The sequence below is a fragment of the Felis catus genome, chromosome B4, assembly GCF_018350175.1.
Source record: "Felis catus isolate Fca126 chromosome B4, F.catus_Fca126_mat1.0, whole genome shotgun sequence".
NCBI classification, from domain to species: Eukaryota; Metazoa; Chordata; class Mammalia; order Carnivora; family Felidae; genus Felis; species Felis catus.
The window spans coordinates 5,861,655-5,971,277 of record NC_058374.1 but is presented as its reverse complement, the minus strand read 5'-3'; the positions used below and the strand labels follow the sequence as shown (position 1 = coordinate 5,971,277).

The 109,623-nt window shown below is 52.8% G+C and overlaps 1 protein-coding gene and 2 long non-coding RNA genes across 8 annotated transcripts; 1 reads left to right on the top strand and 2 right to left on the bottom strand.

The window, feature by feature from the left end:
• Positions 1-4,730: 4,730 nt before the first annotated feature.
• On the bottom strand, positions 4,731-12,324 carry LOC123386427. Its single transcript, XR_006600274.1, has 5 exons — positions 11,813-12,324; positions 10,815-10,872; positions 7,172-7,242; positions 6,803-6,944; positions 4,731-5,356 (listed from the first exon to the last, which is right to left on the bottom strand). It is a non-coding gene; the product is annotated as an uncharacterized LOC123386427 (long non-coding RNA).
• A 2,878-nt stretch (positions 12,325-15,202) lies between these two features.
• Positions 15,203-90,591, bottom strand: PFKFB3 (6-phosphofructo-2-kinase/fructose-2,6-biphosphatase 3). 6 transcript variants are annotated; one of them, XM_023256312.2, is made up of 17 exons: positions 90,445-90,591; positions 34,718-34,843; positions 33,457-33,553; positions 32,700-32,766; positions 32,193-32,267; positions 31,782-31,838; positions 29,017-29,141; positions 28,327-28,534; positions 27,979-28,125; positions 27,739-27,843; positions 26,262-26,391; positions 25,383-25,445; positions 25,195-25,259; positions 23,304-23,477; positions 21,855-21,877; positions 19,460-19,512; positions 15,203-17,855 (listed from the first exon to the last, which is right to left on the bottom strand). In XM_023256312.2, the coding sequence occupies exons 1-16, from the start codon at positions 90,458-90,460 to the stop codon at positions 19,470-19,472; spliced, it is 1,521 nt and encodes a 506-aa protein (XP_023112080.1). In that variant the 5' UTR covers positions 90,461-90,591; the 3' UTR covers positions 15,203-17,855; positions 19,460-19,469. The 6 variants fall into 6 exon arrangements, with proteins under 6 accessions (XP_023112080.1, XP_019689460.2, XP_044916774.1 ...); XM_019833901.3 differs by lacking the exon at positions 90,445-90,591 and adding an exon at positions 41,900-42,370; XM_045060839.1 differs by lacking the exon at positions 90,445-90,591 and adding an exon at positions 40,879-40,906.
• A 56-nt stretch (positions 90,592-90,647) lies between these two features.
• Positions 90,648-99,393, top strand: LOC109501292. Its single transcript, XR_002159238.3, has 2 exons — positions 90,648-91,257; positions 95,937-99,393. It is a non-coding gene; the product is annotated as an uncharacterized LOC109501292 (long non-coding RNA).
• Positions 99,394-109,623: the final 10,230 nt, after the last annotated feature.

Sequence of the window (109,623 nt, the reverse complement as noted above, 5' to 3'; positions counted from 1 at the left end):
TCCAAGCCAGAAAAAATTCATACCTTACACTACGGGCCCAGGAAAATGGAAGTGACGACATTTCCAGGGAAATCACAAAAATGAAAGAAAAGGTCCATTTTTTCCCATCTCAAACGATTTCTCCCACGGGGTTTCTCCTCTTTCTGGAAACTCACTGACTTGTCTCTCATCACGTTGAATCCAGCAGAACAACAAAGACATTGGCTTTATGGCCACCTGGTAACCATGATCACCTGGTTTGTTTCCCGCCCCTCCTCCCCCCCCCCCCCCCCCACCTATGACAATCTGTGCGATCTAGGGCAAATTATTCGACCTCTCAAATTATTTAACCTTTGAGCCAGACAGTTCTCAGACAGTTCTCATATATGTTGTTAAAAGATAAACTGAGGCCTCTTACAATTTCTGAACGCTCAAGGAAAAATCCATCCAAATAGAACAAACATCCAATCTAGAAGATAGAGAGGAACTGTGAGTTGCTCTACACAAGGCAAGTCTTTTATAGGCAGAGTGGAGCCAGAACTAGGTTATATTAGGCAAGAAAGCATGCTGATGATTGCAAGGTCACTTTCCTTAGGAGATGGCAGGGGTCTATGCGGCAGATGACCCAGCCAGTGCTGCTCAAGAGATACCTGATGGTCTAATTTAGGATTCCATTTCTGGGAGAACCCACACTGTAATTAAGCCTCTGTTTGGTAACGGGGGCCTTAGCATAAGTGACTCCATTTGGAACCTGTTGTCTTGTTTTTTAACAATATAAAATGGAAAAAGGACATAGAATCAGGTCATAGAGCTATGGAGGAGGTTTAGTGCAATGTTCTAAGACTAAACACCTAGCCCATAGTAGGCATTCAAACATTGCTTCTGTTTATTCTTTGGGACCATTTTTCATATATTCTCTAGTAAGAAAACCAAGTTCTTGCTTCTAGTGATTCCCAGAACCATCTGAGCACCCAAACTAACCCCCGTAGAGATACAAGATGCCCACGTCAAAACTACGAAGGTTCAAGTAGGAAGGGTCTGGGAGAGAACACATCACAGCAGTGGAATGGGACTCGCGAGCTGGACTGGCCAGGAGAAGAGAGATGGCTTTTTCTCTTAATTCAGGGAGAGCTGAACTCTTGAACCAACTAGATGTGTTTTCCTTTGTTTTGCCTTCCCCTGGACCAGCCCACAGCAGTGGGCGGATGGATGTCATTGCCCATTTCCTCCGGTTGTTTTTATAGACCTACATTTTGAGAGGGCTAATTGTTGAAGCCCTCTTCCTTCTTCCCCACAAAGAAGAGAGCTTTGTTCGGCAACGAAATCAGGCTGTCTGACATGCAAAGCCCTTCCATTTTAGAGCAAGGTTTGGCCCCCAAAGTAAAAGAAATACTGCCTCTTTCTTATTCAGCTGACAATGTTTTCTCCCTCAGAGACCAAGGACTGGACTCTTCGGCCCAAGACAAACACTGGCCCCACCATGACATGTACCAGGAGGGGAGACCCCTGTGAGCCCAGCAGAGCATGAAGATAACTAGTCAGACATCTTGTTTCTGCTTCCAATGAACGAATACAAGCCAAGATTCCCTTTGGTTTGTCTACGAACAGCCTCAGGCCTCTCTCTTCCTTTCTATGGGACCTGTCGGATTTCAGACTCCTCACCAGCCACATGGGTTACACGCACCAGCTCCTGCCATCTCAAGAGGTCTTCTTGGGCACCCGACTTGGCAAAACTGAGGTATTTTCCTCTGATGTCCTAGAGCCCCTGAGAAAGTCTCAAGGCCACTCTAAAGTGATCGCCTGCTCTCCGATTAAAGGGTTGTGTTCTGTGGTTTTAATCTGAGGGCAAACTCCTCCGGCCCTTTCTTTGGGAAATAGTGCCCAAGTGTCGTGGGGCGAGTCACATGGCAAGTTTACCCTTTAAACAGGAGACTCGGAAGCTTGGGTCCGGCAGGGGCGGACGGCCAGCGCCACAAAGTGAGCCAGGAGAACACTGGGGCCAAGGGATGCCTGCAGGAGGCTGAGGGATCCCGAGCAGCAGAGTCTTCGAGAAGGGCTAGAAGGGCCGGCTTCCAGTAGCTGTATGTGGCAGCTTCTTCTCTTAGAGAGCCACGCAGAGCTCTGCCATGTCCTGTGGCACCGTTTTCTCTCCCTCTCTTGCGGGAGGTTAACCCTCATGGAAAAGAGAGCCAGACCGGGGGTCGAGCTGGTTCAGTCCCAGCTGCCATCGTGCCTGCAATTACTGTCCCTCCGTGAGCCTCAGTTTCCTCCTCTGTTAAGTGATGGGGTCAACGAGAGCACCTCGAAGTTCCCAGCCCTAGCAATCTAAGCTTCTAGAACTAAAAGGCTCATGTTACAATGTGTTTGCGTTTCCCTTTGATAGGGACTAATGTTTTCCTCATGCATCTTCTGTAAAAGTTCTTCCCAGCACGTAGTGTTGGACCATAAGAGGTACCCCTTGAATTCTGGGTGAATGAAGGAATGAATGAACAAACCTGATTTAACCCAGGTCTTCGAACTCCCGCCGTGACGAGGGCCCCAAACAGTAGCACGATACGCCTTTGTCCTCAACTGCCCTTGGCAGCTTCTCGGTCCACCCTAATCCTTTGTGAGCTGTGGATTTAAAACACCAAGAACTGCTTCTCCACGTATAATCTGCTTTGCCATAGCACCTACTCATTCCCGTACAAGCCCAGACTCTGGACTGGGCTAAGGTGCACTTCAGGGTCGAAACAGAGCACCTGCCGAGTGCTTTTCCTGGGACGATGCCCACACGCTCGGGCATGGCCTGAACTGGAATATAGTTCGTGGGTTTCTAAAACAGAGCGAGCAAGCAGATCGCTCCAGGGAGACCGTGGGGTCTCCAGAAATTCCCTTCCAGTTTGACCGAACCCGTCTTCCTGCGGCCTGTGGTCGTCCGGCTAGCTTGGAGAGCTGAGTTTGGGGGTCACCAAATGTGCCTCACTCCTTGGATATGGTGCTTCCTTAGTCCTGGTGAGGGATCTGGTGCCTTGCTCTTCGTGTGGTGCCTGAGGCCCAGAAAGGCCCAAACATCTGAGTTGAGGTCACACTGCTCCCGCCCCCCCCCCCCCCCACGTGAGCTGAGGAAACAGAGCCAACACTTTAACTCACAGGCCCTGAAGTCATCAAATGCCGAATGGTGATTTATGTCCCCCTTCTTCCCCACTCCATGTGAGTAGACACAAAACCATTAGAAAAAGAGAAGAGGCCCCAGTAGGAAAATGTCTCAGCTTCTACGGCTCAGATGCAAAGGAGATCAGAATGACAGGGCCCAAAGGCCAGCCTGCTCACAGGGGCCGTGTCTCCGGTCCCTTTCAGAGGGAGGGGCGGGCTTCTCTGACTCGGTCACAGTGGGTGTATTTCTCCCTTCATGTTGCTCTCTCTCTGTTGGCCATTCCTCAGCAAGTGCATCCGCCGAAGCCTTCTGGGGTTGAACCACAAAGTAAAGAAGTCTTGGACCAAGTTTCCCTTGAATCTTGGGGCTGCACAAGAGATGCTAAATTCGTTGTCCTGGGGACCTTCAGTGTCTCCATTTCCAAATGTGGTTTTTAAAGGAGTCAGTCTCTCTCTCTCTCTCTCTCTCTCTCTCTCTCTCTCTCTCTCCTTTTTTCCTTAACAAGACCTTCTGAAGCTCTTGCTGTCTTCTCTACCCAGCTCCCTTGGCTGTTCTGGAACTTTAAGGACCTGAGCATCCCTAGTGAACCCATCAGACTCCTAGGTCTGAAAGGAGCGGCCAAGGCCGAAAACATTCTCCAGCTCTGATGTGCACAACGAACCCTCAGACTGCCACAGAAGAGGCATGTAACAGCCACCTGCAGCCTGCAGCGGGGTGACACCCCCCCCAAGTCACACTGGAAGGCCTCACTGGAATAAGTAAAACCGAACCCCTCCAGGCTGGACAGTCACAGAAGGTGATATTGGAAAAACTGTTTTCAGCACCTTACAGGGAGGATATTTTCAACCGGTAGGCTTCGCCCAGACGGCGAAGTGAAATCTTCCCTAATAATTAAGGCCTCGGATGAAAATGTGAGCCGGGACGACGTCGACTTACAGGCCAGGCCACTGCCTCCCACGCAGTCAGCAATATTAGGTGCTTGACATTTCAGGCAGTGGAGGGCATGTCTTCATGGAAATCAAACGATCAACGTTTAAGAAACACAAACTCTGGGGCGCCTGGGTGATTCAGTCGGTTGAGCGTCCGACTTCAGCTCAGGTCATGATCTCACAGTTCGTGAGTTCGAGCCCCATGTCGCGCTCCGTGCTGACAGCTGGGAGCCTGGAGCCTGCTTCGGATTCTGTGTCTCCCTCTCTCTCTGCCCCTCCCCTGCTCGTGCTCTGTCTCTGTCGGAAAAATAAACTAAACATTAAAAAAAATTAAGAAAAAGAAAGAAACACAGAAGCTCATCTATGAAGGAATATCCACAACTCCACAGTAATATAAATACATGGTTGGGTAAGCACTTAAATGGGGAGAAGGGGCACATTTTCCTTAGGGAAGAATCACACGTAATAAATGTAAAAGGAATGAGGGGAAATAGACAGTTACCACTAGAACATCACAGCAATTGCTGCTAGGAAAATACACTCACGGGTGCTGACGTCAGGGGCTGCGGGGCGCCCACGTGGCTCAGTCGGTTGAGCATCTGACTCGATTTTGGCTCAGGTCATGATCTCATGGTTCATGAGTTCGAGCCCTGCATCGGGCTCTGCACTGATAGTGTGCAGCCTCCTTGGGATTCTCTCTCTCCCTCTCTCTGCCCCTCCTCACTCTGCCCGCCCCATTCACATGCTCTCTCTCTCTGTCAAAATAAATAAAACGCGAAATAAACAAATAAATAAATAAAATCAGAGGCTGAAACTTTAAGAAACAGATATTCGTATGTCCTCAAAGTATCTCTCCCGATATATGTATTAATTACAGTGGCATTTTAACAAAGGTCTGCAAATTCTTGGACATGCCTCCCTTCAGGAGGGGGATCTAATGGTCTTCCCCTGCATGGGAAGTGGACTCCGTGACTCATCGCCAAATAACTAAAAATGGGAAGGGAAAAATACCAACTCTGCAGTGGCAAAACCCGGCAGGTGCCACCTGCCAAATGATCCGTTAACGTGACCAGTGACGTCATGTCGTTGTCACAAGTCACCTCACCTCTGTGTTCTTCCTCCCCAACACGCAGAGCCTTAGTCCAACCGTGAGAAAACATGAGACAAACCCAAACTGAGGAGCGGTCTCCAAGACACCTGATGAGCACTCTTCACATCGAGGCCATGAAAGAATAGGAACGACGGATTGTCACAGATCCGAAGAGGTTAAGGGCATACAACCAAATGCAATGTTCCCTCCCAAAATGGGATCCTGGAACCGAAAATGGACATTGGTGGAAAAACACAGAAAAATTCAAATCAAGTCTGCAGTTTTGTTAAAATAGTGTTGTACTAGTGGTACAGAGCCTGGTGTGAACTCACAAACCGTGAGATCATGACCTGAGCCGAAACCTAGAGTCAGACGCCCAACTGACTGAGGCACTCAGACACCCCTAAGCTCTTCATTTTAAATATAAGCAATCTATGGGGCGCCTGGGTGGCTCAGTCGGTTGAGCGTCCGACTTCGGCTCAGGTGATGATCTCGTGGTTCATGAATTCAAGCCCCGCGTCGGTCTCTGTGCTGACGGCTCAGAGCCTGGAGCCTGCTTTGGATTGTGTCTCCCTCTCTCTCTGCCCCTCCCCTGCTTGCATTACGTCTGTCTCCCTCTCTCAAAAATAAATAAAAACATTTTTTTTTTAATTTTAAATAAAATTAAGTATATATAAGAAATCTAGCGATGCCAGCTTGCAAGTGTTCACCACCCTAGCGGCAAACACGTGGTAAGTGTTTGATGAATGTTTCCTTCATTTCGTGGACTTTATTCTAATGACTAGGGGGTAAGCAATTGTCCCCAGAACCCAGGTGTCCTGGGCAAGTCCAAACAAACACTGACTCTATAAAGGAGGGATAATAATTTTTTAAAGTTTTGTTTTTAAAAATAAAACAGAAATAAAATAAAAACAAGAAGAAGCTTCAATGCTTTCACTGACCATCAAGTTCAGGTTTTCTCTACATATAGGTCACGAAACCAAAAGGCAGGCGTGCCTATAATCTAATCTGCTGGGCAGTGGGCACAGAATTTAAATTTTTGTTAATAGGAGGTAGACATCACTACACATTTAGAAGATAAACCATGAGGACTGATGGTAACCAGAGTAAGTATTTCATGATATGATTTGACAACATAGGTTTTAATCTCGCATTAAACGGCACAGACTCTTAAAGAATTCCCGGAATTCTTTAAGAAGCAATTATTTTACACATTTTACAGATCTACACGTTTACGATTTCACCCTTTGGACTTTGTCAGAAACACCAAACAGAGTTTTGTCTTTTCCAGTCTTTGGTAATCTACTGACTTAAAGCAAAGAAAAAAAAAAAAGCCAACTCCGAATACACCTTCGGAGTTTAGTTTTAGAATAAAAACTGTTTGAATAATTAGACCTTTGCATTCCTGAAGATAAAACAAACATGCAGCCTTTTTATCCCATTTTGCTCAATAAAACTGTTCAGAAGATCAAAAGTGGTAAAGACGATGTAAACTTGAACATTTTTTCATACTGACATACGTCGTTTTACTTAACATTTGGGGGAGTAACTCCCTCTGACTTGAACTTGAGGAAACACTTTTTTGCTTGCAAGACTATTCTAAGAACCTTGCAAAGTTGCAGGAGTAAGAGAATAACAACAGACTATATACCTTTTACCTAGACCTACCTGTGGTCAACACTGTGTCCCAGTTGGTTTACTCTTTATTCCCTCTCTCTCTCTCTCTCTCTCTCTCTCTCTGTGAATTTTCACTCAACCATTTTAGAGTAAGTTGTAGGTCTGCAGACACCATGGTCTGGGAACTTCAATACTGTAAGAAATAACACAGAAGTTTTATCTGCGGGGATTTTTTTCAGTGTTTTCTGAAAATACTTTAAGTCCTAGAGAACACTCCCATCACGTTTTCACAAATCTGTATGGCTAACCTATGTTGCTGCTTCAACCGTTTAAAGGTATTTTTCTTTCCAGCTGGAGAATACCGACAATATTGCTCATGTTTAAATATGGTTTTAATTTTCAGCGCTCGGTATTTCTTACCGAAATTCTCTGCTTTGCTCTCAAGGCAACTCTTCATCGAGAGGGTAATGTCCTTTCATACTAGCAGACAACTGGAAGAGGAAAAAACACTGAAACACAATGATTACTATTTCTACCATTTCATTCTACCATATATCATTCAGACTAATGGAACAAAGTGATTCTCCCTATAAAGAAATATACACACAAGGCAGGGAAAGGCTGAAAGTCCCAGGGCTTATGCTACCTTGATTAAATAACTGAGGAGGTCTTACTTTGTGTGTTGTACCCTAGAATTTTTTTTGCATGCTGGGCAATGCAGCCAGGTGAGATCTGAGATGGGTAAGAGGCACATTCTCAGACAGATCGGCTTTGCAAAAGAATACACGTGGAATTGAAGATCTGAGCTGGCCAGAAACCATTGTTGTTCCCCTTGCGTCTTAGAAAGTCTTCCCGAAAGCCCCAGGGGAAACCGTGCACCGGTTGAAAGACCACTGTGCTAAATGAGTCATAGTGGTCTGAGCAAAGAGAGGGCTCAACTGGGTAAGATCACCTGGACCCAGATTCTTGGAAAAGCAATTAGGGAGATGGCCCGCCCCCATCTGACTCATGGGATCACAGGGCAATGCAGAGTTGCAGGAGTTCCATTTCGTCCATTGGTAGCCACCATAGCATCTAACAAATACTATATGATCAGAATGGCAGCCGAGAATATGATATGTGATCAATCAGGTGAGAAACAATTTGGTTGGCAAAGACAGAAAGGTAGGAAGGAATCTGAACCACAGGATGAGGGCTCCCAAATGGTAGCCCTTCCTTCACTCATTTGCCATCATCTCATTCGCTCTGAGGTTGGTTATTGAGTACTCACCATGTATATATAGACGTCTCACTTGTTCTGGTCCTCTGGGGAATAATCCTGACACTTCAACATTCTGGACTCTCAGAGCACCCCACACTTAGCTTCGTGTTGTCATACGACAATGTAATGGTCTACTTATAAACCTGTACACTTTATGTGTGAACATTTAAAGAGAGAGGGGAGGCTATAAATCCCAAGATCTGCAGGATGAGTCAGCACGCTGGAGACCCAAAAGAGCTGATGACGTAATTCCTATATGAAGGCCAGCAGACTTGACGCCCAGGAGAAGCCAGTGTTTCAGTCTGAGTCCAAAGGCAGAAGAGGACCAATATCCCAAAGGCTGTCGGGCAGGAGGAATTCTCTCTTACACAGGGAAGGTCAGCCTTTTGTTTTATTCAGGCCTTCAACGGATTGGGTGAAACCCACCTACATAAGGGAGGGCAATCTGCTTTGTGAAATCTACCCATTTAGATGTGACTCTCATCCAGAAACACCCTTGCAGAAACACCCACAATAAAACGTTTGACTTAATATCTGGGCATCCTGTGGCCCAGTCAAGTTGATACACAAGTGAAGGGAGACAGACCCAAAGACTGAGATCTAAAATTAAATCTTTTTTTATTAAATAATTTTTTAATGTTTATTTCTGAGAGAGAGAGAGACAGATAGAGCATGAGCAGGGGAGGGGCAGAGAGAGAGGGAGGCACAGAATCCAAAGCAGGTTCTAGGCTCCGAGCTGTCAGCACAGAGCCCGGCTCAGGGCTCGAACCATGAACCGTGAGATCTTGACCTGAGCCAAAGTTGGACACTCAGCTGGCTGAGCCACCCAGGTGCCCCTAAAATTAAATCTTAAAGGACTAGTGGGACTTGGTGGAATTGGAGGGAATGATTTCTGATCCAGGCAGATAGAGGAGAAAATGAAAGGGTTCAAGAATGAAGTGCATGGCTCAGGATGGTGGCAGCTGGGATTGTAAGGACTGGAGGTCTTTAGTGAGGGATTACGAGGGAACCTTGTTGCCATGATAACATCCTGTCCTTTTTTTGTGGGAAATGAATGGGTGGTCCTTGAAAGGATTTATGCATGGGAATTATCAGATTTCCACTTTACAAAAAAAAAAAAAAAGGGGGGTGGGGGGGTTTAACTTATAAAAACAATACCTACAGTTTCTCAAAAACGCAGTGAGCTATCACTATGGAAAACAACTAACAGTATTTGTTGGAAATTTCAAGTTTTCAAATAAAAATTAAAACCGTAGAAAACTTATAGCTAACATTATCAGACCCATAGTTTTTCAATACTTTAAGAATTTTCTTCAGGGTGGGGACGGGCACCTAGGTGTCTCGGTCAGCTGAGTGTCCGACTTCAGCTCAGGTCACGATCTCGCAGTTAGTTCATGGATTCGAGTCCCACATCAGGCTCTGTGCTGACAGCTCAGAGCCTGGAGCCTGCTTCGGATTCTGTGTCTCCCTCTCTCTCTGCCCCTCCCCCACGCACATGCGGTCTTTTCTAAAAATAAGTAAACATTAAAAAAATAATACGAAAATAATAAAAAAGAATTTTCTGGAGTGCCTGGGTGGCTCACTCAGCTGAGTGTCCAACTCTTGATTTTGGCTCAAGTCATGATCTCACACTTTGCGAGATCAAGCCCCATATCGGGCTCTGTGCTGACAGTGTGGAGCCTGCTTGGGATTTTCTCTCTCTCTCTCTCTCTCTCTCTCTCTCTCTCTCTCTTTCTCTCTGCCCCTCCCCACTCTCTCTCCCTCTTTCTCTCAAAATAATCATTTAAAAAATAAAGTAAAATAAATTATTACGTACGTGTACTTTTTAAAAAGTCTGTAGTTTTCATCTCAAGTACACTAAACATGAGTAGAAGTAACCCACGTAAACAAGGGCTCTTTGGAGCCTTTAATAATTTTTAAGAGCGAGAGGGAGTCTTGAGACCAGAAAGTTGGGAGCTGCTGCAGGAAGTTAGAGCGCTTCACCTGTTCTCAATCCGAAACCTTCCAAAAGCTGTGGAGTTGCCCCTTTCACAGAGCCCGGGTAGGAAGGAAACCCCTGGTCGTGTGCCCTTTCGGGGGTTAACCATTAAAGGAGGCTTCCCTCTGTTGGGGGCCCTGGAGGTGTCCCCACCCTGGGGCAATGCACTGTAGTCACTGCCTCTGAGGTAGGGGAGGGGTTCCCCTTTTGTTTGCAAAGCAAAGAAACACCATTGCAATTGCCGAGTAAACAAACTTCTCCCGCTGTTTTAGGAAGAGTGAATATGGAGGTTGAGGATCTGGAAACCTACTCCCCTAAAACTATGCGTGTGTACCCCTGGGAAATTCTGTGTACCCCAGGAATAGGGTATCCCAAAAGATGCTGGTTTGGAAGACCGGGGGGGGGGGGGGCAGGGGAGGGGAAAACACAGAACCTTAGACACTGGACATCTGGTCTTCAGGGCTCTGCAATCATCCTGAATCACAGCCCTTTGAAGAAAATCTATTCATTTAAATGCCCACAGACCTCTCCATAGCCCCAGGATACAAAAGCCTGCTTGCTAAAATTAACACGCGACTCAGTCCCCGTCTTGTGGTTGGTGATTCATCCAGCCGGGCCTGGCTCAGCTGTGTGGTTCTTAGGCTGCGTGATTTGGCAGTCTGACCAATGTAGGCTTACCCCCAGCTGTGGCTGGGCAAAGTCAAGCAGGATCGTTAAGTTCTCCTGGCCTCAGTTCCACATCTGCAAAGTGGGTATAACAATATCTACGTTGCATTTAAAGCACCCGGTGCTATTAAACGAATAGCTACCATTTCGGTACTTACTCTGTGCCAGAAACTGTCAAGGTCTCTTCACTTCTAAGATTGAATCCTCACAAAAAGCCTGAAAAGTAATTATGGTATTTCTTCACTTCTAAGGAGAATTTTTGTCTTCATTTAACACATCCAGAAGCTGAACTGTGTCTCGCACCGGATGTACGTATGGTTTGTTCTATTTTGCATGAACACTTAACAAATCAGTGGTGAATCTTATAATAAAAAAAAAGTGGTATGAACATCCCCGCTTTATGAACAGGAAGCAAGTTAAAAAACATGACAACTTGTCCAAGGCCACGCATCTAGAACGTGGTGGGACAGCCGGACGGACCTGGGACCATCCGTCTCCAAAGCCTGGGGGTGCCCCATCAGTTTGTGGCTGGCTGCCTCCCCTGGCCCCAGCCCCTGGATTCTACCACACAGCCAGGACTTAGAAAGGAGCTGAGTCCCCCCCAGGCCTTAAGAGCCACCTCTGCCCCTTTCCCCACCAGATATAGTTCCCAGAACAAACAGGTGAGATGTCTTTAGATCAGTTCAACCGCCATGTCCAAAGTAGTATGTCTCTGATGCCTGCGGCTTAGTTAAGGCCTCAGGGAACCGAAAACGGACAGCTTATCTGTACCACCCACCCACCCACCCACCCCCAGCATCGAGGATTCGTCGACGATGCCATGTTATGAAGTCTGTTTTTTTTAACATTTGTTTTGAGAGAGAGAGAGCAGGCGTGTGCAGGGGAGGGGCAGAGAGAGGGAGACAGAGGATCCCAAGCAGGCTCCACACTGTCAACGTGGAGTTGGGGCTCAGTCTCACAAACCGTTAGATCATGACCTGAACCGAAATTAAGAGTCAACTCTCAGCCAGCTGAGCCACCTAGGCAACTCCTTTTTTGGGGAGCACGTTATACATGGGGGACACTTCCCCGCTGAGCCCATCCCGTACTACCATCCCGTATCTCCCCCAACCCAGCCCGCCCCAATCTGCACTTCACCCCGTGCATTGACTCTTACGCGGCCAACGATCCCTGCGCGTGAAAGAGATGAGGCTTCTGCCACTGGCAGCCAGGCAATTGAGTATCTCCAAAGACGTCTCCCCGGGAATGTGCAAACGATCCTCTTTAGTCCTAAGTGGCAAAAGTACCATGTTCTGAGGTGCCTCTGTGGTCTCTATGGGGGTTCTCTTTTAGTACGGTCTTAGGAGTATGTCCGAACCTGCAGGCTGAGAAACCGGTGTCTTTATAAAGATTACCTGGGCCATCGATGCATTGACTGTAAAGCCTGCTCACCTGCCGAGAAAATCTTGATTTAAACCCACTCATGCTGTGTTGAAAAAATGTGAGCTCAAAATGAAGTGTTTAAAACAACCTTCACGGCGTTAACTCCACCAGACTTCAGTTGCCCTGTCTTTAGTCTAAAAGATCGCAGGGGCACCTGGACGGCTCAGTCGGTTAAACATCTCTGACTCTTGGTATCGGCCCAGGTCACGATCTCACAGTACGTGAGTTCAAGACCTGCATTTGGGCTCTGTGCTGACCGTGCAGAGCCTGCTTGGGATTCTCTCTCTCTCTCTCTCTCTCTCTCTCTGACCCTCCCCTGCACTCTCTCTTAAAATAAATAAACATAAAAAGAAAATAAGATTGCAAAGGTGTGGGGTAAAGATTAAATAAAAGCCTTTGGGAATCTAGGAGAGTCTGCACATTTTTCTGATCACTCTGGATGGGTCTCCAGTTTGTATTTTAGGATAATTAGGATAACAGATTTGTTGCAAAATTTCTTTAGCGTGTTGCTTCCCTTCTGCTTACAAAGGTTGCTAATGACTTTGAAGTAAAAATAGTTACATTGTGGAATCTCAGTATTTCCTTTGTGGTTTATTTTACTGCTTTCAAGCTGGACTTTTGTCCACCCAATATTTTCTTCTCCTTTTCAACAGTTTGATCCTTTTTTAACACCGAGGTCAAAATGGATAGTGCAATGCTATGATCTAATTAGCTTCTTCTCAAATAGCGGACTAATTTTCCCAGTTCTGTTTATTAAAATATCCCGTTTATAAAAAATATCCCCAACGATGGTGAGAAAAACGTTAAATGAGCCAAGGGCAGAGGGAGAGGAGTGGGGCTGGCTGGAGGCTCCCACCCGCGGGTCTGGACTGCAGGTGGGAGCCTCCTGCAAAGAATGCAGGTGCCAGGGCACTTGGGAGGCTCAGTCGGTTAAGATCCGACTTCAGCTCAGGTCATGATCTCACAGTTTGTGAGTTCGAGGCCCACATCAGGCTCTGTGCTGACGGCTCAGGGCCCGGAGCCTGCTTTGGATTCTGTGTCTCCCTCTCTCTCTGGCCTTCTCGGGCTTGCGCTCTCTCAAAAATAAAGAAAACGTTAAAAAGAATTTTTTTTAAAGAACGCAGGTACCGCCCTGCCTTGCTGAGAGCAAAGCCACCAGCTGCTTTCTCGCCGTGAGCCCCTCCAAACGCCCTCATGCTCGCTCCCCACCCCTCGCTGGCCGCCCACCTTTCTGGCCCGGTGCTATCTATCTGCTGCCTCTTGGAAGTGCCAGTAAAATTCTTGGAGAAACTTGTGCCAAGACAGATTTGGGGCATGACCTGGGGATTTCGGAAATCTGGGCCTGCTGACTCCTCTGGAGACCCTGACCACCTGAGCAGCAGCCGAGCACCGCAGGGAGCACGTGGGGAGGGCCAGCCCATCCTCCCGGCCCGACAGGCAAGCAGCTTTTAAAGCCCACCGGACGCCTCACCTGTTGCACTGCTACCTTCCATTACCGTGGAAAGACCCAGGCCACGTGGAGGCGACATTTTACAGCGGTTGAAGCCACAAGCTTGAGAGTCCCAGAGACCTGGATCGGAACCACTACAACCGGCCTGCCACGCTCAGGGCTGAGTTGCTTTCCTTCGGGGAGTCTCATATTCTTTATCTGCAAAATATCTGGCAACAGCAGGTTAACTCCCAGGGCGCCCCGAAGGGTCACTGAAGATCATTAACTCAGTATTTATTTCGTCTTGTAGCTGTTAGTACTTAGCACCATGACTGTATCTGCTACAGGGGAACTCCTGCTCTGGCTTTCAAGGTACAAAGAGCCACAGGGTGTCTGGCTCACGTTGGGGACCCAGTGAACGAATCCATTTCCTTCTGGCATCCGCCGTCCTGCGGCTTCCTGCCCCTCTCCTCCCCCCCGACTCACCCACCTGGTCACCCTTTCGTCAATATTTATCCAGTAATTATAGCTCTGGCCCAAGGTCACACGCAGATGGGTCTCAGAGTTTGCCCAAAAGGTCACGACACCTGCGCACTCCCATCACCCAGCAGGCCCGGGTTTTGAAAGCGTGCACACATCCTCCTTCAGGACGGCCTTCTAATTTCCTGGGGCCATAACCTGAGAGACTGGCCCGACCTAGGGGTGAGGACCCACATCTGCGAAGGCCACGTCTCCAAGCCCTGCACCCAACGCACAGCGAGCGCTGGAGCGTGGGCTCAGAACTTGAGGGGCTGGCCTGAAGGGTGGGCCGAGCCCGGCCCGCACGGGGGTGTTCGCACCCCAGTCACCAGACAAGGCCCTTTACCCAAATGCTCTGCCCACCATGCCGGTTACAGAGAACCTCGGAAGCCGTTTCAAATGGAGGTGCCCAACTGCCGACTCCGGCTCTCTTCACACCTGGGGCGGAGAACGCGTCAGGGACGCCCAAAGACGAATTTGGGAGAAGGGCTATTTCTGGAGTCTTTAACAGTGGGGCCCGTGGAGGAAAACTCGGACCCGGTGAGGGCACTGCTGGTCGCCAATCCTCTGCCTGAAGGAAATGCTCCGGGCTCTCGTTCAGCCCTCAGCCCGGTCTGCGAGCGTCCTCATCGGTAGGGATGAAGGTGCGGAAGGAGAGTAACTTGCTCGAGGTGTCGCAGACTGGTCCTAGACGTGGACCGAGTGTTTTCCCCCAGCAGAAACCGGAAAGGGGCTGGAGGGGGAGGGGGGATGGTGGAAGGAACCCGGAACCTGAAACACAATGGCTTCCTGTGATCCACCCAGGACCCGTCCCACTGGGCGATGCTTGTGTCAGAGACACTGCTGCCGTTCAAAGGGCTGAGGGGAAAGGACACGGGGTGAAGGGGATGCGAATTGCTGGGGTGCTCTGTCTGTGGTAATGGGACATCTACACGGGTATGCATTGGCCAAAACCCGTGGAACCAGAGGGAGCCCTAGTGTTCACCATGGATTCTAGTCAACCGTAACGCATCAATGCTGGCAATCAGTACTGGCACGTCCTGTTTAAAGACGACGGCTGGCGGGTCGGTCAGGAGCCCGGCGATAGCCACCCGGTGCGTGGACCGCAAGCGTCAACTGAAGACTTCTCTTCCCGCCTCCCCCCCACCCCCCAGAAAGGACCAGGGGCGCACTTCATCAGCGTATTTCAATCAGGTATTTTATTGTTCTGGCAACTGCAAAATATACAAATTTCTGAAAAGCATCCCCTGTTTGAAAGCTGGCACAGCGTCATCCCAGGTCATTAATTCAGACAACTATACAGAACACAGAGAAGTCATGAGTCACACGTAAAAGGCCCCCCAAAACCAACCACCGAACTACACCCAATCTATACAGCTTTCTATCTTCAGGCTCCCTTATACATATTAAATAAATAAATAGCACATCTGCTATCAAAATAATAAAAAAATAAATTTCAAGTATTACAAACGAAAAACATCATTGGTGCGGCCGTTCCTCTGCTGCCCGCAAATGACGAGCTTCGCCCACGGTCTCCGGACAGAATGAGAAGGGGAAACCCACCCACAAACAACTATGCCGAGTGAACAAAATTGGTCCCAGGTGGTTTTCAGGGGGCCGGGGGAGGGGGGCGGGGAGAGGCCATAGTCGGAGTGGCAGGAGCCCCGTGAGTGCAGGTCAAACACGTCCCCCAGCTGGCTGGCGCCTCGAGTCCGATCACGGCTTTCAGTCGGGCAGCCTTCGGCAACCTCTGAGGTCTCGCTCCCCGTCCACTGGCACGTTCTGTCGCCTCATCTAGGCCCCGACAAACGCGTGTGCAGGATGTTCGCTTCGGCGGGTGATGACCTCAGCAGCCGGAGGCGGGCGGGGCACCCACACCCACACCCAGCCCCACGAGCATCATCATCGGCAGGAAGGGTCAAAGCTCAGCGTGGGCTCCGACAACCGGTGTGAAAAGGAGGCCAGAGAGAGGGACACGTGGAAGCCGTTTCGCGAGAGCCGGGCTGCCAGGGAGAAGACCAACCCACAAGCACACGCTTGTGCCCGTGCACACTCGCCACCCGACGAGACTCAGTTGGCAGGAAAGGGAAATAGCCCTTCTTCCGTCACACAGGAACAGAGATGTTACATATCCTCGGGCACGGTGCCCGGCTGGGAAGGAGGTGGGGGGGAGGGGGCGGGTTTTGGTGTGAAACCCACGAACTTGACCGCAGGGCATCTACAGCACATCCCAGTTTCCCACTGAACCCCAACCAGAGAAACACGCGTTGTCCGGTGCCCTCTCCGGATGTCCAAGCCCCCACAGCCGCTCTCCCAGAGCCTGTCCCGTAAGACAAGAGGGGGCGAGACCGTCAGGCTCGAAAGCAGAGGGCAAGCAAGGGAAGTGACCTTTGGCTCCAGCTTTGAGAGGTCCTCAAAGGGTCACTTGGACAAATCCTCCGCCGGAGTCTCCAAATCGTTCTGTCTGGGCCTCAAGACGCCTCCTTTTCCCCAGGACATGGAGGCAACGAGGAGAAACCAGGAGGCAGAAACTACAGGTATTTCGAACCACACGTCTCCCTGCTGTGAGCCACCCCCAAAAGATGCCACAGGTGCCACGAACACCAGCGAGGACACCGTCTTCTTCGGACTTCGCAGCCACCGGGCACCCGCTGGGCGTAGGGCAGGTGCTCCACAAAAACAAGCAGGCTGAGCTCAGTCCTCAGTCCTGCCAGGAGACCACAGGCAGCCTCCTGGAGCAAGTGGCCGCAAGTGAGGTCTCGGCTGGGCCGCCGTCCCCACCTGGGAAGCACAGGGAGGTGACGAACATCCTGGAGGAAGGAGGTGACCCTTGATCATCTCTGTGCCACCATCCGGGTCAGCCCGGCAATGATCCGCATGACTTGCTCTCCGGCTGGTTTCCTGGGTCCCTCCGAGCTCCCCGTGGCACGGGCGCACCCGACTCCCCACGTTCTTTCCGGGCTCCGGCCCCCACGGGCACAAACCCCAAACATGTAAGTTCGTGGAGAGAAGGTACGACCTTCAGGTCCCGCCTTCTGCCGTTGAAAAAGTGCAAAAGCAAGCAGCTCCGGGGGGGGGCCTGGGGCCCAGGCGGGAGGGCAGAGACGGCAGAGCTCCCTGGGGGGGTGAGGCCCCGGGACTGTTCCGGCAGAACCTTTCCTCTTGCCTGCACGGCCACACTGTGCGTGAGTCACCCTCTTCCGAGGCAGGACGCAGACCCGGCAAGCTGTGCACGCATTGCACGGTGGCTCACAGCCTTCACCCTCCTCCTCCGGGACCGGCCCCAACCCAGCACGCGCCCGAGTCCTGCCCTCACGAGGCAACGTCCGGGGCCACGACGCACAGGAGAGCCTTGTGACAGTTTTCAACATCCCTTCTTCTTCAGCAACTAGACCCCCTTCGATTTTAGGATTCTGGGGCCCGTGTCCTCTCCCCAGGCTGGGAACATACCAGGTCAGGATCACAGAAACGAAACAAAACAGAAGAGCCTGGAGGCCACCGTCCCCTCCTCAGGGCCCTCTCTCCCCTCTTCCACCGCTCATGGTCCTTTCCGAGCCTCGTGGGGGGTCAGCGAGGCTGGGGGCGGGGGGGGGGCCGCCAGCGCGGGGTGCGCACACGGGAGGGGCCGCCGTCGGGGGCACGGTTCTGTCTGAGCGGCGGGCCCCTCTTCTACACCACCCACCCTGTTCGGAAGACGTCCTGGGGATGGCTGGCCTCGGGCGGGTGGAAAAGCACTAAGGAGAAGCTGCAGGAACAGAACTGGCACGGAGCCGCCGGGCCTGCCTCAGTGCATCCTGGTGTCGATGCCACTCTGGGTGCTCTTCATGTTCTGTTTCCAGGAGAAGAGAGGGGCGAGGAAGGGGAATTAGCACTTCCTGTCGACTAGGCTTCTCAAGACCAAAACCATGCATGTGAGACCGCCCACCTCACCCAGACAGAAAAACACAACCCTGGGTGGGCGTCCTCACCAACTGGGCAGAAGAAAGCCCGGGGAGGCTCCGGGAATGTGGCGGGGGTTAAGCCCAGAGCTGCCCGGGAGAAGGGCCTGGCAAGGCCGGGGGAGGCCAGGCATCTGCCTCTAAATGGGGAAGGAGGGTGGGGTGGCCCTGGCGGGTCAGAGCTCTGGGGAGCACTGAGCGCCAGCACCTAAGGAAGCCTCCAGGGCCTGGCCCTTTCGCGCCTCGAGATCGCCCCCGCCCGCACCCAGGGCCCTCCTGCTGCCCGCGGCCGGGCAGGGGACGAGCCGGGACTCTCCTCCCAACAGGGTTCAGGTAGACCGTATGCTCCAGCCCCCAGAACCCACATTCTAGGAACATGGGCTCAGCAGCTAGAACACAGGTGCCCTGGGCTGAGTGGACGTCACAGGGGAGGACCCAGGCAGAGAAGGCAGGTGTCACTCACTAAAGCTCTCTTCCTGTTCCAGCAAAAGCAATCTTGGCCACAAGTCCCACCCCTGAGAAGCTGCCAGAATCAAAAACCCCTTAAAAATGTTCTTCGGGGTGGTGGCTGACTCTTGATTTTGGCTTAGGTCACAATCTCATGGTTCCTGAGTTCGCGCCCCACGTCGGGCTCTGTGCCTGGGATTCTCTCTCTCCCTCTCTCCCTGCCCCTCCCCTGCTCACACTCTCTCTCTCTCAACGTTAACAAAAATAGTTTTTCAATCAGCTGGGAACAGATGACAGCTGCCACTGCACAGCAGCAGGCTCTCTGCCTGACTTGAATCCGCCGCAAAGAAAGGAAACACCACTTTTATAAGTGTTCTTTCCCTCCCTGTGTCCACCGAGACTGTCTTAAAGGGACAGGGTGAGGGGAGCGTGGACGCTGGGCATGCACATATGCAGGATCATGGCAGCCCATTCCCCTCCAGGCAGAACTAAGGGCCCACCATGGAGAAATCTCTAGGGACTCGCAGAACCCGCACTCAGACCTGAGCCCGCTCTCAGCCCGACTCCGCCCAGGCCACCCGACCCTCCAGTCACGAGCACATCAGACAGTGTCTGTGAGTGGGGGGTCTCCCAGGAGGACCCTGTGGCCTTGCACCCAGTCTCCCCCGATGGGGTCAGAGCCCGGGATGCTGCCAGGTCCCGCTGCACCTGCCGGCTTCAACCCACCCTCAGACATCTCGCGCCCAAGGCTCCGAGCGCCCACGGATGATAGATGCAACAATGACACTGGGGACCACGTCACGTCACTCACTCATGGTGCCCTGGCTCAGGCCACACGGAGGGGAAGGAGGGAACGAGAGAGAGAGAGAGAGGACCTCGAGACAATGGTGCTGCTCTTGAAAGACACAAGTCGTCCGGCACGGGTGTATGAGTCACATACTGCACGATGGCCCGTCGTCACACAGACCAAGATGCCCTGACAGGCTGAGATGCCATGACTCGGGGAGATGCAGAGGGGACAGAGAGGGGCATGCACCGAGCCATTTACCTTTCCAAGGTTAGTAGGGAGAAAACTTTGAGAAAATGTGACAAACAGTTCGTCTTTCAAGCATAGTGGGGGGAAGGGAAGAAAACATGTTGGAAAAGAAAAACAAAACAAAACATCTTTAGTACTATCTTCTTTTCAGTGTGCATTTGAAACTTAAAAATCAAGGATGGCCAGATGGTCTGGTGGCCGGGAGCACTAGTGTGGCCCCCCAGGGCGCTGCATCCATCCGGGCTGTCGTCACCGACCGTGACAGTTTCACCATGAAGCCACGATCGCTGGTGTCCTCAGGCCACGACCCGTAAGCCCCCAGGGGTGCCCCACACTCCCCAGGCTCCCGGTGCTCCTGCTACTCAGGAGAAGAAATCCTACTGGCCTGTGTGGAAGGGACGGCGGGGCGGGGGGGGGGGGGGGGGGGCATCAAAATACAGAGCAAGTGCAAGCCCAGGGGCCTCGGGCATCCCCCCAAAGTGCAGGGCACTACCTCCCCCACGATAACGACTATGCTCCGCTGGACCCTGAGTACGCACCGGGCACTCTGCTAAGTGCTACGTGTATACTCTCCTGATCAAAAACACCTCAACGTGTCACCGCCTCCACCTTACGGACAAGGAAGTAGATGTGCCAGAATTGTGTCACCTCGCCCAGAATTCTCAAGAGGGAGGGTAGTAAAACCGAGATCCAAGCCCGGCTCAGTTCGATTTTAGCGGTAAGTTGTGGAGTCTGCAATCCCAGACACGGGCCCACGCTCCCAGGCTGGGCTGGATGCTGGGACCCCAGAGTGGCGTGGCGGGTCCAGAGGAGACACTTCTGCTGAACTGGAGGCATTCTAGCCGGAAGCACTATTAGCCACAGAGACGGGCAAGGTCAACCTCGGAAGGTGGGGGGATGTGCCTGAGAGGACCCTCCCAGCAGGAAGAGCTCTTTCCCGGCAACATCAGGCCACGGCCCAAAAAGAACAGAATATGCACAGAGGCAAAAGCGGAAGGCTCCAAATCCAAAGGCCCGTTTTCACCAAGGGGAACTCTTGATCTAGACGCACTCCGTGTTCTACGCCTGGCTTCAAGGAGGTACCAGACATGGGGTGGTTCGTCTTTAAGACTGAATTTAACGGACAGTTACACACCCAGCCGTGGAGGGCGGCCGCATGGGGACCCTGCAAGGGCTAGAAAGGAAACCCAACAGCTCGGCCCGGTGCCTCACAGCTGCCCGGGACAGGGGTAGGTGAGCAGTCCCTTGACCGTTCCCAGAAACCAGCAGAGAGAAAGCAGTCAGCCTTCAGGACCAGGAGACCCGTTCAAGTCCTGGTTCTGCTACTGACCGGCTGGCCGGCCGTAGGCAGGTGCCTCCCCCTCGGTCATCTGGTAAAAGGGACAGAACTGCCCTGCAGACCTCCTGGGCTTATTTTAAGGCCCAAAGGCACAGAACACACGTGAGCAAGCACTTTCGCCGTGAGCTGTCCAGTATCCCAAAATAGATTTCCCCGCAGGCGGTGCCACGGAATCGAAGCACCATGCTCCGCTACTATTTTCCAAGAACAAGCCCCGCTTTGAAGCTGACAGGCTCGACTCCTCAAGCCAGCTCAGTTTTTGCATCAAGTGGCGAAAAGAACTTAATCGGCAAAAGGGAGGACGGGCAGGTGTGACCTGAGGGGCTGGGGTGAGGCGCACTGGAACAGCGGAGACACTGAATTATCCAGCAGGCGCTCCGGCGGACCCTTAACCAGAAACTTCCTGCAGGGAGAGCTCCGGCTGAAGGAGAGGGGAAACCAAGGGTCTGACCGGAACGCTGCACCTGACCCTGAACGTGACCGTTAAGGCTAAGCACGTGCTGGTACAGGACAACCGGACCCAGAACTACGGTTTCCCAGGGTGTCAGGGTCCGGGAGCCTCTGCGAGGACAGATGTGGGGGGGGCGCTTCAGGGCTGCAGCCCCCACCACACTCCCACCAAGAGTCTGTCCTCCGTTTGTTTTGCAGATTTTGCCTCCTAACGCGCAAGGCCTCTCCAAGGGGAGGCACAGAACTTAAAGGACAACGCAAGGGGCAGAAGACCCAGCCTGGCACGGAAATCTGACCCTGAAGGAAAAAGCAGACTTCTGTCAAGCCAGGGGCCACCGCGAGCACTGGTAACCGGGACCCCGAGGGGCGTGCGAGAAGCCAGCCGTGTGCGGCAAGTGCCGGCAGCCAGACGCGCTGAAGGCGGCTGGGCCGTGTGGCTTCTTGTCTCCTTTTCTAGAAGTTCATGACACCTCCCTCCCTCCGCCCCCATGCCCATCCTTCTCTATCAGATATGACAAAACCGTCATCACCCGCAGCATTTTCACAGGCAAAAGGCCAAACCCGCAAGCGAGGAGAAAGAGGGGCGAGTGGCAAAACGATTCAGAGAAAAATACTTACAAACAGGCTTTCCCTAGCAAAGGCTGCAGAGAGAAAAAGCGGAGAGAGAGAAGTCAGTAGAGGACAGGGTACAGGCCCCGAGTCATTCGAAACCAAGGCATCCTCCGTGGGGACACGAAGCCCTGTCCGGCCTCCCGGCCCGGCCCACCCAACGGCTTCCAGACGTCCCGGGGATTTGGCCCGGCCACCTCAAAGGACGGTCCCGTCCAAGTCGGGGGAGCCCCAGCCACGCGTCCTCCGTGACCCTCCTCCGGGTCGGCCCCATATACCATCCAACCCCGGCCCAGGCCGGTGCCCCCCGCGTGTCTGCGACAGCAGCCGCTGAACTTCCAACTATGACCCCACGGTCTCCACCACAACTGGGCGTCACAGGCAGACCGCTTCGGTTCTCAGCCTTCACAGAAAAACGCAGTAAAATCCTACAGCTACTGCCTCTGGGGGACACCAGCGTGTCGGCCGCTCAGCACGAACTACCTCCCTGGCCCTGCCTCTTGCAGTAGGTGCCACGCCCCCATTCCACAGATGGGAAAACTGAGGCCTGAAGAGGTTCGGTGGCCTCCCCGAGGCACGGCCCTCTCCCCCCCATCCCAATTCCAGACACCACACAATTCAAATGAGCTTGAGGAGAAATGCAGGATAAGTCTGTGGGCCTTAGCACGGAGCTCGTAAGTCTGACTCAAAATTCAGCCCGTGAATTATCTGTTAAGAGCCCAGACGTGGTGGGTGGGGGTGAAGGTGGGGGGGGAGGCCTCAAGGTGGCCCCCAAATATGTGCCCAGGAGTTTCTATGTCTCACGTGCTGGCCAAGATTCTTGGCTGTCACCGAGGAAAAGACTGCTCTTCTGAAAAAAATAAATCTTAATGTCCAACAGCCAAGAGCCTTCAGCTTTTAATCTCCGTAGCACATGACACAAGTAAAACCTAGCTAGGTTTTTGCTTACTGGTGTTTTTACTACCTGCTAAAGTAACTACGTGATGAAAGAAAGTGGCTGTTCCCAGGCCATCCTGCGAGTCTGGCTGTCCAGGTTCTAACCCGGCTCTGGAGGGGAACACGCTTTTCTCTAACTGGGGACCGGATGCAAGGGAGCACGTAAGGAAGGTCCTCAGCCACTGGCCTGGGACAGAAAAGACGTCCTCAGGCCACACATGGCCAAGGGCCCAGAGCTGAATGGAAACTTCTAGGGTTTTGTCTTCAATCTTGTTTGAGAAAACAAAGGGTTCGGGAATGTGAGCGGGACGCAGACTCGGCCATTTCTTCTGCTCTGCCCAGTTTTCTGCTCCTCAGGAAAGAGGTGTGCGCGCTCAGGTCGGCGAGGAAGGACCCCAGGGTGTCACGGACCTCGTGGGAGGGCGTGCCCACGTTCTCCCCGTCCACCGCCCACACGCGCTGCCCACGGCTGCTCTCCTCCCGACCCAGACTGACTGTGAGGAAGGAGAGGGGAGAACGCACTTGTCCAGGCAGCTGCGTGGGCACCTCCGGGGGCAGGCAGTTGGGCAGGGCAGCGGAGGGAGAAGCCACATGCTCCTCAAAGCTGTTGATGCGAGGCTTTTTGGTGGGCTCGGGGCTGGCTAGTGGGGTGACACTATTGCGTCTCATGAGCGGGTTAGGTCCCTTCTTTGCATCCTAAGCGAGACAAAGACAAAAGAGAGAAGGCGACAGTTACAAGGAGTGGGGAAGTATATAAGCCAAAAAAACCCCAAACCAAACCAAAAACGTTTCTCTGCTTCTGGATTTCCCAGATACGAGACTGACCGCGGCGACTGGCCCCGGGGACCAGCAGGGGTGCCATGCTGTCCTGCGTCCCCAGTCTGCAAGAACAAGGGATGACCTCCTGAGCCCCTGTGCCGGAACATTCCAAGACACCCACTCGGACAAGCGCAACACATTCAAGGCAGGCGAAGGGAGAACACAAGACCAGCTCTGCAGACAGTCATTCAAAGGCGGCAGATGACAAGGTCGGAGAAAAGAACCCGGCCGCCAGCCTCCAAGAGAGCCAAGGAAGGGGGAGGGAGGCCTGAGTGGGAGGCTCAGGTCAACCACTGAGGGCAGGGAGGAGAAGGTGTCCGTGCCAGACTCCCTGCGCTGACCGTGAGCCAGGATCTGCACAGCAGACAAGGAACAGCGCCCGCTGCCCATCACTGCCCCCCCGGCTTGGGACGAGGAGTGCCGGCTTCAACCCCTGCCGGGGGACTAGAGGTGCAGAAACCCCGAGGTGGGCAGCAAGGCAAGCCAGGCCCAAACACGAGCCTTCCCGCCAAGTGACGACACAGTGGAGCGAGGACCTGGGTCCCCAGGCCTGTGGCTCTGCAGCCTCTAGCCCAGGGGCCTGCGCAGAGCTCTGTCTCCCTCGACACTGCCCCAGTTAGGCACAGGCAAGCGTGTGCAGGGGCCATCGGAGCCCCGTTCCGGCCCAGCCCCGCCGGCGGAGTCAGGCGGGGAAGAAAGGTGGGACCCCGCCACCCACGTTCAGAAGTGGGGGCCGTTACAGGGCCAAGGCTGGCCCACCCGCTTCCCCTGTGGCCACCCGGCCGGACAAGCTGGCGGAAGCTGGGATTTTAAGGCCAAGACCTTCGGACCGAGCTCCTTGGGAAACAGAGAGGTGTCCTGCTCGGACGGGAACACCACGCTCTGTGTGAGGGAAACGGTCAGCTGGCCAAACGCTGTTGTTTGACACTCGGTACGAAGTCAACCCAACGTTCCTTCCCGACCGCGTCCAGGGCAGCAATCTGCTCTACCGCCGGGGCCTCCTGCAGAAAGCCTCCACCCGCCGTGCCCCAAGTCCCTCCTGCCCAAACCACCTGGTCTCTGCCCTCCCACCTCCTTTCCACGATTTCCATCTTCTTGGTAATTCTGCACCGAAGCGTACACAGACGACTGAGTGGATTTGCTAATCCCGTGTGAACCAGTGACTCTAGAACCTGGAAGGCATCTCAGCTGCCCCAAAGGAAAAGACGACGGTAACTGAGCTACGACTACTCTTGAAAGCGCAGGATGCGTCTCCCTCTTTAATACTCACGTCATGGGTTAAGTCGAAATGGGGGGAAAAAGCATGCAAAGTGGGAAAGAGAAAATGCCAAGCAGCCACATATAAACACGAGATAGGGACACACGGTGGCTGAGGAAGAGCAGGGGAGGAGGTCACAAAGGCCGGCCAATCTCAAACCAACTACTACTCCAGAGAGAACCCGCTAAAAGACACAGGTTCAGTTGCAGGCAACTCAACACGGGGACCTCTCGAGTGCTCACACCCTCTGGCCCTGTCACTCGACAGGGACCCTCTAGGGATGGAGGCCAGGACGGGGACGCTGGGGAGCAGGAGGCAGGGGGCGTTTAGACTCACCTCTGACCTCTCCCGGTGTGTGCTCACAGACTCCACATTCAGGTAGATGGACTCTACGCGGCAACCTGGGTGGGGTGGGGACAGGGGTTGGCTTCCGGTTAGAGGGCACAGGCCGCTGACAGCCCCAGAGCCACCAGGAGCCAGCGTCCCAGGGGACATCTTGGCCGGGGCTGTGTCCCCATACTCACCGTAAGCGACAGGTGTCAGTTTCAGGACGGTGTGAAGCGGGCATTTCAGGTAAGGCATCTCCTCTGAAAAGAAAAGGCCTCGCGATCAGCTAGGAGCCTTGAGGACAGATACACACAGGTCCCCAGTGAGAGCTTCTGCCTGTCGTCTGTGCCCCTGGAGTCCAGGCCAAGCAGGAGACAGGGGTGTCTCCTCCTCCCCGCTACACACAGGCCCCCTGCTCCAGGCAGGCAGCCTAGAAAAACCACTAGCCAAAAGACGAGAATCAAAACAAACCCCAAGCCCACCCTTGCACGGTGCACTAGAGTTAAAAAAAAAAAAAAAATCAGGGGTGCCTGGCTGGCTCAGTCGACTAAGCGTCCGACTATTGGTTTCGGTTCAGGTCATGATCTCTGTGCTGACAGCTCAGAGCCAGCTTAGCATTCTCTATCTCCCGCTCTCTCTCTGAAAATAAATACATAAACTTAAAAAAAAAATCATTCCCCGAACAATTTAGGTGTGTCAGGATTCAAGTGAGCCTTGGGTAGACATAGGCTTAAATTTTAAGAGTCTCGTTAGAGTTTTCTGGGCTCTTTGTTCTTTAGAGGTGGGCTGCCCCCACCCCGCCCCTCCCCCCCCCCCCAGAGGTGAGCGGCTGGGGGCCTGCGGGAGGCTGTGCTCTGAAGGCTCCAGCAGGAGGCGCGGCCGAGGCCTTTCCTAACGCTCAGCAGCAGTGAACCCCGCGGGGAGAGAGACCCCGCGTGGTCCCGTGGGGAAGGTGCTGGTCTGCGGCGACCCCCAACTCGAAGGCTGGCTTCCCTCCGCCCTTTCTCGGAACTCCACGGGCTCCCCGTCGCCCCACCACCCAGAGCAGGCTTGGGGGGGGGGGGGGTCGGTGGCACCTGCGCTCTTATCCAGGAAGTAGGCGAGGAGGCAACGCAGGACGGCCTGATGGCAGATGACCAGCACGTTCTCCTGCCGCTCCAGCTCCATGATCACCGGCTCCAGGCGCTGCACCAGGTCCTGGTAGGACTGCAAGACAGAGGGACAGGTCGGTGCTGCTGCAGAGGCGCACGCGGGCGGGGGCGGGGCTCTGCCGCCTCAGCCACGCCCCTTCCCCCGTTAGAAACCAGAGAACACGCCACCGATCGATAATCGATCCACAGCCGGCGGTGTTTCAGGGCTGCACCCCTCAGGGCCCCTGGGGACCCACATCGACTGGCTTCTTAGAAAAGGGAGACCGTCCCCGTGTTGGTGAGGATGTGACGCATCCCCTGCCAGAACATAAACCCGCCGTCCTCCCTCTAACGGCTGCCTCCTAATTCTCCACGCGGGGGGATGAGGGACTGACGACCGGACACACGCTGATAACGTGGGGGACCCTGAAAACGTCCCCTGAGAGAAGTCATACACAGTGTGACCACATGTTGTATGACCCCTTTCTGTCAAACGTACACAGTAAGCAATGCCACAGAGACGGGAAGTAGACCCCTGGTTTCCAGGGCTTGGGGGAGGGGGGAACAGGCTAGGGTTTCCTTTGGGAATGATGGAATGTTCTAGAATTTGTGGTAATGGTTGCCCAGTACTATGAATACACCTAAAAACCACTAAATCGTATACTTTAGTGAGTTTTATATTGTGTGAATTTTCGCTCAATTAAAAAAAAAAGATTGAAAAAAATGGGTGGGCATGTGACTTTTAAGGCTACCAAGGTTCCTGCTCACGCCCATCCCTCTGTGGTCTCCCTTGTTCTCTCACTAATCAGGTTCCGGGAACAAGGGCCATGGAGGAGGTGAGCGCCCTGAGCAGGAGGAAACTGAAACGTGACAGACAACCGAGACGGCCCGCAGACAGCAAGGACCCGCCAGGTGTCACCAGGCTGCCTGCAGCCGACACCAGAGCATCACCCGGAGGCTGCGTCCAGGGCTCCCTCAGCGAATCAGTGATGCGCGGGACCTGAGATGACACAGTTGCCATCGCGTCTGCAAAGGGGAACCCGCGCACAGGGTGAGCCATCACCCCTGACTGCTATTGCCTCCCACGTCACCATGGGCTCATCTGAGAGACACATCTCTCGCTGGTGCTCACAGGAAAATACACCTGTGCTTCTCCTGGAGCCGTTTACAAGGTTCAGTTTAGGAAACCTGGATTTGGAAGGGAGAGTACCGGGAACAGGCATCAGAAGGCGTAAGGGGCAGGCGTTTGCAAGAGCCCTTCCTGCCCCTTCCTCCCGGAGCACGTGGCTGCTGAGCACAGTTACCTGAATGGGGCCACCTGGGCCCCCCACGGCCCTCTCTCAGCCTGGCCTGTCACCAGCTCCCGTGCGCACAGCACACGCCGGCTGCACCGAGTGACGCGGGCGAGAGCGGGCACACGTACCTCCCCGGTGGGGTAGCGGTAGTAGTACTTGTCCTGCTCCCGCAGAGTGTACTCCTCAGGGTAGGTGTCCCTGATCTCCTCGTAGGTCATCTCCTCACAGACACCCTGGCGGGAACACCCAGACGTCACCTCGAGTCGCTCAACGTGGCACGTGCGGGTCTGCGAGGGCCCTCGTTTCCCAGGGGAGAGACCTCCGTGCCCTCCCGCTCCCCACGGCCAAGGCCAGGCCCCGGCACTCACGGCGTCGATCTCGTTGAGCGCCTTCCACTGTTCGTAGGGGAGACGCAGGGCTTCCGCCGTCTGGATGGTGCTTTTCAGCTGGCTGGTCCACACCTTGAGGTCCTTCAGGTTCTGCTCCTCCACAAACTTGCTCAGGGCATTGGCAAACTGCAAGGGCGTGGGACAGAGGGACATGGCCTGACTCAGGCTCCTGCCCCTCCTGGAGAAGTAGAGCAAGACCTGTCTCATTCCGCATCAGGGGCGTGACTACACTATCACACACACACATACACACACACGCATGCATGCACGCACACACGGGATGCACCCAGCCCCTCGGCAGCCCGCCTTGCCCCCGGCTCCCCCTACCTTCCTGCCCCTGCTGGACAGACCCGAGTCCCCTCCAATCTTGCCCTGGAGGTTGTGCTCGCTCTCGCCGTGCCGACACAGGTAGATGGTGCGGGGCTGCACGTGGATGTTCATCAGGTAGTACACGATGCGGCTCTGAATGTGGTCCTGAACTCTGTTCACCAAGAACCTCCGGCCCACGTCGATCACCTTGATCAAGGACAGGTCCCTGCCGGGGAAGGCGACCAGCCGATCAGAACTCCACTGATAGCACAGCCCAGCCCAGCCAGCCCGGGTGTAAACCCCCATGGCCCCGGCCGATGGCAGAGACTCAGCCCCCACGGACCCACGAGGGGAGGGCGCAGACTGAATCTGTGTTCTCGGAGACAGAACACGTGGGCACTATCCGCAGCAGCGTGTGGTCAGAAGTGGGGAGAGGGAGGCGGGAGACCAGAGCAGAGAGAAAGGACACACATGTCAAGGGGACAGGAGCAAGACGGGGCTCACATGTGTACTTCCGTGCTTCTACAGTTAGTGCTGGAAACAGTCACACGGAATACGCAATCAAGGATTTTTTTAAAGACGTTTTAAAAGACAGTTTATAAAAGGATCCAGGAGCAAGTGCTTTGTACAGACAGCACGAAAACACGAAAAAACAAACAAACTCTACCAAAGCAGAAGAGTCAGAGACAGTCACCTCTTCGTTATTACCTGTCACATTTATCAGGGTCGAGGGGCTGATAGCTGGCTTCGTAGCAACTAATTCTCTTCATGAAGTCGTCCATAGCTTCTGCTGAGTTGCAATCTTTGTAATCCGGGCTAGAGATTTTAACTTCCTGTAACACCACAAAGAGGCAGCTGATGAATCACGCTGGAAGGCTTTCTGCTTAGACGAAGCGGGATTTGGGGCTCGCAAACAGGGAAAGTACAGACCAGCTCAGAGTAACGATGATCCCACCCAGCGTTGAAAAGAAAAAAAGAAACACACCGGGGCTTGAGTTCTAACCCAATGATGACACAGGCAGAGCACCCACAGTGGACAGGGGATCGCTCCCTGGAAGGACGTACACAGGAAAGCCACAGGCTTCTACTGAACACATCCGAGTGGGGCCACGATTCGGGGTCAACCCGGTAGCCAGGTCATCCCCAGACCGCCAAGCCTCAATTCGAGTTCTGGATCCACACCTGCAGCACTCCCCACACCAAGGGCCAGGCTGTCAGTCGGCGAAGGCGCGCTCCCGAATTGCTGGTGATGCCCTGCCCTGCGCGCCAGGCAGGATTCTTCCTGCCACCACCCACGGATGGGGCACCACATGCTTGTAACTGCTCCCCAACTAGTGCTTCTCCACCGGGCACAGTCCTTTCTAAGGTTTGCTCTTATGGGAAGAGAAAGCAGAAGAAACAGCCCTCGGACTCACCCATCCCCTGTAAGTGAACAGTAGGTCTGAGAAACCTGGCAGGGTTTTTAGCAAAATTCAGCGAAATTTCAGCAAAATTTGTTACTGCATGTGCTCTTTTCCTCTACAACCACCACCACTGCCAGGAGACAGGCAGACACTCTTTAAACACCCGAGTTCAGGGGCGCCTGGGTGGTCAGTCGGTTAAGTGTCTGACTTTGTTCAGGTCACGATCTCACAGTTTGTGAGTTTGAGCCCTGTGTCGGGCTCTGTGCTGACAGCTCGGAGACATTCTGTCTCCCTCACTCTCTGACCCTCTCCTGCTCACATACACTCTCTCTTTCTCACAAAAATAAAGACATCAAAATATATATATTCTTAAAAACAAAAAACCGGGTTCAGGGGCACCTAGGTGGCTGAGTCGATCAAGTGTTTGACTCTTGATTTCGGCTCAGGTCATGATCTCACGGTTCGTGAGACCGAGCCCTGCATCAGGCTCTGCACTGACTGCAGTGCCTGCTTGAGATTCTCTCTCTGCCCCTTCCCAGCTCACGTGCTCGCTCTCTCACAATAAATACATAAACATTACAAAACAAAACCTGAGTTCAGTGGGGAGTCAGCGCTTCACGGGTGCAGAGTCTCGGTCTGGGAAGATAAAAAGGTTCTGCGCATCCGTGGTGGTGACCACGGTGCAGAGACCTGAGCGTGCTGAGTGCCACGGGATTGAACACTTGCGCGGTGAAGATGGTAAATTGTATATTTTACCACGATGAAAAACAATCTAAGTTCCCAAATCCCTTTCTCCCTAGCACGGCCGCCGCCAGAGAGCATGCTGGGAAGGCCTACCCTGCAAAGCTGCTCTGGGGCTTAATCGGAGACACAAGATTCCTGAACCCGGAGGGTCGGGGCGAACGACTGGATGTGTTAACAGAGAACAAGATCGGTGGTGAGCTCCTAGCCACGCACGGGCTGACTGCTCACTGCGGAAAATGCACTCTGCATCCGCGCTGTGCTTCGCTACCAAGACGAAGCTAGCAGAACGAAACTAAAGGAACGTAGCAAAACCCTTTGTCCAGATCACAGCAACTTCTGTTCTACCTCCCCGTCCTTTGGGCCTCTTCCTCTGGACCCGATGAAACGCATCTGGGTTTTCCACAATGTGAACGGCCCTTTCTGAGCTATGAACTCCGTTCTTAGAAATGCTTGTACACGTTCCCACTGCCTTGGAGAAAAGTTCCAACATCGGAAGCCAATGAATCCCCAGCAACCCTCTAAAGATGCGCACTTGTAACGCAGCAAACCCCAGCATTCCCTGTAGAAGCATCAGACCTGCTTTTCATTAGAGACACGGCTTATTCTCACGTATTTAAGCTGCACAGAAAATCAGCTACATGAGAAGGTGACCTGTGGTAAAGTCTTCATGGTAACGGCTTCCATTTATGGTATATTGCTTTCAAGTGACAAAAGTTAAGAATTAATCAAATTAAGCTGCCAATTACCCTCAATTTATCTGGGCAACCTCCCCTCGGCACAGGGCGAGGAGAAGGGTATGTTACGGACACGTCAGCAGGAAGATAGTTTTACAGCCCCCGTTCTTCCCACACTTGGGGACTCTGCCTTTCAGTCTGTTGTGTCCTATGAAGTTTTATCAACACACAGTCGTTCTTTTCTACTGGGGACCTTCACAGCTAAAGAGAGTCCAGCCTGCTGCCTTCCTTCCCTTCTGGAAGGGTGAGCTGCCCTTTGTCCCAAGCAGCCCTGTCCCCACCCAGCTGCCAAGCTACTGCCACTCACAGAAACTGTTCCCAGGCCCCTGCTTTTTATCTCTTAGGTCCCGCAAAGGCTGCTTTCTGCCAACCGCCTGCAAGGACCCCAGATAAAGCCAGGGCAGGTCACAGAACATGCTTCTAAATTAAACACCACTCCACACCTCCCACCTTCCCGGTCCCACGACTCAGACAAAACCAACAGGCTGGGACAGCCGGCTCGTTCTCAGCGTCTAGTTACTGCTCTGGGCCCGAGCTGGTTCCCCACTTTTCTCAGACTGTCGCCCTACAGTGGGGTCCTACGTTGTCTTACCATGATGTTGGAGGCCACAACCATAGGGTCGTCGCACACAGACTCAATGAAAAACACCTGGAAGAAAGCAAAGAGGAAAGTTAGAAAACCACAGATGTGACACACACACGAAGCGCGGACGCTGGTGTCACTGTGATGTCACCAACCTCATTTGAGGAGGAAGGACCCCATTTACGAACACCCAAACACATACAAAGAACTACCTGCTCAACCCTGAGTCCTTTGCCCATCCCACACCCTAGTCTGGGTAACCGTCCCCCCCGCCCCCCCCACAGGAAAGGCCCAACGTGTCCACAGCAAAACAAGAACAGCGGGAGGTAGAGAACCAGGCCCGGAGCAGAGACACGGGACTCGGCCCGTCCCCGAGCTGCCTTCCCTGCTCCCGCATGCTCCAGAGCAAGTTCCGCTCACCTTGAAGTCATTTTCTTTGGCAAAATGAAGGATCATGTGTCTCCTCTCTCTGGTGGTATTGGTGGCATCGAACACCTGATGGGGAGACAGTAGGGCCGTGGAGAGAGGCCACATTCGAGATGAACAGTAGGGTACTTAGAGCCAACGAACAACAGCCACACACAGGGGAGGGTGCACGTGGAAGGGACCCCTGGCTACCGCAGCGGCAGCCCCCACCCCGGGTCCACCCCTTCCCCCCGCCCCAGCACACAGGGGAGGGGTGGGCACAGAGCACAGCGCCAGCTGTGCCCCAGGTCCACCCCGCGCTAACCACTCTCCTGGCCCCCCCAGCGCTGCTCTAGGCCGTCGCTCCCCTCAACTCTCAGGCCACAGGCACTCGTCCCTTTCCGAGGTGTCCCTGCGGCGGCTCTCGGCACTGCCCGGGGCAGTGCCTACACTTCTGTCTCCCCAGGGCACCGTGTGCTATAGCCTCGGACACAGAGCTGGCACCCCGCCCCCCGGACTTACTGCAATTTGGCCCCCTTCCTTCGTCAGGTAACTTTTGACATCTCTCAGGGCAGCCAGAGCGCACTGCCTGCAACAGGCAGGAAGAGAAAGCACGCGTCACACCAGCCCGTCCGGCGGGGGAAGGCCCAGCAACCCGCCGCTCATCCCAGCGAGCAGAGTGAGGAAACTGCCGGCCGGGGCTGCGGGGCCCAGTCCACTCGGGTCCACAGGCTCCCAGTCCAGCCCCGCAGACAGGCGGCTGCGGCTGCCCGTGGGAAATGGGGCTCATGCCCGGGCTGCGCCCCGAGATCTCACTGGGAGCTTTTACAGAGCTGACGCCCAGGTCCGGCCCATGGATTCTCACGGCTCTGTCCAGGGCACGGCCCACATCCGGATCTCCCCAGGCTCCCAGGTGACCCTACGACACTTGTCAGGGTTGAGTGCCATGGCACTTGGGTTTCACGACCACCCTGGGCTTACAAGAAAAATCCTCTCCAAATGGAAGCGGAAGGTTTTCCGCAAAAATGGCCTTGTTCACTCCCAACGAGACACTGCTGTTGATTTGTATCAACCAGCGGCCGAGTTAGACCCTCCGGGAACAGAGGAGGCAGTGAGTTTCACAGAGGCGGTGCCTCATCCTAACACACCCGGAGGTGGGGTCACATGTCATGGCCACAGCGGAGCCACACCGCAGACCAGCTTCTTTCTCCGACAGAACCCGGCTTTCGGGAAGCCAAGCAAACCCAAGCCCAGGCCCCCACGGCAGCTCGGGCCTTACTTGCGGACTTTCATGGCCTCCTCGTTGTCGGGGCGAAAGAAGCTGTAGGAGCTGTACTGTTTGACGGCCTCCCGGCGGTACTCCCCGACGTTGAACACTGTGGGGACAAAGGCGGGAACACTTAGCTGACCCCCCAGGAAGAAGGAGCCACCAACATCTGGGAGCTCTCTCTAAAAAAGGAAACCGAGCCTACACAGCTACACCAACCTGAATGAGGTTCTGCTGAGACACCGAGGCGGGAGAGCGGACCTCCACGCCCAGGGCTGCGAGCCCAGAAGGCAGCCCAGCTTCCCCCAGACCCGACGCTGCTTGGGGCCGCTCTACCTTCCCAGGGACTGGCTTCCACTGCCCCGTCTGCAGGTGCAGCGTCCTAAGGCTGTGCGGAGGGGCGGCTGCCACGGGTCCCGCGGAAACAGGGGCAGTGATTCCTGCGCACGATCCCCCAGGACAGCGCAGGGTCTCACACGTGCCGTGGGGCCCAGATCTGCCATTCACCTACTGAGCCAGCAGCCTGCGCCCCAGGGAAGCGTGGAGCATTTATGGGGCATTCACCACACAACACAACGCACCAGGCACCGTGGGGGACAGTGGATGCAAAACCTAGTCCCCCACCTCACCACCTTTCCGGTGTAGTCGGGAAGACCAGGCCAAGAGTCACACAAAGGTAGCCGATGGTGTGGAACATTTGACGACAGTCAGTAGAAGAATGTCACAACTGAGTGCTAGAGTATTTAAAAGGGCACAGGGGCACCCGGGTGGCTCAGTCGGTTGAGCATCCGACTTCAGCTCAGGTCATGACCTTGCAGTTCATGAGTTCAAGCCCCACGTCAGGCTCACTGCCGTCGGCACAGAGCCTGCATCAGATCCTCGGGTCTCCCTCCATCTCTCTGTACCTCCCCCGCAAACACTCTCTATCAAAAATAAATTTTATAAAAAAGGGGAGGGCCCAGATCTCCACAGACCATGCGGCCAGAGAAGGCTTTTTGAAGGTGGTGAGGGCTGAGCAGGTTGTGGGGCAGCAGGAACGACAGAGCAGGAAAAGAAAAGATCCCAACGCCAAGCGAGGATACGTATATAGTGTTCCAAGTGACAAGGCCCAAAAGGGTGCCCCACGCTTGTGAGCACAGGCCAGCCCAAGACTGGCCCTGCACGGCAGGTCCCAGCAGCTGGAGGTGGAAGGGACGTGGTTTTGGTCGCAGGGGTTGGTAAGCAAGAGTGAAAGGCTCCAGGTAACGACCTTGGCCTTGGCACACGGCCTCACCTTTCGTGGGGACGCCGATCCAGTTGAGGTACCGAGTCAGCTTCTTTGAGATGTACGTCTTACCCCGGGCTGGGAGCCCCACCATGACGATCACGGTGGGGGAGTTGGTCAGCTTCGGCCCACAGGCTGGGGAGAGGACAGAGCGAGGTGTCAGCCACGAAGCAGTGTGTGCCCCACGGCGAACCTTCAAGAATTCCGCAGAAATGCCTTTTTCGCTCCCACCTCAAAGCCCCAGGCGTTTTACAGTCCAGCACCGCCTCGACCCTCTACTGGCCAGAGCCCCGCCCCAGCCCAGTCACAAATCTCCATCTTGCTTTCAGGTCACGCATGGCAGGGGGACTGCCCCAACCCCAGATTCCCAACCTGATTCCTGAGGGCCCTAAACCCAGCCAGGAATCCCGCTACTAACCCCAAAGCAGAAAGCATTACAAGGAAGGGATTCCCCAACACCAGTGGGGGTGAGGTTAACGGTAGGAGAAACGTTCCAATAATAAGACAAAACACCAGGGAGAGAGGTTTTCGCTGGATTTTAAGAAAGCAGCCCAAAGAACCCTGTTCTGGAGACTTAAGGTGCAGTGTTTCCTTGGCTGGTGTCTTATGCTTGAGACTCTAAGGAGACTCCAGCATCTGGTGACAAGAGCGGCAGGGGCTGCCCATTGAGAGCACGAGACTGGCTGCCTGCTCCCTCCCGGGTCAGCAACACTGCCCGGTGCCCGCTGGGCGCCACAGGCAACCTCGCTCTCCTGGCCAGCTACGTGCCATCGCTTCCGGGCACTGGTCACCCCGATGAGGCAAAGCTCCTGGGACCACACCACAGATCTAGGCGGATGTCAGACATAGACAGGGGCTCTGTCTCTAAGCCAGCGAGTGCCAGATGGGGATAGGAGAGCCACCAGGCCACTGCCAGGCACAGGCTTCAAAGAGGACACCTTCCCTAAGCTGGACTCCCCAACACGGTCCCATACTCAGCCCATGACCAAACTGAGATCGCATGCCCAAACACCCACCACGTTATTCCGGGATCTGCCCCCTGTGCCTGTGGGCTGGGGGCAGAGAGGAAGCAAACAGAACACAGAGGGGGCTGTTTCTTCATGTTCTAGACCATGCAGAGCGAGGAGGAAGAAGAAAGGCCATCAGGAGGCCAGGAGACATGTAGGAGCCACAAAAGCACTTGGCTGGGATTCTCCAGCTCCCAGTAGCTGGGAACAAACACGTTCCTAGAAGACAGGCATTTCCCTGCCCGGTGTGAGCACACAAGGGGAGCACAAAAGCGCCAGTGGACTTTCTTGAGTCCCAAGAAAAGTGATGGGCTTCTCCAAAACCGGCGGGGACAGAAGACAACGCCCTCCCGTGTGCATCGGGGCAGCCGCAGGTGACACGCGAGAAGTCGTCTCACTTAGTCGCCTGGAAGCACCGACTCTACTAATCCTTTCCTCAAGCCACCGCTGCCTCCTGGTCTTATCCGATGTCCCCACCATGCCCCTGCTCCCAAGAGCGTCCAAACATGCAGGGACGGACGGACGCGCGCTCCCTCTCCCTCCCTCCCCTCAGCTGGGCACGTGCATGGAATACTTTTGATGGACTCACGCCAAGTGAGCAGAGACAGAGGATGACTGATTTATCAAATCGGGGATTAGTTCCACTATCAAGGAACCACATGCGCAAATCTCTGGCAGGAGACGCTTTGAGAGGAAAATCCCGTAAAGACATGGCAGAGTAAATATCGTAAGCCAAAAATTCAAGTTGAATCTCAAACCCAAATAAGTCATCACTCTTTTATTTGGCAAAGCAGAGGCCATTCTCCCTATTCCTTTGGCTCCTTGCACAAGATTTGGAGGAGCTGCACGCGGGCTGTGGCTGTCATTCCAACCAGGCGCTCCTGGGTCTCAAACAGAGCAGGGAAACCTCCTGACTAAGCCTCCTGAATCCTAACATGTTCTTCTTTCAAACTCACAGGCCATCTCAGGTGTCTTCATCTTATAACCACCTGCCCCTGCTTCAGTTCCCCCCAGATCCTCAGTCTCTTCTTCTCTGCGGATCCTGTTAACCCACAGAAGAGCGCCTCCTTCCACCTCCCACACCGTCTTCCCCGGAGCTCTGCTTTTTCCTCTTCGCCCCCCAACAAGCACAGGGATTAGGGAAGATAAGCGTGGAGTTTAACACAAAATCTTCCAAAAAGTTCTTGTGTGCTTCATTTCATCGTATACAAACATTTAGTATTTTAACCTTTTTTGGACCTCCCCCCCACACCCCGGCAAAGAGTTTTTATCCTCAGATGTGTTTAGACGTGAAACTTGGATGTCAACGTAAGCATGTTTAAGGGGATACACGTATGCTCACTATGTTGAAGGGCTAAAGAAGCAATTGTTTAAAGACCGCGGGGTTAACAGACTATAAACATCTTGGCTGCAGTTTGGGGTGGGGCACGGGAGGGACGGAGCTCAAGCTAAAAGTGTCATCCAGAGTTAAGGCTGCCACTTGAGTAAAAGATCGCGGAAAACCACCACGTTCTGGGACGCCACCCTCAACTCTGTCATTCCATTTACTCATTCACTCAACAGACACAGGTGCTAGGTGCCCCGTGAGCACAGAGCATTATGTGGACACCGCCCCTGTGCTGGGAAGCATCTGGCCTGCGGTGGGGAAGAGACAATGTACGAGCTAACAGACGCACAAAGTCATTTCGGAGCGGGATAAATGCTGTGATGAAAGCAGAGGGCTGACGCTGGGGCTAGGGGTCCACGGGGGTCTGTTTGAATCGGGGAGCCAGAGTCCGTGTCCCCGAGCAGCACCTGAGCTAAGGCCTGATCGTCCACAGCCAGCCCCACCGACTTACCAGTACATAACGCACACTGGCCACGTGTGTGTTCCCCGTGTGTATGTGGACACAGGAAAGCAGATGATAACCAGGAGGCCGGCTGGTAAGGGGAGTGAGCCACAGCCTCCGGCGACAGGCCAGGGTCTGTCGTCCTGGACAGAGCAGGCTGCATTCTAGGGTTCCTATGCCAGCCCCACTCCCCAGACGAAATGACTCACCCCTCCCTGATAACGTGTAACGCGCGGACACAGGCAGGAACGCCACAGCTCGCCCACCACACTGACACCCACAACCCATGCTCAGGAAATAAACTGTTAGAAGACGCTGCTGGCTCTCTCACACCTCCTGCAAGCTTTCTTCTATCCAAAGGCACTCGGAAAGGACAACTTCAAAAGATGCCACGTCACTGGCATTCTTTTTCGGCAAGCAGGTGATCACGCTTCAATGCTAAGTTCCAGGGACACAAATGAAAGGGCTGTTTAGGACAGACGGATGGCCAGCTGCAGGTGCAGACAGGGTCAGTTCCCCGTTTGCAAGGCAAACCCAATGCTGCACAGAAAGACCTGTTGTGACCCCGCCGTCACCCCGGGCCACCTCTGAAGGGCCCTCTGGGAAACAGACTTCATGGACTTGGCCCCGGGATAACAGAATGCAGGCCCAGAAAGTTCTGTCCTATACCATGCTCATTCACTACCTCCCATGCACACTTCAACTCCTGCCTAACTGACCTGTGTCCAACGAACAGCCCTCCTAACCTGACGCGGTCTCTGCCGGCAACAGGGAGGGGCTGGGCATTTTAGAGAAACATCTGACAGCCTTGAGAGGCAGGAGATAGCACGGATAGCCTAGCGGCTGAGAGAGCGGAGCCGGGAGCCAAATAAATAGTGTTGGAAGTGCCAGGGCCCCACCCCTTCCTCGGACCTTGGCGTCTTAGTTTCCTGGCCTGTAAAACGGAGGGATGCTTCACAAAGGTTCTTGGGAGGATTCATGACCGGGCGACGCGCGTGAACTGCTTCCCAGAGCAGCCTCCATCGGTATCAGCCGTGACGGTTTCCATCATACCAGATGTGAGGAAGCTAAGAGCTACAAGCGAAGGCAGGTCCCGCTGCACGAGTCATGAGGCACGGAACTGGGGCTCACCTGGGTCTCTCTCACCTGAAATTCTTCACGTGCCCTTTCCTAAACTGAACTGATGGTTCTCAACCAGCGGCGGAACCGAAAAAGCTTTTAAGCGATGCAGGATCCCCAGACCCCGCCTACAGGACTTCTAACCTGGCTTGGGCTACCAGTAGGGATTTTCCTTTTCTTATTTTCCCCCCAAATCCCCCCCCACCCCCCGCCAAATGATTGTCAAGTGCAGCCAGGGCTGGGAATCACTGCTGTAATCTGTAGTGGCCAGCCGAGGATAAGGTAGGGGTTTCTGGGGAACGTCCCCCTTACCTTAAGTTCGAATACCATCAGTGGCTTTAAGCCCCAATTGAGATAAAGTCTATCCGTAGACAGTATGTAACATATCAGACTGTAACAACAGGTTCCCGGTGGATAAGTAACTGGCCCAAATAAGTAAGGACTTCCACCCAGGGGCCCCCCCGCTTTTAGTGATGGTAAACAAATAGCATAGCTAGCCAGTCAATAATCTACCTCCTTGTCGATGACTTCCTTGTCAGTAAATCCTGTTACCGGTTTGCATTTGAAGAAACGGCAGGTTTTGTAAGACGCATTTACCACCCTGTGCACGTTGCAACAGGGCACCCAACTGATGTGCTTTAGCGCCAGAAAGACAGTCAAACTAACCAACCCAGAGCCTTCCATTGTCGCTCTCCTGTCCTCTGTGCATGAATGGTAATGTTTACCACGCCATCTTTTCATGAACAAACCTCAGAGGAACCTGCTGTCGACTCTCATCTAAGACACCACTTAGAAAGATGGTAACAGGTTCAGAAGGAAGAAAATCCACCCAAGTTTCCAAATACCATTACAGAAGGGGAGGAGGCTGATGGGGGGAGGGGGAGGGTATCAGGAAAGACGCAACAAGAAGAGATACCCTCTCTTCCCCATTCTGATGAGACACAAATGTGACTATATAACCCGAGAAAGACAGCATAACTGGAAATAAGGTCATGTAATAAATACCCAGGGTGCAGGCACTCTTGTAAGGAAGAATGTGTCTGAGACTACACCCCAGAACCACACACGGGGATTCCAGCAGTGGGCGGGGACAAGGGACTAAGAGACTTAATCCATCAGCTTTAGCACCCACCCCCCTTGCACACACCAGGGATATTAGGCAAATCTCTTATGTGCGTGTGAGACGTGCAGGCTGATGGAGGCTAATGGATGGGTCTCGGGAGCCTGGAAGAAGGAGGCATCATCGCACACTCGCATCTCTGCAACTGACACTACAGATCGAATGCCAGCCAATCTCAGTGCCGTCCACACCCAACCTCAAGCCCCCACCCTGAACCTCGGGGGACAGACAAGTGTGTGCACATGTGAGCACCCATAACTACAAACACCCGTACTTAGGTAGAGAGAACCAAACTAGATTTGTATGACCAACTACAGTTTACAAAGTGCTTCATAAATACTGGTTGTATTCAAAGTCAAAAAGGGCGGGGTCGTCTCTGTGTTTTGCCGTGGCCGCATCTCCCTCATGATTTACGGCACTGCGTTCCCCAGCACCAACAGGGGGTCGCCGTGGTCAGCCCATGTGCAGCAAGCTGTTTAAGAGTGTATCAGGGCTGGGAGCAAGAAACAGACTGCAAAGCCCCCGCCCGGGGCCACCTTGCAAAGAAACCAGGTCTCCTTCAGGCTACTGTGGCCCCCAGAACCCTCAGGTCCGGCAGAGAGGGGGGCAAGGTGGTGGAGGGGCGAGCGGCCCCCAGTGTCGGGAGCACCTTGCTTGGTCTCTGACACAGGATGACCTACGAGCACCCCAGAGCCCACTCTCCCCGGGTCCTGCCTGGGGCGGGGGGGAGGGTTGGTGATTCAGACCTGGGCAAAGCCTGAGGTGGCAAGCTGTCACCATGGCCTTGGTGACCATCCCCCGGAAAACGTGGCAGCAGCGAGGGCCAACAAGCTGCCTGGCACTCAGGAGCCACCGCTGCCTGGAAGCCACCTCGAGCACTTGTTCACGGGATCCCCTGTTTACCAATCAGGCAACCTGACCCTGCCTGAAGCAAAATGCCCGCCACTCCACTGCCCCTGTCCACCTGGCAGGCGCCTGGCGGGGAGGGGTGGGGGTTACGTGGAGAGTGGGTGTCACCTTCTAACCACAGGGACCACCCTTTCACTAGGTGGCTCTCTCCGTGGCTAGGGACGGGGCCCAAGGTAGAAGGCAAACCTTTCCAAAGCATTTATGGCCGATGACAGAGCAGGAAGGTGGACTGCCAGCAAATTCCAAGCACGGTGGATTGTGTGAGCGCGAGTGTGCGCGGGGGTAGGAAACGCTGCCAAGTGTGTGGTCACTGATCCCCGGACCCTCCCCAAACCCAGGAGCGCAGGCTTGGTGCCAGGCAGCTCTCTTGTCGCCCCTGGAGGGGGAGCTGGGTGGGGGGGTGGGGGGTGGCGGGCCGGGGGGGGGAGGGGGAGGAGAGAGAAAATATACTGAAGGAAAAGGAGAGAGCGAGGAGACAGAGGGGAAAGAGGGAGCAGAGAGAAATATAAAGAGAGTGGGTATTAAAAACAGGCCGAAGACAGAAGCAGGAGATTTAAGTACAGAGAAGAAAAAGAAATATAGAAAGCGGGAGAGAGGGGCGACGGAGATCGAGGTGGAGAGGAGGGAGGAAGGCAGAGAGCAGGGGAGGGAGCGACCGGCAGAGGGGGTGGGGAGCGACCGCCGCGACTCTCGGCCGGACTCGGCCCGGCAGACGCCCGGGAGAGCGGTTCCGGCCGCGGGACGCGCGGCCGTCCGTCGCCAAGCGTCACCGAAGCCGAGGCTTCCCGCCGTGTCCCGCGCGTCCCGCCCCCGGCGGAGGGAGCGGAGGCCGGGGCGCGCTCGGAGTTGCCGAGTTGCCTCTGCGCTCCGGGCGCCGGCCGAGCGGGGCACCGCGGGGCGGGCGGCCCGGGCCACAGCGCCCCCGACGCCGGCCGGGGGAGGCGCAGCGCCCGCGCCCCGGCCCGCGCCGTCCCCGCCCCGCGGCGAAGGCAAGGGGACCCGCCCGCCCGCGGGGAGGAGCGGGGAGCGCCCGGCCCCGGCCCGCGGGGCCCGCCGTGGAGGGCGGCGCCCGGCCCGGCACCAGCGCGCGGGAGCAGCGGAGCCGGCACCACGGCTGGCCCCGCCGGCGCCCGCCACACAATGGCCCGGCTCTCCGCGCGGCGCGCCGCTCCCCTGCAGCCCGGCCCCCGCGCGAATCTGCACTCACATCTGGGCAGCGAGGGGCGGTGGTCGACGGGGATCCAGATCTTCTGCACTCGGCTCTGAGTCAGCTCCAAGGGCATCTTCACAGCCTAGACTCGGCGGCCGTCCGCCCCCCCACCCCCGCGAAGAATTCAGACTTGGGGAGGAGAGCAGCCGGTCGACCCCCGAAACAAAGGGGAAGAGGGGGTGCGTGCGCGGGAGCGCGGCGCGGGAGCTCTCCCGTGCGCTGCTTTTTGGAAACGTGCTTTGTGCTAAATCACGAACGATCGCTCGGGGCGTGAGGCTCCACGAGCGCGGCGAGGGAGGCAGGCGGCTAGGGCTGCACCCGCAGCCGCCGCAGGGCCGGGTTCGTCTACTCGGGAAGCCCTCGGGATGCTCGGAGCGCAGTGACAGCCGCGGTCCCCCTGCGCCAGCTCGAGTCGGACGCCCTCCCCACCCGCTCGCCTCGTCTCCAGCTCTGCTAGGATGCCTCGCGCAGCGCCGGGGCTTTTAAGTCGAGCCCACAGTGAGCCACACGTCAGCCTCGGGGCGGAGACGCATTCTCCGGGTTCCAGCCCTCTTTCACGTCGGGGGGGGTGGGGGGAGAGCGACGCGGGGCGGGGTGGGCAAGCCCGGAGGCGGCCTGCTGGCGCCCCCTGCAGGTAGGCACCAGCAGCGCGCCCTGCTCCTACAATCCCTCTGATGACGCCCTGAACTCAGCGGCGGCTAAAAAGTCGCACTCCCTAAGCCTCCTCCTACGTCCCCTAAAAACCACGAGCACAGCTTCCCAGAATAACCACCTCAGCTGTGATGGGAGGAAAGGAGCGACGCCGTCCAGTGTGGTCCGTGGACCCCCGTAGCCGAATCCCTTTGGATGCTGGTAAAAATGCGTTCTACTGGCCCGGCCTCTCTGGGAGTGGGACCCCAATACACTACATTCTTAACACGCACTGCAGGTTAGGCGTAGTCAAGATGATGACCCAGGCTTAGGGCCACAGGCCGGAGAGAGGTTAGGGGCGTCGGGGGTGGGGGAATCTCCGCTACCTCGGGGGGGGGGGGAGGATGCCCTATGGGGCATAGGTCTCTGAGTCACGCCTTGCCAAAACTGCGGGTACCTGTGAGTCTCACCCACCTACGACCCCTGCCACCTGCGGGGAGGGGACTCCCCCTGGTCCTTCGTCCTCACCCCATCCACTTTCTTAAATCCCTTAGAAACCCTGGCTTGTGCTGAACATTGCTCCCCCAACACCCAGCCCTGGGCCCTGGAACCCCGTGTCCCCCCCGCCCCCCGCCCTCGCTGCTGAGAGGCCCGAGGGGGCTGGGCATCAGGAAGGGACACGAAAGCCCCAGAGGACCAGACGGAGCAGGACAGAGGCACCTTGGTTTCCACCGTCACCATTTATAACATTTTCAATATACTCTAATCTCTGAGCAGAAAAATCAAGCTAGAGTCTATTCCGACCTGAATTCATTACCTGACCATAAGCCCCGGAATAACTATCGGGAGGTGGCACTTTGTGCAAACCCCTAAAATTCACGACATTTCTCTGGTCCAGCTTGCAACTCTTCCTCGCCATTTTTTTTTTTTTTTTTTTTTTTTTTTTTTTTTTTTTTTTTGTCTATGTGTGTTTTCTGCTTCCACGGTCTTCGGAGTTTTGCATCAGCTCGTGACGTGGGACAGTCGTGTAGTCAGGCCAGTGGCCACTCTGTGAAGATCCGGGGTGCTTTAGGGGGGACTTACGCCACCCACATGGTGGCATCACATGCATGTGAGTTTAGTGCACAACACAGCAGCACAGAAGCGCTGCCTGCCTTGCAGAGTGCATACCTCACTGTGAGATCGTGCTGTGATTGGAAGGAGGAAGGCGGCGCTCCCTGAAATCCACACTGCAACAGAACAGTCTGCGCAGAGGCTGCCACACGTCGCTCACGTCCCGCATGGCTCGGCTGGACCGCGCCCGCTCCCTGGCGGCAGGCACAGCTGCTCCCGCCCCGCCCGCCAGCCCGCCCCGCCCCTCCAGGGCCTCCACCCCTCCCTTCCCAGCACCCCAGGCCGCGCAGGGGCCGGGAGCGCCGAGCGTCGCCCACCGCGCGGGTGTCCCAGACCCCCACTCCGGGCACCCCGCCAAGCCAGGGCCTCCCACCTTCTCCGCACCCCAGCCGGTCCAGGGGCCGCGAGTGCCAGACGCAGCCCGCCGCGCGTGCACACCCCCTTCCCCCGCGTCCCGACTGTGTTGCGGGCAACACCCCCCCACACCCCCTCCACCCCCCCCCCCCCCCCCCCCCCCCACCCCCCCGCCGCTGCCCCAACCCTCTCCGGAGTCCCTGCTCTCCCTCCCTCCGACAGCTTTGCTGACTGTCTGGTTTCGGCGCTTGGGCAGCTGTTCAGAAACCCGAGTGCATTGCATTGGACTTGTTTTTCTGCAGTGGGAGCAAATGCCAGAGATGACACCCTATAACGCCCCAGGGAGAGTCCCACTCCACTCCTGAAACAAGAGTGGGCTGATCCAAAGAGAAAAACAGCTGCAGGCTAGCGCCCGGGCCCTCAGGAAAGTTGCTGGCCGGGGCTCGCTGGGGTCAGGGAGGGGAGCCTACCGTGTGTGCATGTGAGAGTGGCTTGCACACTTGCACGCCTGCCTCTCCGGGAAGAATGAGTGTCCTTGCATGCCTGCTACTTTCCCATGGGATGTTTTGCACACACAGGCAGGGCAGGGGACAAGGTGGCATTCTGTCAACCTCTAAGCTGGCAAACAGCTGTGGGTTTCAGCTCAGGGAGAGTGGGGTCCTCGATAGTGGAGGCACATCCCTAATGACCTGACCTAGAAAATGTGTCTGGCAGAGTCCGGTTCTGAGGGCACCAGGCAGACGAAGTTCCCTGGGGATCACTGGCCACCAGACTGCTCACTCTCCCTGCCTGTGTGTCCAGAATGCCTCAGGCTTGTGTGTCCCGTGGTGCAGACCAAAGACTTAAATTCTGCCTCATCACCTGCTGCACCTGATGAGGGGGCAGGCAAAGGGAAGTTCACTTAACCCGGCTAGGCTTCTGACATCTAAGTGCACACAAAGTGGGAACACCTGGAGTTCAAGGAGGAATTCACACTTGAACATAAAGCAAGGGCTAGGGTTCAGCTAGAACTAGTAAGGGCACTTGCAGCCTTGCTCAGGTGCATTAGGGTGGCATCCTTATGTGTTACCCTAATGTACTTGAGGACAAAATTGCTTCACTGCAAAACCGTTTATAAACAACCCCACTGCACCCGAATTCCAAGAAGGTACTAGTTCAGAGTTGAGACATCCTCCTAACTTTTCCCCTAGTTCTGCTAATGGCTCCAGCCTCAACCAACTTCCCCTGTCACTAGTCTGGTGATCATGCACACACTCCTTCAGAAAAGGCTGTTGAGGATATAAAAATTTCTCTATGTGTTACAAACAGGACAGCTCCAGGTCCGAGGGGAGATTCCATGGTCCTAGACACAAGGCAAGACGGCACCTTCCAGACTAGTCAGCCCCTTGTTTTGAGTAAAGGGAAGTTTAGAGATTAGAGGGCTTAAGGAACTCGCTCAAAGGTCCGAACCACCAGTTGGGAACTCTTCTCCCCCTCACTTAACGCAGGCATGGGATAGTTCCCCGGAGGGCTTGTGATGGGCACTTGTGATGATTTTCTCCATGACATTCTCTTCCCTCTGTTGGCCAATGTCATCTACCCCTGACTCCCGCTCCCTGATGCTGCTAAACAGCCAGAAGCAACCCCACTTCGAAGATCTTGAGCCGGCTAGCCAGATTGAAACCTTTAAACCGTGCTATACGTATCCACCCCCTCCCCAGTGAGAGGATGAGAGAACAAGCTGTGGCAGGCTGGGAGCCATCAGAAGTTGTTAATTAGACACGAAGTGTCGTCATTTGCTCCTTTAACGATCCCATGTCTGAGAGAGTGAAGTGAGACACCAAATAAAACATTGGAATAAACCCTTACCTCACCATCCATCCAATAACAAGAGAGAGGGTGATTTTTTTTTCATGTTTGTCACTCATACGTGAACATACATGAACGGGAACGGAGACACCAATGCCCACACGATGCTGCATCGGTGGGTTGAAAACCCAATTCAGGGGCGCCTGGGTGGCTCAGTCGGTTGAACGTCCGACTTCAGCTCAGGTCATGATGCCACAGTTTGTGGGTTCAAGCCCCATGTTGGGCTCTGTGCTGACAGCTCAGAGCCTAGAGCCTGCTTCAGATTCTGTGTCTCCCTCTCTCTCTGCCCCTCCCCCACTCATGCTCGTGTGCTCTCTCTCTCTCTCTCACTCAAAAATAAAAATAAACACTCAAAAAAAATTTTTAAGTCTTACTTTATGACTTCAAAATAGTTGTGCTTTTTAAAAGCCAGATATTCTGCAATCTAGTTAACAGTATTGTACCAACGTTAATTTCCTGGTTTGGGTATTTCACTAGGTCACAGAAGATGTCACCAATAAAGGAAGCTGGGTGAAAGGTTTGTGGGACTCTGTGAACTATTTTGTAATTCCTTATATTTCAAAATAAAAAGTTTAAAAAAATGTAAAATCAGTGACAGTTCAGTTCCCTCAAATTCTGAAAAAAGCAAAAAATGCCCAGATTGTGTAGCTCCAGGCATCGAGGGAGAAGAGAACTGGCAGAAAGGGAGTCAAGAACTCTGTGGCAGTTTGCACGCGGTCCTAACATCTTTGCTTCTTGCAAATGACACACATGTACACACAGAAATTTGCATGAATCCTGTACCCGTGGAAAAAATGGAATCAGGCTCAAGCTGTGTTTTAATTTAGGGGGAAATGATTCTATTTCTGGGCTTTGGAGAGATCCTTAGGAGAATATCCACAGGTCTGTAGTCTCTGTCTTTCTTAAAACAAAAGAAGGGGGGCGCCTGGGTGGCGCAGTCGGTTGAGCGTCCGACTTCAGCCAGGTCACGATCTCCGGTCCGTGAGTTCGAGCCCCACGTCGGGCTCTGGGCTGATGGCTCGGAGCCTGGAGCCTGTTTCCGATTCTGTGTCTCCCTCTCTCTCTGCCCCTCACCCGTTCATGCTCTGTCTCTCTCTGTCCCAAAAATAAATAAACGTTGAAAAAAAAAATTAAAAAAAAAAAAAAACAAAAGAAGGGAAGGACAGTCACGCAGAGGTCCGTTGAGGGCTCCAAGAGGTCCACCCTGACCCTGGCTTTCCCTGGGGGAAAAGCAGCACAAAAATAGGCGAGTACTTGAGAAGGTCGCTGCCCGTCTTGGGGTGCCCAGCATTTATTAGACACTCACAGCGGTGACGGTGTGTCAGATGCTCCAAGAGCAGGCTGCACTGGGATCTCAATGATCTTGGGTCCAGCCAGGCAAGAGGAGTGGGTGGGCACATAGCTGTCATCATGGTGTTCTGTGCCCAGCGTCACAATGAGTATTGCAGAGAAAAAGCTCCCACGCCCAAGAGCTTGTAACTTTTAAGACCAGAGCGGGGGATATACATGTAGTAGAATAAAAGCAGGGAGCTAAGAGAGAGGTGGTAGGCGAGAGCCGGCCATGGGTAGGTCCGTCTGCGACGGTGAGAAAAGTCTGCACCTAATGGGGACACGTTAACTGGCAATTTCATGTTCGTCTCGGGGTTCTTCAGTTTTTCTCCGAGTTCAAGAGGACACACGAAACAAAATCGACAGCTCTCATTTCTTCCTACACGCCACAAGTATTCACGGACAGCCGCTGCCCCACGGAGTCTGAGGACAAGTAAGATGCGGTCCTTGTCAGAACTATGATTTCACTTCTGAACGTCGCAGGGCCCCCACAGCGTGCGCACACGCACACACACGCTCACTCATTCCTGCCTTTTTTCCCTTACAGTTTCTGAACCTGAGGTTCAGAAGTATTAAATTACTCGCCTGTGATCACACGGCTAACGAGCCGAGGAATAAAAAAACATGATCATCGACTAGCCTGGTATTCTTTCAACTTTCTCCCAACTCAATCACCTTCCAAGTGAGATTTCCTTCCCAGTAACGATGCCCACGGTGAAATCTTGAACCTGAGTGGCTTTGACGACAGTCTCAAAATTACTTCGTATTTGGCAATGATGTGGAAATAAGACGAAGAATCATCAAACAATGCCAGCCCCCCCCCCACCCTGGCCAAGAGTCACACACCTTTGTATTTCCGCAGGCACCCCACCTTTCCCTGTAGGATGGGCTCGTGGCCGCCAGCACAGGAGAGCACATTTAGAAAGAAATGACAGTTTTGTGAAATAAAACTGCATCGGCCTTAAAAAAAATAAAAAAGAGGCAGAGGAGACCTTGGGGTGCTTGTGTACTTCTCCAAGGTTTTAAGAGGTCCTAATTTAGTAAAGGGAAAGAAGAAATACTCCTACATCTACATTATTCAAATTATTAGAGAAACCCCAAATTTCTATTGTTAATAATACATTTTTTTAATGTTTATTTATCTTTGAGAGAGGGAGAGAGACAGAGTGTGAGTGGGGGAGGGACAGAGAGAGAGGGAGACACAGAATCCGAAGCAGGTTCCAGGCTCCAAGCTGTCAGCGCAGAGCCCGATGCTGGGCTCGAACCCACAGACCATGAGATCATGACCTGAACCGAAGTTGGACGCTTAACCGACAGAGCCACGCAGGCACCCCAATAATACATTTTTTAAATGTTTATTTATTTTTGAGAGAGAGAGAGAGAGAGAGAGAGAGAGAGAGAGAGAGCACAAGCAGAGGAGGGGCAGAGAGAGAGGGAGAGAGAGAATCCCAAGCAGGCTCCACATTGTCAGCGCAGAGCCCGATGCAGGGCTCGAACTCACGAACCGTGAGATCATGACCTGAGCCGAAGTCAGACACTCAGCCAACTGAGCCCCCCAGGCACCCCATTAATAGCATATTTTTACAGAATGGCTGCTTCATCCAGGTTGTCAATAGCATGACATCTCTATGAGGGCAGCGCTCCCCTAGGGCCTACAATCGTAGCTTACGACTTTCTAGCGGTAAAAAGAAACAGGTGAAACTACTATCAGTTATATGTTTTAGTTAACTAAAATCATAGATCCCAAACATTGTCATTTCATCATGTTGTAACAAATTGAGGTGTTTTACATTCCGTGTTTTAGCCTACATCTGCGACCACCCTTCCAGATACCTAGAGTAAGAACCATCCCAGGAGAGGAAAGAGGAACAAAGGCTCTAGGAATAGGGAGCTTGATCTGGGGTAGTGCCGGGGCGAGTGGGGTGGAGGTGGGGGGTGGGCCCAGAACCAGGAGGTAGGATACGACCTGCTAGGGCAGGGAGGCCATATCCATGAACACATTCGTGTTCACGGATGGAGCCATTCTGGGTGTCTGGACCAGAGACACGTCCACCGTGAGCTCTCAGCAAACACGGGTTGACCGAATGGAAATGTGAAGAGTGGCCTCTGGTTGCTGTGCTAAGAACAGGTTATAGCAGGCAGGCAATGATCTTGGGATCATTGGAATAATCATAAGTTTCAAAATCCCTGGTCTGGATTTATAAGGAAGAGGGGGTGAATGAGAGCTTAAGAGACAGGCCCCTGCATGGAGATATGTTTCAAACAACTTGGCTCACAATTCCTCTTCCCTCCCTCCCCCAGATAGTGTTTATCCTTGCAAAACTGAAAGAGGAGGGCAGACCAGAAAGCTTTATTCTGGAAAATTCCTCTCAAAGGCTTGAAAACAAGAGGCAGGGGGGCAGAAAAAGAGCTGGATGTTGGAACCCGTAACTGAGCTATATGAAGCGGGAAGGGGCCCTCATATCACGAAGAAAGCTATCGTCTGCAGTGAGAATAACTTCATGGACAATTCACTGAGGAACTGATGTCCCGGGCTGTTGAGGCTCTGCAAGTGGCCATACCAGTCACCCCCACTTTCTCCTTCCTCTGTTCCACCGTGCACACTAGCCTTCTAATTATCACTCGCCTTCTCTCGCAGAGAGAACCACCACTTACCTTCTCTCACAGAGCATTTCCTGGCGAGCTGCCTTGAACGTTCTACCCCAAGCAGCAGTTGTCATCTAATCCTCTTGGAAACGTACCAAGCGGGCAATCTATATTTATATACCACTGCCTTGCCAGCTCGGTTTGTGACTCGGTCTCCCAAAGCTGGACTCTCTCTGGATGCGCTGCTAAAACCCAATTCTACAGAGAAGCATCTGAGGACCCGACCCTCGGCCACACAGGCCCGTGCAGGCAGAGCCAGCCACCCGAGAGGGCACGGCTGAGGGGCCGGCCCGTTCTCGCCCTCACACCTCCATCTGGCTTCTTTTCATTATAAGCATGGACATATGCCCTAGGACACTCGTAGCTTTGTTCCTTGCCAGAATAGTTTCCCAATGACAGCATTTTATAGACACAAAACAAAGAGAGGTTGAAGAAAACATCCAGAAGGGTAGTGAGACCCGGATAAACTGATGCGACATCTCTGGGTAGACCCATCGTGGGGCAGGGAGAAACCATGGCTGCTATGAACCCCTGATGTCTCCTGTCTAAGGGTCTTCTACGCCCCTCATGACACTTTCTCCTATGTCGCAGGTGAAAACTCCCCTCTCCTAAGAAAAAGACCAGGTGACTTCCCGAAGGTGAGAGATGTTGACAGTGTACCACTGGACAAACGAACACAGGTCTGTTGGAGGAGGACATGTTACACATCTCCTGGCGCTCGCTGAGGTTGTTTTTGACAGTTCAGGCTGTTTCTTCATCGGTGAGAAAACCATTACTCAGCCATCAGTCATGGTGGGTAAAGAGGGCAGGGATGCCAAGAATAGCGTGCAACCAGCTGGACGGTGACAAAGCCTGCGAAGGAGGCACTCAGCCCGACAGCTTTCCCCGGCCCGTGGCAAGCTCACGACAACACGGCTGTTCGCCAGATGCCCGTGTGCTTTTACAGCTTCCAGGGGCACAGCGGCGCCAGCACCCCCCCGATACAGAAGGCTGGACGTGCACCCAGCCGCCCGCCACCCGTGTCTGGGACAGTATACACGGCCTACCTGGCCCCCGTCTCCCATCCATCCCCCAATGCCAGTCACCTCTTTACGTAAAAAGACAGCGGGCGTACCGGCAGTATTCACAACAGCCAGAAGTCCGAGTGTCTGTCTGCAGACGACTGGATAAACAAAGCGTGGTCTATCCACAGGGTGGAGTATTACTCGGCCATGAAAAGGAGTGGAGTGCTGAAGCACGCGGCGACACGGATGGGCCCTGAAACATCACCGTCACGGATCGGAACTGTGTTCTCCCAAAGCTCGTATGCTGAGCCCCAAGCCCCCAGTACCTCACCACGTGACTGGATTTGGACACAGGATCTTCAAAGAAGTTAAATGAGGTTAGGGTGGGCCCCAAGCCGACCCGACTAAGTCCTCTGTGAGAAGAGGCAGTTTGGACACGCACAGGGACTCCAGAGAAAAGACCATACGGGGACACAGCAAGGCAGCGGCCATCGACAAGCCAAGGAGAGAGGCCTCAGGAAAAACCAAACCTCAGCCTGGACTTCCAGCTTCCAGAACCGTGGGAAAATTAATTTCTGCCGGTTAGGAGTATTTTGTTACGGCCACCAGGGCAAACTAACACAATTACGCTAAAGGGAAGGAAACCAGACACAAAAAGTCAGGTACCATATGACTCCACTGACATAGAATCTCCAGAATTGGCAAATCCATAGGCACAGAAGGCAGATGTGTGACTGTCGGGGCAGGGTGGAGGGGAGAAGGGGGAGGGACTGCTTAATGGGGACGGGGCTTCCTTGAGGAGTGATGAAAATATTCTGGAGCCAGACACAGGCGATGGTTGCACCACACTGCGAATGTGCTAAATGCCACTCAACCATGAGCCGTAAAACGGTTGGTTCTATATTATGTGACTTTAACTGCTGGCAACCCCATCTATACCGGGCTGCAGGACCTCCCTCTCTGGACCTCAGTGCCTTCATCTGATGGGCCATCTACATGGTCGCTCAGTCTCTCATTCTCCAATGATCCCAATTGTTCTTGATGAAATAGAAACTTGATAGTAATTACTGGACTAGAAACAGCTCAAAGCAGGGACAGGGGTTCATCCCTGTATCAGCGGAACCTACCAAAGCATCGGGCATGTACGAGGTGTTCGATATCTGTGTGTTTGTTGAAGAGTGGTCTGACTACAATGACCCAGTGTGACTCACATCGTGGACTGGAAGGGGTCCACTCCAGGAACCACAGGGCCCGGACGTGGGCGACGGCCACACGATGTGGCAATCCGTGGCTTCATCTGTAAAATGAGGGTGACACCTGCCTGTCTACCTTGAGAGGTGCTAATGAGGATCGAATCAGATATGAATAAAAACGCCCTTGGAAAGACCGCAGTCCTCCACAGCCATCCAAAGACCAGAATTTCTGAGTTGTCCTGGCCCACCCCAAGGTGGATGATTAAGATGTCTGAATAGACTTCCTCTAGTCTTGACTGCTCTGGAATCTGGTCTCCATCCCTCAGTTTCCCCAGCAGATAGACTACATCTCTCCCGCACCAACCCCAACCCAGCACCCACACAAAATGGGGGCAAGGGCCCTTGTTGGAACAACTGAGGCTCCTGACCCAGGACTCTGGTGAGAACGGAAACGGACATGGAGACCATCTTCTGTTCAGTATGGAAGCTCGTCACGGTGATGCATGGAGGGAGCCTGCGGGGAGAAAGTCGGGGAATGGGTCCTATGTTGCAAGGCGAGCTCACGTGGCACGGCACGTGCAACTCTGGGATTGCCACATCAGGGCTGGCATCCTGGCCTTTCTCTGTTCCCCTTACACTTCTTCCTTCTCCCAGTGGAAAGCATTCTAAAAATAGAGCTAAATCAAGGCCAACAATTTTTAATGCAGCTTTTGGAAAATAATGCCGGCTAAGTGTTGGAAACCCCCCACAGCTGGGCTATACTCGGGCACCGTGTTCAACTGAGAGCACAGGACGGTCTGTCGTCGCCGGTGGTAAGAACACACTGTGGCTCCACGTCCAGTTCTCGGTGATGCTTTTTCAAAGCATCTGAGCATGTACAGCAGGCGCAGCGGTTAGGGTACAAGATGAGTGTACTCCCGACATTCAGCTGGCTTCTCATAGATGGAACATCTCTGGCCACTGGGATGGGTTTGGTCATCACACAGCTTTAAATGGATTTAACTTCAATTATTTAGTATATAACTTATACCCATAACTGATCACCGGGAGCACAGGAAATGCTAATGTTGAAATAATGAGTTAATGAGAACATGATAAGCCTCCGTCCAAAAAGACGTAAGAACCTACTTTAAGGGGTGTTCTACTGGCCAAATGTGGAACAATCTGAGCAGCGAAATGAGTGATAACAGTAATAGATTATAATCCCGAGAAAAATGAGAACCCCCGAATCCATTCAACTATTTGTGGAATGAATGAAGGAAGGAATGAACGAGGGAATTCAGCAGATGAGATCCCTCTTCCTTTTGGCAGAATGCCAACTAACCAAGAGAGAAGGGAAGACAGAATTTGTGACTCATCGCTTGGGAATCACCACAGTAATTATCATTCCAGACAAGAATCACCAAGTGACTGAAAATCTGAGAAGAAACAGGATATATGCAGAGTCTCAAAATCTCTCTCCACGAAACACGCATCTGTTACAAAGAAGGAATAGTAACGTGCAGCAGACAAGCCTGGCAGACATCATCCTATGCAAGGATATCAAGGTCAATATCACCAGAAACGGGACCGGGCAGTATCGTGTGTCTCCCGATTCGATAAGCCGAAGACACCACAACTTCTCAGGTAAAATACAGAACCTGGATCTAATCATAAAGCAGCAACAAGCCCACCCTGAGCGATCTTCTGAAAAACATAAAGGGCCTGGATCCTGAGGAGATACAGCAGGCCCGTGTTCATAACGGTGTTAACCACAGTAGCCAAGAGGTGGAGACAACGCAAATGTCCATCCACAGATGAATGGATAAACAAGACGGGGTCTACACGTGCAAGGGAGTATTAATATTATTCAGCCTTAATAAGGAAGGAAATCCTGCCATGTGCTGAAGCATGGATGAACCTGGAGGACGTGATGCTGAGTGAAATGTGCCAGTCACAGTAGGACAAATACGGTCCGATTCTACTTCTCTGAGGTACTTAGGGCAGGTGGGTGGGTGGGTTGGACTGATAGAGAGATGGACAGATGGACAGATGGGTGGGTGGATGGGTTAGATCGATAGAGAGATGGAAAGACGGACAGGTGGGTGGGCAGATGGATGGATGGATGGGCAGAGAAGGAACGAGGGAAAGAGGGAAGGAAAAAGAGAAGGAGAGAGAAAGGATCAAGCAAATAGGGTAAAATGTTAAGAATTGCAAAATCTGGGTGAAGCCTATCCTGGAATGCTTTGCACTATTTTTGCAAATTTCCCGCAAGTCTGAAATTATTTCAAAACGAAAACTTACAATCCAAAAGATGTTTAAGTTCACGAGGTGCACAAAACGGTAACGATTCTCCCAGACGTTCACTTCCCAAGGATCTTCCCCAGATTCAGAAGCTGTATACGTGGGATCCACGTTCTTCTACAACAAACCAAGACATCGCTGATATTTCAAAACCTCATGTTGAAAGATAACGTAGGGAAGGGCAGTCTTTTAGCGGGACTGACTGCCCAGGGCGCTGCCACTCAGGAAGAGGAGGGGACGGGCGCTAGGGAAACGCTAGCAGTCTCTACCACAGTATCCTGTTCTGAGGACGCCATTTTCCAACACACATCTGTCAAGAGATATACAGTCATGTGTTATACGTTATTATATATTAACCAAGTGAGAAAGATATTACACTTTGCACTGGGTCAAGATCAGTGATGTTTCTGTACATTCACTCCCCAACCCTAACACGGACAAGGCCATTCTAGAATCTATCTGTTGAAAATTCACGTTGCCCTTGACCTACTGAAGCAAATCGAATAGCGTGCGTTAATTGTAAAATATAGGAAGCTAAAGCTTTAGTTCAATTTGCACAGAGACACCGTTCATTATGTGCCTACAGCCGCCCCCCCCCCCACTTCTTCCCGGCTGACTGACCCTTGATTTGGCAGATGGGGGGGGAGACAGAGATCCCTGATTTCACAGAAAGCTGCTTTCCATGCTAACTTCTCCACGGGGACAAGCCATGATGGGGCTCATCTACTCCCCCTCGCAGATGACAGTGTGGATGGGACCGTATGACCAGCTCTTTATAACAGACGATACCTGACATCCCTCTGGGGAAGCCACTCGCGGTCAGGCTTTCTGTTAGCTGCAGCCGAAAGCATTCCGAACCGGCGAACACATTGCGGGTGTCATCAAAATTTTACTAATGCGAACTTTGTAGTGAAAATGTTAATCATATGATCGAGAGTAGTGTTACCTAAAATCACTTCTGTACTGCACATCACCAAAAGCTTTGGATGTCGGCCTCACGGCATCCCTGAACGCAAAGTAGGCCGGCAACAGCCTTACTGGGGCCACCCCAGAACATGCAGCCGGAGGTCCTGCTCTTGAAGGATAGCCCGCAAGACGACGTCACCGTGAAAGGGGTTCCGGAAGGAGAAGCTGTCGCTGCAGGGCATCCAGGCGAGGTCTGGCCCCACGGAGTGGCTTGGCTGGGCCCTCAGACTGCGTACGAGTCCAGCCACACCAGAGGGAAGACACATGAGCCCAGAAGGGACAGCGTGGAGGCTCCGGTCTTCCTCCAAGGCCCTCCTCACCCCTTCAGTGGCCGGTTTGTACGAGCTGCCCTCTCCACCCTTAACAAACTTGCTTTCAGAAAAGAATCTGCACCCCCTCCCCGTCCAATTGTCTCTGACTGCTAAATGGCTCAGAGCATACCCTCTGCTGTGGTGCCCCACCTTTAGTTTTTAACCAGGCCTTACGCACAAGCAGGAGGTTGAAGGAAGAAAGAGCATGTCAGGCACCACTGTACGAGGCGGTGGGCACTTGCCTCTGGGCGGGCTTGGGAATGGCTTCTCATGGCTTAGGTCTGTTTCAAGGGACTGGTCTCTTCCGGAGGGATCCGGGAGCCCCTCCACCGCCTGCCTTCTGGAGGGGTTCCCCCTTCCCTGCGGACTTGAGGGAAGTGGGCGGTGTCGCTCAGCATCCTGGCCCAGGGATGCCCCAGATCACTGCCTGAGGAGATGGAAAGACACCCCAAAGACGGCAGAGGGCACAAGGCCGGGCTGGCAATGGCAAAGACGTGTGGGGAAAGCCGCGCTCACGCCAAGCAAGAGGGAACTCTCCGGCATGGAGAGGCAGAGCCCTTCGCAAGGGCGTCCTTCGCTCTGCAGAAACCAAGCCCCCTCACAGAGAGAGAGAGAGGACCCTCTCGGTGACACGCTGCCACAGCGAGTCGTCAGAAACTCGTCGCCGGGAAGGAAGAAACAGAAAGATAAAAGCCAGAGCACGTGGATGTCAGAGGACACAGGCGGTGTCATTGTCAATGTAAGTGAGTTCTTTGAGAACCGCAATGCACCACATGTAAGATGCGCTCCCAACAGCCAAATGTGGTGACAAGGAAATTATACACAAAAGTAGTGCTAACGGGATCTTAATTTTCTAAAACTTATTAGGTATTTCTACACATCAGAAATGATACATCTTGGTGGTTTGATAATAGGTAATTTTCCTTTTTTAAATGTTTGTTTATTTTGAGAGACAGAAAGTGAGAGAGAGAGAGAGAGAGAGAGAGAGAGAGAGAGAACGCATGCAAGCAGAGGAGGGCAGAGAGAGAGAGAGGGAGAAGGAGGGGCAGAGAGAGAGAGAGGGAGAGAGAGAGAGAATCCCAAGCAGGCTCCATGCTGTCAGCACAGAGCCTGACTCGGGGCTTGATCTCACACTCATGACGAGATCATGACCGGACCCGATATCAAGAGTCAGATGCTAGGAGCACCTGGGTGGCTCAGTGGGTTAAACCTCCAACTCTAGATTTCAGCTCAGGTCATGATCTCACGGTTCATGAGTTCGAGCTCCACATCAGGCTCTGCACTGTCAGTGCGGAGTCTGCTTGGGATTCTCTCTTTCCCTCTCTCTCAAAATAAATACATAAACTTAAAAAAAAAAAAAAAGAAGGGAAGAAGAGAGCTGGACACCTAACCAACTGAGCCCCTCAGGCACCCCGAATTTTCATTTTCATTTTCGCTTTGTGTGTGTGCCTTCCTGTATCTCAAAATACTTTATAGTAACTATAATACAATACTCTAGTAACTACTTTATAATCATAATAGCAATCAATCATCATTAAAACAGCTACCATTTATTGAGCACTTATTCTGGGCCAGACCCTGTGCCCAAGTTTTGCAAATGTTTTCCCAACAACTCACTGGAAAGTAATAGTGTCACTACTTTCAGAGAAGGAAATCCAGGATTAGAGAGGTAACACTCTTACACCAGGGTCACACAACAGGGATTCCAATACAGATTAGATCTGTGCCCTGCTGGCCTCCAGAAACGAAGTCTTTTTTTTTTTTTAAAGAATATACATATAAATCTGGCAAAGGAGCCAAGAAAGGAAGAAGGGCACAGGTCTGCGATGGAGAAGGTCTGCCGGAAACCTCAGGCAGGAAGGGCCACCGGGAGCCCCATGTCACTCCAGAGGAGGCGCTGCCTGGGAGCACCACCCCCCCAACTAACCGAATAGCAGCTTACATGTATAAATGAGGGTTCCTTCCACCAGGTCCCACAACTGAGAGATCTCTGCGTGTCTCTCTGAGACGCTGCGTGCACACGTTTGAAGAGCCCGTGGGCCAGCTCAGCCCTTTCCATATGAAACAGAAAAGTGGACCGCTTGGTCCCAGGTCACGTTGTGACCTCTGGGACGCTGGAGACATTGTACAACTTGGATGGCTCTGCCTAAAACGATGAGCCTCTCAAGTGATTCATAGTTCAAACTGGGTATCACCCGGGTCTTATGCAGGAAAGAGGGGCCAGAGGCTCCCGACAGTGACTGCACCCCCGGAAACGGAGCCAAGGTCAGAGACATCAGCTCTGGACGCTGTGGCATCCGTGTAAAGTGGATGAGTTGAGCCCATCCTGGGATGCTTCGTAAATGGATTAAGGACAACACCAGCGGGCTGTTTCTGCAATCCTCCCCAAAGCAATGAGAACATCAAATGAGGAAGTACGGAAGGAGCTGGAAGGCCTTACAGGCACACAGGAAGTGTGACACTTCACAGGGAAGCCCTCTGGGGCCCTCTGGTCACCGAAGTATTCCTTCCACTAGAGTCCACAGGAAAGCCAGACTTGGCCTCCTGGCTCTTTACATCAGCTTGTCTATCTCGGGTTTCAGGAAACTGAGATGCCAGGCTGCTATGCCGGGTAACCTGGGGGGCTGGGGGAGTGAACACGCAAAGCCGATCGTTTAGTCTGAACCACAATATAGATTGCTGGCTTTCCACATCTGTGCTGTGTAAGAATCCTCCACGGAGATTTTTTAAAATACCAAGTCTGTGAGGTGCCTGGGGCTCACTGAGGGGCTCAGTGAGGGGCTCAGTCGGTTAAGCGACCGACTCTTGGCTTCAGCTCAGGTCACGATCTCACGGTTCGTGGGGTCGAGCCCCACCTCGGGCTCTGAGCTGCCGAATGGAGGAAGCCTGCTTGGGATCCTCTCTTTCTCTGCCCCTCCCCCCTCAAAAAAATACTAATAAATAAATACCTAGTCTGTAAACCCACGCTAGACCTATTAGATCAGAACTGGTGGATGGGCTTCGGGCTTTGCAATTTGATAAAAGCTTCTCGAGTGAGTCCTGAGGCTAGCCAACGATTCCCACTCCCCTTGTCACCACACCTGGCCACGGCCCCAGCCACGCGCTGAGCTTCAGGCTGGCAGTACAGGAATAGGGAAGCCGCACAGGACACCTGACCGCAAATACCTGCTACCTTGTTGAGGGATAGATGCATGGGAAGAACTTCCCGAACAAAAGCATAGTGGGGTCTGGAGGTATCCCGGAGAGATTTCGGAGCAAAAACTCGAGGGTCTAGAACAAGTGAACCCTTTGGAGTTGATGCTCCTGCTCCGTCTGCCGCTGATTTTTCTGCGGCTTAGGACAAGCCATTTAGCTACCTTGAAACCTTTTTGTTTGTTTTGTTTCTGAGCATGGAGAACGGGGTTGGCCTTCTCCAAGAAGGCTGGATAAACTCTTAGGATTCTAAACTACTAGGTAGTTTCCAGAGAAAATTCCTTCCCGCCTGCTATCACGGGGATAAAAAAGTCCCCTGAGAGGTCACTCATCCCACCCAGGACTTCACCCAACAGACAGAGAGAACACTGGAAGTCTCTGGTGGGCGCGGCAGGTGTGGCCGGAAAGGGCTGAGTCCACTGGGATGGGAAGGGGTGTGTGTGCCCGTGTGGGCACACATCCGCACTCCGGTGCCACTTCCTAGGCCTCAGGTGAATGGGACGGGTTCATGGGGACAGACAACCACTCTGGCTGACCCCGCTGTGCAGCAAGCAGGGCCCCAGGGGCACCGGTGAGGTATTGCACTGTCTGGCAAAGACCCAGCCCTCTGCCCTCCTGGCCCTGGACCCAGACCGGATGTCGAACCTCACCCACATCTGGGCACAGTCCAGGGGTCTCCCCGCCCTCTCCCTCCTCCACTGGCTGCACGGTCAAGGCTCCCTATTCCCAGCCTGCTACGGCGGAGGCCAAGCAGAGGACCAAGGCCTGGGGGTGCCGAGCAGGGGGCTTCGGCCCTGCCATTTCCAGCTTACCGGACAGAAGCCTCCTGCCCTGCCAATTCCGCTGCACCCTCGAGGGAGGTACAGGGTGCTGGTGTGGACAGCTGGCCTGGGGCGAAGGTGGGGAAGGGGCCGCGCCTGTGATTCAGGAGCCCCTGCTTCTCCCGGAAGTGGCATTAGGATTCAAAGCTGCCCCCTCGCACGCCGCACTGCTGCACAGCTACTTCTCCTTCCTCCTCCCCCCCTCTTGTTCCTGACACACGCACGCACTACCCAGTCTCCCTCTCACCAATCACACTCTGTTCCTGCATCAGAAACTTCCATGAATTCCAACTTATTGAACTCTATTATGTGTAGGAGCGGAAAAAACATCTGATCAGGGAAATTCATACTAAGATGTGAATGGCTGCATTTCAGTCGCCAAGTAGCTTCTGAATTTCTCCATCCTCTGGGAGGAAAACCAAACGAGTCCATCAACCCTGTCAGAGTTTACTGAAGAGCTAGGAAATCGGTCACAAGGGGAGCCATCACAGAACAACGGAGGGTTGAAGTACCTCCGTGTAGGCTGAGTACCAGAGCCCCCGAGTCGCCTCCCAAGTGCAGGAAACACAGCCCCTCGAGAGCATGCGGTCCGGGCGCTCCCGCCTGCCTCCTGGAGCCCTAGCCAGACGGCAGCCACAGCTCCTGGGCTGCCTTCATTCCCGACCTCATCCCAACCCGTGCGATCTGCTTCCTATGTTTAGATTCCAGGTTCTGCAGCTCTGATAGATTTGCAAACCACGATCTGCTCCAAGCCATCGATTTTAAGGAAAGTGGATCCAGACTGAGGTTATTTGCTGGACATACTCACAGGTAGTAGGAACTAGGACCAGAACCCAGGCTTCCTGTCACCCAAGTCATCTGTTAAACAGAAGTGTTACATGTAAAAATGCACAGTTTGGGGGGCGCCTGGGTGGCTCAGTCGGTTAAGCATCCGACTTCGGCTCAGGTCATGATCTCGCAGTTTGTGGGTTCGAGCCCTGCATCGGGCTCTGTGCTGACAGCTCAGAGCCTGGAGCCTGTTTCGGATTCTGTGTCTCCCTCTCTCTCTGCCCTTCCCCTGCTCATGCTCTGTCTTTGTCTCTCAAAAATAAACAAATGTAAAAAAAAATACAGAGGATGGATGATATATTTTTTAAAAAATACTGTCATGGGGCGCTTGGGTGGTTCAGTTGGTTAAGCGTCCAACTTCGGCTCAGATCATGATCTCATGGCTCATGGGTTTGAGCCCTGAGTCGGGCTCTGTGTTGACAGCTCAGAGCCTGGAGCCTGCTTCAGATTCTGTGTCTCCCTCTCTCTCTGCCCCTCCCCCTGTGCTCGCTCTCTCTCAAAAATAAACATTAAAGAACTGTAATAAAAAAAGGCAGTTTGATAAATGCTCAAAACGAACACACCTCAGCAACCATTGCTCAGCTCGAGAACTAGGTCATTTACCAGAACCTCAGAGGCCTCCCATGCCCCTTGCCAGTGCACACCCCCAGGGTAACCAGAATCTTAACTTCTAACAACACGGGTTGATTTGTATGGTTTGGACTTTGTATCGGTGGAACAGCACATTATGCGTTCTGTTGGGTCTGGCTTTACTCACTCAATATTTTGCCCAGAAGGATCTTCCATGTTGTCTCTCGCAGCTCAGATTCCTTCATTACCGTCGATCTACACTACTGCATTGCATAAATACACTACAGCTTATTTATGCACGTTGATGGTACCTTGACTTGTTTCTATTCGGGTTGCTCTGTTAAGTAATGCTGCTGGGAACACTCTCGTACATGTCTTAGTGCACACGTGAAGGTACTTTTGTAGGGTTTCTACCAATAAGTGGAGTTGCTAGACCACAGTACGTGCATCCATTCCGTAAATACTGCCAAATGCTTTTCCAAAGTGATTATATCAATTTTCACTCCACGTGAGAGTTCCTTTTCATCTGTTCTGGTATGGAGTAGTGTAAAACAGGTTTAGAGTAAGATCTGACTATCGCTTTGATTCGTATTCCTAGATGATTAAGGAGGTCGAGTGGCTTTTCATTGCTTCCTGGCTACTGGAGTATCTTCTTTTATGAACATCATAAAATATGTTAACTGTGGGGCGCCTGGGTGGCTCAGTCTAGCAGCCGACTTCGGCTCAGGTCACGATCTCTCAGTCCGTGAGTTCGAGCCCCACGTCGGGCTCTGTGCTGACAGCTCAGAGCCTGGAGCCTGTTTCAGATTCTGTGTCTCCCTCTCTCTGACCCTCCCCTGTTCATGCTCTGTCTCTCCCTGTCTCAAAAATAAATAAAACGTTAAAAAAAATTTTTTGAAAAATGTTAACTGTTTCCATGATAAGCTGTTTTTGGTCTGCTTGGTTTGTGTTTTTCCTTTCTCCCCGGTGACTTTTGTGGATCTATACATGTGGGAACAAAACCCTTTCCTGAGTAAGGGCTCTGGAGCCAGACTACCTGGGTCACTTTCCAGCTCTAGCAGTAACTGGCTGTCATTCTGGGCTGGCTGAGTCCTCTCCGGACCCCCACGGTGCCGTCTGTAAGATCGGATGAGGGGAACAGGACCTCAGAATGCGTCAGTGAATGAATGCATGCCAGCACCCAGGACAATCTGGGCACATCAGAAGTGCTCAACACGTTGGGATTTTTACCGCTACACCTAGCATTCTGTCCCCAAAAGTGCCCAAAACCGCCAAGAAAGAGGAGGGCACATCGCAAGACTGAGACGAAATTTCACAATTTGTCAGTCACGTATCACCACCTGAATAGCGGCTTCATACTTCTCCCTGCTAAAAAGAGACCTTTGCCTCGTGTGTGGAAACCAAAGAAGAGGTGGCTCTGGTGTTGGGTAGGGAGGCTGGGGCCAATTCATCCCCACTGAAAAGAAACAAAACGGAAGTGGTCCGCGAGGACACAAGGACCACGCGCCCGGGCACCACCCGCAAAGGCTGCGGAAGAGGAATGCCGTGTCCACGCAGCCGAGGACACCCCCTGGCTCCCCCAGGCCCGCCCCGACCCCCGCCAGCCCTCTGGCCTCAGGGGACACTCACAGCCCGGGGGCTCTGAAACAAAGGGAAAGTGCTCGGTGGCTCACCCAGGCCTGCCCGGGCCTCGGTCCTTGCACTGTGGCCCGGTGTCAGCAAAGCCTGGCTCCAGGGACCAAACCGACCTGACGACTGGGCCTAAGACCTCAGGCCAGATGGCCGCCCCAGGCACTGCGGCCGTCCCCAGGGCCCCTTCGCTGTACTGACACAGTAGGCTGTATGGCCAGACAGGAAGAGGTCAGGGAAGTCTCAGCTTTTCTGGGAAACAGGCCTGGGTCAGCGAAATGTGCTCTGAGACCAGGTCTACCTCGAGACCGGAATGAGTCACAGGGACCGAATCCTCTTATCTTGCACACAGGGAGACTGAGGCTCCGGGAGGTTTGCAGGCAAAGGACGGGCTTTGGGGTAAAGGCCCACCTGGTACCACCGATTCCTCCTTTCGTTCGACCTACGGGTTCAAGCACTGCCAGTCACCACGGCCAAGAAGTCCCCGATCCCATCTTCCGTGTGGTGCTCCCACTGGTCATCAGCATTTGTGCCGCTGCCTTCTCCACCCGGATGAAACCACAGAGCCTCGCCCAGACCACAGGCCGCGCCCTTCCCACCCCTAGCCAGCGCCCACACCTGGGACACCCTGGGCTCCTGCAACAATGCTTCGTCTGTGCTTCCCCCGCTCAGAAACCAACACCGGCTCCTGGCTTCCTCCAGGGCTCCCCCGCGGGGAGGGGGGAGGAGTTCCTGAGCAACCTCTCTCCCCTCACCCCTACCTCCACTCTGCTCTGTTCACCTGACCTGCTTCTTCCCGCAAAATCCCTCCTCCCGTACGTTTCTGCCGTTCTCGAGCATTCTCCAGAAACCCCTTCTCCTCCTAATTCCTACCCGTCCCGCGCGTCCCTTAGCATCCCTCCCGGACGCGGCCACCAGCTGCCATCTCCACGCTGCGGCAAACGCTGGCGTCTTGTTGGCTCCTGGGGCGCGCACGCATCTGCCGTGCGTGTTCTCACCCGCAAGCTTGAACACCCTTCCCCGTGTCGAGTCGTCTGCAGTTCGAGTGGAAAAACACACACAACCAGCAACACCGGCGGCCTTCTCAGCGAGCTCTCCGTCCACCCGGCCCGGCCCCCGAGGACGGCAAGACCGCCACCTCTGCCTCTCCAGGGCCACCGGCCTGCGGGGACGCGGACCCAAGCGAGGACAGCGATGTCATGGCTTCTGTTCTCAGGTGCGGCAGGGCTGGGTGGACGGGCCCAGACAAGGCTCGATCCTGCCACAAGATGGGGGAGGGGTTCATGAGCTCTGAAGCGGGTGAGGGGAGGGCTGCGGTGGGGGATCAGGGGCGAGAGAGAAGGGGGCGTCCGGGGGCGGGGGGGAACCCGGGAGCGTCCAGGCCGTGAGTGAGGGGCTCTGGGAAGACCCGAATGGCGGTGGCACGTGACGGCCGATGGATAACAGCCCGAACGAGGCTTACCAGGTGAAGACACAGAATCGTGGGAGAGGCCCTGTGTCAGGAGGGACAGGGCACAGGGGCCCCCGCATGCCAGGCAGAGGTGCAGGCCCTACTTCTGCTCCTCCCTCTCTGTGGAGTTGTCTGGCCTCGGGCCAACCTGCACATCGCTCCAGTCCTCAGGGCCTCGATGGACATGTCTATCCTTTTCCCCACGTCCACCAGGGTGACCCTGAAGACTCCGACCGTGCCCTTGGAAAACCACCCCTAGCGAGGGGACCCATCACCCTCCCAGTGTCCCTGGTCCGCAGACCCCCGGTCGTGAGCTCCAACTTAAGGTGCTGGAAATCACACCTCTTGTGGCTCCCTCCCAACCCGGAAGAAGCCCGTGCCCACTGACCACTGGGTCTCTTTGGAGACCTGAGAACTTAGTGTCTGGACTGCAAGATGACTGAGCCCTGACAGGGTGCATCCACGGGGCGCCTGGATGTTTACCTGGAGGATGACCTTTCCTTTGCATGGTGTAGACACGGAGGCGGAGGTCCTTTCCCACACCCAGGGCCAATCCCTTTTGCTCCAGGACGTGTCACATCGCCCTGGCTGTCACATTGTAGGCTTGAGGTAAGGAGTCAGAAAACCTGTTTTCAAAGGGACTCTCCCCGGGCCGTGTCTGGGCTGCGCGCCACAGCCCAGAGCACCGTCAGATTTACCTGGAGTTCGTGTGCCCTACATAAATAACCCCCTTTTGCAAACCGATCAGCTCTTCGCCATTGTAAGATGTCGTCATGAGGCCATTGAGCTTTTTCAGGCCAGAAGGGGATTCGAGGGGAAAAGCTGGATGCTTTCCAAGGCAGGATGTGGGCATGAGGGCAGGGAGCGTGGTTTCTAAACTGGCTGCATCTACCGGCCCCTCCTTTCTCAAACTAGCGCCCCCAAACCTGAGCTCTCACACCCAGAAGGCCGCTGACTCTGGGGTCTCCCACTGGGGAAACCTTTAGAGCAAGCAGGCCAAACCCACATCCAGCCTCTGGCTCAGAACAGGCTGGGAGAACCACCCTTCTCACCTCCCATCTGCTTCCTTTTGGCTCTTGGCTCAGAGGGTAAACGGTCTAAATGCTAATGCAAAGCCACAATCACGCTGGGTGAAAAGAAAAGGCAAGCCCAACTCTAAGAAATCCACTTGAAACATAAAGATGTAGCCAGTTAACAGTAAAACCCACCACACAAACACTGATCAACGAAAAGGGAGTAAGCAAAGTCAATTTCAAAAGAAACAATTTTTGTGGGGTTCAAGAGGGACACTTGACCGTGATGACACCAGCTGGTCTGGCAAGAAGACACGGCAACTAATGAGCACGTCGCGAGGATTATCTTTATTGAGTCTCAAACATATTAATTACCATCATCTCTATTTGGGTCGGATCTAGGAAAACTTCCTGCTGTCGGCTTACTGATCTCCCTGCTGGCAGCTTCCTCCCCGTCTTTCTCTTGCTACTCTTGGTCACCCCTCAGAGACCCTTCGGCCGGTCAACCTTCCCTGCCACCCCTTCCTTCCGTGGGCCAGCAGACCCTCCCACGGCGCAGTGACCTGACCCCGGTATGGCACTCAGCAGTCTGGTAAATGCATCTTTGCTTCTCCATCCCCCTCCTTCAGGCCACCGACTGTTTTGTTCGTCTCCGAATCCTGAACGCTGAGTACCAGACACATGGCCTTGCGCGATGAATGCGCGAATGAGAACTTCGGTCCTCAAACACCCAGGCCTCTGGACTCTCACTGGCTCCCAGGACATGGGCAGATTTGGTTCAAGCAGAGAGAACACTGGGCACGCAGTCGGAGGAGTGTGCCCTGTCCTACTACTTACAAGCCCTGTGATCTCAGATACGTGCCTCGGCCACTCAGGGCCTCCGTTTCCTCACCCGCAAGCTGGTGACAGAAGAGTGGCCCCTCGGAACGGCCACGTTAAAGCAGCGGTGTTGAAATGCGCTCGGCAGATGTTGGCTAACATCAGAAGCAGCAGGTGCCGCATTACCCGTGTCACCAGTGCCACGAATGAGGGCAAGGAAAGCCAAGGAAGGCACTGACGTCCGCCAGGTACGGAACAGCGAGAGGCAACAGCCGCCTGTGCGGTGAGCGCACCTGTTCTCCACGCTTCGCAGACATCAGCTTTTCTCTGCTGCACCCAGCACCTTCCCTTTCTGTGAAGCGGGGTCCAGGTGGTGTCTGGAAGAAGCAAACTGACACCACGTGACAGGTGACAATGACACGTCCCTTATGGGAACGGATGTGGGCAAGCTGCTCCGCGGTGCACGGGACTTCCTCGCAGCGTCAAGAGCAAGGCCCTGGCGTTCCAGGAAAGGAAAAGCCAGAGCATCTGCTCCCGACCCCCTGGGGGCCTCCGGGTTTCCCTGCGCGTCTAAGACGCCAAGTGCGAAACTGCGGCAAAAAGAGGAAAGAAAAGCACGGATCTCAGGCCTCCTGGGTCAGTTCCAACCGCAGAATGCAGGGCTCCAGCCCAGAACCAGGGAATCCAAGTGTGCATGTTAGCAACATCGTCAACCATCCTGCGCGTCCTCGTTTGAGAAGCGCAGGCTGTTTCCCCGCCCGGTTTTCTTTGACCGCAAACTATTAGCTCTCAAAAAGGCAGTTTTCAGTTGTAAATTATATGCACGTGCTGCTGTGCTGTTATACTGTATAGATCATAAAACTGAAGCCAAATTTATATGTGTAAAAGGATGCGCTAAAATAAACAGAAAAGGGAGCTGTAAAAGGACTCTTTTGGGGGCCACAGAAGGACACGGGGTATGCCCTGTCTGTCCCGGCTCCTGGATTCATGGAACTGGTACCAGTAACCTCTTTGCAGAAAGTTCTTGCTCCTCTGTCCTCGCACCCACCCAGCTTCAAGGCCACCACCTCCTTACGCTCCACTCCTTCTATCTCGCGATGCCCCCCACGCCCCGCTTTTGTTCTAATCTTCCCATGTGGCATCATCAACAGTCCCAGGAGTTTTTGTGGCTGTGAGTTTCTAGTCCCATTTAAATGGAGATCTCCTGCACTTCACTTGAGGGAAGACTAAGAAAGAAAACATAAAGGAGGGGCCGAGGAGAGTAGGGCAGAATCTGGGAGATTCTGGGGTTTCTTTTTTTATGTTAAAATACTTAGTGTTCTTTCTCATTTCTAGATCACCAAACGACCAAGAAGTCGCTCAAGATAAAGTGATAGTCAAGAGCTACAGTGGTTTTTAAATTGCTTCTAGGCATGCCACCACCACTGTCCTGGGATAAGCATCTATTTCTGGAGCTCTGGTAAATGTGACTCTTCTGCTTGAAACCAAAACCATGGCCTCCTCATCAGAGAACCAGAGGATGGGCCCCCAGGGCACACAACCCCCAACCCCACCCTTCAAAACCACCACAACACAAGTCCCGGAAAATCGACGCAAAAAAAAAATTCCCCAAATGTGACTTATTTAAGGTTCCTACAAATAGAGAATAGGAAAAGTCTTTCCAGAGAGCAAGCCACACATACTACCGATCGATAGTTCAACGTCCTTTCCCCAAGACGCTGGGAGAAGCTCGAGGAAATGCACATCCATTAAATAACTATAACCAACCCTCCCCTGAACCTCCCTGAGCCTTGTGGCCAATTTCGTACGCAAGAGCTCAGCAGCTGAGATATCACCCTGCAGCGTAACACGCAGAGGGTACCAAATTGTTCCCGAGTATTTTCAAAGGCTCTGCACACTAGCAAGCTTTTGTCTGGACTACAGCAAACTATCCCGTTTCTCCCGGCCCCTCGGGCGTCCCCACGCCAGCAGACAGCAGGGGCAAGTTCACCTCCAAGGCAGCCTAAGGCACAGATACGAAGGCCCAAGAGCGACAACATCAAAAGCCGCACAGGGGAAGACGGAAGACGGTTCTACTCAGGGTCTGCTGACGCCCCGCCTCCTACCCCTTCTAACCAACCGCACTGACTCCGCCCACCTTGGAGCCGCCTTCTTCCTCCATTCTCTAAAATTGAGACCCAGCTCTGCTCGTCGCCACCAGAGACCCCATCACAATCCCACGGGTAGAAGAATGAGAAAGAATGGAAAAAGTTCTGCTCCCCAGGCACGTGGCCACCCAACCAGCTACCTCGTGGCAAGAGTATGAGAGGGCGACCAGCCTGGTAGAGAAGTGTGGGGGCAGGAAGGAGAGGTGTCCCGCTAAGGACCACTTTGGGAGGGGCTGTCCTGGGTGGGAGTCAAGGCCATGCAGACTGCCTGGTTTGAGGACCAGTTAGCACATGGGGCAGGGGCACCTGCTGTGCCGACCACCCATCCTGGAGTCCTCCAGCCCTTTTAAGCTCACACGGAAGCGGTGCTGACAGCAACCACGGAGCGGTCACTGCGAGACTGAGGGCTCCTTCCGGTCAGGAACAAACAGCCGCGGCGCCTGGAGCACCAAGCATATGCCAGCATTAGGCATGGTTGGGGCCTAATCCTCACAACCACCCCGCGCCGTTGACAGGTGAGGACACTGAGGCACAGAGAGGTGAAGGAACTTCTCCAAGGTCACACAGCTCCTACCTGGCGGAGCTGGCGTCTGAGCCCAGGAAGTCTGACTTGCAGAGCCCAGAGACAACTTCTCATTCTTGCTATCCCTCCCTGCTGCAGCAAGAGCCTGAGGGGTTCCATGTCTGCCCCGTATTCATTAATACAAAGATGGCGGGGTCAGGGTGGTGGTGACCAGGGAGCTGTGCTGGGGGGGGGGGGGGGGGGGGGATGTTGGGGTGGGGACAGCGAAAGGCCAGGGAAAGAACAATGCATCTGAACTTTTGCTCCTACCCTGTCCCTAAGTTTAAGCCTTAAAGCCCACCATTAGGATGCCATCCCTTGAGTTAAAGATCTTTGAGATCAGTTAAAATGAAAACTGAGCTACGATCCCTTAAAGAATCATCGTTAAGGAAGGATCTGAGAGAGGAGAGAGAACGCAGGAGAGTACTTGCAGGCAGACACAAATATTTCACCTTCTCTGCATCACTGCTTAGATCTTAATCTTATATGTAGGCACTGCTTAGCTGGGCTGGACTGGCTACCTGGGAGATCTCTGCGACCTTAATACCCCGGAAGCAGAGGACACACGTAAGACCCAGGGGATTAGGAAGGAATAACCAGAGACTTACTGAAAGGAAGGTACACACCTTCTAGATCTCTGAAAATTATGTCCAGGGCAGAGAGGAGACCACTCTGCTTCCAGCAAATTCCTCCAGGAGAAGAAGGCTCAGTTTGGTATTTTCTGGCTGGGTTTTGATAAGAAACTGTAACCTGGTCTGCTGGAGAGCCAAGAAAAACCAGATATTGCCTCTTTATACCCATTCCATACTCCTACCTTCCTTCTAGGGATGCTATTACGGGTTTTGTTTTGGACAATTCAATACATGCACACGAGACAAAAGGAGATTCCTAAAGACCTCTTGTGAAGCTATTAATTCACAAAATGACTCCCGAACTTCAGAGAAAGTTCCCTCCTGGATGCATCTGCCCTACAGGCTCGAGGTCAGCAGTATCAGACCCCGAGGGCCACAGCTCGAATCCGAGCAGCCCAGGTCCTTCCCTCCTGACCTTTCCATACACCATACCTGGCACTGCCTAGAGGGCCGAAATGAGCCCAGGTTACTCGCGCATCTACTCATCTACTCCTCGGCGCTTACTGCCCTGGTCCCACTTTTAGTCTGGCCTAGGCAGAAGGGCTGGATAAGGGAAAGGGGTATCAGATTTGAAAAAAGGAAGGGCTAGGAGGCAGTAAGGACGTTGGATGACAGCTGGATACTGTGATCACATTTGTTAAACTCAAAGTCAAGATAATTGCTTTAACCAGGCGGAGAGCACTCACAGGCACAATGGGTAAGAGATGTACCCTGCTGGAAATTTTCACTTGCTGGGAGATAGGTGGCCTCCTCCCTCTGGCATACTCATCTGGCCCGGGGCAACCTCCCTCTTCAACCCAAGTAGAGAATCAGTGACACGGCTAAACACAGCTGAACGAATCCTCCAGTCCAATGGGTTCCAGCGATGCAGAAACTCTTTGGCACTACGCCCAAAGTAACCCATTCCATTAAAACAAATGCATCACGAAAGGCAGAGAGCAGCTTTGCAGTCCTAGCAGATCGAAATTCCAATCGTGGCTCTGCTATTTTCTTACCGATACATGCAAACACCTAGCTGTACCTGGTTCCCGGGGAGAACCCAACATTCGTTCCTGCCCTGTCTCTGTAATTGACCTGAAATTCACCTCCTGTAAACAGCTCTGTTCTGTCCCCTAGGGCAGCACGAGACCAGTCAAATCTGATCACATGAGTCTTTCAAATACTTGCAGACAGGCTCACAGGCCCTCGGGGCCCGTCTGGTCTGAGCTAAACATCCCCAGTTCTTCAAGCACCTCTCCTAGGACTTGGTTTCCTGACCCTTCACCAGCTGAGTCACTCTGCAAGTTAACTCCAAGCCCTCCTAAGGAAGAGTCCGTTACAGCCAAGGTCCCAATTCATTCTAGGCCATGGGGCCGGGACCAGTGGGGAGGGGAGCGTGCCCCCAGCTTGTGGTCAGAGCCTGGGCCCCAAACCAGGGGCTGAGACAGCTTGCACCCAGGAGGTGGCTGCTGTGTCCCGGGACCACTGTGGCCCTCAGTAAGGCGTCATCGCGCAGCACCTGTGCTGGCTGTTTACTGAGGTTGCACAGAACATCACGTCCACGATGCTGAGAGCGGGGAAAAGCAGCGTCGGGCACTTAGAAGTATGTACTCCCCAAAGATAACAACACTGCGTGCTCTTTAGCAACCTCCCGCGTTCTGACTTTTCTTTTAACGTGTCCCCGTGTGCCCTTCCCCCTCCGCTGCGTGCACCAGCGTCCCAGCCCCGCCCGACCGGATCCGTCAGCCACCTGCCGACCTATTTCCTCTGGCGCGCTGGCAGCGCGCCGCCGCTCCCAGACCTAATGGGGGGGGGGGGGAATCCCGGCCAGCAGAACGAAAACAGGCCACGGGGCGGAGAGGGGGGAAGGGGACAGAGCGTCCACGAGGCGCGCAGCTGCGCCGGGTGCACGCCGCGCCCACGTGCCGGAGCGAGCGGCGCGGGGCAGGCTGGGGCGGCGCCACGTGAACGCGGCGTGCGGCGCGGGGGAGCGGGGGCGGGGCGCGCGCTGACCGGCCCGTGCGCCGCGCCTGCAGCCAATCTTTGCGCCCGCGCGCGCCCGCTGGCCCCGCCCCGCCCCGCCCCGCGCCGGGTGTCCCGGGCTGACCTCGCCCCCACCAGCCGGGCTCCGCTGACCTCAGCGCCGGGCACCGGCGGTGGCAAGGGATCGGGCGTGTCGCCCGGCTCTGTGGCGCCCCCGGTCTGCCAGGCGGCTCCCGCCCCACAGAGCCGTCCCGACCGGAGACCCGAGAAACGGCACGGGTGGGGGCATCGCCCTAGAAACCGAGCTGCCAGGAGCGGGAGCGTGCAGTGCCCGGGGCTCCTCCTCGACCTTCCTGCTGGAGAAGAGGCCCCCGGAGCGCTGCCCTCTGCCTGCCATCCTCTTATCACTCGGTACTTGACCATCTCTGTGCCCACGGTGTCTGGCTCTATGGCAGGGGACCAGAACATGCCACCCCAAGTATGCCTCTGGCATAAGGATTTTTGTGCTGATTGTTTTTGAGAAACTGCAGACACAGGAGGAGCCTGCAAACAGCATAAGTGACCCTTTTATAGGGGGAATTTACACAGAAAGGGGGGGGGGGGTTATGCCAGGAATGCAGCTATGCCCACACATCACTTCACCTGACTCCTGTGCATGGCAGGGCAGCCTTGTTTACCATGAATTTCTCTTCTGACCTTCCTGTGAGTATTCTTCCTTGCCTTTGAAACCCCTGACCCTTATCCCTTTCCTTAGCTCAGAATGGTCCATGAGCCTCAACTGCCTGGCGGTCTTTTGAGTCTCTTATCTTTGTGGGGCTCGTGAATGGATGCACATACATAATTAAAAATTGGTGGTGGGGGGGGGTTCCTCCTGTTTATTTTTTATGGGGGCGGGGAGAGTCTCAGCCAAGAATCTAAACGGGTAAAGGGGAAATGATCTTTCCTTTCCTATAATATGTAGGACCAAAGTATTGACATCCAGTCTATCTAGGTTTCTTTTGCCTTAAAATACTCCTATTTTGTTATTTTAAGAGTAGCATACATTCATTGTGAAATGACTAGAAAATATGGAAAAAACAACACATTTGTGCTTGTGTTTCCCTCCAGACTCTCCTATCTGTGCGGATATTTTTTTTTTAATTTTTTTTTCAACGTTTATTTATTTTTGGGACAGAGAGAGACAGAGCATGAACGGGCGAGGGGCAGAGAGAGAGGGAGACACAGAAACAGAAACAGGCTCCAGGCTCTGAGCCATCAGCCCAGAGCCCGACGCGGGGCTCGAACTCACGGACCGCGAGATCGTGACCTGGCTGAAGTCGGACGCTTAACCGACTGCGCCACCCAGGCGCCCCACTGTGCGGATATTTTTTAGAGCCCCAGGAGATGGGGCACGAGCCTTCACCTCTGCCCTGAATTTATGATCTACTGAATGTCCTCACTTACGGGGAAACAGACATCAATCACGAGGAATTTTATTTTCATAATAAGACCAGGAGTAAAGGAGATTCAAGCCTTTTTTTAAATTCCTAGGGAAAATATAAAAAGTGAATGAAAGATGCAAAACCCAGAATGGGGAGAAGAGAGGGAGAACTTTCTGGTATTGGACTGGGATAAGAGCAATATGAATTTGTGATCTTGGAAAACCTGTTTCCTAGCTCTGTCCATGGGAAAGGCCCTAGAAACGATGACGCCCTGTAACAAGGAACACAGCAGAGCCCAGACCTTGGTTACCGACTCTCATTCTCCCCTAAACGTAACCAGGGCTCCTTGGCTGAGCTTGGGACCTCCGGTTGTGCCAGAATATAAGGAAGAACTCAGATGGTGTCGCAAGGACACGGCAACCAGTTTGAGAGGGCTCTCATCCCGATTTGGGACAATCCGAGCCTCAAAATGAGTAAGTCAGGGATGGATTGCTTATAATACACGTGATGATAATTTTTAAACTCCCTGAATCTATACCGACACCATTACTACTATTAATAATAATGAAATGAAAACTATTTTAAAGGGAAGGGTAGGCAGGAAAGCTCTTCTTTATGACAGAATGCCAACCAATAAATGTTGAAAGGATGGCAGAAATGTACGCGGCTGTTTTTCAGCCACCGTAAGTGTTCCAGTCAAGAATCCTCAATCCATGCTAAAACCACTGCATTAAAGATGACTGGGGACAAGAGTACTTTTATTCACATTTTGTGAATGATCCCAAAGGATCCGCACAGATACATTTTTTAAATGTCTAATTTTTTTGAGGGAGGGAGGGGCAGAGAGGGGGAGAGAGAGAATCTCAAGCAGGCTCCACCCTATGAGCAAAGAGCTCGACTCGGGGCTTGATCCCACGCACCGTGAGACCATGACCTAAGCCAAAATCAAAAGTTAGACACTTAACCGGTTAACTGAGCCACCCAAGGGGCCCCCACACAGATGCATTTTTAATTGCAAAGGGGAAAAGTTATCTTTGTAAGTGAACCAAATGACCGAAGTTATTTAACATCACTTGCTAAAGGGACAAGCGGATATCTTAGTCTGTTGATGTAACGCCGGTAAGAAGGATGTATATCATGCACGCTGTGTTCTTGCCAAAAATGTTAAACTTCAATCTAAGAAGGAAACAATCAGGCAATTCCAGATCGAGGGGCCTCCTGCAAAAGAAGTGGCCAGGGTCTTCACAAATATCAGTATCATTAAAATAACTATAAGATGCAGAACTCTTCTAGATAAAAAGAGACTTCTAGATAAATGTGTGACACGTGATGGGATCCTGGATACAAAAAAAAAAAAAAAAGAATCTGTAAGAGACACTACCGAGATGATCCAAATATGGACCAGCCGCTAGTAACAGTCTGGTGTCCGTGTTCAGTTTCCAACTAGGCTGATAAGTATATCGTGATAATTTAAGAGAATGTTCCCGTTCTTGGGAAGAACATGCTGACGCATTTGGGGATGGTGTCATGATGTCTGCAGCTGGTTATTTGACATCAACAAAATCAACTGAGGAACTAACGGTAAAATGCAACAGCGGGTGAATCTCGGTGATACAGGTCGTTCTCTATGCCATGCTTGAAACTTTTCAGAAGGCTGGACATTTTTTAGAGCAGAAAGAGACAGAAATGAAAATTTCCCCAGGCCAGCAGTCCCTTGCCTTCACACGCCTTGACTTTCCTAACACGCAATCAAGGCTCGGCGGGCCAGGAAACTGTATTTCTGAGTCATCAAACACAAGTCGAAGTTGGTACGTTTGTGTAGAAACACAAATACACTACGTATGAAATTAACGGGACAAGTCTGTGGCAAGTGAGTCACTAAGTCCCAAGTGTTTTATCCAGTGTTTGACACACAGGGATCCTTCCCGTCTGCTTACGAGCCATCTCTCCCGAGCAGGGCGGCCCTTCCCTCTTCCGGAGGCCAGTGTACAAACACACACCGAGTGTCGGGGAGAGTCAAGTGACTCAGGAAGGGGGGCGGATTCTGCAATTTCTGTTTCAAAACAAAGAACACCACGGACATGGGTTATTAGGAGGCCAAGTGGGTCAGAGAGGTCTCCTGACATCTCGGCCTCCTTTTGGCCAGTTCTGCCCTGATGCCTCTCTGGCTGTCGCTTAAGCAGCCAGCGTCTCCCCTGTTACGGGAGGCCGGCAAAGCCTGTGCGGTCCGTTCGTTCAACAGACGTCTGCAGCGGTCCTCACGCCTTCTAGGGGAGACCCGCTACCGCTCATCTTTGTCGCCTTGCATAGCGCAGGGCCACCCTCTCCCGAGGCTCCATTCCCTTTTTAATGTCCACCTGACGCTCTAGGTCATTGGGACGGAGGAGGGTATTCCCAGCTAGGATAACAGGACACGATCGAAGCAACGTACAGCAAGCAGCGTGGAACCCAACGCGGTCTCCCTCTGAAAAATAAGTATGTGGCTTGTTGGGGGCGGGCCCGGGGGGTGGGGGGATGAGGGAAAGGTGCGACGGAGAAGACGATGAAGTGAAACACCCCAAAATAAGTCACCTGAACGATTTTACAGGTTCAACTACACATAAAGACGTAAAGGCTGGGAGTTCCATGAACCAGTCAGCCGCAAAGGACTTTGGGAAAGCTGCAGGCCTTCCGGGCTTCTATTTCTTCTATTCCTCCCTCACTCAGCACATCAGCCTCCCCTGACCACCCCCTTCACGCGATCCTTGTAAGGAAGCACAACAAGATTCTGATGCACTTTGAAATTTTAATCATGAATGGAGAATTAAAGAATCTCGAGTCAGAGAATGCCATTCTTTGAGGAATCTTACGGGCACCAGAGTATTAATGTTCCCATAAATGAATTCCCCCAGCACACAGTTTTCGATCATCTGCCAGGCCCTCGGCTGGACAGGAGGAGCACTGCCCAGAGAGTTTACAGTCAAGTTGGGGAGACGGAATGAGCACAAATTATAGCACAAGAACCATGATTACCTCCAGCTGTGAGACTGTGAGACTGTAAGGCAGACGGTGGCTTGAAGAGTGAGGCCTTGCAAATGGGGAGCAAACACACCAAAGGAGGGAGCTATTGAGAAAAGGCAGAGCTGGGAGAGAGAGGGGTGTGCCCAAGGAAAGGCAGGCCATGAGGCTGTTAATGCAAAGAACTGGAGGAGCGCCTGGATGGCCCAGTCGGTTAAGCATCCGAGTCTTGGTTTTGGCTGAGGTCACGATCTCACGGTCTGTGGGTTTGAGCTCACAGCACAGACCCCGCTTGGGATTCTCTCTCTCTCTCTCTCTCTCTCTCCCTCTGCCCCTCCCTCCTGCTCATTCACTCCCTCTCTTTCTCTCTCTCTCTTAAAATAAATAAGCATTAAAAGAATAATGGGAAAACAATGTTTTCAGGGGCAAAGACACAGTAAGGAAGATGTAAGGGGAATAAAATCTTGAGAAGGTAAACTTTTCCTGAGGAAGATAGTACCTTTCCTCTAGATCATATAGATAACCCAGTCTCGAATTTACAGAGGAGAAAATCATCCAGACCAAGGGATTTAGGAGCTAAACTTACACCTCCACTCTGACCCAGCAAGACCACGAAGTGGATGCTTTTATCAACCAAAAGACAGGTACAACAGAGTGTTCATAGTGGCTCCAAACATAACGACCCCAAACCAGAAACAACCCAAAGGTCCAACAACAACAACAGAAGGGACACGATGAGTCATGTATGAATTTGTTGAATCACTATCTCATACACCTGAAAATAATATAATGCCGTATGTTAACTATACTGGAATTAAAAATTTTTTAATAAAAAAAAAAAAAAAACGGGGGGTGCTAGGTGGCTCAGTCGGTTAACCATCTGACTTTGGCTCGGGTCATGATCTGAAGTTTGTGGGTTCGAGCCCCACGCTGGGCTCTGTGCTGACAGCTGGAGCCTGGAGCCTGCTTCAGGTTCTGTGTCCCCCTTTCTCTCTGCTTCTTCCCCACTCACACTCTGTTCCCGTCTCTCTCAAAAATAAACATTAAGAGAATTTTTTAAATTAAATACAAATGAATGAATGAATGAATGAATGAATGAATGAATACAATGGAAGGGGTAAACCGTAGTCTATAAAATACTATATAGCAACGAAGATGAACTAAGGATTTCTACACACAACAACACAGAAAAATCTAGTTAGGATGTTGGGGGAAAAAAGCCCCATTCAAAAGATATATAAGGTAGAATTCCTTCCATGTGAATTTCAAGAACAAGCAAACATACATAATGAGAGAAGTCAAAAGAACAGTGAGTGGTTTCTGCTGAGAAGCTTTCTCAATGGCAAGGGTGGGAAGGAGCCTTCTGGGGGTTACTGGAAATGTTCTACAGCTTGACCAGGTGTTGGTTGCACGGATGCACACGTATGTACATTTGCACACTTACCGTATATATGTTATACCTCAGCTTTAAAGAGAGGTAAAATGTAAGCCAATAGCTACAACAAAAACGTGACGTAGGGCATGCTGTGAACCATTTTTCTGGACTTGCTAAGGACAAAAGATTTACTGACCCCAGAGTATGACAGGGATATGCCATTTTATGGCAGGGGACTGGCTCGTCCTGACGTGTTCAAGGTGGCTATGTATGTTCTTCCAGAGTCCAGTCTGACACACGTTTTGTGCAGGGGATGAAGAAGGCTACTAATTAAACTTCATTTTTAAAGACCTTCCTGATACACATTGAGATTATTAAAATACGACATGCGTCACAAGTTGAATACCATTACTATACCCATCTTGGGGCTAAAAACTAAATGTAGGTTGTAAAAACCAATAATTACACTATGACAGATGAAAGAGAATCTCCAGAATCGTAGCATATAAGAGCCGGAAGAGATAATCCGGGTAACCCTTTGACTTTATAGACGCGAGAAGGCAGGTCCAGAGGGGTGAGGTGGCCAATCAGAAGCCACATGACAAATAGAGCCATCACAGGACAAGAAAACAGGTCTCTGCCCAGTACCTCTCTACGTTCTCTGAGGTCTCCGTGCTGCTATAGGGCAGAGCTCAGGTCAGGAACCACTGTCCTCACTGCCCCAAGGCTAGGCCCCCCGGGAAGAACAAGGACATGATGGTCCAGGCAGAAGATGAGGGAGCCTGGAACCCAGGACCCAGCCTCAGCCACTCCTCCTGGTCCTCCATTCACCTTGACAAAGTTTGTAAAATCTTGGTACCTTTCTGCTTATCCAGAAATGGGGATAAGAGTTGCTTCTCGAAGGGTGAGAAACCAGCTTCCGTGGAGGATGATGAAATCTGTTTGTTGGTTTGTTTTTTGGAACAGCTTTACTGAGATAGAAGTTGCCCATTTAAAACTGTGCAATCCATGGGCGCTTGGGTGGCTCAGTTGGTTGAGCGTCCGACTTCAGCTCAGGTCATGATCTCACAGTTTGTGAGTTTGAGCCCCACGTCAGGCTCTGTGCTGACAGCTCAGAGCCCGGAGCCTGGTTTGGATCGTCGGATTCTGTGTCTCCTTGTCTCTCTCTGCCCCCTCCCCAGTTCACGCTCTCAATCTCTCTCAAAAATAAATATTAAAAATAAATAAATAAAGCTACACAATCCAGTGCATTTTCTATATTCACAAACTTGTGTGAACATCGCAATTTTGGGACCGCTCTATTACCCCGAAAGAACCCGTGAGCTGTCACACCCCCATTTTCTCCTCCTTTAACCTGCAGGCAGCCATGAGCCACTTTTTATGTCTACAGATGGGCCCTTTTGGACATTAAATATGAATGAAATCACACTATCTTCTGTGAATAGCTTTTTCACTTAGCATGTTTTTCAAGACCCCTCTGCTCTGTAGATACGCAATTCCTTTTTAGTGCTGGGTTGCAGTGTATGGGTAGGTATACGTCATGTGTTCATCAATCAGTTGGTGGATACTGGGTTGCTGGTACTTCGGGGGTATCATGACTGACTCTGCTCTGACAGTTCACGTGTACCTTTCTGTGGGCAACTGTTTTCATTTCTCTTGGGTTTACACCTAGGAACGGGATTGCTGGGTCATACAGTCGGTGAATCTGTATAAAAAGTGCCCTTGCCTGTACCCTCAGAAATGGGGGGATGAGAAAAGCCAAGAAATGAGTGATGGGAAGGGCGGGGGGCTCTTAGAGGGGTGGTCAGGGAAGGCCTCCATGAGGAGGCGAGAATCAGTTGATGCTTTGCAGGGTTCACGCCAAGCTCTGAGGGAGGAATATTCCAGGCAGGGTGAACATGGCCCCAGGCCACACCGAAGGACGGAAGGATGGGGCAAAAGGAACGGGATTAGGCAACGTGGCTGGAGAAGTGACCGAGCATTTCTCATTCCTGTTTTAACTTCTCCTTTTGACATAATTTCAGCCTTACAGAAAAATGTCAAGTAGCACAGAGAATTTCCACGCATCCTTCACCCAGACTCACCAATTGTTAATACTTTGCCACATCTGCTTTATCTCCCTCTATGTAATTACATTTTTTAAATATATTTTTTATATAGACAAAATAGCACATACGCAATATTTTTTAAATTAAAAAAAGTCATGCATATTTCTTTCTGAACCATGAAGACAAAACGTGCCCCATTTCTTCTTAATACTTCAGAGTGTATTACCTAAAGGCAGAGATGCTTTCCTACACGCATAACTACACTATAACCATTAAAAGCAGGAGATTAACTCGAATACAATAAGGACTCCAAATGCATCTGGCCAAATGCCATGGCAATGCCCAGTCCCTAGTCCAGGCTCATGTACTGTATTTATTGTATCATCCTCTCCCTCTCCCTCTCCCTCTCCCTCCTCTCCCTCCTCTCCCTCCTCTCCCTCTCCCTCTCCCTCACACACACACACACACACACACACACACACACGTCTGGTTCCCTGTCTTTAAGGACCTAATACTTACAAGTACCTACTACTTGAAATGGACTCTAAATAATTCCGTTTCCCTCTTAAAACTTAAACATAGGGGCACCTGGATGCCTCAGTGGGTAAAGCGTCTGACTCTTGGTTTTGGCTCAGGTCATCTCATGGCTTCATGGGTTTGAGCCCCATGTCAGGCTCTGCATTGACAGTGCAGAGCCTGCTTGGAATTCTCTCTCTCTCTGCCCCTCCTCCACTTTCTCTATCTCTGTCTCTCCCAAAATAAACAAATAGATTTAAAAAAAAAACTTAAATATAATTGGTAGTAATAGAAACGAGCAATTAAAATTTAAAAGTACAATTTTATGTCCTATTTTGATGAAGTACCACACTCAGTGTTTAGATTTACCACACTCTTCTTTATTAATTTTTTTTTTAATGTTTATTTATTTTTGAGAGAGACAGAGAGTGTGAGCAGGGGAAGGGCTGAGAGAGGGGAGACACAGAATCCGAAGCAGGCTGCAGGCCCTGAGCTGTCAGCACAGAGCCCGACGCGGGGCTTGAACTCACGGACCAAGAGATCATGACCTGAGCCGAAGTCGGCTGCTTAACCGACTGAGCCACCCAGGCACCCCATCGATTTACCACACTCTTCTTACACACTCTTCTTTCTTGTCCATTTGCCTAGAAAACAATCATGACTGTAGACACAAAGGGCACTCAACTTGCCTGACAATTACTTCATGAACCATGAAAACACAGCTTTGGAAACTGCTGATCTCCTTAACAAGTAGGAGGAAAAATTCTTCATTCTTTCTTGATTTGGGGGCCCCAGGCACAGAGGTTTGGGTTCATAACCCTTGGTTCATCTCATGCATTCCTCATTGATCTTTGAACGGCCCCCTTTTATACTGTTGAAGTGACATAACAGACCAGCAGAAACCCATCAGCCAATTGATAGCTGAGCTTTTCACTCTCTATACATGTTCCCCCATCCCTGCTCCTGCCTCCCTCCAGACGGAAGTAGCCATTATACTGAATTTTACAAAAGAAATATTGTTTTGGGGGCACCTGGGTGGCTCAGTTGGTTAAGCGTCCGACTTCAGCTCAAGTCATGATCTCGCAGTTCATGCGTTCGAGCCCCGCATCGGGCTCTGTGCTGACAGCTCAGAGCCTGGAGCCTGCTTCGGATTCTGTCTCCCTCTCTCTCTCTGCCCCTCCCCTGCTTGCGCACTCTCTCTCTCAATAAATAAACATTAAAAAAATAATAATAAAAAGAAATATTGTTTTGTTATGTAAGTATTGCTTAAAAGCAATGTTTAGTTTCAGGTGTTTTATAAAAAAATATTTTACAGGGCCCCTGGGTGGCTCAGTTGGTTAAGACTCTTGACTTCAGCTCAGGTCACGATCTCACGGTTCGTGGGATAGAGCCCTGCGTTGGGTTCTCTCTCCCTCTCTCTCTGCCCCTTCTTCCCAGCTTGCTCTAGCTCTCTCTCAAAAATTAAACGTTAAAAAAAATTTTTTTTAAGTATTTCACTGCACCTAACGTTTTGCAATTTTTTAAACAGTCATGACAATATCGAATACGGCCGTCTATCAGAGCGCGTGGCTCACCCAGACCACAGTGTAACACTGCACGGCGCGACTACCCCGAAAGGTCATTTATTCGTCTCCTGTACGTGTGCATCTAGCCGCTGAAAGCTGTTCCTTTTGGACTGAGCATCACCGGTGCCGAAGCTTCTCTCCGTGACATGCCCACGAACGACACACCTGGTGACGGACAGGTGTTATGAACCGTTGGGTTCTTTCTCACCGAAGCCAGGGGAAGGAACGTAGCCACAGAGGAAAAAGGCCCGTCTCACTGCTCGGTAGCACGGATCGTGATGTTACCGCCATGCCGTTTGTTACTTACTGGCGTGCATTACAAAATGAATTTTTTGAAGTCTTATATGCTTAAGAAATAATAAATTTCCTTAAAGCAGCAGCAGTGACAACAGGACCTTTTGCTTCATTCAAATGACTTCAAACGAAAAGCTTTTACATAATCCAGGATTTGCCCCAAACATGATTTGGCTTGAGGTGGGCTCCACTTTTTGTTCTCCACGTATATCTGGGAAATGATGCATCTGCAGCAGACATGATTCACGGTGAAGTGGATGCCAACCGACTCACTTTATCATAAAAGCATGACGTTCAAGTTGCAGACTTTTCACAGACACCAGCCAATCGGCAGGTTCGGATTCCTTTACTGTGAGCAGGAGGCAGCGAGTGGCTGACAATTCTTGCTTTGATTTCCTTCCACGCCCCTTGGCAGAACCGCAAGGAAACACATCTTCCTGAGTCTTCAGGTCTGCGGGACAGTGACGTTAGCTTGGATTCTTTCCTTTTGTTATTCAAACATTAATGAGGTTTTAAAACCTATTCCTCTAAATGAGGCCATCAAGCCCCGGGGCCAGGGCTGGCTGGAGGCAAGTGGGGTGACCCAGCGTCCTGGTGTGCCCGGAACTCAGGAGGTGGCCTTGTCTCCTGGTTTCCCCCGCACTAAGGAGGGGGACATCCCGGGCAATCCTGGTCGAGCCGGTCACCCTGTTTGGAGGCCAACATGGTCAGCTGGTGGCTGGGCTGAGTTTGTTCGGGACGGCTCTCTGGCCTGGAGCTTTCCCCTCTCCGACAATGGAGGCCTTCGTGGTCTAAGGAAACTGAAGGATGGACAGAAACTGTCTGGCAATCGGGTACTACGGACACAGAAACACTGGCAACGTGAAAACCCCAGCGCACGCTTCTCTCCCGGCTGGGAAACTACCCATGCTCGGCCATGTGTCCATTATGTAAAACACACCCGAACTTTAAGAACCCCTCATGTGTGGCAATGATAATCAATCCTGGTTTTGAAAGCCAGGTTTTTCTTAAAGGAGGTGTCTGTCTGACACGTGGCTCAGAGCATAATCGGTCTTTCTGGAAGGCTCCTTGCTGAGTCCCAACCCTCCCGAACCACGGATACAAGCCGAACCGCTGCTTGGGGAGGTCCGCTCCTCTTGGAGGTCAACAGCACAGTTACAGAGCGCCAATGAACTCCCCGGGATTGGTGGCGCCTCGGCTGGTGGCGCGGCCGCGACCATAACCACCAGGGCCCTCGGCATCCCTCCCACAAGGCAGCTAGGGAGTCACCCGTGGCTCACCCTTCCTCGTCCCCTACATCCAATCCGTCACAAACCCTGCAGTCTGCGAATCCTAAATATATTCAGAATCCAACCACTTTGGACCACCTGCCCCTCCCCCAGCCTGACCTAAGCCAATGTCACCGCTCACCAACAGGCTCCCACCTGGTCTCCCTGATTCACCCTCGTCACCCTACAGCCTGTTCTCAGGAAGGCAGCCACATCCTGCACTCATGGCTTATAATAGCCAAGTTCATTTCTGCCACGCCTTGGCTGAAACCCTCCAAGGATCCCACTCGGAGTCAAGGGGCCCAGGCCCTAGAGTAGCCTTGATCTATAGCATCTGCCCTGCTACCTTCCTAAAGGTGGCCTCACTGGCTTGCATATTTCCTCCCAAACTCAGCCCACTGTGGCCACAGGACCTTTGCACCTGCACTTCCCCCTGTGAGAACACTCTCCTAACTTACTGCACCGTCCACCCCTCACTCCCTTCAGTCTCTACCCAAATGTCACCCTGGGGTGACCATCCTACTTAAAACAGAGGCCTGCCCCCCATCCCCACTCTCCTTCCTCCTCTCCATAGCCATTAGGTCCACTGGGCACACTCTATATTCACCTATCTGTTTACTGCCTGTCTACCCCCATTAGAAAGTCAGTCCCATGAAGGCAGGCAGTTTTGCCTACACTGGTCACTGCTGTACCCTCAGCTCTTTACCCCGCAGGTAAAGCAGGTGCTGTGGGGTTTGTTTGGCGCCGAACAGATAGATCTTTGCCAGATGATTGAAGAGCGTATGGAAATGACTGAAGTAACAGCACAGGGAGGTACTGTGGGCAGAGGCAGCCAGCTGGCATCCAGTTGTGTTTCTTGCTTTTTTTTTTTTTAGGTTTATTTATTTATTTTAAGGGAGAGAGAGAGAGAGTGCAAGTGGGAGCAGGAGCGGGGGGGGGGGGCAGAGAGAAAGAGAGAGAGAATCTTAAGCAGGCTCCACACTCAGTGCAGAGGCTGACACGGGGCTCGATCCCACAAACCGTGAGATCATGACTTGAGCCGACACCAAGAGTCGAACCCTTAACCGACTGAGCCACCCAGGCGCCCCTCTTGCCCGTTCTATGTCAATGTCCTCAACTATTGAGTGAGTCTACGGCCCTCCCTTTCTCAGTGTTCCCCAACTGGTTATTTCGTGCATGTCCCCAGAGAAATGGGGTCTTTGTGGATGGCTGACTGAACGGGGGGGACGCTAACCTTTTATCCACGTTCCCTGCTTCTTGCCAAGGCTGCCTGGTTCAGAAAGCCCCCCGCTGAGAGGCTGGCCGCCTCCACAGCTGTACCTGCCAGAATCCTTGAAGCAGGACCACTCGGACCTTGGTGAAAACCCTAAGTCACGCTCGGCACCCCAGCTGCAGGGGAGAGCTGGGAAACGCAGTTTTCAGCCCCCAGCCTCTGCAGCACGAGCTATCACGCTAGAACAGTGTTTTCAAGATTGTGGGCTCCTCCCCACTGGTGGCCTTGAAATCGATTTGCTGGAAGCACACCAGAATCCTTTTCAATGAGACAGAAGAGACTACAAAATACCACAGCGTGCCATACACTCTGGGATCAGTACTGGCTCACGAAACTTTCTGCCCGAGCATCGGCCCAAAACTATCCCATCAGAATTTCTGGTGCATCAGACTTTTTTAAAAGCTCCCCGGTTAATCCAAATGTGTGGCCAGGAATAAGGCCCACAGGGTCTGGACATTTCCCTACAGAAGGGGACTTTCTGCACCCGCTCTTCCCAGGCAGCATCTGGCCACACGAACAGTCATGCGGCCATGGTGCTGGGGGCCAGGCTTTCCAGGGTCTGTCTGCATCAAAACGCATCTCTCTCTTGACAGGTTCGTTCTCTTTCTTTCTTCCTGCCCCGAAGCCCACGCTTCTCTGGGGTACCTCTCTGAGCTCCTGTCTGCCCCCACTGACCGATGAAACTCTGCTCTGCCTGTGACTGGACCGAGCCAGGTCCCCAAGCCTCGTGATGACTTCCACAGCCTCGAGGGGAGGGCTTCCTGAATCCAATCCATTGCTGGGGTTCAATACGTCAAGGACAAGGTAAAAACACCAAAGCAGTTTGGCCCTAAGGAAGCACACAGTACTTTCCTCAAAAAGCATCAGCACAGCTCAGCTCCCTGCACATCAAGAGAGGAAAGCCAGGTGAAGGGCCCACACTTCTGGAATACCCGCTTGTTTTCATCGGGCCAAGGACGCGGGGAAGAGGGAGGCTCTCTTTCTGACAAATTGATTGTCAGCATGGTGTGGGCACAGTCACTCTTACCTATAAAGTTCCACCCGGGGGGGCCTGCTACTTATGATTACTTTAGACTCTGGGAAGATGAGCAAAACGTTCTCAGCCCTGGAGCTACCTGATGGAACTGCCAGACCCATGAATATGATGGCCCGACATCAGACACACAGACTTCCAGACTCCATAGGACAGGAAGGTATAACGCACATTCACTCTGAGGGGCGTGTGGGTGGCTCAGCTGGTGACGCGTCCAGCTTCGGCTCAGGTCACGACCTCACGGTTCGTGGGTTCGAGCCCCGCGTCGGGCTCTGTGCTGACAGCTCAGAGCCTGGAGCCGGCTTCGGATTCGGTGTCTCCCTCCCTCTCTCTGCCCCTCCCCCGCTTGTGCTCGCTCTCCTCAAAAATAAATAAACATTAAAAAGAAAGAAAGAAAGAAATTGGACTCCGATACCAACTTCCTTGGGCATAAATTTCAGTCCTGAGGTCAAAGCTGAAGGATCACGGAGACCAGAGAACGCAGGGCCATGACTTTGTCATGTGCCACTTGCCTGAAACTTAGTTTCTCTCCTGAAGACACCGGGAGACAGCAGGCTAGCATGCCCAGGACAGTCTTTGGGGACAAAGGCACAGAGACGATCCCTTCTACCTCCTGCAGACAGCTTGCCCAAGACGTGTGGGAGACTCCGTCCGTGTGTGTGAGACAAATGATTAGAGGGCACGGAGTCAGATCTGGAGGGAATCTTAGCTCACGCTCCTTTCCCAGGCTGGTAAACTGAGGCCAAGTGCTCTTAAGTGACTTGAGATAATCCAGCCAGTAACTGACCCCAGTCGCCCTGTCACTACCTGGTCTCTGAGCTCCCCGGCCAGACTGTTCCCCCCGGCACCAGGACCTGTCCGTACACAACACCGCTGGGTCTCCTTCCTTGGGGAGCACGCCGCAAGCACATCTGGGATACGGCTCTGCAATGGCCAGGGAGCCCCGGCCTCATCCAGGAAGCTGCTAGGCCCTGGGGGAGGAGAGCGCACCCCAGAACATAGCCCACCATCACAGACACCCAGAGTGCAAGGAGGCGCCCGGGACAGGAAGGAAGGAGAGCCCAGCCCCTCCTGGAGAAGGTCTTTTCAGGATCTGATCTTCGCACTTCCCCTGGGGAGAGAAAGGAAGGACAGGTCCTGGGTTTACGGTCCCAAAATGCTGACCCCAGTCAGCAAAATCGAAACAAATGTAACTGATTTCCTGTTGCAAGTGGCTGAGTTGCAGGAATTCCAAATGTGTCGCATCCCTTGTGATGGTATTTGTTTTTCCCTTAGTTCCCTCAGCATCCCCGGAAACCCTGTGCCCAGCAGGCACGGGTCAGCTCCCCAAGCAGCTGCGGCCTGTCATCAGCTCCACGACACGGGATCGGCACTTATGACGGCAGTGTCCCGGGGCCACCTGAAGAGAGGCAGAAGGCCGGTATTGTCCTGTGCGGGCCCACCCGCATCCGCCTGCATCCGTCTCTCAAAGACCCAGACGCGTCAGGCAACCCCGTCTGTCCCTCTGCCCCTTTCTGATGTGAAAGAAATTGCTCGTTCACACGGCACACTTCTCATACTGTGCGGTTTCTCTGCCTGATGGCGATCATATCCTACGTCACCTCCTAACCTGGGCCATCACCGGCCCTGCCGGAAAGGCAGAATGCAGAGGCCTAAGTCCCAGCCCTGCGGAGCACACAACTTAGCGAGGGAATTTAGACAAGCTGCATTGTCCCTGTAAGCCGCGTGTCCTTTATCTTTACAGGGAAATGACGCCACTCACATCAGCAGGTGGGGGAGAACCGGTGAGCACACAGAAGGCACTTGGAGAAGGCCTGTGGAGGATGCTCTCTGATGCTAGTTGGGTTTCTTACTGTCATTCACTGTTCCCCTTGTCCCCCCGAAGGTGGGGCTGTGCCAGAATCCTTGCGACCCCGTTCCCTAAGACAGTTTTACTTCTCAACCAGAAGGGGACCTCGAGAAGGTAGTGGAGACCCCAGGCTCGGACAGAGCCGCACCTAAATCTCAGGAACAGTCACCCCGTCTCCTATCTGTAAAGCCCTCTGAGAAGAGCCACCCCCTCCCTTCACAGCGGGGCTCCAGCCTTCACCCCCCCACCACGGCCTCCCCCGCCCACCACCGCCTACTCCTGGTGTTCGCCCAAGCTCTTCCTGCCCGCTTCGGAGAGTGCTGCCTCCTCCTGACCCAGACCAATCTCGAAGCCTACTTCTTCCAGCCACATGGCAGAGGACCCAGCTCTGTTCCCCACCGTGGCCACCGTCATCCCCACCTGCCCGTGGGGAAGGTCGCTGGCAGCTGCTGCCCGGGCCGATCTCGGCCAGCTTCGTTCATCCATCCGCGCTCGGTGGTTTCTGCCTGGCCATACGGGAGCGCCGTGGACCGGAATGGAGGTGTCAGTCCAGGGAGGGAGCTGCCAAACCTCACTGGGCCAGCACGGTGCATGACCCTGGTGCATAGCATGCACTCGATCCAGAGAATGAATGAACGAATGAATGAACGAACAAACGAACAAAACAAAGAATGACATAGCATGCAGTCACTGAACTCTGCATTCGGGAGACATCAGCTTGTTCATCCCACACTCAAGGCACAGGACCTAAGATCCTGGGCAGGTCACCTGTTTGTCTCACCAGATCCGCCCTCCACCAAAGGTGAGCCCACCCAGCTCTGCGTCCCAGCGGGCCAGCCTGCGTGGAATCGAGGGGCTCCGGCCGGCAGGCTGCCCAGGCCTTGAGGTCGGAGGGAGGGAGGAGCGTGACCTTGCTGCTGACTCTCCCAGTCTGCTCTCCGCTCTCCTTGGGACTACGAGCTGCCCGGATCATAAGCTGGCTCAGCTCCGATCAGGCTCCTCAGCCCTTTGGGCCTCGGGCGGTCATGCCCGAGGTTCCGCACTCTCTTTTGCGCTTTTTGTACACCCCACCCAAATGTTCTAACAGTCCCCTTATTAAACTTTGCTCAGCTTGCCCCCTATGAGCGAGCACACCTTGTGTTCTCACTGGGCCTCTGACCGAGCTGATCCCAAAGTCCTACCTGTCAAGCCCCAAAAACACAGCATGGGAAGGGAATTAGTAGTCAAGTAACTTTCAAGAGGTTAGCTAGGAGGAAGTCCTTCTCCATCGGGCTTCTTTTCATCGTGGGGGCAAGGGGGGTGGAGAGAGCAGGAAAGGCTTTTCATCTCCTAATTTTTTAATTATTTTTTTGAATTGTTCAAAATTCAAATGGCTCAAAATCCAAAAAAAAAAAAAATAAGTAAAACATATGCACTTAAGTGTCCACCATCTGGACAGTTCCAGGGACACGGTGCTGAGCCCCACCCCACGGCCGACCTTTGCACCTTGCGAAGCCCCAAATGACATCCTATCACGATACTGAACAAACCAGGTCTCCCTGCAATTTCCACTTGGGCTCACTTCTAGGTAGGAGATCACGACTCAATCAAGTGGGGGAGTTCTGGCTCGGGCTCCAAGCCCTCCAGAGTCCCAGCCCTGGCTGGCTTACCACCAAAGCTTCCAAAACCCAGCAACTACTGTTCCTCCCATCCTAGGACCTTCACGAATTAGCATCCACAGAACAGAGGAACGGTATTGTCCCCTTCGTGCAGCAATGACAAAGCCTCAACCTTTAGCAGTTTGCAAATGTTTTGTCCTGCGTGAGCTATTAATACTGTCATCAAGGGAAATCGTCACACGTGCAAGATCATTTAGCTGCGCAGGTATTTAATCCTTGATGTGGATGCTCGCCACCCCCTCCCCGGCCCCCACCAACAAGTGCTGGGACAGGCCTTCTGGGAGCTCCCCCGCAGAGACCACAAGGAAATGAGCGAGCGGAGAAGTGGTAAAGTCAGCAGACATGCGACTGTTCACGCTGCAGTTAAATGAGGTCAGGTGAGAGCCTGAGGGACCGTCTAGGCAAGGCCGCCATGTTATAAGTGGAGTAATGGAGACACTGAGGACAGTGACCGAGGGGCGGGACGTCGTGAGCTGACAGAGGACCGAAGACAGCTTTCTCCCTGCTCCTAGAAGCAGAGGCCTTCCTTCTCACCACCCCCCCACACACCCCGCCTGCTCTTAGAAGCAGCCGCCTTCCTTCTCACCAGTCCCGTTCACAACCAGGAGCTCTATCACGCAACCTTTGTGAAAAGGACAAAGGCCAACAGGGCTTCAAGTGCAACCAGAGCATTGGCCTAGAATCTGAGTTATGAGGGAAGGAAGAGCCAGCAAGAAGACAGGCAGAGGGCCACCCAGCTCAGTCCCAGCCGCCCCCCCCCCCGGGGGGGCGGGGTGGAGGCTTCCTCTTAGTTACTCCTCACCCGGCCAGGGTACCCAGGTAGGGGTGGGTCACCAGAGCCCACACCCCTCCCCACACGAAGATAAAAGGGGAAGGAGTCAGACAGCTCGGACGGGGAAGTAAAACTGAATCTCCCTCTCTACCCTGGGCTCCGAGCTGACCGGCAGCCGCCAGGATCCGAGCGGAGCCGTGCAGTGACACGGCCTTCATCACCCGGCTAGCCAACTGAGGCCAAATACAGTGGGTCCCCCTTCCGGGGCAGGGGCCACAGGAGAATCTGAGGCTCGCGGACAGGGCTTGTGCACCCCCCCACACACACCCCCCCCCCTGCAGAGGGGGAGGGCCCAGTGAACAAGCTTAAATGCCAGGCCTGCAGGTGGGCCAGGTGGGTGTCGCCGTGCCAGGCGCAGGGCGGGGGGGAGGTCTTGCCTCAGGGCACCTTCCTAGGCCAGGCCGACCTCACCTCCGGTCGGTATCCGCCTTTCGGTGCAATGTCCCACCGGTCCCACACAGCCGTCCCCAGTCCCCCATTTTGCCGAAGAACTGAGGTTCCGGGTGGTTTACATGACGTCCCAGGAGTCGGAGGGTAGAGAAGGGCGGCGGCAGGACTCGCACACAGACCTGCCTCTCCCACCCGCGTGTCCCGGCGGTCCCTCCCCCCGGACTCAGCCTGCCACCGAGTGCGCAGCGGGGAATCCCACGCGGCCAAGCCCCCGCCACCGAGGGCCCCCAGCTCGCCGGTCCGCGCGCGACCTCCAACTTGATGAGGCGCGACCGGGGGTTCGTTCAAAGTCGCGCGAGTGGCGCAGGCCCTGGGCGGCCCGCGCGGCGCACCGGCCGGGACACGTGCGGCGGCGGCGGGGGCGGACGGGGCAGCGCGCGGTCCGAGGGCGGTGCGGGACCGGGGGCGGGCAGGGCCGAGGGCAGAGCCGGCGCGGGGAGCGGTGCGGAGGGCCGGGCAGTGCCCGGCAGCGCGGGGGGTGGCGGGCGGCGCGGGGCCCGGGGTGGGTGGGGGTGGCGGGCACGGCAGGGCCGGGCGGGGCGGACGACGGGGGGTCGCGCGGGGAGCGGCGCGCGCCCGGGGGGGAGGGGAGGGGGAGACCACGCGGGCTGGGCTCTCGGGGCTGCGTCCCCGGCGGCCGCGCGCGGGGTTGGGCGCCTACCTTTCCTGAAGGGCATCGCGGAGGGGTGCGCCCCGCGGGGCCGGCCCGGGATACCGAAGCCGGGCGACGTCCGAGTGCCAGCCTCGCGGCTCGGGGGCGCCTGCGGGCGCCGGGCGAGGGAGGGGGGAAAGGGACATATTTGGACAGAGCGGGGCGCGTCACCGCCGGAGGGTGGGACCGCGGCGAGGCGGGCGGCGCGGCCTCGGGGGCGGGCCCGGCGGAAAGCGCTTAACCCCTGCGCGCCCGGCGCCGCTGCGCGCCCCTCCCCACGCCGCGGGTACACCTTCCGGGCGGGGCCTCGGGGGACCGCCTCCCGCGCTGATTCTGCCCTCGGGCGCTCGGCACCGGCACGGGGGGTGGGGGGGAGGGGGGGGCGGCGCCAACGGCGGGCCGGCGTGGACGGAAATTAAATGAAGGCCGGAGGGAGTAACCCCCGCAAAGCGCATCTCTGGCCGCCCTCGTGGAAAATCCTTCCAGCTCCTGGGCTCCCGCCCGGCGCTCTTCCACCCCCCACCCCGACCCCACCCCGGCAGTGATCGCCCCCGGCAAACTGTGCGTCTCTCTCTCCCTTGCGCATCGCTGTTTCCCCGGGGACCTAGAACAGCACCTCACATCCTGATCAATACATATGTCGAAAATAATTTTAAAATAATAATAATAATGGGACTTTCAGGAACCGTAACCTCGAGAAATGGAGAAGGGAGACCATTCCTCACATCACTAAACATTTTGTGTGAAGGCCAGCACCTGAAAAATGCTTAACTACTTGGTGGGATCAAATTTCTCAAAGGCAGAGGTCATCTATCCGTCCAGGTGAGAGTTAGTTCCTGTGAAAAAGTGCTATTTTATGTTACAATTTGAAGAAATGGTGTTGGGAACAGTTTCCAGATCTAATATTTAAGGTACCTATGCAATTCCCCACTTTCTACGTAGTGGAAAAAAAAAAATCCAGGTGAACTGAAAAGTCAGAGCCAGTGGGGTGTTCGTGGGTTTTTAATAATTTCGTGATGGGGGGGGCGCCTGGGTGGCGCAGTCGGTTGAGCGTCCGACTTCAGCCAGGTCACGATCTCGCGGTCCGTGAGTTCGAGCCCCGCGTCGGGCTCCTGTTTCTGATTCTGTGTCTCCCTCTCTCTCTGCCCCTCCCAGTCTCTCTCTGTCCCAAAAATAAATAAATGTTGAAAAAAAAAATTTTTTTTTTAAAATAATAATTTCGTGATGGGGGGGCGGGTGCAGTTCCTTGGGCTGCTACCCTTTATGGGTGGTGGTCCAGACTCCACCCCCACATTCGAAGGGAGCCCACGTCAGAGAGAAGGAAGCCAGCGTTGGTTCAGACAAGGTATTGTCATTTGGGTTCCTGAGCTCTCCGACTTCAGCTCCTGAGTGTGGGTGTCAGTCTGTGTAAGAGAAACAGGAAGTGGGGGGGGGGGGCAGATCTGACACCGAGAGAGATCGCCAAGGCCCTCTGCCCTTTCCCCTGCCACAACCATAACACCCAGCGGACCTGCACTTTACTCCATGGACTCACTTGCAGGAAGGCAAATTTTATCTAAGGCCAGATAAATGCAAGCCTGCACATCTCCGATTTGTGCGGCTGCGAGTCACAGTGAAGCCAGAAGACATGCACGCTGGTGGGGGGGGGGGCGGGAACCTCTTCCTTGTAGCTGGTGCCTTTACTGCCTTGCGGACTCAGGCGGCTGATTGTGATACAGTAAGACACGCGTATTTGGTCTTTGTTCCCAGTTCCTGGCACCTGGCGCTTAAAAACCTCGGAATCCCCAGAGCGAAAAGAGGGTTTTTGCATGTTCATGAAATGACTGGTGGCTGGGACACTTAGGTAGCTTCAGGATAAGGGCTGGTGGCCAGAAAGACCACATCATGCTTAGAGGGTTGGAACTCTCAGCTCTATCCCCCCACCCCTACCCAGGGAGGGGAGAGGGGCTGGCAATTGGGTCGGATCACCAGTGGTCAGTAATGCGCATGTAATGAAGCCTGGATAAAAACCCCTAAATGACGGGTTCGGAGAGTTTCCAGGCTGAAGGTGGCAGGTTCCGATAGGACGGGGAGGCTCCACGCACCTCTACCCGCTCACCTCGTCCTACGCTCCTCTCCCATTTGGCTGTTCCTGAGTTATATAAACTGATACATGGCAATAAACTGATAATAACAAGTAAAGCACTTCTCTGGGTTCCGTGAGCAGCGCTAGCAAATTATGAAACCTGAAAGCGAAAGTCGCGGAGACCCCAGACTTTGTGGCCACGTCAGACAGAAGAGCGGGTACCTGGGCACCCAGTAGTTGCACTGGCATCTGAAGTGGGGGGCAGTGTTGTGGGGCTGAGCCCCTTGTTGCCCTGTGGGGTCCATGCCAAGCGCAGGGAGTTAGTGTGGGAACTGGATCCAAATGCAGGACACTTGGGAGAAGCGCTCGTAGGTGTGAAAGTCCCTCCACGCGGAATCAGAAGTGATGCAGGACCGGAGCCCCATCTCTCCACTCTTGAGCATAATCCCCTATAGGAACAACAGGGGACTCGTGGCTGTCTTATTCCCATCATTTCCGAGAGCAGCCCTCTCTGATGTTGGGTCTTGTTGTTCATAATCCCCGGGGACGTCTGTTCTTTCACGTCCAATCAGAACCTGCCAACAAGGGTTGCTGTGGACATTTCATAACCGCAAGAGTGTCTCTGCTTGTCCTTTGCACAAGGGAGGCAACAGCCTAGGCAAGTTCACACAGGAGAGAAACGAGTGGCCTGAAAAATTGGATTTGCTCAAGAACTACTAACTCACGGTGGCCAGTAGCCAGTATGGGCTGGGGTAGTGGTTCACAGCCCTCTGGTTTTCGGCGCGGAGGCAGAATTTGAAGAGATCTTAAGTGGAGAGTATATTCCGAGGCACTTTCCACAATATAGTGTGAGTCGCAGAGTGAAGGAATCGCATCATTATTCCCCAAACTCCCCGTTGTGTCCGCTGACATTTCTGTTCTGGGTCTGATGACCTATGGACGGGACAGTACTCTTCTGAGGAGCTCTGAGCACAGCACACTGCCGTCTAGAGTCGAGCCTAGTGGCTGGAACCTTGCGGAAACTGCAAGAGTTGTCAGGCGGGTTCCGGTCTTCCTCCAAGGGCCCCAGCTGTCATTGTGCTAGAATGGCCACCATCACTAGCACCAGCCTGTCATCGGTCATGGGGGGCCTGAGGACAGAGCTGCTCCAGCCCAAGGGCAGGGAGCAAGCTGCAGGACTCGATTTGTGACAGCTGGCTGGGCCCCAGGGGCGGTTTCTGATTTAGTAAGCCTGGGGCGGGGCCTGAAGCTTCCCAGGTGATAAGGGTGCAGCCGGCCCTCCTTGTGTAGGGCTGCGCTCAGACACCCAAGAGGGGGAGTGGGACCGGGCTGGGAGGGGTCCTGCAGGATCTGGAGCAGAATCAGGGCTCCTCCTACCCAGGGCAACAGCCGCCCTTCTCCTCTGGTCCCGGTGCTCCGCGGGGTGCCTCCTGGCCCAGGCTCTTGGGGCAGAAAGTGCCAGACCCATGGCCTCTAGTTTTCTTACTGCAGGAAGAAAAGGGCCCCGCTTCCCAGATTTCTTTTCCAGTTTGTAGGCCAAACTGAAGGCTTTCATGCTGTCTCCAAAGTGAGGGTAACCTCAGAGATCTAACACGTTCCACCCCGGAAATTCATCTTTACCCACAAGCCTTTCCTCTCTAGCTGTAGGATGTGAGGTTTGGTCTCCAGTGAAGGAACTGAGGTCATAGGAAGAGGGAACATTTGATCGGGGTCAGGGAACACTGGTAAAGAAGAGTGTGTTAGGAAGGAAGGAAGGAAGGAAGGAAGGAAGGAAGGAAGGAAGGGAGGGAGGGAGGGAGGGAGGGAGGGAGGAAGGAAGGGGCATGCCTGGGGACAGGGACCAGCAGGGCCCATAAAGTACTTGAGGGCCCCACCCCCACCTCCACCAGACTCCCCAGAGTGGTGAGTCCAGCGGCTGTCCCCACTGCGGGCCACCCCCCATTGATACGGTCCGGGTGGTTTAAAGCTGCTGCCGCCTCAAGCTTCTGGGCCCCTGGGTCCTGCCAAAAGGCAGACCTCCGGCCAGCCAGCCCTGGCGTGGGTGCGTGCAAGACGCAAGCAAGGGGTGAGGAGAAGACACTGGCTGAGAATCTCTGCCATGGCTTCCCAAGGCTGTATGATAGACCCTCTTCGAGCTTCAGTATTTTGCCTATAAAATGGGCATAATGCATTCTTTACAGGTTGCTGTAAGGATCGCGTGAAATCGTATTTGCCTGGAGCACACGTGCTCAGTGAAAGGCACCTGCCATTATGAGTAACAGCAGTAGTAGAGCTGGAAGCAGGGGCCCTGGGGTAGTGAGAGGGAAGGGTCCTCACATGGGGGAGGGGAGGGCGTGGGGCAGGAGCACGTGGGCTGGCCCAGGAATGTCAGGGCTGAGCTTCCTTGGGGTCGAGGGGGCCGAGGGAAATCCAGCTGCTGGGGGATGAACAACTATCCATTACCAGAATGTGTGTGTGTGTGCATGTGCGTGTGCATGGGCGCGCACCCATGCACGTGTTCACCTGCGCACACCTAATTATGGAACTGTGAAAGAATCAATGATTCACAGTATTGGAGAAAACTATAAATACTAAGGGTAGCTATAAGGACACATCTAACTCACGGCTGTTGGTTCCTAAACCCCAGTCTCCGACTGAAGGAGCCAAGAGCCCCCGGAGGGTTTGAGCGGCTAAGCACAGGATGAGCCTGGAACATCTTGTTGTGCCAGAAAATAAGTAATCACTTTGCAGGCCTGCCGACAAACGACGGGGACGCGTCCAAAACACACAGGGTCCAACGTGAAAGGGCTCCTCCAAAACAGTCATGGCAGCAATGGATTGTGACCCAGAGAACAAAGTGAGAAGCCATGAGTCCACACTGGCATAAATAAATAGGAAAGTGAATAGATACATAGGGGAGGAGGGAGAGCTCTTGCTCACAAATCCTAGACCTCACAGAAATGACTAGAATCCTAGCTCCTAGATGGAGAAGGAATCATGGCGCTAGAAAAGTCACCATTTGGCAAATAGCACAGAAATAATTGTTTCACAGAAGAACCCTCCGGGGAGGCTAAAATTAGCAAGCAGCAATAATGCAGTGAGACACAGGATATTAACAGTCTCAAAGTACCTCCTACAAGGTAAGCATTAGTTGCAAAGGGGAAGGTGGTGGCTTTGCGGTAGAAAAAACTGGAAGCCACCTCCACCACCTAATCAAAGTCAACGTCACCAGTAATGGACCAAATCAGCATCAGGTGCCTCTTGATACAATGCACTGAGAAGGACACATCACACGGGCAGTATTCTTGCGCAAAAATGCATAACCTGGATTTGATCACGAGGAGACATGAGACACCTAAAATAAAGGACATTACAAAAATAACTAGCAAACAGTTCTTCAAAAATGTCAAAATCGTGAAAGACAAAGATAGACTGAGGAAGTGTTCTTGCTTTACAGGCAGCTGACGAGCCATGAAGACCAAATGGAACATGGGATCCTGGATGGCTTCCTGAACCACAGAAGGGACATTAGTAGGACAGCTGGTGAAACAGGAATAGTACTGTACCAATATTAATTTCCGGATTTGGGTAACCGTACTGTGTTTATGCAACATCTGGAGAATTGGGGGAGGGGTGTTTGAGACTTCTTTAGACTGTTTGCAAAATGTTTGTAAGTTTAAAAATTCAGAATAAAGAGTTAAAAAAAAATTAGAGTAATCATAGAGACTGCAGAACTCGCTAAATGAGACAACTCCCAAACTGATCTGGCTGTGTAATCAGCTACTAATTACCATTAATGATGGGAACTGCTTAATTTCCAGGCAGCACAGTGAGGAGGAGCTTTTACCACAAACTTAGTGGCTTAAAATACCACCCACGTATTCTCTCCCGATTCTGTAGGTCAGAAGTCACACTGGCAAGACTGGGGTCTCTGCTCAGGGTCTCAGGAGGCCGAAATCACTGTGAGCAGGGGAGTTCCCAACCGGAGACTGGAGAAAAACCGCCTCGCCAGCTCATTCCCAGGGCAGAATTCAGTTCCTGTAGTTCAGGAGTAAAGTCCTCACTTCCTGCCGGCCGCCGCCAGCACTCTGTTCCCAGGGGCTGCCCGCATCCTTGCCACGTGGCCACCTCCTGTCTTCAGGTCAGCGGAGGCAGGTGGATGGCTTCTCGGGCTTTGAACTCTGACCCCTTCCTCTGGGACCAGCGGAGGAAACTCCCTGCCTTAAGGAAGGACACAGGCCCTTGCAGATGGTTTCCGTATCGTAAGCCCAGCTGATTTGGGATCCTACTTTTGTCAGCAAATTCACGGCAATACTGGGTTAGTGTTTGAGTAACTGGGGAAGGTTTGTGTACACGAGGGCCAGGAATCCTGGGGCCACGTGGGAGTCCTGCCTGCCGCAGGGTAGTTTCTTAAACCAAATAAATGGATATAAACGGGCAACAGGTTGGTGGACGGTGGGGGGCACGGCCTACCTGCTCTGAGGACGTGGGCTCCCCGGTGCCCACCAGATCAGTCTGACCTGGCTCAGAGAGAGTCTCCTTCTTTCCTACTAACCCTCCCGTTTAAACCGGTTCCCAAGTACAGCCCTGACCGTGTTGGAATGAAATTATCATCTCTTCTCTTTCCGGTCGCGGAGTTTCAGAAATCAGGATTCAGTCTCTAGGGGACAGACGCTATCCACATCCTCGCTGTCCCGGATGGAAGGAGAGTAGCATCGTGTTTAGTGCTCAGCAGCAGCTCCGGAGGCACCAGCAGCTGGGAGTGCACGCCAGCTGTTCCCTGCCAGTCGGGGACAGTTGTCCCTTTCTTCACAAGGGAAGAGTGGCTGCAGCGAACGGGGTTTAAGTTGGGCCTTTGAAGCCCACCGAGCCCAGGGCCGGGCTTGCATTGAGGATGGAATCACTGAAAACATCAGAGCCCTAACGGACTCCAGAATGTCACCAAGCTGCTCTTGTGAAGCTCGCTCCTGTGCCAGCAGATGACCGGGCTTTTTGTCGTTGTTGCAACAAGCGTGTCCTTTTTTCTCAGCACTCTGACAAACTCCTGCTTCAAGCAGGGGCGAGCATTCACCCCCACTCGCTACTGACAAAGCTGCGGCTAAGGGAAGTGGCCTGCCCTGGGCGCCTGGCCACAAAAGACGGAGCAGAGACCTCCAGCTGGGCCTCTCGACAGATGCCACTGTCCTCACCGTGCCACAGCCTCTCTCCAGGGAGCTGTGTTCTCTCCAGTCAGTCGTTGTCCTCCGGGCGGGGCATCACAGTCCTCAGAGGGCTTGGCTGAGCTGGGAACCCAGGCCCATCCGACCTCAGTGTTTTTAGTCTTAATAACCTATTTACGGCTGAGAAGCCAGACTGCCTCTTTCCCAGAAGTCAGGCACAACTGCTCTGGCCAAGCGGTGGCTTTCCACTCCCATTATGGTCCTAGAAGATGATGCTGCCCTTCTGAAGAGGAAAATGAAGAGTCTTTGTGATTCAAATGAGTCACATTGTCACCTCCAGAGAAAAAGCAAGTCTTCGAAGTGGGCTCTCACTTAACCCGTGATCAGAACAACTTGGAGGCAAACTGGACGGCATCGTGGAGGCTACGTGGTGGAAGATGTGTGACCAGCTCCAGAACTGGCCCTCCCTTCCACGCCCCGGGCCATTTCTTCCCTCCTCTGCCTCTGTGTCCCCATCTGTAAAATGCAGAGAATATTAGTTGTTGGCCCGATGTGAGGACCGAATGACTGCTTAAAAGAGAAGCAGGATTTCTTTTTTTTTTTTTAATGTTTATTTTTGAGAGAGAGAGAGAGAGAGAGAGAGAGAGACACTGCAAGCAGGGGAGGGGCAGAGAGAGAGGGAGACAGAGGATCCAAAGTGGGCTCTACGCTGACAGCAAAGAACTGGGTGCAGGGCTCGAACCCACAAACTGCGAGATCGTGACCAGGGCGTAAGTCAGAAGATTAACTGACTGAGCCACCCAGGCGCCCCGAAAACGCAGAATTTCTAATGTTGGAGGAACATATATTTTTACTGCACTTGAGGGTGGCTTTTCTACATTATACAAAAGACTGCTTCGAGATATTTCTATTTTTCAATATGCATTTTATCCAAATTCAAAATTTTAGATTTTCCTTAAGTTCTTAGGCTTAACTCAAAGCTGCATTATTCTACTTATAACCTTATCATATAAAATATAGTAAAACTTAACAGTCACTGTTCAGGGGAATTTGATGACCGGTCCCATGTAGAAACCCAGCTATTTAAACTGCCTTATCAATTAAAAACTGCATTTATGAAATACTTTATACTTCAGAACACTTTGGTTTGCTCACAAGCCTTGCCAAATAACCAACTAAATATGGTGAATCTTTAGTTCTTTTATTAAATGTTCCCATACTGCTGACAATCTTAATAAAATTGCATCGCACCTTTTAGCTTAAAGCTCAGGTCATGACCTCAGAGTCGTGAGATTGAGCCCCGAGTTGGGCTCTGTGCTGAGTGTGGAACCTGCTTAAGATTGTCTCTCTGTCCTTCCTTGGCTCACACGTGTGCTCGCTCGTGCTCTCTCTCTCTCAAAAAAAAAAAAAAAAATTTTTTTTTTTTTTTAAATGGGATCACAAGGCCTGTCCATTGGATACTCAAATTTGCCACATCCTCTTAAAATTACAAGTTCTCAAGATGCCCAAGAGATACTGGTCACCTAAACTTAGCCCCAAAATATCAAAAGTTTGGGTTTAATTTGCTTCATATTCCTCTGTTTAAATAGAAACTTTTCCACAGTTAAAAGAAAAAGACCCTGAAGAAACAGTTATGTCATATCAGCAAGTCAGGGCTCCTGTCCCAAGGCACTGACTAAGGTTACTTATCGACCAGAAAGACCCTGATTGGAACAGCAAAAAATATCCAACATAATAAAGATTTTCCAGACCTTCTGAACTGTGGGTTATTTTTGCAATAACATGTTTCCAACTAAAAAGAAAGCTAAATTGTACATCTGCTGCTGCTGGGAAGTTTCTAGATGGGACCTGAGAAGAGCTTTTCGGCTCTCAGAAGGCCTTTGCTGCTTCCAGAATTAGGGAATGAGTTTCTAATGGTGTCCCGGTCTGGGGTGCAGAGCGTCCTCAGGCCCAGGGCACTTAGCGACTACAGAGGAGGACAGCATGTGGACGGTCACAGGCAGGAGTGGAAAGCACAGTCCCGTGGAGTGAGGGAGCTTCACCAGTAGCTGTGGGGGTCACCAGAACGCTTGGTTCGAAAGCGCAGACGTCACACTCAACGGAGCTTAGGCCAAAGCGCGTCCTCTGGAAGCGTGCTGACATCACTCAGAACGGAAGGCGGGACCCCCAAGCCCGAGGGGCGGGTGGCCTCCTGAGGGGGAGCCGCAGGACCCCGCCTGGCTCTCATCTCTTCCTTCCACTGGTCATCTGGCCGTGTCATGGCCGACTGGCCTCCACCACGGGGGTTCCAGCGATGGGGGTGGGGTGCCAGGGGCCCCCCCACCCCGTCTCGTCTCGCCTCCCCCACCGCCGCTGGAACCGAGGGCTCTGAGCCGGCAAGAGTGGCTCCCGAGGGAGGGAGTGTTACTCGGGAAGCGAGTGGATCAGCCCGGGTCACAGGAGCAGCTCAGGCCGCGGGGCTTTCCCAAGGCAGAGCTCAGGGGGGTTTTACCAGAAGCGGCAGGGGGTCTCCGGACACCAGGACCACGTCATTCAAGGTTGACCGGTGTGGTGGGGTGCGGGAAAGGAGCACCATTACGTCTTTCCCTTTTACCAGTGAAGCAAAAGCTTGCCCTCAAAGACCCAGATATTTCTGCAGCCATCCCATTAGGCAGAATTAGAACTTGGGTGCTGGGAAGCAGCAAGGGTACGAAAAGAAGGGGTAGGGGGTGCCGGTTCCCACAGAGCTCCTGTGTGGACGGGAGGGGATGTGAAGGCCTTTCGGTCTTGCTCAGGATGACCCAGTGATGGTTGGGTGACGGGTTCTCCATGGGAGATGCGTTCTCTCTGTTTACACCCCAGTCCTTAAAACTGACAGCAAATGTTCTAGACAAGCACCAATCTTGGACTAAGGACTTTTAAAACGTTTTACTAAAATGAACGGTTTTCAGATTTCCAAGATTAATCCGAAATTCACGACATGCTGTCTAGTAGGGGTGTCAGGCGTCTCAACTCGGTCATCTGTCGGAGGGTGCTTAGGGCCCCTCTCTGGCTGGCTGGACTGACAACTGGAAACTGATGGGGGCTTGGACCCACAGGTCTCGCCCACCCCTGGCCGAGAAGAGGAGTCGAGGAAGACTGCACGAGCCAGGTGAACATCTGAGGGTTTGGGTGGTTGGGGGTGCTCAGTGGCTTCCGCAAGGGGTTCACGCTTTGGAAGTTTTTGTTTTAATATGGCTCTAAAAGCCAGAAAACGGGGGAAATAATCTTTCCTCTAAAGCTCACAATGTGTTTTTCCGGCGAATTATACCTTCATCTGTTTGCTAGCGCTAGTGTTTACATACCTTAGAACCATATTTATACCCATATTTTCAACATGATTTTAAGGCATCTGGTACACTATTAATCATATGACCTAACAGAATTTTAATAAGTACTTTTTTTTTTAATGTTTATTTATTTTTGAGACAGGGAGAGACAGAGCATGAACGGGGGAGGGTCAGAGAGAGAGGGTGACACAGAATCTGAAACAGGCTCCAGGCTCTGAGCTGTCAGCACAGAGCCCGACGCGGGGCTCGAACTCACGGACCGCGAGATCATGACCTGAGCCGAAGTCGGGCGCTTAACCGACTGAGCCACCCAGGCGCCCGTTAATAAGTACTTTTAATTTAATAAATACCTCATCAATAGGTAACTGGTATAAAAATATATAATTTCCCTGAATATTTTTTCCAACCTGCTCTAGTCGGCAAATTACAGCTGGGCTTAAATGGTTATTCTGTGCAGATAAACAGAGGGCATTTTCTAACACCGAAAAAAGCAAGCTGTACCCCATTCCCTCCTCACCTACTATTTCCAAATCGACTTCTTCATAAAGAAGTTCAACGTCTTACTTCAGCTGCTTCTTCCCCTTTACATCCCAGGAAGAGGAAATATTTCAACCCAGGAAAGCTCACTCAGGGCCATCAAACAGCACAGGGGGTCTGATGGCACCACCCAGGTGGCAATGTCTTCAGTCTTCGGAAAAACTTCTGGGTTTGCCCCAAAGTAGGAGGGGACTTGGTACTCAGAATGTGGGCTTGTGTGGGTGACCTGCTGGGAAACCTAAGAGCACATGTAGGAGAAAAGTTTATTTATGTCAGAAAATATGCACCTATCTGATCGCTTGGAGGGAAAGCATGGCCTTTATTCCCGTGTGGTTATTGTTACAAAAATACTACAATTGGTGGGGGGTGCCTGGGTGGTTCAGTCAGTTAAGCATCTGACTCTTGATTTAGGCTCAGGTTGTGATCTCATGGTTTCAGATAAGCCCCGTGTCAGGCTCTGCACTGACAGCGTGGAGCCTGCTTGGGATTCTCTCTCCCTCTCTCTCTGCCCCTCCCCTGCTCTCGCTCAAAACAAGTGAACACTAAAAAAAAATAATAACAGTTGGTGAGACGTCACCAAGTGTGGAAATCATACACCGCCCTTACTGCCGAGGCGGATGCCTGATGAGTTTTGTCAGCGACTGTCCATCATGAAGTCTGCAGAGGATCTGAGAAAATGATCCGTTTTCATTTCCTCAAGAAAAAGGGTGGCTTTGGTTTGAAGCTCTCAAGCAAAGCCCATGCCTTGCCATTCAGAATGTGCTCGGTCCAAGACAAGGAATATATGAAACAGAGATGTCCACAAGTAAGCTCGGGCAGAGGAAGGGGACACTGGCGGGCACCCTACTCCCCTCTTGCTGCGTCTCCAGGCACCCGCCCGCCCCCAAGTCCCGGACCTGAGCTGAGAAACCCTGCCCTTCCTTCCCGGAAGTCCCCCTGACAAGGTGCGCATGAATCTTTAACGGGGTGGGGTGGGGGGCACTGACAACTGCTCGCACTACCGAGGCTCAGGGGAAGACGGGAGTGTGGCGAGAACCTGGAGAAGAACGCGGTCTCGGTGGATGGAGGGGAGGGCTCACCTCAGCCGGATCACGTCCAACAAGCGGGCAAATATGCCAAGCGGTTCGGAGACCAGGAGTCGAGGGAAGAGGATGCGTGGTGGGTGGGAGGTGAGAAAATCCTCCCGGCCTCTTGAAGACCTTCTAGGGACCAGAGGTTTTATTGTTAGCAAATGCCGTGTCTTCCCCAGAAAAGGTCTCCCCTTTTGTTTTCTCCGATAACGTCCAGACTTGGGTCGTTGCAGAAACCCTGCTTCCGTACCTTTGGAGGCTTCGCGAACCTGCACAGGAAGGGCAGGAAAGGGACTGCATTTGGATGACACGCTTGGAAGACACAAGAAGACTCTGTGGCCTGGGTGCAGGAAGGTAAGCGGGGCTGACTGCTGCGGACTGGGGGGATCTTGGGCAGGATATGGGGGGCCAGGACTGTTTTTGCCTCGCAGAAGGGTAGACACAAAGCATCAAAATTTCCCTTGAACTTCTAAAGTAATGCAGCAGCTCTGCATTCCATTAAAAAAAAAAAAAAAAAAAAGTCAGGTGAGGAGTTCTTCACCCGCCTCTGAGTCCCACATACATAGGTCACTTTTTAAGGGAACATACTATCAAGACATTGTGAGAGCCACTGAACCAGCACGGTAACTTCTGGAGATTCCTTTAAGAGGCCATTCCCTGTACACTTTGAGGGGAAGCCAAGCCGGCCTGGCTGCCTGCCTCCCCTCCATTCACCCTCTTGTCCTTGGAGAGAGAACGTGCCAGTGTCAGCGGGACGCGGGGCAGTTGGAAGAGAGGGCTACGGCCCAGCCTCCTCCGCAGCTGCTGGGCCTTTGTCAGAGTTCCGTCCACCGCCGTGGAAGTCCAAGTACTGCACCGCGGTGTGCAGGGCCGCGGGCACGTGCCTCATGGACCCCTCTTGTCCCCCACCCCCTTCTCGCAGGTGGAAGGCAGACACGATGGATGGAACTTAAGTGGCCTTCGCAGACCATGAAGAGAAGGGCACAAGCTGACGATGACAGAGCCATCAGCCTCGGGGGTCCCTGGATGCAAAGCATGCTCTTATTTAAGCTACTGTACTGCGTTGAAGAGTGCCCGACCCCCCCCCCCCCCCAAATTTATGTCCCGGCACCTCAGAACATGACCCTATTTGGAAAGTGTCTTTGCAGATGCCATTAGTCAAGATGAGGTCATACGAGAGTAAGGTGAGTCTTAAGTCCCATATGACCGGAGACGGCATGCTATGTGATGACATTTGGAATTAAGTCTCTAAGTCAGAAAATGCCAGGGGTGGCCAGCACCCACCAGAAGCTCGGAAGAGGCAAGGAAGGATCCTCCCTTAGGGCCTCCGGAGAGAGCACCACCCTACTGACACCTTGATTTCAGAATTGTAGCTTCCAGGACTGAGAAAGAGAGAAGTTGTTTGAAGCCACCCGGTTGCGGTATTTGCTATGGCAGCCCCAGGAATCGGCCACAGCTACTGTTCGATTTTGTTGTCTTTGCCAGCGAGGCCTAACCTTGCAGAACACACTGCTCTTCCATTTGGCTCTAATGTCACTGGCCACTGAGGAACTGTGAATTTTGCTGGCAAATGGCTGAGGATTCCCACTGATTTATAGGAAATGAAGGCAGTTTTATGACCAGCTCCACTCTCTGTCCAGAACCTTCCTTTCCACACCTCCCACTGAGCCTCAGCAGTGCTCTCTGTGACCGCTTTTCCCCACAACTTGATACAAAAATGCCAGATGAGGCAGAGTAGGAAAGCTGACTGGTCAACCAGGTTGCTCTGAGCTTACTTTCTAATACAGAAGTTCTCCTTCCGCCTTTTTGTATATTCCCCCTGCACCCTTCTCCCCTGTCTGTCCACCCCCTGACCCAACCGTTCTGTGCAAGGAACCTTTGGGCCATCCCAGAAACAGTCTCAGAATGCTCCCAGGGGTGGGAGGGAGGTTGGGGTGTATTTTCAACGTGCCTAAATAGCTACGGGAAGGAGAACATCTACTCCCAGATTTCAGCTCTGTAACCGCATTAACTCGGAAAAGAAGACAATAGCCAGAGTTGTAGTCGGATAACTGCCGTGTCAAGCTAACTAGGCAGGATCCTTGCCCTCTGCTTCTCCTCGTGATGTAAAGGCCGGTGCCAACCTCAAGGGTACACGCAGCCTCTGCTGACAGCCTGATCTATCACTGCCTCCCTGTCGCAGCAACAATGAGCCGATGAGAACGTACGGGTCAACTTTCTCCCTTTCCAATACTGTGACTCCACTCATCTCTCAATTTTCAATTACATTAATGCCTGGCAGGGATGTATTCTGTTAAAGCAAGAATGTAGAAGATAGAAGACTCTAAAAATTAGGGCCCGACATGAAACACAGCCAAGGGAAGTCTCGAGATGGCAATGTCCAGCAGGCCTAGGAAGGGACCAGTCCAAATTGGGGCAAAGGCCAGAGAACTCTGGGGGAGAAGCCTCCAGGAAAAATACGGATCTGACAGACTGATACGCCTGACCCGGGGGGAAAAGTATTAAATGGCAGATAAACACCAATGGAGAAATTAGAAAAATCTTAAAATAGGTACATCCACTAAACAATTTTTTAAAACTAGGCAGTTATTATCTCCAGAAAACACAAAGGTTATATTAAAAAATAACCATAATATACCACCTGGATAGTGCTTGAATCATATTTATGCACTAATTAGTTTGCAGTGACTGTTGCTTTAACACAGAATTTTAACGTAAATATTTAACAAGAGCTGGAGAGAGAAATGAGCTTTAAGACAGCTCTTAAACCCAATGAGTTGGGTTAAAAAAAGCTAAATCCTCCTCTCTCATAATAGGAAATCACTAGAAAAATGTCTACAAATGATAAATCAAGAAATAGCTTATGAGCAAATGAGTTTGAGATAGATAAATGCCATAAAATGTCAGTTAGAAGAGTTGAATGCATTTTCCTTTGGGTAACAAGACTGATGTGGCATAGGGCTGTTCTAATTGGTTATGAGCCTCTGAGCACTTAGTGCATTTTATAATTACGTGTATACATTATTTTGAAAAATTAAAATAAAAACTGAGACTAGGAACTTGCTTCTCAACCCAAATTTTGGGAAGAATTATGCAAAATTCAGGTCACAATGACTCAGTACAGCTGGCCCCTCACGAAGTGCCCATATCCATACTCGCCTGTTTGCTTCCAAATGATAGTGTCCACGTGATTTTCTTAGTTCTCGACCTCAGCCCTAAGAACAGTGTTCCAAGTAACTGCAAAGTGTGTCTTTGCTAGTCGAAGACTGTTTGCCAAATTATCAGACTTTGATTCTATTTGTTCCTTCTGTTCTTCGAAGACAAATCCGTAATAAAATTCTCTTAGCAACCCCATTCCCGTTGACCTATTTCCTTCCCTCACGTAGGCTCTGGCTTCAGCAAGCCACAGATCCGCCCACAGGCTCTGTCATAAACCCATCCACGGGGACAGTGGCTTCACTTACCAGAAACTTGAAAACATCGTGTGTTCACTGCATAGATGGGACACTTGAGCAATGGGAGAAAAGCGCCCCAGGAAGAAGATAATACAAGGGCTTTAATAAGAGGTATTTTTAATATCGCCTGATAGTGCAGAGGAGGGAAAAAGGGTGGTTGCTAAAGAAAAAGACCCAGCTGTTTCCAAATTTAAAAGTCACTGGTACATTTAAAAATAATCTGCAAACCATAGAACTTTTAAAGGGACAATCATGTAATGACACTTTCTCTGTTATCACCGTTGTATGAACCCATGACATTTTACATGCAAAATATTTCCCTAATCTTTCCCTTTCTCACACTTTTTAAAAAACAGTTTTAGGTTATCTTTAAAAACTGAAATCTATTTTGTGAATGTCTAGCAGGTAAGTGCGAAAGGAAACTTACTAAATCACATTTCGCAGAATAAGGTCTATGTGTTTCTCTTGATTTAGCAAATAAAATCTCTATTTAAAAAAATTTTTTTAATGTTTTTATTTATTTTTGAGACAGAGAGAGACAGAGCATGAGCAGGGAGGGGCAGAGGGAGAGAGGGAGACACAGAATCCAAAGCAGGCTCCAGGCTCTAAGCTGTCAGCACAGAGCCCAATGCGGGGCTGGAACTCACACAGTGTGAGATCATGACCTGAGCTGAAGTCGGACGCTTCACTGACTGAGCCACCCAGGCGCCCCAAATAAAATCTCTATCGTAACAACCGAGTACTAAGAGGAATATACTTCTAGAAGAAAACTGCTAACTGTCCCACACTGTCGGTATATGTGCATTTATATAAAATGCCATTATTAAATTCATTCCTCTTCAAAAGTTGTAAATAGCTTTGTGATGTACGGCTTTAAAAAATAAACAACACATGCAGCTCCATAATTCAGATACACCCAAACTCTTAAGGTTCTGGTCCAGGCCTCAACCACTTCTGTATCTTATTGCCTTAGATGAGAGGTCAGCAAGTAAGTGAGAAAAGACAGAAAGACAAATTGTGGAACAAGTTGACTAATAAAAGCTGCAGAAGAGATACAATGAAGGAAGATGTCATGATGGAAGGGGAGGAAGTTATCAAATATTAGGTGAAAAATTTCCAGAATAGGAATTCAAAGGACATGAATTTCCAGATTGAACAAGTCCATCCCAAACGCCTAGCGTAATGAATGAAGACACATTCACAAAACCCTCCAGAGAGAAGAGACCCAGCTCATAAAGGATGACATTCACTTTCCCAATTGCACTGAAGAAAGAGGACAATGTAGTGATACCTGCACATTTTTGAGGGAAAATGGGTTTTATGCAGGAATTCTGTATTTAGTCAAATTATCAAGTACAATGACAGAATCAAGATATTTTCAGATTCAAGGCCTCAAAAAACGTATCTCCTAGGTCTGTCTTCTCAGGGAACCACAGAGGATAAGCTCCACCAGAGAAAGAGAGAAAATCCAGAAAACAAAGACAAAGAGTCCAACATAGGAGAGATAAGAGATTTTAACAAGCCCTTTGACTTCCTAGAAAACAGAAGAGTTAGCTTTTTTTTTTTTTCAATGTTTTTATTTATTTTTGGGACAGAGAGAGACAGAGCATGAACGGGGGAGGGGCAGAGAGAGAAGGAGACACAGAATTGGAAACAGGCTCCAGGCTCCGAGCCATCAGCCCAGAGCCTGACGCGGGGCTCGAACCCACGGACCGCGAGATCGTGACCTGGCTGAAGTCGGACGCTTAACCGACTGCGCCACCCAGGCGCCCCAAGAGTTAGCTTTTGAACATCCCTTCCCACCCGCTCCCCATTTGTCCTTTCAAGTGAGTCAGAAAGCAACAATAATCAGAAACGAGTATTTGTGTTGTTACAATATCTTGTACATCGCTCTTGGCTGAGCCAGCGGTACACTATGATTAGCGTTATTATACAACTTTTCCTGGAATTGGTGGAGCCCAGTTTCCCCTGGAACTGAGTCAGCACAGTCCACTTGCCCCTGGAGACGTCCTTCTGAGTGCCCTCATCTTCCCACCTCCCACATCCCGGAGTCTCTGGCCCTTCTGCGCACCTCCTGGACCAAGACTCCCTCTCTCCTGTGCCGTGTCTCCTGTTTCCCTGAGTCAGTGTCATCTTTTTCTGGATTTACTCCTTAAGGTGCAGTGGGTGGAAAAGTGAAATTAAGAAGGTGGAGACTGAGTCCTATTCTTAGACACGTGCTTAGGACGAGAAAGGCCGACAATGGCAGCAGCGGAGGGCGGCTGGTGGAAGTAGCCTCACGAGGACGTATTTAGGAATAAGGAGGCAGAGACCAGAAGCGACCCAGCTAAAACAGATAGAAGCAGTTACTGCAGGGGAGATGCGGAGCAGAGGCTGTTGTTTTCTGCTGTAAGGCTCGTGCTGACAGTAAGCCCTGCGTGAGCAGCAGTTCCCTAGGTGCCAGCTAATTGTTGGAGGAATACAGGCAAAGGGTCAATTCTCCAGGCACAGGCAAGAACGTGAGCCAAAAAAATCTTGCCAACCTTTCTATCTGCGGGACTATCCGCTGAAGGTGTGCTGGGGTGACAACAAGCACGAGGGTTGGGGAGAACTCCCCAGTTTACCAGTTTACAGAGCCGAAGCTTGGCTAGACCAAAATACTCTTGGATACGGGAAGTAAACCTGAACAGCAAAGGCATTACTCTGGCAGATCAGAAGAGCCAAGGTCAGATCAAGGAGACCACCATCTACTCCAGGCAAGAGATATGAGGCTCTGAAATCAAGGCCCTCCCCCTGGGTTAACACGAAAGATGGAAAAGAAGCAGACTCCCCAGGTCTCAATTACAGACGGGTTTGGGCTCTAAGGGAGAAGGAGAAATCAAGATTCCTAGGTTTCTGACTTAGGTGATGTTCTCCCCCCACCAAATTAGAGAGCTCGGCAGGAGGTTTGGAAGGGGGAAAGTGAGTGAAGCTCGAACATGTCTGAGGCGGGAGGGGGATGTCTAATAGGCAGCTGGATGCAGGTCTGAAGTTTTGTAATGACTGGCTGAGATAAAGACGTGTGTTAGTCACAGCAGAAACCAAAGGCCAGGAGAGCAGATAAAATCTCCCAGGGACAGGGGTGAAGGGTGAGCGATAAGCAAACACCCACAGGAAGAGCGGTCACAGCCCTCAAGAAGGGAGTGGTTAACAGTGTCAAATGCCATAAAAGGTCAAGAAAGAGAACCGAATAGACCCCCATTAGAGGCGGCTCACAGGGATCTTCAACGGAGGGCTGGTGGCAGCAGAGGTGTGATCTGTAGTCCATTACAATCCCTGCTCCTTAAGTGTCAAAAGTCAGCAGGTGGCCACAGTGGGCTGGCCAGAGGGCTGGCCAGAATGTGAAAGAAGAGGCAGGGCACTGGGGAGGAGAGTGAGTTAAAATTCAAGGGTTTAACTTTTTTCCCCTAAAGAAGGGAGAAATTTGAGAATGTTGCACTGCGTCAGAAGAGTAGCCAGTCCAGGGAGAGTTTGAAAATATGGAAGAGTCTTAGGCATACGGTCTTACCACACGATCCAGCAATCACACTTCTAGATAGTTACCCAACTAACATCCACACTTATGTCCACAAAGAACCTGCACACAAATGTCTATAG

Excerpts from the sequence above, each read along its gene's own strand:
- PFKFB3 (XM_019833901.3), bottom strand. The coding sequence starts at position 41,975 with ATGCCCTTGGAGCTGACTCAGAGCCGAGTGCAGAAGATCTGGATCCCC. Across the intron at positions 28,535-29,016 it reads GACCCTGATAAATGTGACAG|GGACCTGTCCTTGATCAAGG; the intron begins GTAATAACGAAG and ends CTTCCCCGGCAG. Across the intron at positions 25,260-25,382 it reads ACTGACACCTGTCGCTTACG|GTTGCCGCGTAGAGTCCATC; the intron begins GTGAGTATGGGG and ends CACCCCACCCAG.